General features: G+C 43.4%; 6 protein-coding genes across 18 annotated transcripts in view; 5 read left to right on the forward strand and 1 right to left on the reverse strand.

Moving 5' to 3' along the window:
* Nucleotides 1-8,321, forward strand: part of stox1 (storkhead box 1) — a 39,258-nt gene extending 30,937 nt beyond the window's left edge. The window contains exons 2-4 of the mRNA XM_079511561.1: nucleotides 1,608-1,760; nucleotides 3,109-5,776; nucleotides 7,671-8,321. Coding sequence (XP_079367687.1) covers nucleotides 1,608-1,760; nucleotides 3,109-5,776; nucleotides 7,671-7,824 — 2,975 coding nt within the window. The 3' untranslated portion in view covers nucleotides 7,825-8,321. The remainder of the gene's footprint in view (nucleotides 1-1,607; nucleotides 1,761-3,108; nucleotides 5,777-7,670) is intronic.
* Nucleotides 8,322-17,965: 9,644 nt separating this feature from the next.
* On the forward strand, nucleotides 17,966-25,115 carry LOC306931200 (uncharacterized protein). Of its 5 annotated transcripts, none has more exons than XM_079512447.1 (3): nucleotides 17,966-18,226; nucleotides 19,254-19,464; nucleotides 21,555-25,115. In XM_079512447.1, the coding sequence occupies exon 3, from the start codon at nucleotides 21,684-21,686 to the stop codon at nucleotides 23,313-23,315; it is 1,632 nt and encodes a 543-aa protein (XP_079368573.1). In that variant the 5' UTR covers nucleotides 17,966-18,226; nucleotides 19,254-19,464; nucleotides 21,555-21,683; the 3' UTR covers nucleotides 23,316-25,115. The 5 variants fall into 5 exon arrangements, with proteins under 5 accessions (XP_079368573.1, XP_079368574.1, XP_079368572.1 ...); XM_079512446.1 differs by lacking the exon at nucleotides 17,966-18,226 and adding an exon at nucleotides 18,903-19,170; XM_079512448.1 differs by lacking the exon at nucleotides 19,254-19,464.
* Nucleotides 25,116-26,114: 999 nt separating this feature from the next.
* Nucleotides 26,115-35,887, forward strand: ftr14l (finTRIM family, member 14-like). Of its 6 annotated transcripts, XM_079512197.1 has the most exons (10): nucleotides 26,115-26,403; nucleotides 27,008-27,050; nucleotides 27,491-27,572; nucleotides 28,095-28,462; nucleotides 28,663-28,758; nucleotides 29,136-29,369; nucleotides 29,518-29,677; nucleotides 30,022-30,252; nucleotides 33,329-33,465; nucleotides 34,855-35,887. In XM_079512197.1, the coding sequence occupies exons 2-10, from the start codon at nucleotides 27,021-27,023 to the stop codon at nucleotides 35,248-35,250; spliced, it is 1,734 nt and encodes a 577-aa protein (XP_079368323.1). In that variant the 5' UTR covers nucleotides 26,115-26,403; nucleotides 27,008-27,020; the 3' UTR covers nucleotides 35,251-35,887. The 6 variants fall into 6 exon arrangements, with proteins under 6 accessions (XP_079368323.1, XP_079368324.1, XP_079368326.1 ...); XM_079512198.1 differs by lacking the exon at nucleotides 27,008-27,050 and having other exon boundaries at nucleotides 34,855-35,886; XM_079512200.1 differs by lacking the exon at nucleotides 27,008-27,050 and having other exon boundaries at nucleotides 26,115-26,366; nucleotides 34,855-35,886.
* Nucleotides 35,888-37,894: 2,007 nt separating this feature from the next.
* Nucleotides 37,895-90,632, forward strand: LOC306931359 (transmembrane protein 150A). The gene is made up of 8 exons (XM_079512725.1): nucleotides 37,895-38,102; nucleotides 39,444-39,724; nucleotides 57,660-57,707; nucleotides 61,014-61,100; nucleotides 62,847-62,914; nucleotides 71,393-71,520; nucleotides 82,302-82,479; nucleotides 84,441-90,632. The coding sequence occupies exons 2-8, from the start codon at nucleotides 39,660-39,662 to the stop codon at nucleotides 84,695-84,697; spliced, it is 831 nt and encodes a 276-aa protein (XP_079368851.1). The 5' UTR covers nucleotides 37,895-38,102; nucleotides 39,444-39,659; the 3' UTR covers nucleotides 84,698-90,632.
* A 2,846-nt stretch (nucleotides 90,633-93,478) lies between these two features.
* Nucleotides 93,479-107,790, reverse strand: mat1a (methionine adenosyltransferase 1A; the record flags this gene model as incomplete). Of its 2 annotated transcripts, XM_079512008.1 has the most annotated exons (10): nucleotides 107,525-107,790; nucleotides 103,456-103,533; nucleotides 102,723-102,845; nucleotides 102,006-102,118; nucleotides 99,617-99,760; nucleotides 97,479-97,604; nucleotides 96,892-96,984; nucleotides 96,136-96,318; nucleotides 94,401-94,534; nucleotides 93,479-93,769 (listed from the first exon to the last, which is right to left on the reverse strand). In XM_079512008.1, the coding sequence occupies exons 1-10, from the start codon at nucleotides 107,589-107,591 to the stop codon at nucleotides 93,667-93,669; spliced, it is 1,164 nt and encodes a 387-aa protein (XP_079368134.1). In that variant the 5' UTR covers nucleotides 107,592-107,790. The 2 variants fall into 2 exon arrangements, with proteins under 2 accessions (XP_079368134.1, XP_079368135.1); XM_079512009.1 differs by lacking the exon at nucleotides 93,479-93,769 and having other exon boundaries at nucleotides 94,397-94,534.
* A 17,162-nt stretch (nucleotides 107,791-124,952) lies between these two features.
* Nucleotides 124,953-138,878, forward strand: selenou1a (selenoprotein U 1a). Of its 3 annotated transcripts, none has more exons than XM_079512455.1 (6): nucleotides 124,953-125,079; nucleotides 133,729-133,908; nucleotides 134,143-134,234; nucleotides 135,184-135,324; nucleotides 136,295-136,459; nucleotides 137,659-138,878. In XM_079512455.1, exons 2-6 carry the CDS (start codon nucleotides 133,764-133,766, stop codon nucleotides 137,752-137,754), a joined length of 639 nt encoding a protein of 212 aa, XP_079368581.1. In that variant the 5' UTR covers nucleotides 124,953-125,079; nucleotides 133,729-133,763; the 3' UTR covers nucleotides 137,755-138,878. The 3 variants fall into 3 exon arrangements, with proteins under 3 accessions (XP_079368581.1, XP_079368580.1, XP_079368579.1); XM_079512454.1 differs by lacking the exon at nucleotides 124,953-125,079 and adding an exon at nucleotides 129,682-129,699; XM_079512453.1 differs by lacking the exon at nucleotides 124,953-125,079 and adding an exon at nucleotides 131,937-132,196.
* The last annotated feature ends 5,301 nt before the right edge of the window (nucleotides 138,879-144,179 follow it).

Genomic DNA, 144,179 nt, shown 5'->3' on the forward strand with positions numbered 1-144,179 from the left:
GGACTGGACTAGTTTGACCATAATAAGGTAAGAAAACAACCCAAACCTCTAAAAAAGTGGTCTTACCCTTTAAGTTCAAAAAATCTGAACTATCCCTTTAAGTGAAATCACTGAATAGTGATTTCACTTAATTCAAATATCACTTCTTTTTTTGTTTTGTTGTGATAATCTTCCCTAACATAGAGTGTGCTGACCATATAAGGAGTTCCTCCCTGTCCCCAGTTAACCCCTGGGGGTAAAAAAAAACCGTAGGTTTCATTTTTGGCTAGGTGGCCAAGCCTTCATCCAATCAGGATAGAGAGGGGCCTTCCGCCAATCATGATCGAGCGGGGGCGGGCCTTGGTGTGCGTGCTGTTGGCCTGTCGCGTGTGCCCCCCACTGTAGAGCGTGCATGCCATGTGCACATCTTGTTACCGGGGCGGACCGGGGTTTTTTCCAAATCTCCCAATTCACTGAATGCTCCTTTAAGGCCATTGATGGGAAATGACCACCACACATTACATTGCTGTTACGTTTGAACTACGGCACTTATCAGACCTGCTCAAACCACTGGCTAAAGGCTCCACATGTTCATCCTGAACTGGGAAGATCTACCGCCGGTTTTGATGCTCTAGTTCCATGGAATAATCCGCTAAAGATTAATGTGGTGACATATAACAATGTAATAACCTGCTCTCAACTCTCCCTACCTCACTATGTAACTGTTTTTAACCTACTAGTTTTCTGTTTGGGTTTTATTCAGTTGTTTCTGTGTATGTGTCTTAATTGTTGGTGTGTGTGGCGTGCGTGTGTGCGTGCGTAATCTCGTGACTCATCAGCATCTCAAACGAGGGCAAACCTCAGTGCTCTTTTCGAGAATAAATAAAGGTTAAAGATGGAGTGCCGTAATTCTCCCCAAAAACATGATCATCATTGATGATGACCTAGTAGTATATGATTATACTAGGAGGAAGATTTTTTCTGTTTTCACCCACCTGAACTTAAGCCTTGCCCACAGCTGTAGTGTGTTGTATGATAATGGGGGAGGGGTTAGGGGAGGGGATGATGTTATGATGTCACAAAAAGTGGTGGTGTTTCGATTGGGCCTTTTGACTCAAAGGCTTTCAGCTTTCAGGAAGAAACCAAAAATACACAGGAAGACCATATTGGAATATTATAACCATAGTCATAGACACATAAACGTAGACGCCCTTTCCGGCTCTGGAGCGTATGTGCTCAAGGGAGACGGGAGGGCAAAACGTATTCCTTGCGAAGCCCAGCGGAAGCATGAGCGTGCGTCACAGAGCGCATGTTCGGGTCTGTAAGTCCCGGAAAAGATGCGCTGACTGTGATTGGCCAGTAATCACTTGAGTGGCAGCGTGACGTAACGTGCCTTCCACACTTCCGGGCGTACTTCCTCTCCCAGTGTAAATTCTTCCGCCCCTCCTTCAACACACATCGCTCCAACGAACTGAGCGGCCAATGAGGCATCTATTTTTTTTAAATATCTATGATTATAACCACACCTGGGGGTCTATTAGAGTAATGTTAACTCCATAGACACATACAAAACAGACACATCACAGCACTCCATCTCTAATCAATCAATCGTGTCTTATCTGTTTCAGGTGACCTGTCCCCAGTGCAGATGTGCCCGGTCCCCCAATCCCAGTTCATCCCCCTGGCCGAGGTGCTGTGCTCCGTCATCTCCGACATGAACTCCTCCCACGTCACCGTCACCCAGGAAGCACTCATCAACCACATGAGCAAAGCCCATCCAGGTAACACTGACATGATATATACATCAACCACATGAGCAAAGCCCAACCAGGTAACCTATTATTGTTGCTGTCGGGAGGAAACCTCATAACTCCATTTTTGAGGTTTTTGATTTTTTTGTCTGTTTCGAAAATATTGAACCAATGGAAAGTAGTAAAAAGTGCTTTGGACAAAACCTCTTAACTCCATTGGACCCTCAAAATGTCTGCTAAAGCAACTAACTCCACCACCTCTCCCCCTCTCAGGGAAGTAATTGACAATATATAAAGTTACAACACCAACTTTGATGAGGCTGTATTGCTTTGTTTTAAAAATATAAGGTTTTCTTAATTTCCTGTAAAAATGTATATTTTTAATTTCCTGAAAAATGAACATTTTGGAGTTATGAGGTTTCCTCCCGACAGCAGAGATGTATACATCCATGTAGAACTGTATCGTCCCTCGTCACTGTCAGGTGGAAACCTCCTATCTCCGCATATTAGGGGGAAAACGAGTCATACAATGTCATATAGGTAGCCGCTTACTAAGTGCTTAGAGGCTTTGATTAACGCATTTAAGACCTGAGGCCATTTCTACAAATGCCTTCTAAACTTAACCAGTATTTCTTTTGACATTTTTTCAAAAATAGCAGATGTGCAAGCTCGCAGCGCCGCAAGACGTGACACGCACACGCTGTGAGCTGGTATATCTGCTATTTTTGAATAGCCAACGCTAAAATCTAAAGTGACACAGATGCCTTACAATACAATACAGTTAATGCTATTTAGTTACAACAAGCCCTTGTAGATTAGATTAGATTGTTAATACTTTTCATTGGTTCAATATTTATAAAACCCCACAGACAGACTGAACCACTTTGTATTGTTCTTATTGAACTTTTAAAGTTTATTAAATTAGCTCTTCTATTAAGCAAAGGATTACAATTGGCTTCTTCTTCCTTTTCATGCACAATGACTCTTTTGATATGTATTGTTTCCAATGTGCTAATAAACTAATACATTAAATTGTTAGTTTAGTTAAGTTGAAAATGGAGGACCCTGATGTAAACAACTCTTAGTACTTTTTCTGGTTTTATCCTCGTAGCACTTGTAACTTTCATTGAACAGTACCCATTCTACAAACTGTGAATACAATGAATCAATCAATCAATCAATTCACTTTAATTGCCAAAATAGCCGATCTACAAGCTCACAGCGTGGCAGGGTGTGCTAGATCGGCTGTACTAGATCGGCCATTTTTTGCTACTTTTGTGTGACACGCAGTATGACGAAGTAAGGCATATTACATGAAGAGGTTGAAATATGCTGTCCTCGTAACCGTTTTCTTCTCGTCTCTTGTACTCCGTCTCAGGGATGACCATTCCCACCCAGGACATCCTCTACAACGCTCTGGGCGCTCTGATCAAGGAGAGGAAGATCTACCACACGGGGGAGGGCTACTTCATCGTCACGCCGCAGACCTACTTCATCACCAACAGCGTGGTCCGGGACAAGAGCTGGTGGACGTCGCCGTCGGGGGACGAGCCCCCCTCGCCTCCCCCCATCACCTACCTGCTGAGCAACGAGGCCTGCGTGGAGAGCCACGCCCAGACGCCCCCGGTGGCCCACTGCAAGTCCTGCAGCTGCTTCTCGCCACCGCAGCAGACGTCCTCCGCTAACGTCGCCGTGGCGGCCGTCCCGCCGTCCTCCGTCCCGGACCAGCACTCCGTCTCGGCGTCCCTGAGCGAGTGCACGGGCAAGAGCCTGAAGTGGCCCAGCCGGCCCTCGGACCACAAGCCCGCCGTGCAGCATCAGTCCACGTCCACGGCGGCCGACGGCCAGGCTAGCGAGGTGAGCAAGACCACGGCCACGACCACCGCCGCCAGCCGCGGCAAGGACAAGGACCACGGCAAGGACAAGCCGGGGAGGAAGTTTGGCCTGAGCCTGTTCTGGAGGAATGGAGCGAAGAAGGAAAAGCCAAAGAAAGAGTACGCCTCGTTTTCAGGCCAGTTCCCCCCGGAGGAGTGGCCGGTGAGGGACGAGGACGACCTGAATAACCTTCCCCGTGACCTGGAGCACGCCATCATCAAGCGCATCAACCCTGAACTCACCGTGGACAACCTGACGCGCCACACGGTCCTCATGAAGAAGCTGGAGGAGAGAGGGGACCGGGTGGACCGGGTGCTGGAGAGGGGTCTGGATCGAGGCGACAGGGGAGTAGACAAGGGTATGTCCACTGAGATCCTCTCCAAACCCAGGCACCATCAGTCCTCCAGGGCAGGCGGTGCGGGAAGGAAGTCCGCCCACAAGACGTCTCGCAGCAAGAGGAAGGCCCACTCCTCCAGGGAGAAGCAGCGAGAAAGGGACAAGGAGAGGGAGCGGGTCAAGAGTAAGGGCCCCGTGTGTGGGAACGACCACCCAGAGGAAGAGGACTTGGTCCCTTCTCGCCTCAGACCAGAAGTGCCTGTCGATGAACCGGAGCATCTCGACGACACCGGAGCCACGGACGCCAAGTGTCTCTACAAGAAACGCATCGACAACCCTTTCCACACCCTGCCAGTCAAAGAGCCAGCGCAGGGCCCTGTTGCCACTGCTGCCAACAGAGAACAGAGGAGACGGGAAGGGAAGGACGCCAAGGCGTCAGCGGCAGCAGGGAAGAAGGACCGAGCGGGGCACCGCTCCAAGTCGTGGGACCCGCATCGGGCTAAAGCCACGGTTGCCGAAGCAGAGCGTGCGGTGAAATCTCGCACGTCGGAGGACCGATACGACTGCCCTCGCGAGAGGGTGGACTTGACTCGGCTCCACCGCACCGACCTCAGCAGGGAGCGGCTGTCGGACTACGGCTCTGCGTACCCCCAGAGCAGCACCCTGAGGATAGACGACAAGGTCCGTCACCAGAGGGAGGCCAAGAGCTGGGAGACAGAATGCAAACACAGGCCCTTGCCGGAGCCCGACTACAGGACCGCAACGGACCAAAGGCTTCACGTAGGTCAGACCTCGGAAGATGACCTCCCCAACATGGGGCCGCACGATGAAAGCGTCCACAGCCGTAGCGACGACCCCGTGACAAGCTACCCGTACGACCCGGCCTCACCCTGGCCTAAGCTGTCTCTGCAGCGGAAGCACACTCTCAGACACGCAGAAACTCAGGGGGGCGACGTCCACAGGCCTGATCTGCTCTCCTCACACCAGCAGGTCTGTAGCACGTCGGCAGCCAGCCAGGAACAGCAAGGAACGGGAATCGGTATCGGCGTCAGAGACCTGGAAGAGGAGGAGGAGGAGCCTGAGGCCGACGTCGTCGCAACGATGACCGACGCCGACGGCTTCTTGGAGGACGACCACAGGCTCTACCAGAAAGTAGACGAGGACGACGAAGAGGACGACGACGCCTGCAGCTCCTTGTTCCTGAACGAGGAGGACATCGTAGACTCCGCGGCGGCCTACCGGGCCCGCGTGGAACGCTATCACGAGCAGCAGTTAATGGCGTACCGTGACCGAGGTTCTGATATGCAGTATCAAGAACCCCATCACGGCATCTATCGTGATTGTCCTCCTCCTCACTCGCTCCTGGCTCACACAGACAGTGTCATCGCCCAGAAGGAGTCCTCGCTCAGCCCCGCCACCCATCACCATCTGAGGAACAACAACAGATCCCCGGGGACCCCCCAGCGTGAGCCTAGCCCCCGGCGAGGAGCACCCATCCAGGGGGAGAGACAAGACGCCAGCCCCGGCTCGGTGACCCAGAGCCTGGACGCCGAGGCTGCGGACAACAGCATTTTCGACTACACGCCGACGAGCGAAGTGGAATCGGATGCCGAGACCCTGCAGAAGTCTTTCGACGAGGGAGACGGAGAGTCTGCTCACTGGAGGACGCGTGCGCCGGTGCAGGAGGTGAAGGACGGAGGATTTGAGAGCCACAGGGACAGAAGGGTCCCTCGGAGCCATAGAGCCGGCCTGGGCCTCCTCACCGGAGCCAGAGGGGAGGGCGAGATGGGAGAGAGCCAGAGCATCACAGGAGACAGTGGGATAGACTCCCCTCGGTGAGTCTCTCTCTGTACTGTTGTTTGTTCATATTTGCTGAAGTAGTTGAGTCTGTGCTTCGCTGTAGCACCACTTTAGAGCAGCAGTGACATTCCTTTGTCATTGCTTTTACTATGAACGTTTTGGTACAGGTGGGCTGTATAGCTGCCTTCCTGGACATGATATGTCAGCAGAATCATCTTTATCTGTTGCTTCTCTGATCCGTGCTAAAGAAACCAGGAGTAGTGGTTCCATTCCATTCCAGTCGTTATAATGGTCGAAACAGATCTCAAACATCACACATTTAGGACATAAATAAATGTAAACAAAGCAGATTCTGCCAATATAAAGAAAATCTTACCATGTTTTTTTTATATGTTTTATAATGTCAACGAATTGACACAAATATATTTGGGCTTGTGTAGTTGCTTATTCGGGCTTGCTTCCTAATGTTGTTATTACTAGTGCTTCTCAAAAAAGATTGTCAAGGACCCCCAAACTAATATGTATTTGTCCGTTAACCCCCATCTGAAAAGCTCCCCCATACACGATTTGTGTAGTTAAAATGTTTCAAAAATATTTATATACTGTACACATTTTTCAAGAATTCTTGAAAATACCCCATGTACAATCTACTTGAAGATTGGCTATTTTCAAAAACGTCTACTGTATGTTTTTCGGGGCCCCATGAAAAACCTTTGATGCTATCTATATGAAGAAATTCCTTCATTAGTATCATCGGTAACACCTGTGAAGGAAGTAGGAAAGTGGCCCAAGTTCTTTCCAAAATGGCGTGTGTGCATATAGCCCATTGGGGCTTGTCTCTCTCAAAGAATCTGGCAACACGGGGAGGGACTCGTCAGCTAGAGTGGGTCACTCTCTCACACACACACACACAGCGGGCCTCTGGAGAGGGATTGGACCGAGGGTTAACCTCTCGGTTAGATGACGCTGATTGAACCCACTCCAGAAGAACAGAGTTTTTCCCTTTTAATGTAAATGGCAATAAAGCTGAACAAACACCTCGAGGCCAATTACAACATGCAGTGTTTTGACAGAAGGGAATGATTACGATAATTAGCGTAATTACTCTGCAGCCACTTTTATTCTCATATTATAATGGAAGAGAAGAGAACGGTTTTGGCGTTGCCGTGTATAATTTATATTCTCTCATTTTGTTGGTTTTGTTATTAAATGCATCTTTAATAAAGCAGAAACAACATGCCCCCCCCCCCCCCCCACACACACACACACACACACACACACACACACACACACACTGAGAGAAAATAACAAAAATTAAGAAAAGAGCTAAACAGAAAGAAATAACCATAAATGCAGAAAAGAGTTCAAACTGATCCCAAAGCCAAACGTACCATCTAACAAGGGCTGCAAGTGCAACAGAGGTCCATGTAACTAAAGTAACTTATTACTCAAAGTAATAGTATGACCTTTTCCAGTAACTAGTAATATAACTAATTACTTAGTATTACTAATACGTTACTAGTACCATTTTCACGAGCCTTGGTGGTACTGTGGGCTTGAGTGTTTATTAATGGTAGACTGGGTTGGGTCGAGTTGCTTTGCAGGCTGATCCGGGCCTAGACTCCAGAGCGGATACGGAAACAATGTGTACTTGTCTGTACTTGTGAATTATCGGATACGGAAGGGCGGCCCTTAAACTGTCCAGAACAAACTGGGCAGTGTGAGACTTTTGGGGCAAAAAGATGCAATTACTGGCGGCGAGGGGGGAAAAAAGTAAAGTAATAATTAACTTCTTACTTTTGGCAGGGAGTAATATTTATATACATTTATACTCCTTATTTAAAGTAACGACTAAGGTAATATATTACTGTTTTTGAGTAACCTTTTCCAGCGCTGATCAAGTTCAACCTTTTTTTCTCGTGTCCGTAGAACCCGCGTCAGCCTGGCCTCCAACAACACTGTGATCCTGGAGGGGCTGAAGAGACGGGGCTTCCTACAGAACCTGGAGAAACTGCATTCCAAGGGCACCGCCATCCGACCACAGAGCTCTCTGCTACAGCTCACCCCTGTCATGAACGTATAGCGGGGGGTGGAGGGCGGCTGGAGTCCCCTGCCGAAACTCTGTGGCTTCTAATGCAGCTCAATGAGCGGAGCCAAAAAAACAACAACCAAGTGGCAGAACCTCTCTATTCGACCTCTGTTTATACCGTCGGACTCATGGAACATGTCCAGAGCCTGTGTGTGTGTGTGAGTGGAGAGGAGGGAGTTGAACTTGGGTGCTATCTTCAGACCTATTGTAATGGTAGTCTGTCTGTGTATAGATGTATAATTTTGTCGCTGTAAATAACACTTTTTTTTAAAAACTGGAATATCCTCAGATGTATCCTTTGATGATGAGCCCATGGTGTCAAATGCATAGTTGTTCCCTAACTGTTCATCAACTGTGACGGTGCCGTTTTTTTCCTCCCCCCCTCCTCTCTAAATTCCTTTACGGCTTCAACGGCCACGGTAACAAGACTCTGGCCGACATTTGTCCATATTTTCTGGTAGTGATATACTCCAAATAAATCTGTGTACATCAACAAATGTGTCTTTGCTGTCGTATGTTACATGGAAAGAAATGGGTTCCTTGAGGGTGGGGGGGGGGGGGTTCTAAATTAACCCTTACAGCCAGCCAGGTCTGTAACTCTTGAAGGGTATACACACAGTTATGGGGGTCCTTGAAATTAAAAGGTTTGACAATCGGTCTCAACCTCGGCCCGTAGCTCTTGACCGATTTGGCCGATACCGGGGAGGAGGCGTGAGTGAATCCACGCTATCAGTCTGGCCAAAGCCAGTCTACTTCTCATGTGTTTGTTACTTCGGAAATACGGTAACTAATAGGCGAGTGCGCTCTGGTGCGGTATTTCAAATACCACACCAGAGCGCACTCGCCTATTAGTTTTCATTGCACAGTGCGCTCAGTGCGCTATTTCCGAACGCGCCCTTAGGCCTCACTCAGACCTTTACTGCATTGCTGTATGCTTGTTGGATGAATGTTGTGTAGTGTCATGGCCGCCCCAATGCATTTCCAATGGAAGTCACATGGTTTGTAGTCCACATTTTGGACTACAAGCTGTTTTATGGCTTTCGGCTGTGTTTCGACTGCGCCCCTCCCCCTCATACAACACAAATGTTGTGTCAAACCATGTGACTCCCATTGGAAATGCATTGGGGCGGCCATGACACTACACAACATTCATCCAACAAGCATACAGCAATGCAGTAAAGGTCTGAGTGAGGCCTTAGGCTTGACCACAATGTCGCTAGTCTTGACGAAGGTCTGGCGGAACTGAAACGTCTTGTCAATTTAAATAAAAGCAGAGGCTGCTCGGCAAGAGCAGGATTTTTTTGAGGTGAAAATATTTTTTCTTCATGTTTGTTTCAGTTTTCGGTAACGCACCTGCATCCGAATGAAGTGGATGTGCGAATGTCCAAATGCAAATTAGAGGGCATGTTATTTAGACAGATGCTGGGTTCATTGTTTAGTGATCCTATAGTTTACTGAGTTTACTGTGGTTCGATGTATATGTGATTACCTTGCTTATTGTAAGTGGCTCTGGATTAGAGTGTCTGCTAAATGCCTCGATTGTAAATTGTAACCAAAATTGGTGAGGCAGCCCAGACGTGTCTCCGCACCTGGGAGGTTGATAAGTCCTGTTTGTTTTTGGTGGTGGTGTGTGTGTGTGTGTGTGTGTGTGTGTGTGTGGGGGGGTTATGGTGACAGGGTGAAGACCGCAGGAAAATCAAGCCGGGATCACCCACCTCTGCCGGGAAGCGAGGTCACAGCACTGGTTCAGCAGGAATGTGTGGCAAGCAGTTTTTTTCCCCCCAAGTCGTAATATCCCAAGTACCAGTACAATCACAGTATAAAAGTACCAGTACAAAAGTCCTGTATTAAATTTTGACTTGAGTGGCCTGGGCCATGGATCAGTGGTCCAGGCACCTTGGCCTTTACTGCATGTCTTTCCCCCCCATCTCTCCCCATTTCATGTCAGCCTACTGTCTGTCCCTCCATAAAAAATATAAAATAAAGGCGAAAGCCACAAAACAATATTGACATAAAAATATACTTTACTATATAATATATACTTTTTTTCGAAATGTTTTGAAAATGGCAGACCTACAAGCTCACAACACGTGGCATCGTGATTCGTGACGTGCTGTGAGCTTGTAGATCGGCTATTTTTGAATACCTTAGTATATGTTTTGTAAAATACTGTAGTAATAGGCTAATATGTATATCTCTGCTGTCGGGAGGAAACCTCAACTCCAAAATGTTCATTTTTCAGGAAATGAAAAATATATTTTTTTCAGTAAAGAAAACCTTATATTTTTAAAACAAAGCAATACTGCCTCATCAAAGTTGGTGTTGTAACTTTATATATTGTCAATTACTTCCATGAGAGGGGGAGAGGTGGTGGAGTTAGTTGCTTTAGCAGACATTTTGAGGGTCCAAAGCACCTTTTACTACTTTCCATTGGTTCAATATTTTCAAAACAACACACAGATTTAAAGGGTGTTCAATAGCACTGATGTATGCCAAAACATTTTTAGTTATGAGGTTTCCTCCCAACAGCACCGAATTATGCAAAGTAACTTACTAGTAAATAAAGTGTGCAAATGTAGTTGAGTAAAAAGTACAAAAATGTAGTGAGAAGTAAAAGTATATTGAAAATATATTACTCAAAACACTCAAAACTACAGTACTCAACATGTACTAAGTTACTTTCCACCACTGGGTGCAGTATATTGTAAGGCACACATAATGTTGTTTTACACACATCTGGTCCTTCCCAACATCTGCACATGAACACCATTGAGTTTCCCTGTGAGGAACCTAACCAGCGGAGTGGTGCGTGAGAGAATGAACGTTTGTGGTTGCCATGGTACCTGAATCTGCAAAGTTGCTCTTTCAACTGTGTGTTTAACCCCCTACCATCCCCATTCAGCAAATATGGTCCAGCTACATTGCTACAAGGTCGTGAGCTTGTAGGTTGGCTATTTTCAAGCCTGGACTGGCCACTTAACGTACCTGTCCGGTACGTGGACCAGCCCGGGTGACTTGTGGTGGGCCGTCTAGGCAAAATGTTAAAATTAGATATCTGTTTCAGTGTAGTTGTCTGTCTGTTGTGTATAATTTATGTTCTGTAAAAGTGGTAGTATTACGGGCTTATGTTGTCCTAGTATTTGTATGTGCGTGCTGGTTGTTGTGGGCTAGTCTGGGCCAAATTCTGTGAAAATGTCAGGGCATAATTTTTGTCTCATTCCAGCCCAGATTTTCTTTTTTTTTAATGTTTTTTTGTGGCTTTCACCTTCATTTTATATTTTTTATGGAGGGACAGACAGTAGGCTGACAGGAAATGGGGGGAGAGATGGGGGGAAGACATGCAGTAAAGGCCGTCGGGATCGGGAGTCGAACCCGCGGCACACTGCCAGACTGGATTACCAGCCAAGGTGCCTGGACCATTGAGCCATGGCCCAGGCCTCAGCCCTGATTTTCAGAGAAGATATTTAGTGTAGAGGGGACAAAAGGCATGGCTCTATGGCAAGCCGTTTTAACATTTAATAGCTAGACTGGATGTGTATTCCAGATATCTGTAATTCAGTTCTTCCTAGTCAAAACTAACATTTCAGATATCCACAATGACATTCCTCCTATCCAAAACTGTAATTTAAGATATCTACAATGACATTCTTCCTATCCAGAATTGCCATTTCAGATATCCATAACGCCATTCTTCCTAGGAGAAATTACATCACTTTATGGCAAGCCGTTTTAACTTTTAATCGAACCACGCTCCTATCTGTAATATATGTTTTAGATATCCAAAACCACATTTCTCCTAGTCAAAACTGCATTCTCACTAGTAATAATTGTAATTAAATATATCCATAGTAACATTCTTACTAGTAGAAATTGTATTTCAAGATATCTAGAATTCAGTTCTTCCTAGTAACAATTAACATTTTGGATATCTACAATGACATTCCTCCTATCAACAACTGTCATTTCAGATATCCATAACCTCATTCTTCCTAGGAGGAATGACGTCACGTTTCCCATTCATGTGTATGGGGCTTTTAGTTTCAGATATCTGTAACTGCATTCTGGATATCTACAATCAACATTATGGATATATCCAATTGAATTCTTACTAGGAGAAACTACTATTTCAGATATCTACAATGCAATTCTTACTAGGACAATCTGCCATTTCAGATACCCAAAATTACATTTGTACTAGTCATAATATGAATTGTGGATATCCATGATTAGATTTCTACTAGTCACAATGCATTTTTGGATATACAAAATGTAATTATGGATGTCTGGAATGTTTTCTTTTAATTTTGGATATCTGAAATGGTAGTTTCTCCTAGTAAGAATTGCATTGTAGATATATTAAATGGTAGTGTCTCCTAGTAAGAATTGTATTGTAGATATCTGAAATGGTAGTTTCTCCTAGTAAGAATTAAATTGTAGATATCCATAATGTGGATGTTAGATATCCAGAATGCAATTATGGATATCTGAAACTAAAAGCCCAATACATATGAATGGAAAAAGTGATGTAATTTCTCCTAGGAAGAATGAGGTTATGGATATCTGAAATGGCAATTCTGGATAGGAAGAATGTCATTGTGGATATCTGAAATTACAGTTTTGGATAGGAGGAATGTCATTGTGGATATCTGAAATGTTAGTTTTGACTAGGAAGAACTGAATTACAGATATCTGGAATACATATCCAGTCTAGCCAATACATGTTAAAACGGCTTGCATGTGTTATTAGTTTCATATATCTATAATTGCATTCTGGATATCTAAAATCCACATTATGGATATCTACAATGAATTCTTACTAGGATAAACTACCATTTCAGATATCTACAATACAATTCTTACTAGGAGAAACTACCATTTAATATATCTACAATGCAATTCTTACTAGGAGAAACTGCCATTTCAGATATCCAAAATTAAAAAAAAATTCCAGACATCCATAACTACATTTTGTATATCCAAAAATACATTGTGACTAGTAGAAATCTAATTATGGATATCCACAATTCATATTATGACTAGTACAAATGTAATTTTGGATATCTGAAATGGCAGATTGTCCTAGTAAGAATTGCATTGTAGATATCTGAAATAGTAGTTTCTCCTAGTAAGAATTCAATTGGCGATATCCAGAATGCAGTTACAGATATCTGAAACTAAAATCCCCATACACATGAATGGGAAACGTGACGTCATTCCTCCTAGGAAGAATGAGGTTATGGATATCTGAAATGACAGTTGTTGATGGGAGAAATGTCATTGTAGATATCCAAAACGTTAATTGTTACTAGGAAGAACTGAATTCTAGATATCTTGAAATACAATGTCTACTAGTAAGAATGTTACTATGGATATATTTAATTACAATTATTACTAGTGAGAATGCAGTTTTGACTAGGAGAAAGGTGGTTTTGTATATCTAAAACATATATTACAGATAGGAGTGTGGTTCGATTAAAAGTTAAAACGGCTTGCCATATGGCTCTAACATAAAGCCCTGGGCCTGGGGGGGCCCGGTCAACTATAGTATAGAGTTTAAAGTGGTTTAAACTCACTGCATCTCTGACAGTTGTTCTCTCCTGTGCATGCAGGCTGTAAACAAATAATGTGGGCCTACTTTTACGTTAAGCATGAACACACAACCTGAGCATCTTCAGCCCTGTACTGTACACCTCTGTTTGTCATCCTGTGTAACACATGTTGACTTTGACCTGAAGACAGGCTATAGGATTTGAACACATAACCTCCTTTGCTAGTTTTAAATGACCAGCCTATACCTGCCTAGTCCTAATTGGGATGTGAGTGCATGTGAACATGATCTCACTGTAGCCTGTTTGTTTACTAAAGTAAACAGTGATAAAAGTCCTTATAGGATATTCAGATCATCTGAGGAAAGAGCAGTGGTTTGTCAGGATTCATCCATGCTCATCACTGAAATGTTGATTGTTAACAATACACCAAAACACCATCCTAGCATTCCAACAAACATGACATGTTTCTAAGATGATCCACACACACACACACACGCGCACCAATACAATCCTTCTGTCTCTCTCCAGATGTCTCACAGACGGTGCCTGAGAACTATTTTAGGATCCAGTGAGTCAGTGCTCTGCATGTTTCTATGCAGGTGCACCATTCATTGCATAAGCCTATCATTGTCCATGCTCTGTCTAACCAGGTCTTCGGCCACCTCAATGCAGAGAACGACCGCGCTCTCACATGAACACTGGTAGTACTGCATGCGTGTGATCCAATGCTTATTTTGCTGTTGATGCCAGCGTTGTTTGTCTTGGCATATTTCTTTCTTTCTTTTAAAACTTGGCTGGATCAAATTTGTGGAAATGTAGTAGGCTATTTGACTGACTTCAGCTCTCTCCTTGCCTCTCCCCTCCTGTGCTGTCCCCTGTCCAGTTGTCTCCTTGCCTCTCCCCTCCTGTGCTGTCCCCTGTCCAGTTGTCTCCTTGCCTCTCCCCTCCTGTGCTGTCCCCTGTCCAGTTGTCTCTCCCCTCCTGTGCTGTCCCCTGTCCAGTTGTCTCCTCTCCCCTCCTGTGCTGTCCCCTGTCCAGTTGTCTCCTCCAGTATCATGCTGCCTGTCAGGTTTCTCTCTCTTTTCCTCGTCTCTCCTGTTACTACTGTCTCCTTTTCTCCCGTCCTCTCTATTCACTGCCTGTCCCTTTCTCCGCGACGCCTCACTTTTCTCTCCTGCCCAAAAAAGGATTAAAAATAATTTAGTCAAACTATATGTAACTTCTTCATCATCGTGTTTGAGTTGGCATCATTTTGGATTTGAATGAAATGCGTCTCAAGCAGTATATAAACATAAGCAAAATGTGTGCTATAAAAGAATTTGTATGACACATAAATATGATTATATTTATACACAATACTATGTTAAATTATTATTATAGGCCAGTGGTTCTTAAACCTTTTTGACTCAGGGCACCCCTTTAAATAACTTTTTTTTATCCAAGGCACCCCTAAATTGCACTGTTTTTAGAATCGTATGTCTTATACAGCAGGCTACGTACATAAATATGCAAATCTTCCCCCCTAAGATACAGTATGTTACGGAGCTAAATTTGAGTTGTATACGTTTAACCACTTGAACCCCAGCATCCCTATTCTGGGGCCAGTGGGGGGGAACATTCACCAAAATAGTTCTGACACGTTGTGAGCTTGTAGATCTTCTATTTTTGTTGAAGGAAGTTTGTGTAGATTGAAAAAGAACAGTGCTAACTCTGGTCTGTTTTGCAAAGTCTAGAGAGTCTAAGAAAGTGACTAAACTGAAGTAATGTTGATCAATTCCAAATATTAACAAAGTATTCTAAGGTATCTCTGGACTTGTGTACGGCACACACTTTGACAAACCAGCCTATAGGGCCCATTGTAACAACCAAGGAACATACATCTGCACAATATCTTTTAATTTTCAAACTCTATTGATTATATTGTGTACAGTACACTACTATTTATCACCAAAAGTACGTTGAACAACGTGCAGAAAAGCACATTGTTTCCGCATGTCGGTCCGTTGGTGTGTCTAATCTGCGCGTGCGTCCCGTGTGCAGTGCAGTGTGCCCAGTTATTTTGTATTCTAGACAGAAAGCATCACTAGCGGCCTCAAACATAGACAGTTAAAGCTTTTTGTTGACATATTAATCACGTGTTAAGCAAAGATTTTTGCATTAAAGGCAAGATAACACACTTCACCATCCACCCACACAAGATGGATGCACAAGATGGATCATGGCGTAACTTGTACAATATCTTTGCCGTTATCATACATCTTTAAGTTATTTATTAGCTCTGGTCCATAGCCTTAAGGACTTCTGGTCCATAGTTAAAGCTTATATATTTATAAAATACCACGGTCCAGAAAGCTGTGTCCTTGTCGACCGGTGCAGTTGGCCATCAGCAGATTTTGACACCATGATAGTATGGCCTATTTTTGTTTACTCTTAGGGTGGGACGATATGGGTACCTCACGATACGATATCTGGCGACATTAGGCCCTTGATAACGATAATATCACTATATTCGATATATTGCAAGAGATTTCATCAACGATATATCACGATATCTGTAACTAAAAAAAAACATAAAAGGCAAAACTTTGGAATTAGGGAGGACAATACAATATATATTGCAGGAGGAAGTATCGCGATATTGATATACTGGCACAAGCCTATGGAGTATGCCTAGCTCAAAGGCATTAGAGCTATGGACCAGAGCTAGAGTATGCCAGTATGGACTGGACTGTGCTTAGTGCTAGAATACATAACCTCATTCTGGTGACCTAATAATAGGCGTGCTATTTTTTTTTTTTTAAACAACATAGGCCTAATCTTGACAGCATTGATTATTTCTAATGACATATTGGTATTGCTTCATGTTTTATTCTTTGGCAACTTGAATGGCTTATTTCTGATTATGCTTTCACAAATGTTATGGCCAACGGTGACACCATGTGGACGTTTTGAGGAATAAATCATGAGTGGGTTGCTTGTTGTTGCTACTGTATTCGAAAACAAACAAAAACACTTTTTATTTGTAGGATTTCCTTAATTTAAGATGTACTGAAGGATGCACTTGATGTAATATATTACCTCCAAAAATAAAATAAATACGGCAAAATATAAGGCCATGTAAGAAGACATAATCTATATAGTAATGATTCATCAACCAGTTCATGAGCTGGAATGGATTATTAAACATCTATCGCCTAACTACATATATACAGTGGTGGAAAAAGTACGCACATGTTTTACTTGGTCTAAGTAAAAGTATCAATATTGCAATGTAACTCCTGTATTCAAAATGTACTCAAGTAAAAGTACAAAAGTATCTGCATCAAAAGTTCTAATATTGCAGAATGTCAAATTTCACACATTCAAAATGTGTACAAAACGTTTGAAAATAGCCAATCTACAAGCTCACAATGCGTCACATCGCATTGTGTGCTTGTAGATCTGATATTTTCAAATGACCAATGTATATAGGGTTGAAGTGGTTAATATGTGTTTTGAACTGTTTTCTAATCAAAATTAAAATATTCGAAGTAACTAGGCTATAGTAACTAAAGTTTTCAAATAATTGTAGTGTACATGGGATGAGTTTCATAGCATCCAGCCCTCCGCTACCACCTCAGGCCTATAGCTAGCTATCCTGACCAGCTTGTTCGGATTACACTGAGACAGTAAAGAAGAGTCAACCAAAGAACAAGATTTGTGTACCGCTCTCAAAGAGCACAATTCCAAACTGGACCCAGTAAAGTCTTTCTTACTGTTTATATGATTTTTTTTGTCATGTCATTAAATGTTTCCGTTTAAATGAGAATGAAGGATCCCAATGGAAGCAAGCCACATAGGCTTTCTTGGGTTTTAAATTTTAGCAGACCATGTACTGATCGAACTGTGCTCTCCTGTGGAAACTGTTAATAAAGAATTCAATCAATCAATCAATCAAAAAGAGGACACGGGCTGTTTTCAGACTGGTAGAACATCTGCATCAACCTGTGTTACACATAGACATACAGTATATCTATGGTGTTACACAACAATTTACAATTTAGGCATTTAGCAGACGCTCTTAATCCAGAGCGATTTACATTAAGCAAGAACAAAAAGCATGGGAATACACACGTTGAAGTACTGTTGTATTCTCCCAAGAATAACAACTTCCCTACCTTCCTGTAGAGCCTTTTTCCTCAGGTGGAAAGCCTGATGGTGACGTGAGGTTAGTAGAGCCTCTGTGTTGTTGGCACTCTCCCTCATCCTTTTACTCAGCACTTCATCTTTCTATGAAAATGTGGTTCTCAAAGTGGGGGACCCCTGGGACTATAGGGGCCCAGATTGGTTGTTAGGAGGGTGTTAATAAATCAATCAATCAATGTTCAAATGGAACCAAAATGGCCCTAATTTACTATGGCTAATGAACACTCCAAACTGGAGGCAGGGTCGGGTAAAAATGACAAACTTACAAAGTGTGAGAAGTAACCCCTAGTACTATCAATATTATGGGTACTATTAGATAGGGTGACCCCCCCTGCTGTAGGCGGCGGTAGCGAGTATTGTGCGAATGACAATGATTCACTTAAGTACCGCGCTGGCTCCATCGTTGGCGCCAGATGAGCGAGCGAGAGAGATCCAGAGAGGAAGAGAGAGAAAGAGAGACACCGTCCGGCCGCCACTGAGACATCGACATCCAACTCCACAAGCAGCAGCTTCCAGCCAGAGTTCAGACTGACTGAGCCCCTCACTCACTCAGCTCCTCCTCGGAGTCACAAAGCAAGCCCCCAACTAAAGCGATCTTTTACCACCACCACCCAACAACAATCAAAGACAGTGCTCACTTCGTGCGTGGGGGGAAATACAAGGTGGGTGTGTAGTAGACGCATAAATACACTACTCTGTTGATTTGATAACACTAGGTGATCTTTAAAAAAAACACTCTTAAGGAACGGATTATTAGTTTGAAGGTATCACTGTAACATGAACGTTTACGTAGCGACTTTGAGGCATAGCGACTAAAGCCAACTTCGTATGTTAAAACGTTTTATTATTTTGTACTTTTTGTTGTTGATGCTGCAGAAATAACCCTCGTTCACCTGGATGTCAGTCAACGTATGTTCATATTAAACGGTGCTGGGGGTTTTGTCAATCGTTTTCTCAACATTCTCACAATAAGAACTTTTATTTAATATAAGAAATTAAAGGCAGGCATCTGGAGAACTCATCCCGACCAGCCGAGGCCCTGGAGGATACTAGGGACTAGGAAGGATTTGCTGTGAAACTAAACTAGAATAACACAACATGTATAGTTTCTGGGGCTGTAGTTTAGATACTTTGTTATTGACCAGAAACCATACAACCGATCATCGCATCTAATCTTGGGTCAGGCAGTGACAGACTTGAAGGGAAAGGTCTCGTTTCCCCAAGTGTTTTCAGAACGTTTCCTCTCCGTTTTGTTGTTGTTTTTGACACAATTGTGTGATCATCCATCCGTTTATAACGTCATAGTGGTGGAAAACGTGACGTCGACATTTTTTTCCCGGTTGGTTGTTTGACAATAGCGTCATTTTTCGGTGTTCGCAAAAATCGCAACGCAATCGTCCTCCTCAATAACGGGGTGTTAGCTTCATTAGCCCGGCGGGTGTAGCAGCTGCGTTGCCCTGCTAGTTAGCTTTGTGCTGGTGGCTAGTTAGCTTTAGCATTAGCAGTGTTGTTGTGTTGCTGCTGGGACGTTGCTGTGTCGCATTGAAGCTCGTCTTGTCGCCCCTCTCTTCCCGTCAAACAACCCTCGACTGGCTTAAAAATACCCGTAAGAAATACTACTAAGTTGTACGCTTTAACTTGCTGTTGATGTGTCGTGTTTTACTGTTTTTTTCCGTGCTGTTTTTGTAGCCGTTTCTCGTTGTGCAAGAAGAGGGCTCGTTCTGTTCCCGGGCTTTTGGCTGAACCGAACGTCGTCTTCAACGTTAGCCATCTTTGTTTCCTGCTAGTAGCAGCAGCAGCAACAAGAGGCTTACAGGAGCTTAATGTTGTTGGCAGTCTGCTGTGTGGAAGCAAGTCTGTAGCTGGATATACCGATCTAACGGAATCAATTCCAGACGAGGTTAGTGTCTTTAGTTTGTGTGTACATGGCGGCCAGGAATACATTTCGTAGCCGTGTTGGATGTTAATTTTGTATTTGTTATCGAGCTAAACCAGTGGTCTCGAGACTAAGGAGAAGAACGTCTGCGCTCGCGCTCAGCTGTGCGGGGCTTAGCTTAGCGGCTATTTCCACCACCGATACAAAAAAACACTAACGTTATATTCTACATAGAATGCGGTGTTTTTTTTTGTTCTTTACGGTTTGTCTCGAGCGGGCGGTTGTATTTACTGTTTTAAAACACTGGCCTCGAGCCGGGAGGGTCTCGCTTAACTCCCGATTAAGGGCGGAAGGAAGCTAACGGTGTTAACGTTAGCATGCTGAGCTCGCGCTGGCAGCCATCTTAGGTTGACATCATGTCATGTTGGCTTGCTAGCTGCTGGAGGAAGGACAAGATGGCCTGTTAACGCTGCTGCGCACGCCCTTCTCCCTTCCGTGTTGCCCGGCGTGTATTAAACGGGACAAAACTGCGTAAGAGAGGCCCGACTTTATGGATCATTATCTTCTATTGGATCATTGTTAACGCTGCTTGTTGATCGCATTTAAGCTGCTAGTTGCATGCTAAACGAAGCTAGTTAGCGGGCTAAATGAGCCAACGCATTAGCGGCTAACACAATGCTGTTGTGTCGTTAACCAGTTCCCCCCCAACAACCACAGTCTGCTAACTAGCGGCTATGGAGGCTATTTGTAGCTGTTACGGTGCTACTAGCTGTCAAACTGATTAGTGCCGGTGTTTACTCTTTTACTCGTGTTGTGATGTAGTTGGCATTGATTCTTAAAACGACAAACGACCGTTTGTTCTTTTACATGCCTCCTTTGCATTCTGTTCGCCGCCCTGTTTGCCCTGCCACGTGTTTGTGCATTAAGAAGGCAGGTTCAGCAGGTAGCCCACAGCAGTCCTTAGCTGGTCCACTGATGCTCCTCTTGTGCGCTAAGTTGGCTAGCGAAGTGATCACGTAGCTTGCTAGGTGGTATGATGTTAAGCTATCAGTCTGGCATTGGACCACACAGAGTGCAATATAATTATGCTATATATTATGTCATCCATATTAATTATTATGCGATTGTGAGGTATCCATCTGCGTAGGCATGAGCCATTTGTTATATCATTTGGCATTATGTCTCAGTATTGTTTGTTTTTTTCAATATATTGCGCGTCTTTCAGAAACAACACCATATGGGCAGGTTTTCTCAGTGCGTGCATGGCTATTGGCTGCAGTAAATGCAAATAGGCAGGCACTTATAGTAACATCACCTGTCTTCCCTTTTGACTATTATAATGTAAAATGTATACATATATTATCCTGTTGTGTATTCCCTGTCTTTGTAGTGATTGTGAACCAAATGTGAATTGTTAATGTTAATTTTAACTGGTGCAGGCTGTAATTGGGGTGTGACATGTCTTTCTGGTGGAGTTTGAGAACTAACATTTGCATTGCAATTGTTCACCCCATTCCTTAGCAGTGTGGAACTTTATATTTGGTTTATTGTTTCAGTATTGTCTAGACACATTTTATATGTAGAAGTATTAGAGAAAAAAGGGATCCTGCACACTTGCATAATTAGATTTAGGGAGCAACGTTTCGGTTGTTAAGACCTTCATCAGGCATGCCTGATTTAGAAGTATTGACAAAACATTACTTGCATGGACCACTATTATCTTTGTCACTGATTTAACCTGTATTTTTGCACAAATTCAGAAACTACCATACCTACCTAGTTCATATATGAACACTTAACACATGCATAGACAATTAGCAACTTACAATAAGCAAGGTACCATAATCATACAAACAGAATGCAGAGAGACAGGTTCTTGATTTACCTGGAATCCAAGCACTATACTACCAGTCTAAACGATAAAACTATCAAAATTACGATATGTGCATTTAAACTATAGGATACCAGGTAAACAATGAACCTTAAATAATATCTAAATCATATTCTTAACATAGCATGCATATGTGAAGGTTATTTTAGTGTTGGCACCATATTGGTCCTCTTTTGCATACTGTCATGACACCCATTTTGTCTTTTTTCCCCCGCTCTTGCAGGACGACTGCTGACAAAGGCACAAGTGCTCCAGAGAGTGCAGCTGAGCAGAGAGCTCTAGAACCCGATTCCTTTTAAAACAGTTAGCATCCGGCACGAAAACGGAGGTCGTAGGGCTGGAGTGTGTGCTCATGGCCGAGTCGGAGACTGAATGTGACACTCCGGGCCTTGACACACTTGGGTCGGAGTGTGTCATTGCCCACAGTGTCGACCTACACTATGGAGCAGAAACTGAGATTATGACAGAAGAAAAGGGCCGATTGGAGTTGGAGATACACAGCTCCGATCTGGCTAAGATCCAGGGGCTGGGGCCAGATGGGCTGGGACATGTACAGTGCGTTGAGGCCATTATTGCAGAGTCTGACCATGATTACACCAAGGTGGACCATACGGAGATGCATTGCTACACAACTGCTGAGATAAAGACATCGCACGAGGCTCTGCTGGGTGAGGTGCTGCTGAAGGCAGAGGCTGAGCACATGGTCAAGGTGGAGTCTGACCACGGAGGGGAGCTGACCGTGGAGTCTGAGAATGGCGTGATCATACACGAGGCCCACGGCCTCCAGTGCAACGAGTGCGGGGAGATCTTTGGCAGCATCGCTGATCTCCACCAGCACTTTGAGATCCACAAAGACCTCAATCCTTACATCTGTGTCCACTGTGGTGAGAGCTTTGCGGTGGAGGCGAGCCTCAAGCAGCATATGAAGATCCACATGAAAGAAAAGCCCTACGTCCCTACTGGAGTTGAGATGGTTGGCAAGTGCTCCTCCGTTATGGATGCCTTCGGTCTCAAGTCTCACCAGATGATCCACTTGCCGGAGAAGCCCCACAGGTGCTCGGAGTGCGGTAAGAGCTTTGCGGCTGCCATCACCCTAAGGGAGCATATGAAGTTGCATTCGGAGGACAAACCTTACAAGTGTACCCAGTGTAGGAAGAGCTTTGTTCGTAGGAGGCATCTGAAAAAGCACCAGGAGCTCCATGCACGTGAGAAGCCCTACACCTGCGGCCAGTGTGGAAAGGGATTCGCCACGGCTTCCAACCTGAAACAGCACCAGAAGACTCACGCCGGAGCAACAAGTGACAAGCCCCACCAGTGCCCACAGTGTGGGAAGTGCTTTGCAGCTGCCGCCACTTTGAGGGAGCACCAGAGGATCCACTCCGGGGAGAAGCCTTATAAATGTAACCAGTGCAGGAAGAGTTTTGTCCGCAAGCGCCACCTGAAAAAGCACCAGCTGGTCCACTCTGGAGGGAAGCCCTACAGGTGCTCTCAGTGTGATAAAGGCTTCAACCACTCATCCTCTCTCTCTCGACACCACAAGACCCACCTGCAGAACATGTACCCGGCTCAGAACCAGCTGGTCCCAGTCAAGGGCTTCTACAAACGGGGGGTGCATCAGGGAGAGAAACCCTACATGTGCAACCACTGCGAAAAGGGCTTCAATCATTCCTCTTCCCTGTCTCGCCACCAAAGAGTCCACTCCGACGCCAAGGCTTACACATGCGGCCGCTGCGGGAAGAGATTCACGCACTCCTCATCCCTCGCCAGACACCAGAGGGTTCACATGGAGGATAATAAGCAGCAGCTGCAGCTGCAGCAGTTCAGCCCCATGTCCCCACAGAAGGTGTTCCTTCCCGTACCTGTCAAGCGCGAGCGCCAGTCAATTATGGCCTCGGATAAGCCCTACAGGTGCTCCCAGTGTGGCAAAGGCTTTAACCATTCATCTTCCCTTTCCAGGCATCATAGGATTCACATAGATCAGTAAGACAGTTATATTCCTAACCCCATCCCACACTTGCGCGTGCACACCATTTCTGTTTCACAAAAGTTCCAGCTTTGATTATAGTCACGGCAAACATCAGGACACCCCATAGGTAGTAGTGGTTATAGGCCAACACATTGCAACATTCTAAATAGATGACTTACAACACATGGACAATGTCTCTTTCTTTAAGGGGAGGCCTGACACGTAGAACTGTTTGAGCTGTTCATGGCTGGATACGTTTGTTTGACACATACCCAGGACATTCTGCTCAGTTTGAAGAGGTTGTGACAATAGATGTGTATGAACATGTACACGTGTTTGTGGATTGTACCTAACTTGCTCTAGGACCTCTTTTGGACGCTTTTAAAATGTTATTTGATAATCTAGATGATAAAATGTTGCCCAAATACAAGAGAGGAGAAAAAAAAGAAACTTTACCCTCCAGGGTATTCTTAATGAATTTGAATCCAGTTAATGTGAGGCTGGTTATGCAGGTGGTGAACAAGGTTATATTGTGTTGATTTAAATCAGCTATTTCTTCTAGGCCCAAAATCCATGTAAAAAAAAAAAGAGAGAATCTTATGTAAATGTAAATGTACTGAATTTTTCTTTTCATTTTATGTGTATAGTTGACTATTGTGCTGTTCTGTTCCAGAAGATTACATTTTTGATGGTAAGATCTGTCTCCACCCTTATACATTTTGTTTTCCCATTAAGAATTTTTTAAGTTTTATTTAGTCTTTTTGTTTCAAGACCTTTTCAGGACATGCAGTGGCTCACATACAGACTGATCTAGGATTTGGGCTCCACCAGCTTCTATATTTATCGGGTTGTTTTTTGCTGTGTCTATGATGGGTGTTGGCACTGCTGAATAGGCTGTATATAGAGAGAAAATACTGGCCCAGACCATGATTATGTCACGGGAGGATGCGATTTATATCGTAAATAAAGATCCTGGGTAGCATATTCCAACAAAGACCTGTGTCCTAATTATTTACTGACCATTTCCCTCTGTGTAACAGCACCAGATGTACATTACATGCAATGATGCCCACTTTTATTGCTTTGGAGACTAATTCAATTACCTATGTATAAAATATAGTTGACTTTTATTCGTGTCCTACAAAATATCATTACTTGGACAAACGGATCAGTTGTGCATACTAATAACAATTTAAAAAAGAAATACAGGAGAAAAGCTTGCTTTTACAGGACTTTCAGAATTTTTTTCTGGGTTCCATGGGATTGTGCTACATTTACTGTTGTGTGTAAGATACCTTTTACAAACGGATGTATTTTTTTAGATATGGTTTGGGTCACATGAAAGGGAATGAGAGATAACCGCTATGGGAGTGAATATGGTGAGCAATATGTTCATTTTCTTTGGATAACAAATTGTACTTCAAACCGTAGCATATAGGTTTCTTCCTTGTGTTAGATAGGTGCCTTATTGCATGCTATGTAGAGATGTATGCTGAGCTATTTGGGGGGGCAAACAAGAAAAGGGTTCCAATCCTTTGTTCTTGAACGTCTTACCCATACTAACTTACCCCATATTTTAATTTGAAATCACTGATAACTATTTTATTGCTTTTATGTATACTACCATGTGTTTTCACTGTTACAAACCATTGTCTTTGATTTAATTTCTTCCCCCAATATTTCTCAATGGCCTCACTGTAGAGAATAATGTATAATTCATCCATATAGGCTTCTCTCTTAAGGGTAAACCTTGTAACATCTCTTCCCAACTGCTGAGTGGCACATATATGGATAAATAAAAAAACATAATTGACTCTACCTTGGTGTTGTACTGATTTTATTTTTATGGATGTATGAATTATTCCAAATTGAACTAAAGTCAAAATGGACAAAGCTTTTGCATAAAATTTACTTTTTAGTTGGCCATATTCATTGACGTCCACCGGCCATTGAGTGTGAGAATGACCATAGACCAATCATGGCAATTTTTTTCCTTTTCAACATGTCCACATGGTGTCGCCGTTGGCCGTAATTATGAAAGCAGATGTATGTAATGTCTAGCAGAGAATCAGAATAGCCTACTGTCGCCAAAATACGCCATCAGTGTCGTCAGGAAATATGCCGGTATGTTGGTACAAATAAGCCACGATGTCCTCAAAATATGTTGTATAAACTATAAATGACACTTAAATAAAACTGTTTCGTCAGGGTCAGAATGAGTCGGGCAGAGAGTTAGTGCAAAATTGATTAACGAAAATGCAGGAAAATATAGGCCTAAAGGCCTATGTTTGTTTGGTTAAGCCATTGAGTAGAATAGGCCTATCATTGTCCTATAATTATGTATTAAAAAAAAAAAAAAAAGCTTAATCTAGCTATTTATTGAGTTATGTGAAGTTCTACTCAGTCTCTAGTTTTTCCCAGTGGTTCCACGAATCAACCTAGGCAGGCACCGCATTGGCTACAATTTACAAATGACGGTCCTCACACCTGCTACGACGTCACACTGATAAGAAACAGCATGCGCGCGCATAAAGGCAGCAGAAGAACACCACCTCTCATAAGATGCAATGGAAAAGTTCTAACTGCACTCACGTGTAAAACATGCCCCATCAAACTTTCAGATGCTGTTTTTCTCCCAGTGTGGAGGAAGAATGATTAGGATTTTTATTGTGATCTCTCGCCCTTGAAATATATAATCCTTGGTTTCTGTTGTGTTTGAACAATAATAGCAATTAAAAACAGTTGTCCTCAAAACCACACCTCCAGTCGCTGTCATAAGAACGGGAGGTGCGCTCATGATAACGGCAGCAGAGCCTATTTGTGCACGGCTGCACGCGCACCTGCAGTCCAAGTATAATTTATGCTTCGTCCCGCGATGGTGTCGCGCACGCAGACTGTCTACGCTCACAACAGTCGCATCTGCGATGCGATGTGAGCTTGTATATCAGCTGTTCTCTGTGCGCAATACTTTTGGGCTTTGAAGTATAAATGTCTCCTAGGGTGCACCTCACTAGCCAACTCACAAGAGGAGGTTGAATGGACTGAAACCAGCGCTCCCCAAAACAACAGGTTTGGAGATCTGTTGGGAATTGATTACATGAAACAGGTGCGCCCAGTCCCAATGTTTGTAAACAAATAATTGGTCTATAGGGTGAGCTGGCTGGGAGAGATTAGAGATATATTTTGTTGACCTAATTGTGGTATATTGCTCACTGTAAACTTTCATATTGCCTTGCATTTATTTATTACTTAGATTTTTTGGAATGGAATTGTAGGCATATTGTAATATTTGGTGACACTGAAGTAAAGCATTTCAAACTCACAACAAGCTTTGTTTGGATTTGGACGTGAGTCCTTTTAGTTTAGTCAATAAATAGGCTATGCTCTTTTAAATATGATCCATTAAGGGTTAGAGGACGGGCTGGGAAAATCTGAGTCGGGAAGTGATAGTCATCACTCACCCGCCTTAAGCTCCAGTGGAGCTGCTTAGTGGCCAAGAGTATTCTGTGGTTGTACTGGTCAGCTAAAGAGTTAAGTCTTAAAAAGACAAAAGAGTGGCTGCACACACTGATAGCCAAAGAGACGATTATTTATTAGGATGCAGAGTAAAAACCAACGTTTCGGCAGTACAACTGCCTTCTTCAGGGTATTGAACCTGGTCAGCTCCCAGGTTTTAATGTGTGTGTCTGTCTGTGTGTCTCTATGTGCAGGGCGTTGCTGAAAATGAGCACTTGTGCTCAGCTACTACCCTGGGTAAATAAAGGATTAAAATAATAATAATAATAATAAGTCAAATCTTAATCTGAGTTCTAAATAAAGTGGTCAAATAAAAATGTAGAGAAGTATAAAGTATAATTCCCTCTGAAATGTTAGTATGGAAATGGAAAAGTACATTACAACATACCTACTACTGCCTATAGTTACTGAAATTCCACCATCGGTTGTAACATTCCTTTCATCTTCATCACTCCTGAGGCGTTGCAGGTGCTGTCAGGTGTGATGTGCCTCACCCAGATATACTGGTTTGACCAACACACAGTAGGCTTCATAGCTAACATTCTCTCACACACATGCTTCAGTCGCCCAGTTTCACTGAAACTGTCAACATCTAGAGACAACCCTTTTTTTCTGTCACCGGCTCGCTTTGGCCACATCATTTTTGGTATTTGGATCTGTTGACCCTTCCACTGCAGGAGGACAAGATGTCTCATCATGTCAGTACTCTGGACCTGGACCGATACAGCAGCCTGGGGCCAGCCAGGCGCTCCACAGGGGGTAAGCACTAAGCATGTCTTAATTGTTACATAATAATAATCAGCCTGAACACATTTATTTTGTTGCATACTCGTCACAATCGTTTCCAATCTGTGTAAATTAATATGTTGAAGAAATTGGTGATGCACAAGCTTGTGAGCTTATAGGTCGACTTTTTTAAACATATAAACATTTTGAAAGTATAAAATGTTTATATTTTTGGCCATAGTACATTTTTTGATTGGTACCGGTCATTTACGTGTACACCCAAGTTATTAGTCATATCTTCCCTGTAGGAAGAAGGTTGGAAGTCCGCACACCGTTCTTTAAGCTCCCAGTAGTTTATTATAGGATATCAGGAATCAATGTTTCGACCCCTCTTCATCAGGAATATCTTCCCTGTGCAATTTGTTTGTATGTTCCAATGTTCAATGTCAAAAAGACAACGCAATCGCCAATCATTTGTGTGACTAGAAAGACTAAACTAGAATCTCATGATGGTGACAACAACCCTGTCTATATCCACCCACGTCCACACAAAAGGCAGGCCATCGTCTCGCAGCCAGTCCAGGGCCCAGCAGCAAACGGTGGCCGCAGCCGGGAAGAGCGAAGACGTGGTCCTGTGCGACTTCTGCACCGGCCGGAGGCAGAAGGCGGCCATGTCGTGCCTGCTGTGCCTGGCCTCCTACTGCGAGAGCCACCTGCAGTCGCACTACGAGTACCCTGCCCTGATGAAGCACAAGCTGGTCAAGGCCACGGGCCAGATGAGGGAGAAGATCTGCGCGCAGCACGACAAGCTGCTAGAGGCCTTCTGCCGCAGCGACCAGACGTCCGTGTGCGTCCTGTGCATGATGGACGAGCACCGGGGCCACGACACCGTCCCCGCCGGCACGGAGAGGACCGAGAAACAGGTGAGTTGACGACGCTGTGACCCCCCCCCCCCCCCCTTGTGGGTGTTAGAAATGGATCCGTGAAGGTGTGTGGTGCTGTATAAGGTTCTTAATAGTATATATAAGTATCTCTCAAGGGCTAATTTCAAGATTATCATTGCAGTGTGTGTGTGTGTGTGTGTGTGTCATTGACAATAACATTTCTATTGTTTATCAAACAGAAACAGCTGGGCACAACTCTGCACAAATCTCAACAGAGGATTGATGAGAGAGTGAAGAAATGGCAGGACCTGCGCCAGGCTGTGGAAGCAGTGAAGGTGACTGACTGGGTAGCGCGTTGTGTTGTGCGAGGGTGGCACTGGCTTTTTACCCACATGAACCCGAGGACGTCCCTATTATTAGGCGGACACGTCCGGTTAAAATAGGAAGTGGTGGGGAAAAGTACTCAAATTTAAGTAAAAGTATCAATACTGCCATGCTGAAATACTTGAGTAAAAGTACAAAAGTATTGGCATCAAAATATACTTACCAAAAGTAAAAGTACTCATTATACAGAATGTCCAATTTCAAGTTTTCAAATGTATAAAAATCTTTTGAAAATAGCAGATCAATCACTTAACGAGATTGTGTTCCATAAAGATGAGGAGCTATTTCCAGCCCCTGACCTTATCCCGTAAACGTCTTTTTCCGACAGCACTCGGCCCAGACGGTGCTGGACGAGAACGAGCGCATCTTCACGGAGCTGCTGCGCTCCATGGAGAGGAAGTACAACGAGGTGAAGGAGATGGTGACGTCCCACGAGAAGAGCACGGTGACGCGCGCCCAGACGCTGCTGGACCGCCTGGAGGAGGAGATCACGCTGCTGAGGAAGAAGCACAATGACCTGGAGAAGCTGTCACACACCGACGACCACATCCACTTCCTACAGGTGACGCGAAGGCCGGGGCTGCAATGAGCCATTATTTTCTTTTATTATCCCGTTTCGGATTAATAGAATATTTGAAAATATATTTTAAATATATTATATATGTGCATATTAAAATGTGTTATGTGACTGTATTTATGTTGTACCGTAGAGCTGGCAGTCTCTATCGGGTCCCTCTGGGTATGAAGACCTGAACAACGTCAGCGTGGCTCCATACTACTCCTTTGATGCCACCAAGAGGGCCATCGCTGCTCTCAAACTGACCGTGGAGGAAGTCGGCAAAACGGAAATGAGCAAAATCTCTGCTGCAGGTTGGACTCTGACTGATTAGTGTGTTTTTTGTTTGTTTTTTCACCTTGGCGTGGGGTTTGCCAAACTGCACGCCAAGGTGACCTCTCTTGAAGGAGAATGTAATTTATGTCAATGATGGGTCCACCAAACAGACCTATATGGGTCGCATGGTCTCGCAAGGTGACGCATTGTGAGCTTGAAGATCAGCAATGTTTGACTAATGTTCCCCCAGAATATTCGATTCTTATTATTAATCAATTGACCAAAAACAAAATCCCATTTTTACGCACTGACCAAGTGTAATGTTTTTCTCCTTTTTTTGTAAAACCTATACTGTACATGCTGTGTCTCTTTCTCTCCATAGTGAAGGAAGTGTACATTACAGAACAGCTGGAAGCAAAGACCACCAGAAAAGATTCAGTTAGCTTTACAAGTGAAGAGCCGAGGACAACAAGAGAAGAGCCCAGGACGATAAGAGAAGAGCCCAGGACGATAAGAGAAGAGCCCAGGACGATAAGAGAAGAGCCCAGAACGATAAGAGAAGAGCCGAGGGCAATACGAGGAGAGCCCAAGACAAGAGAAGATTTTATGCAATGTGAGTTATTCACCTTGTTTTAACCACCTAACCAATAATTAACCACAACATTTTTTAAACGATTTCGGATTATTATCCCCCCCCCCCCCCTCCCCCGGAATGCAACGTTGTGAGCTTTTTGAGTTTACGTTTTATTTATTTTTTGCTCATAATGACATGCCCAAAATGTGAATGCTGGGACTAGAGTTCGTGTGGTTAACTGTAATTGAAACTTGAGCCGGATTAGACCTTTTTTGGCAGCCTTCTGATCAACTGTTCAGTTGTTATATATATATATATATATTTTAATATCCCAGTTTAGTCATTCCCCATGTGTCCATGTCACTGCCAAACCCTACCGTTTGGTCATAGGGAGGGTGTAGACCGGTGGTTCTCTGCGGAAGAACGCGCTATTCCTCCCAGCTCTGCTGCTGAACAGCTGGCCCAAACACTGAAAACAATTCCATTCAAGGTTTAGGGAACCTTTTCTTCCTCTTCAATAATATCTAAAGCTTGTGGCAAACCACCTGAAAGAGAGAGAGAGAGATAAAGAGAGGCATGCAGTGAAGAACAGGTTTGGTGAATAGAATGAATGAATGACAATGAATGACATTTTGACTGATTGTGCTAATTATAGCTTTTACATTTATAGTAAATAGACTAATGATAAAGGATTTGGCCAAAGCCACTTATACAAATGTCTTAAATACGTTTTAAACTAAACTCAGAATTAGATTTCTAGATTACTCCACACATTTCAACATAGAGTTGATGATACAATTGTCCACTTCGTGTAACTTGGTCACTTCTCTTATCTTTTTGTAATCAGTTTCCTCCCATAAGGTGAGAAAAAGCAAGTAGTGTATTTTTTTCATTCAGAATAATTTTACTGTATTTATTTGATTAACAGATGAACTTTCACTGCTAGGGTGATCCAGTCCTAACCTGACTCCCAGTGTACTCTCTGCTGCCACATCTGGCGGAGTCATGATGAATTCCTGTTCTGTCTATAGAAGTGTCTATTTGTACGTCTCTAAATGTTTTGATGATTTGAACATGGTGGACCCTATTGGAAACAAGTGTAATGCTTAATTGGGTCGTCCACTCACAGTTAACAGCCTTTGTATTGAGTTTGTGCTTGAAATGTACTGTAATTCTGCAAACTGTTAATAAATTCTTCAATCAATCAATCAATCAATCAGTCAGGTTAATCCAGTCCACCCATGACATGGAGTTGGTGATAAAATTGACCACTTCCGTAACTCAGTCATACTTCTCTTTTTTAATCTTATCTTTTGTCTTCAGTTATCTCCAATGACGTGAAAAAAGCTGTTTCACAAGCCTGTTCAGTATGTGTGGTTTTCGAAACAGACCTAAAATTGACATTTTAGGCATTTTGCAGACACTAAGGGCCGATTCATACTCCTATTTTACCGCTGTTTCGGCGCTGTAGTGCCGAAATGATTTCGGCTCGTCAGAAATTTTCAGTAGCACCGAAGAGCCGACTTTAGGACGGTACCCGCCCCCCCGAACCTAAAATGACGTCACATTGTAGGCTCTACAGAGCCGAACCGACTTTTATTCGGCTCTAAAATAGGAGTATGAATCGCGCCTTAGGTCACATTCTCACCTAATACTTCGGTAGACTCGATGCGAATGGGAGGAGAATTGGGACTTCTTGCATATTGAATTTACTGCGGTTTGCCTTCACACTGTCATCCGCAGCAATTGGAAACGCAGCAGGGGGGACCTTTATCAATGTGTTCCATTCATAAACTAGCCTACACAGTGAATCTATGGTGATACAATTATACTCATAACGTGCATGTGTCGTGCCGTCTGGGACTGGACCCCCTCTCTCTCTCTCTCTCTCTCCGCACGCAGCCACGCACTGACGCACTGTTAACAGACAGCAGCGCAAAATGTTTACAAGTTTATCGAGATGTAAGTCCCTACTCCCCACACAGTGACAGCACTCCATGTTTACCGCACGCACAGACAGACAGACAGAATATTCTCTAGGCTATAATACACTGCAGTGTTTTTATGTGTTTCCTTAAGCAATTGATTAATGTACTCGTCCTCATTTCGATCAGGGCTTCAGTCTGCTCATTCGACCACGTCTATCCACGGTAACGGGACATCTTTGCGCTGCGTAAAATATGCCCTCTCCGTCTCCAACTGTGTTCAGCTCCTCACCCATTGTTTGCTTCATTTCCTTTATTTACTGCGGATTGCATTCACACCTGCACAGAATCGTAATCTAGTGCGATTGGAAGCGAAGCGAAACCCCCGTTTTTGCTCGGAGTAGAATGCGGTTCTTTGATACGCATTAGATTTCGAATGAGCTTTCACACCTGCCAAACGAAGTGCACTTTCTGACAATGCCAGCAGGATTCGTTTTAATCGCAGCAAAGCTCTCTGGTGTGAATGTCACCTTAATCCATAGGGATTTACAATAAGCAAGGTAAACACATACAGTACATCAAATGCATAGAGATCATGTATAAGTGCGAGTAATATAGGACCAGATGTAAACCAAGAACCTAGCATCAGTCAAGACGTTCTGGGCACCTCTTCTAGGATGTGTTGAGATCACCCAGTTAAATGGTAATTGGTGCCAATTTGCATGCTTTTATGTGATTCTTTATCTTTTGAGTCAATTTCCAAGTAGGTGGTCATTTTGAATTTTGTTAACTCACTTCCTGTTTTAGATTGTTTTTTGTCTTCTAGGATGTCTAGGAGGTCACCCAAGGGACATGTCTGTCAAATTGTATGCTTTTATGAGATTTGTTTGGTGTCTTTTGAGTCAACTGCCAACTAAACAAAAGTACAAAACGCCCGCAGTCTCCGAGGCTAATTGCCAACAGTTCAGGTGGCCATTTCGTTCAATAGCTCACTTTCTGTTTAAGATTTATTTTTGGGCACCCCTTTGAGGATGACTTAGGATCACCCAAGGGACGGGAATCACGGGATGTCATGCTCGTATCCACCGTGTAGCGATTTTTCACTGTAACTGTACCTTCTATGGGACCTTAGAGGATGACATTCAAAAGTATTTTGTCGAGCAATGTTTATTTATTTTTATTTTTTGCAGACTCATGTCAGCTGAGTGTGGACACCAACAGCATCCACCCCAACCTCCACCTGTCGGATGGAAACAGAAAGATCACCATGAAGAATGACCCCAAGAACTACCCAGAGCACCCTGACCGCTTCAACCACTGGCAACAGGTACCAACTACTTACAATAATTTATACTTTGTCGTGTGATGAGTATAAGCCTTGCCGAGCCATGTGGCCCATAGGGCAGGGGGCCTATCTCCTGTTTCTGTAGCGTAAGGCAGCTTGATGTACAAGTACATCTCCTGGACATGACGCTAGTATGTCACAGGCACTTACGCTCAATACAAACCCTTGATGCTGAGTGCCAGGCAGGCAGACACTGCTGACAATTTATACTCTGATGATGCAATATTTTGGAATGCAATGCAAGCAGAGAGCAGTTTTAAACATTTCGATGTAGATATACTACTCCTAAGAGTAGTATATCGTCTCTCTCGGGTCAGGTGGAAACATCATGTCTCATGTCCAAAACTGATAAGAATTCATTAACATTAGCAAAAGTAGCAGATCGACGAGCTCAAAACGTGTTGCTTCGTGGCACGTTCGAACTTGTGGATCTGCTACTTTTGATGCTCTTGTGTGATGATGTAGTAATATAGTATGATCAAGTAGGGCGATAATTTAAGAAAAAAACACATTAGCCATAAATAGCAGATCTACAAAGTCATGTGCCACACGGGGTTCCATTTAGACCTGAGACGATTCTACAAATGTCTTCTAAATCCTGAGTTTTCTGAAAAATGTTTCTATGTCTATGGTTCTCAAACATTTTCATGTCAAGGACCCCTAAGGGCCTTTCTCGGCCCCACCCCTCTCCCGTTGTTTATATTGTGTTTAGGATCCAAGATGGCCGCAGCACCAGGAGGGGGTGGGGCGGAGGTGAGCGGGTGGGGTCGACCCTATGACCTTACTGGGCTGCATTCAAGACACTTGCCTTGTGTCTGACACCTGACTTGTGTCTGAACACAGCTTTGATGGATGTGTTCTGCCCCCCCTCCCCCCATCAAACAAAATGTTTGGTCAAACCATATGGGCTTCCATTGGAAATGCATTAGAGCGACCATTAAACACAGACACAAGACAGGTGTCTTGAATGACTGAATGCCGCCCAGTAAGGCCACCCCCTCCTGGTGCTGCGGCCATCTTGGATCCTAAACACATGGGAGAAGGGTGGGGCCGAGAAAGGCCCTTAGGCCGCCGACCCCATCTGAATAATATGTTGTTCCAGGGACCCCCAGAAGCAAAGATTTTAGTTAAAAACGTTCGCTCTGAAAGAAAATATATTCAAAGATTTGCACTACATTTTCACGATTTTTCAAAAATAGCAGACCTACAAGCTCGTAGCGCGGCACTTGGTGCCGCACTATGAGCTTGTAGATCTGCTATTTTTCAATAGCTAAAGTATAAAATAATGCTTAGAACACCAAAAGGGGTTCCCGCCCAAAATGAGTTAAGTGGTGCAATGAATTGACAAGTGCATTGATGGATTGATTGCAGGCGCTGTGCAGGGAGGCTCTGACGGGGAGAGTGTGCTACTGGGAGGTGGACTGGCGAGGCACGGAGACGGACGTGGCCGTGGCCTACAGGACGATCAACCGCAAAGGCAACGGAAACGAGTGCAGCCTGGGCTGGAACGACAAGTCCTGGAGCCTCTACTGCTCCGAGTCCAAGTACTCGTTCGTGCACAACAACAAGAGCACGGACATAGCTGCGCCCAGGTCCTCGCGGATAGGAGTGTACCTGGACCACAGCGCGGGAAGCCTGGCCTTCTACAGCGTGTCCGACGGCATGCAGCTGCTGCACAGAGTCCAGACCAGGTTCACAGAGCCTCTGTACCCGGCCTTCAGCGTCTGGGGGTTTGGCTCCAGTATCAAACTGTCGGGACGGCCATAAACCTGCATGTACTGTACGTGGGCCATGAGGATGAGTAGCTGATGTCCCAACCCCCTGGGTCACACAACATTAGTTTTTGTATTGGATTTCCAATTATGGGAACCCTAGATTGCGTTATGTAAGACAGTGGTTTTCAACCCTTTTCATATCAAGTTCCACTATTTATTCAGCATTTGAGCCACGGACGGTGGACCACCGTTCTTAGACCCAAAACTTAGAATATGTTATTGCCCTTGGATACGATTTTGACAACAATTCCATGCTGTGTTGATGTGGTACCATAGGAGAGACAACAGGCAAACGTTTATCAAATTAACAATTGCTCATTCGTGTAGACTTAACTCTTGAGAGTTAAAGATCTAATAAGGGTCCATTTAGTTACCAGCTCTCCATCTGTCCATTTAGTTGGGGACCACCTGAAACTCCCTCAAGGACCACAGGTGGTCCACTGGTTGAGAACCGCTGGTATTAGAGAGCTGTGTTACAAACATAAACAAACCACCACGGTGGTTTTGTCAGGTATGTGACACAGTGTCATTTATTATATTGAGTTACATTTGATGACGTCCGTGTTTGAAGGTAGATTTGTACTTCCTTATGAGTAAAATTAGTTAGTTAGTTTTTTAACTAATTTTTAAAAATAAAAATATATTACTGATGTAGAAGTGTCATGGTATTTTTGTTCTTTAAAACCTTAATGTAAAATGGGGTGCCTGGCACCTGCTGGCCTAGTGGTCCAGGCATATGCCACATATAGGCTGCGTGTTCGAGTCCCTTCTCTCTCCCTCTTTCCTGTCTATCTTCACTAATAACTATCAATAAAGGCAAAAAGCCAAAAACAAATCTTTAAAAAAAAATACCTTAATGTAAAATTAAATTGATCGAAGCTGGAAGAACACAATTGATTGAGCATTTAAATGAGTGATGCGCAAAAGATGCGCTGCCCACTCGCCATCTATCTATTGTAGGCCTTCTATTAGCCAGTTATGCATATTTTATGTGTGTGTTTAAGACCTCAGTTTGTATTTATTACGTTTTATTGACTTTTAAAACTCTAGACCGGTGCCCAGCTGTAGAGCACAGAGTCGGTAACCCTTAAAGGGCGAGGCCGCGCTGAAACAATAGAGCTTCTTAATGAGGTCAGATGTAGAGTTTCTGGCCGGCTCCATATATGAAGATCTAGTATTTCAAACCGTGTGGCTATCCAGGGCCATGATCTTCATATATGGAGATCCAGGTGATGATAGTCAGCCACATATCCATGTGTTGTACCAACTTGGTTCATTTGCAAGTGTGACTCACATCGCGGCACAATGAAAAACAGGTATGGCCAGGGTTCATGGCCATATATAGTGTCTTGAGTGTAGAGGGTTTGATGATGGTAAAAAATAGAGCCATAATACATTTTTCCACCTACTCAAATGTGTTTTGAACCTTCCTACGGAAGCTGAAATGGTTTCATTTATCAACTTCTACCCAATTCTGTTTACATGAGTTGAAGATAATTGCTGACTGAGACATACTGATGTTAAACCACCAGAGGGCAGCACAGTTTTGACGAATTGGTCATCCTACTATCCTAGTAACATTTCACACATGTTTCTATAAATAGAAACAGAGCTCTGAGTCTGAGCTAGCCTATATCCATGAGTGCAACTTATCTATCTCTTCTAGTTTTGTGGTCAACTGACAGTAACCTGCGTCACGTCACCAAGCTTAACTGGCAGAGGTTGGTGAAACTGAGTGACCAGCTCGCGTCACCTTGGTGAAAACCCCACAAAGGATGCGCTTGGTTAAAATGTCAAGCGTCCCGGAACCAAGGATAGTCTAAGAAGGATAAGACGCGAAGACCGTACGGGCGACGCCATGTTGCTTTGGAAGGAAAGAAACATGCGCAGTTGAGACCAAGGAAGCTGAACACGGAAGTGTTGGCTGCATATAGCCCATTGCGCATGTTTCTTTCCTTCCAAAGCAACATGGCGTCGCCCGTACGGTCTTCGCGTCTTATCCTTCTTAGACTATCCTTGCCCGGAACCCGGATCTCTTTCTAAATGAACACCACTGATCTTAGGCCTCAACGCCCTATGCTCAACGCCCCCCACACCACTATCTTTCTTTATATCTTTAGGTGGCCATAAAATAAAAGCTATTTTCACAAACTCTGTTCAAGTTATGTTTGAACTAAACGTGTTGTGAATAAAATACCATAATTGTAGCCTCGGCCTACATTTTGTTTAAAATGTACAATCTCTTAATTGGTACCTCCTCAAGACCTCAAACATTTTCATAATTTCATGTCAAGGACCCCCCCCCCCCCCCCGAAAAGAAAATTGATAGGTAGCCTATTTTGAAGTCTGAAAAACGTTCAAATGTACAAAAGTATGAAATAACTGAAGGTCAACAAAATAAGTCCAATTTGTACATTTAAAAGGTTCCTCGTTTTGCCGGGGAGGACCCCCTGGGGACGAGACCCCTGCACGTTTTGCCACGTGGCCCCGCCCCTCCGGTGTGAAGGAGCCGGTCTATCGAGCGAACCTAATTGGGAGGTGGAGTTCAATCAAACAGCTGGGGAGGCTCGCTTCTGTACAACTGCAGAACCAACACACACACACGGTGGACTTCTAAAGCCCGGTTTACACTTTATAATTACACGTCAATTAAGTAACTGTTGAGTTTTTTAAAAGAGTGATATTTTGTCGCTTAACTTAACGGACCGTCGTTTGGTTTGGCTGCGTTCTTTAACTCCGTCTCCGTGTCCTCCTCCTCGGCTCGGGTGGTTGTTTGACTGTTAGAGGAAGGTCTGGGTCGCTCTACTCTTCCAGAGGTGCTCGGCTCGGCTCCATGGACAAAAGGTTGGTTGGTGTGCAATGAAAAGTCAGCGAAAACTGCAAACTTTAGAAGAAGAAACCTATTGCACGCGTCGTCTATTAGTTGTGGCTTTAGTAGTTACTTACTAGTTAGTAACGGTAGCCTAGAAGAGCTTGTGGCTGTTCCTTCTGGAAAAATGCATTAAAAACCGGAATAAATGCTACAGTGTAACAGAGCCGAGCAGCAGACACACGCTTTGCTGTATCGTAGATAATTATAGGCTGTCTGAACTCGACACACTGACTGTACGCAAGTTCAGCTCAGAAATGGGAAAACTAATTGACAATTCATAGATATTGCAGATTCGTTTTTTGCAAAGGAGACTCGGCAGCAGACCTTAAACGTGTCTAGACCGGTGGTTCTCAAAGTGAGGTCCGGGGAGGGGACCCCAGGCAGGGGTCCCTGAGGGTGTTCCAGGGGGTCCCCAGATAAGCGATGGATAGGTGAATTGAATATAAAGGACCCCAATGGAAATGGGCCATAGGCTTTCTTGGGTTTCAAATCCTCTCTTAGCAGACCTTGTATTGAACTGTACTTTCCTGTGCTTTTTTCTGCAAACTGTTAATCGAGTAATCAATCAATCAATCAGTCAAACGGAACCAAATTGACTCTTATGTGGCTGTAACTTTGAGAGTGTACTGTACAGATGGAACCAAATGAACCCTTACGGCTGCTGATGCTGCCAACTGACATGCAGAGTTGCAGACATTATATTGAACAATCATTCTCATGTTTTGTTCCTTCCTTGTTGTTTTGTCTTACTAGTCTAGACCACGAAGTTTAAGAATGCTATTCAGATTTTTTTAGACAGATGCTAGGTTAATTGTTTACCTGGTATTACTATTCCATAGTTTCAACTTTCAATTCATGTACATATTGTTATTTGCAATTTGCATAATATTGCCCAGATATAGGCCTAGATGTTCATTGTTTACCCGTCGGTATCCTATAGTTTCAATGTACAGGATGCTATTTAGATCTAGCATATATGTTAAGACGGATGCTAGGGTCATGGTTCACCTCTACATTTCTTGAGGCACTAATAGGCAGCAGCGGATCCAGAAAATTGTGACTGGGGGTGCTATGGGGGGGCTGGCTATTTAGAGGGGGGCTAATGGATCTTGGCTTGCATAGAAGTCAGTCAATTGGGATTGTTTTGAGGGGGGGGCTTAGGGGGGGCTAAGCCTCCACCAGAGGCCCCCCCCCTGGAGCAGTCCCTGCCAATAGGCTCTATCTGCATTCTATTTGCCATAATAATACTATGCTTATTGAAAGTTGCTGAACATCTGCTAAATGCCTAACATGTAAACTGTCCCTTTGGCCAGGCTGCCTCACGACTCGGCCCTCCTGCGTGTTCCGCTGTCCATTCGTGATGCAAACGAGACGATACCACTGATCCGGAGTTAAATGCCAGTGGTACCCGATGAGCAGGGAGTGCTTCTTGTTGGCTGGCCGAGGAGCAAAAGGAAGAAGAAAAGAAGAAGAGGAAGAGGGAAGGAGGACAGGTGTGCTGCTGCTGTCTGGGAACGCGCTGACCGCAGATGTCTCTGTGGATGATCCTCCCGGTCAGCCTGCCAGCTCTGACCATCACTGGAATATGGGTTGTGTAAGTGTCGCCTCCTAGACCGCTGCTTCTCACCAGTGTGGTCAGGGGACCCCCCACCCCCAGTGGTCCTTGAGGGGGCTCCAGGGGGTCCCCAGCAAATTAAATTAGTTAAGACCTGAGGCCGATTCTACAAATGTTTTCTAAATCCCAACAGTTTTCTGAAAAACCTGCTATATTGCTATGTCAGTGGTCCTCAAACCATTTCATGTCAAGGACCCTCAAAATGATATGTATTTGGTGGCCGAGCCCCATCTAAAAATATTTTGTTCGCTTTAAAAAAAAACATATATTCAAAGATTTGCTAAAAGGTTCACGATTTTTCTAAAATTGCAGATCTACAAGCTATGAGCTTGTATATCTGCTATTTTTTGAATAGCCAGCCAATGTGCTATACACTGCGAGCTTGTACATCTGCTATTTTTGAACATTTTTGTAACAACTTGAAAGTGTGAGAACTACTGATTTTAGAAGGCATGTGTAGAATCGGCCTCAGGCCTTAATGGGATAAGGAAACATTATTTGATGCCCACCACAGATACCCATTGGAGAGCACCACTGCATGTTGCCCCAATGGCCTGAATTCCAGGGAGCCCAGCAGGGCATTGGCTGTGTGCGGATTAGTTCTGTCCTGGACAGCTGTGGGATTATCACCTCTCATGTGGCCTTTGATCACATTCTAGGCTAATTATCACAGATACTACAGAGCGGTTGTGAATGTGTGAGTGTATGCTTGCATGTGACTTCATGTCTAGTCTCCTGCGTCAAAAAACAAGTTTTCTATGCTTTCTATCCTTTTCCCCCTCTACACCAAATCTCTACGCTTAAAATAGCATATCTACAAGCTTGGGATGAGTTGCATCGCAAGCTTAATTATTGTCTATTGTTACGGTAAATTAACCCATTAAAACCGGGAAAGCATCTATGTCATTTTAGCTTGTGTATGTGTCACAACAATTATTTAAAGAAGAATTGCCCATATACAAGGCAAGGCAATCTTGGCCACTCACACTCGCTAACTCCAGCATGGTGGTGTTACAGTGAAATTGGTGACCTGCTGAAATCGTGTAGATAATCACATAATGTCAGTGTCTGAATGTAAATCATTGCAGTTTGTTCATTAGAGTTCAACCTAATGGTATTCAGGCCACATATTTAAAGACCTCCATGTAAGTCCACAAGATGGTAATGCTGGAGTGAGCGAGTGGCCGAGATTTGGGGTATTGGAATTTGGCTTCTGGGTGATGTTGGAGTTCCTGCTGACCCTTTTGGGGGACACGTGGCAGATGGGCCCCGAGTTCAAAGCACATGAACAAAGTTGACGGTCTATACAGTACATGGGGCTGCAACGCCACTCATCACCACGTGCGTGCAGTGCACTGATTAACTAACATTTGTAACGTTGTGTGATCTGAAGCAGAAGTGTTGCTTAAAGGTTACACCTCGTGTGTGGATGTGTGCGGTGCAATTCACAGTTTTTGGCTTGGCCGTTGACGTGGAACCGAGTTAGATTTTCTCAGCGATCATAGTGATGCACATCTTTTTTGTGTGTTGTGCAATTGTGCAAAGTATCACAATGCATCGCATTTTCATTATTTTAGACGGTTCGGGTTATTTTGTGTTTTCTTCAAACACTATCTCCAGGGTCATGTCATCAAGATACACCTGTCAGACTTTTCTGATTCCATTCCAATTTGGCTATAAACGTTGTGGTCCCTGGGTAGTTAGGCATGCTATTAAATTAATGCCCTGCATCCCTAGTAAATGTAAGTGAATTATGTTTGTGTTTTCACGGTTGGTTTGGCATTGTTTGTTTCTTCAAAAGCCCAAACCTGACTGCCGCTAAGTTAACTTTAGAAGATGGTGTCCGATCTCCGGCGGCTCCTAACAGTATTTCCTTCCTGCTACCTTCACAACGGAGCCTTGTTTCCAAGGGGCTGAGTCAAGAGTCCCTCTTCCTGGGCAGTGGAATGCCAGTGGTCATGATTTGTTGCGTAACCCCATCCCTCCCTGTTAGTGTTGCCATGTGCGCTTATTTTAAGCAATTGGGGATTGTTTTTTCCTGTAAAGTGGCTTGTAAACATATTGGTGGTTGCAGGTTTTTGCCTTGTTTCTGTTGTTGCTTCTTTGGGCTTGCTTCCTAAATGTTTGTTTAAAGCAGTGGTTCTTAAACATTTTCATGGCAAGGACCTCCAGAGTAATATGTATTTTTCCGCAGAACATCATCTTAAAACGTTTTGTGCCACCCAGATCATTTTCAAAAATTGTTCCAAAATTACTTTTTTTCCTCCATGATAAAAAAACAAACAAAAGAATTTGCAGCTCTACCAGCTCTTAAAGGACCACTTCACCACTTTTCAACTTCTCTTCCTATAATTAGTCCTAACTAATGTTCATGATAAAATACCACCATTTTTTTCCTACTCAGTCTGTGTCTCATAGGAAGGCTGTGGGCAGTTCAGAAACCCGTCCACCAGTGACATCATCGATGGTGAATCCAAGCTAATAGAAACGGCAGGCTTTATTATATGAAGAGATGTTGAAAAGTGGTGAAGTGGTCCTTTAATGCATCGAATCGTGATTAGCAGTGAGTTGTGAGCTTGTAGATAGTCTACTTTCAAATAGCCGTAGCCTAGTCACTTCTTTTGCGCTTGTTTTCCTAGACCCTGGTTGCTTATTTCTGGCAACACCGATCCCTCCCTGTGCGAGTGAGTGGAGTTGGGTAAATAGCGGGCCGGGCACGGGGTGCTTCGCAGTGCTTATTCAAAGGCTTTCACACGGTATCTGACTGACACTAGAGCCCGGCCTCCCCGTATCTGCATCCAACACATAGATTAAAGTTCTCAGTCACTTCGGTTCGTTAGCCTCATAGCATAATTGCCTAGAAGAAATGAAAAATCACTATCTGCCAAAGTCACCTAGTTGACTTAAAGGACCTGTTCACCTCTTTTCAACCTATCTTCATATTCCTCACTAATGTTCATGATAAAATACCACAAATCTTTTCCACTCAGTGTGTGTCTCATAGGAGGGCTGTGGGCAGTTCAGAAACATGTCCACCAGTGACATCATCGTTAGGCACAATATTCTTTTTTCAGGAATATAAAAACCTGCAGTTTCTATTAGCTTGGATTCCCCATCGATGATGTCACTGGTGGACGTGTTCTGAACTGCCCACAGCCCTCCTATGAGACACAGACTCAGTAGAAAAATAATTGTGGCATAATATTATCATGAACATTAGTGAGGAAAAAAGATTATAATTATTTGAAGATGGGTTAAAAAGTGGTGAAGTGGTCCTTTAAACAATCATGAGAACAACTTTAGCCTAAGTCATGTTTATTTGCACCTGCCTAACTAACTGCTGATTCACCATGCCTTAATATTGCCAATGTCAGCCTGCTTGAATGCTTACATTCCAGGCAGATATTGATTTAGGAATGTAACAAGAATTCTGATAGGCGGAGGACATAAAGGCAACAAGGCAGGCACAATAAAGCAGCAGTGTGTGTTAGGATTGTAGAGTTAAGGCAGAAATGTCAATTTGGCCAAAACAATGACGTAGGCAATTATTCTACGAGGCTAATGCATTGTCTTCTATGGAATCATGTATATAGCGCACCGAAAATAGGCTATCTGCAAGCTGTGGCAAGGTTGTGAGCTCATAGCTAATTATTTTAAGATTTAAAGAGCATTCTAAGTAGTCAAGCTTGCAATAGAATAAAGAGTGAAACGTGTTTGAATTGGTCAAACAATTATAAATATAAATAGAATACACCTTCAGAAGCATCTACCACAAGCCCTAATGACATTGAGGCAGCACATGCTATGCTGCTCCTGCCAACTGTTGCATGTTGCACAGAGTCTGTGCGTCTGTTTTGCTCTGATTTCTGAAATATTTTATTTATTTTATTTTATTTATTAACATTTTCAAATCACATGGGTGAAATAGGAAAAAAAATATCCACAACCCTGGTATCTTGTACCATTAGCAAAAATACTTATTTTACTTCATGTGAATACAGTAGCCTACAGTATACTGTAAGCCCCGCAACGTGATGTGGGCATTTTATATCATTGCTGTGGTTTGTGTTTCACCACCACGACTCCTAGGCCCCTTCCACTGGCATTTCTCAGTTCAATAATGATTGTCTTTTCAAAGGTCAGCTCGGGTGCCTGACTGTCTGCTATTTTAAAACAATGGCGTCTTTTATTTAATGTTTGTACTGACTACTGCACACATGTTCTCCTTCCAGACATATCAAAGAATGTAGCATGGACGCATGGAGCCATGGACTCCAGTAGTCTGAACATTATACCACTGTTTATATTGTCTTGTTGTTGTTGTTTTTAACCCATTAAGACCTGAGGGCGATATAATGTCTTCTAAAACAGTTTTCTGACAAGGTTGAAAAACCTATGTTGCTATTATCAATGGTGCTCAAACCTTTTCATGTCAAAGACCCCCAAAATTATGTATTTGGCTGCCGACCCCCATCGCAAAATATTTTGTTCCAGGGACCTCCAGAAGCGAAGATTTAAAAATAAGCAGCAAAGGTCGTCAGGATCGGGAGTTGAACTCGCAACACGCTGTCAGGCTGGATTAGCAGTCTAGGTGCCAGGACCGCTAGGCGCTTGCGTTTTACTGGCTTCTCACTGGCTTTCCCAGTTTTAATGGGTTAAATACATTTGGTGAAAATAGCCAATCTACATTTTCAGCTATTTTCGTCTAAGAGATTTGGGGCAACAAAGTATATATAGTTTGTAAAAACGTGTACGTCACCAAGAGGGGGGCGCCGTCTGAAAAGCTAGCGGCGCCCTGTTTCTGGGATTTAAACTCTAGCCTACATGACTCAGAATAGAGTGACGGTGGTCTGTTGTCTGATGTCTCTGCGCCGTACAGCCGAGATCCAAGCCAGCCTACGTCTCTTTGTAAACTCGTCAATCTGGGTTCCTTGATGCCGTCTCCATGCTGGAAAGCTGAAAAATCTAATTCCGTTTTCTGGCTCATTGCCCGCGACGTGACCTGCTGTGGCACTTATGTACTGAGCAAGTCTGCTCAGTACATACTGCCTGTCTGTCTTTAAAAAAAGAACGTACTGTATACGGATAGTCGCTCAATGTACAACATACCAGACAATCCCAGAAGTATGATGGCCGCTACCACGCGACACATATGTTGACCCCCTCAAGGATATTTTGGTATACTCCCTATAGGGTTGAAAGGCATAATCAATGGGGAGCAGCCTGGTGATTGAGAAATAGACCCCAACAGGGTGATTAGACCCCGTCGTAAATCAGAGGGGTCTTTATCACCCTGAAGAAGGTTTGATTGATTTTTAAAAGGATGTAATTGCTTTTACGGTAATTAAAGTATAGTCCATTCATTTATGCCAGGTGGGTCCAGTGCAACACGGGCAGCTTGGAAAACAACCCGGTGTTGATTATAGAATCGATATTCGGTTAATTACTGCATTATGTCTAAAAATAGACGCTTCAAATAGTGCTGTTTAGCTGTAAAATTGTGTGTTTGTTTACATGGCTGCCATCATGTTGGATTCAGCAAACAATCAAGCAGGTTCATATGTGCTTTGGCTCTGGTCTGTTATTGAGTTCAGCTGTCGTTATCGAACAGAGATTAATTCAGTGATTGACCAACCAGAATCAAGCATTCAACCAGTGTAATAAGAGTAACCTATACATTGCTCTAGTATTTAATCCTTTGCATGCCGTTGCCCAGGAGTGTAGAGGCAGTTGAGTAGTTTAAGGTTAAAACAGACTGGTTACGTGTTGAGGCGGGGCTGCTAGACTACACTGTCAACAACTGAAAACCTTGTATCTCCATATTCCAAATGTTTTATTTTATTTTTGAGCGGTGCCTAACAGCTCCATTACGTAGCAATGTGTGTATGTCCCTGTGTCTGTCCCATGGTCTGTATGTCCGAGCACAGAAAGCTGTAACACGGTAACTCTGTCAATTCTCGACCGTTTCGGACGCGGGAAGGCTCGCCGGAAGTTCCGGAACCGGGACGCTCCCCTGGGTGATTAGACCCAGGGGAGCGTCCTGGGGGTCTGGATGTTCCGGGTACCCCCCGGGGACCCCCACATGGTAACTATCATTTCTCGACGGTTTCGGATGCGGGGCAGCTCACCAGAACCGGGACGCCCCCCTGGGCGCGTTCCTGGGGGTCTGGATGTTGCGGGGACCTCCCGGGGACCCCCCACACAGTACAGTTGAACCGCTCACTTCACACAGGTGTGATTTAAAAATAAATTAATGCACCACTTAATATGTGGCAATGCTCGTATACTTATTTATTTTATTGTTTTACTACTTCGTGAAAGTGAAGTCTATTAGAGTTAGACGAAATGTCTAAGGGTTTTTATACATTTCGAACGCAGGGAAAGTATTAACTAGAAAGGTCGCAATTTAAAAAAATTGCAAAGTGTGGTTGCCGCAGTCGCTTACATAGGCCCTTCCCACTAACGTTGCTAGCCAATTACAATTTCAAGTCACACCTGTGATCATTTGTAAGTAATTCAGAGGGGATTTATGCCCCCCAAAAGAAATTCTGCAACAAACGGTTAATTTATTTGCATTTGCGGCGCCCCCTATGGATGAAAATGGAATTGCTTTTGGCTTTTGGTTGATTAAACCACCCGCGATATCTGATTCAAATTTGGGGTGGGTTGGACATTTGGTCCCTCTCCCACTAACTTCAGAAGCTGATTACGGCCGAACGCCTGTGGTGTTTTCAACGGAAAGGTCCAGAGATCATGTGTGCCGATTTTTGTGAGATTTGGACAAAGTTTGTAGGAGGAGGAGCAAAAAGTGTGTTTTGGAGAAAATTCAAAATGGCGGAAAATCTATCATGACGCAAATGGGCGTGGCCTATATGGGGAGATGCGTCATAACCCAAGGAATCCAGGGACAAAATAATTTTGAGGCCGACCGATGTAATTATATGATAATTCATTTTCGTAATTATTATGAACCTCCCTGCCAAGTCTTGTAACTATAGCTATTATGGTGTCAGAGAAAAAAATACTTGAGTTGGACTTTTAGATCTTCCCATGTTAAGTGAATGGGGAAAATGAATTCACTAATTAATTAATATCAGTTAAACTATACAACATTTATCTATAGCAAGCACACCATTCCCGATGAAGTCGGTCGATTTGACATATGGCTCAAGTGCGTACTGTGGGAGGAGTAGCGTTTCAAAAAAAGTCTTACTCTAGTAAAAAATAAAGTGTTACAATTACAATAGTCTGGCAACCACACTAATAATAAATAAAGTGTTACAATTACAATAGTCTGGTTGCCCACACTAATGAATGAAAAGAAAAGGTAAGGGGAACAATAGTATGGTTGCCCATAGGCAACCACACTAATAAAGTGTTACAATTACAATAGTCTGGTTGCCCAAAAATAATAATAATAATACTAATAAAGTGTTAGTATAAAGTATAACATCATTCTTAAAACACCAAAAGGGGTTCCCGCCCGTCACTACACCATTGGTTCTCAAAGTTGGGGTCTCAGCTGGTCCTTAGCAGTGTTGGGCATCGTTACTTTAGAAAGTAACGTCGTTAGGTTACTGGATTACTGCCCATAAAAAGAATCCCTTACCGTTACAAATTACCTTCTGAGAAAAGTAAAAGGTTAGATTATTTTCCGTTATTTTCCGTTACCCGACAATTAAAACCCATTTTTTTAATGCTTGCGCAAATTGGTTACATTGTATTGCTACTGCCTACCATCATTGCGCCGCATTATCACGGCCCGGTTAAAAACGAGAATGATACACACCATGAACTGACCATAGACAATATCCCCTTTACAGCTCTCTCTTTATTAATGAATATAATTTGCCACAATCGCCAGCCTATACACGTAGGACTGGACAGAAAGAGAGTGCATAGAGTACACTACAATATGCCATACTAGGCTGTTGCGCTGCGCTCTGATCCCCTCTCCACGCCGCGCGCCGTGACGCATTAACAACAACAACAACTCCACGTGGACCCACGACGACCCACGTATGAATTAGATAGTTTATAAGCAATGGCACGGCGGCCATCCTTGCAGGCAGTGACAGTAACAGAATGAGAATCCTGTAGGCAGTAACCTGTTCATTTTGGGGGGGCAACAACAACAGCCTGTTGTTGATGATGAATGATACTATGAAACTTAACAATTCATTAACTAGTACTCACCTAATGACGCCGCCACGGAGGATATACCATGTTAAACGTAATTCCAAAGTGTTTAGCCTACATTGTTTAAGTCATAGACGCATGCGGTTTTCATGAACTTTGGCTAAAAGCATGTTGTTATTATTATTCCACTACCACCCGGCACAGTCGACTAGACTGTCATGGCAGCTGGCTACAACCGAAACAACTTCCTCTTCCTCTTCAAAATAAAAGCTACTTGTAACAATACTTTTATTTCTTAAGTGAACTACAGGATGTAGTAGACGCAGGATGTATAGTACATGGTATAGTGGGCTTGGAAGGATAACTCACACAGAAGGCAGGAGAAATAGACTCCGTGGGCAGTTGGGGCTTTATTATTTTTTAAATCTTGCCAACAAAATGAACAGGGACACATTATAGTAACGGGATTACTTTTTTGGAAATGTAACTAGGTAACTAACTACTAAATTGCAAAACTAAGTAGTTACTTTATTCCGTTACCAATAAAAGTTGTCCGTTACATAACGCCGTTATTAATAGCGCCGTTACACCCAACACTGGTCCTTAGAAGGGTAGAAACTAAAATCAGCCAGAGACTGTATCATTCATATACTGTACAGTACTATGCTGCGTGAATAAACATACAATTTGATAGCATACAGTAGATCACCCAGGTTTTATGGTTTTTCAATCCCCACACGTGTATGGATAAGTGTTGCAACACTTAAAATGTAGAATATGAAATGTTAACGGCAATATCGTGTATCGATATCGCAATATTTGGCATAAATACAGAGATATGAAATTTTGTCCATATCGTGCAGCCCTACTTGTAATCCAGAGCCCATAGAGTATAGACCGAGTTACGACAACTCCGTTCACTTCATGGGGCCAGTCCTCTTCTACATAGACTTCTATTGGCGAATAGGGACACCAGAAGTTTACAGAATCTATTGTAGTCGATAGGGCTCGCGCGAGTACATGAACCACGTGACCGGGCTGTTTTCTGCCCCCTCAATGTCGCAACTCCGTCTACTCTCTATGGCTCTGTTGTAATCCAAACGTACACGCGTGTGGGTATAGGGATAAGGTGGCCTGGCTGGGTGTATGACTTGACTACCGCGGCCTGAATGATTCAGCCCTGCAGCCCTGGTGTGAGATATGATCTGGACAACAGATGTCAATATGAAGTTGAGGATAACATTGACCACTTCTGTGTCTTAGTCATACTTCTCTCTCCTTTCTTTCGTAATCTTTTTTGTCATCAGACGGACAGCTTGGTCATATACTTCTCTCTTTGTTGACGTTTTGTTAACTCATCCTCCTGCCGTTAACCCAGTGGTGGAAAGTAACTACAAGTACATTTACTCAAATAATGTACTTAAGTACAATTTTGAAGTATTTGTACTTTACTTGACTGTATTCCAATTTCCAATATATTTACATCTACTCCACTACATCTCAGAGCCAACATTTGTACTTTTACTCCACTACAATTATTTGAAAACTTTAGTTACTAGTTACTTTGGAGATTTACATTTTGATTAGAAAAACATACATTACTGTAACCACTTCAACCCTATATACATTTCGACCATTTGAAAATAGCTGATCTACAAGCTCACAATGCGTCGCGATGCGATGCATTGTGTGCGACCTCTCTTTTCTATTCAAATGAACTGGAAAGGTTGCAAAGTGTGGTTGCCGCAGTCGCTTACATAGGCCCCTCCCACTAATGTTGCTAGCCAATTACAATGTCGCGTCAACCTTGTGATCATGCGTAAGTAATTCGAGGGGATTTATCCCCCCAAAATCATGTTTTTGCAACAATCGGTTACATTTTTTGCATTTGCGGCGCCCCCTATGGATGAAAATGGAATTGCTTTTGGAACTTGGTTGATTGAACCACTCGGGACATGTGATTCAAATTTGGTTTGGACATTCCGTTCGTGATTTGTGGCATTTTTTGTAAAATAGGCCCCTCCTACTAACTTCGGACGACGATTACGGCCGAAGTATACACACTACCAAAATGCAGTTGGTCTTTTAATCAGATAGGTCCGGAGATCACGTGTGCCGATTTTTGTGAGATTTGGACAAAATCTGCAGGAGGAGGAGCCAAAAGTGTGTTTTGGAGAAAATTCAAATTTGCAGGATTTTTTCCCCTGACGAAAATGGGCGTGGCCTATATGTGGAAATGCATCATGACCCAAGGAATCCATGGAAAAATAAATTTAGATTTGACGACTTACGGTTCAAGAGTTATAGGGAAAAACGCAAAGTGGGCTGTAATAGCGCCACCATGAGGCCGACTGATTTTTCATAATTATTATGAACCTCCCCCCCAAGTCTTGTAAATATGGCGCTTACGGTCTCCAAGGGAAAAAAATACTTAAATGTAGTCTTCGATTTCCCCATTAATAAGTCTATGGAGAACGAATTAATTAATATCAATTAAACTATACAACGGATCTCTTAGCAAAATACAAGCACACGATTCCCGATGAAGCCGGTCAATTTGACCTATAGCTCGCGTGTGTGCGGCAAAAACTGTGGGAGGTGTAGTGCGGCAAAGTATCCAAATGTACAATAACAATAGTCTGGTTGCCCTTTGGGCAACCACACTAATTATCAAGAGCTTGTGACTAAATAATCACATTGAATCCACTGGAACACAGGTTATTTTTATCCCCTCCATTTTCCCAAAAGTTTTGGACACACAAGGTTTCCACCCGGCAGTGACCGTCCATAACAGATAGTTAGTTGAAGTGTCACATCTTTGTACCTGCTCTTTATTGCCATGTTGTTCTTTTGGGCCCTTAACTAAGGAAATGTATAGAACACCACGTTTCCATGGCAATCCTTGTTCTCAAATGCTTCTCGCCATAGATAGAATCTTGAAAGGGGGACGGACGGGGACGTGGTTTGTTCCTGGCTGCCATATACTGCTCCCAGGCATGCAATCACTGCTCACCACACAGCATGGCTTTGGCTGGAGCCCAATTATGTAAACAAACCTATTATTATTTAGCCCTGTGCGGCCACAGGCCATGCTGCTGTCAGGTCCACATGCAGCCTGCTAGGGGGGGACTAGTGGGGGCCCTATTTTTGACCAGTGCCTTACACCTTATCCATGAACGTCTTTGCCTTTTTGTTTGTTTTTTACTATTTTGAAAACATTTTAAAATTGTTCAATAGCCGATCAACATCAACACATTATGGACTTGTAAATCGGCTATTGGAACTATTCAAAAATGTTTTCCAAATGGTAGAAAAGAAAAAGTCAAAGAAGTTTGGGGATAAGGGGTAAGGCACTGGCAAAAATAGGGCCCTAGGTCTGCTTTATTTAGAATTGCCCTCAAGCGGTTTACTGAAGAAATCTTTGAAAGTGTGAGAACTACTGATTTAGAAGGCATTTGTAGACTCTGCCTCGGGTCTTAATGGGTTAACTACTAAACCCTCTAGACTCTAGACTTCGTAAACTGGATCTGAGTTGGCTCTGTGCTATTTTTCACCTCTACACCAAATCTGTTTGGCAAAAATATACCATTGTCTATTTTTGGCTAATGTTCCACCCCAGAATAATTTTAGAACATCCTTTTTTCCCCTTCACTATTTGCTTTTAGACAGAACTCTGTTTGGTTTTCCACTTATTAGCGTAGTAGTGTAAAAGCAAGTCAAAGAAAAATACTTGCTCTGCTCTTTTCTTCAGAGCAGATGCTTGTTTTCCTGCAGACTGTACGCCTCGGCTCAGCTCTACCTGACGGCGGTGTTCACTCTGTCAGACCATGCCCACTCATACCGCTGGCTTCCCAGACTCCATTATGCAACCGTGTGTGTGTGTGTGTGCATGGCTTCCATCTGCTTTGCATTGCTTTCATGAGGTGCTCCTCCAAGTCCAAAACGCTGCACCGGCGCGGCTTAGAAATGAAACCGTATCGACACAAATCTTTGCCTGGTATTAACCCTGTCATCGTCCCTAGTTTTGAGTCTCGGTTATTTTCCCAAGTTTGGGTCTCTCGAGCTTGTTCTCTAACATCTAGCCAATGGTTACAAGTGTTTCCAAATTTGGTTGTAGAATGCTTCAGTAGGATCCTTTCTTATCTCACCATCTCGCCCCCATCTCTGCGTCTCTCCTGATGATGATTATTCATGGCTGCTGCTGCGGAGCTGGAGGCAGATGGTGTGGCGTTTGCATGACCACAGGAAGTAGAAGCACTACTTGATGGTAGCTGTATATCAGGGGGTGCGTGTGGCGTGCCTGCCTGCCTGCCTGCCCAGGGAGTCCATTATTTGAGCCCATTTGAAAAGCTCATACGTGTTGGTGAACTGTGCACAGATGGGTGGGCCGTGTGCATTTTCAGAGCATGTTTATATTAAACTAACATGATATACCTTTAAGTTCCTACGTATGAAAACTCATGTTTCAAGGTTTTAAAGAAAACAAAAAATAGGCCTACCATGGCATTTGTTTTTTATATACATTCTTGAATATGAATGATTTAATGTTATAGTATCATTAAAATAGTCTTTGTGTTTTGTCAATTATTTGCGGTCCCATGCACTACAATATCCTTATGCGGGCCACAAGTGGGCCCCGACCCACAGCTTGATATATAGCTGACCCTAAATGGGTATATGGGTATGGGGTGACGCGGCACGCCATAAACTGTGAGTCGCTGCATTCCAGAGACCACCACATGTTTCATTTGATGTTAGCAGACAGGCAGTTGTGTGGAGTTTACATGCAATGTATGTAATGTGGTTCTGGTTGTATCACCAGCAGCATGCATCTGGGGGGGTTGGGGGGAGCTCGGGATGGCCCTGAGGCTTTACAAAAGCCATATTGAAGAGGTTTTGTTTTGTGAGCGGTTTAGAAGGATTGGAGGCTTCTTCTCTTGAGAGTATTGGGGAGTGCATTCCACAGGGTGGGTAGGATTGGGACCCGGAACTGGTTCTTCTTCAGATGCGGTTCCGACATTGAAGAACCTGGAATCAGTTCCCTCGTATTTCGAACCATTTTCTAATCACGCTGTCAGAGCTGGTATGTGGACCCTGACGTCTGCTATACAGGATGTCCATTTCTTCATTGAGACCCTTTGGTGACATAGTATTCAGAGTATAAATCCAGAACAATTCACGTTTTAGAAGAGCATTAATGTCACCACCACGTCGTGGGAGTTGAACATGTTCTATACCCACATAGTTTAAAGAGGAAACATGCTTCAGACCACTGAAATGTAGCACAATAGGACTCTTTGTGTCATGATTTCTAATGTTACTTCTATGTTCTGTGATCCTTGTTTTGAGAGCTCTAGACGTTTTGCCAATATAGGCTAGCCCACAGGGGCATTTGAGCATGTAGATCACATTAGTAGTTTTACATGAAATAATGCCTCTGGCAAGAGAGAATGCCCCATCACCCCACACGGGTACGGTACTTGGGTCTTGGTGACCAACCCCAGTAGGTTCGCCTTACCACACCTGAGGGAGTGGGAGGGAACAAGCCTTTGGTCCTCATGTGGAGGACAGCTGTAGTGTGTGTGTCTTCAGGGCTTACTGTGTGTTTGTGGCCTGAGGTTTAGGATGCTACTCGTTGCCATGGAGACGATCTTAATTGCTGTTTAGCCTGTTAGTGACCCCCAGGCTGCTGCGTTGCCAGATTTTGCGAGGGGAAATTAGCAAACGGGTCTATGAAAACAAGCCCAAAATATGCAGCCTGTTTGACCACTGTGAGCCCTATTATTCAGACCGCAACAGAACAGTTTTAAGGCCGGTCCACAGCAGTGCATTGGTGTGGACAGACCTTTACATCAGCTATTTGAAAATTTACATCAGCTATTTGAAAATCTACAAGCTCACAACGTGTTTGAGCTTGTAGATTTGTAGATTTCCCCCCAAAATATTGGAAGTAAATAAATTAAATACATTTTTTTTATTACATTTTGGGGGGTGTAGTAAGCAAATAATTTGGGGGGGATCCTTGGCATGAAAATGTTTGAGAAGCAAGCTCAGAATGATTTTACAGAAACAACTAAGTAAGCGGACTTGGCAACACAGGCTTGTGTGTGTGTGTGTGTGTGTGTGTGTGTGTGTGTGTGTGTGTGTGTGTGTGTGTGTGTGTGTGTGTGTGTGTGTGTGTGTGTGTGTGTGTGTGTGTGTGTGTGTGTGTGTGTGTGTGTGTGTGTGTGTGTGTGTGTGTGTGTGTGTGTGTGTGTGTGTGTGTGTGTGTGTGTGTGTGTGTGTGTGTGTGTGTGTGTGTGTTGTTGATACATCCTGGTGACATCAGGCTCCTTCCTTACTTCCTTTCCTTGTTATTCAGATGTCCTGTAGGTCTGGGGGAGTCCCCCCCCCAGGGCTCCATACAAAGGTCCTTTTACACTAAATACCTTCACTATCTCTAGTCGAGCTTATATATCTGCTATTTTCTAATGTTTGCCCCAGAATAGCCAATAGCCATGATAGTTAATTTACCCACCAAAAAATGATTACATTATTATATATATTAAAAAAAGGTTGCATTTCTTTTATGTTCACCTATAGGACGGGAACCCCTTTTTTGAGGTTTTAACCTTTCAAGACGGAAACGCATTTTTGGGTTATTGTTGCTATGTACAGTAGGGCTATAGAAAGATTTTTTTTGTAATTATTTTCTTATGGTCAGGATGTAGTCCTAAATGTAGACCTAAATGGGTTGACGACACATCCAAAATATTATGGCAGGTCGGAAGAGGTTAGTCTCACTCTCACCGCCGTCGTGTGTGGAGATAGAACTGGTAGAATGCAGAGGGGAAGCCAGTGACGTATTACACCAGGGCTCCACCGGGCGCGTCAGCGTCGCGTCTCCGTCACCGTCAGGGAATGTTCCCTTTTTAATCAATGAAGGGTGGCTCCACTGCCCGCGTGCATTAAAATTGAACCGGTGCGTTTTTTGACGCACGCGACGGAGACACAACGCGTCCGGTGGAGCCCTGGCGTTAGGATGCAGAAAGCACAGTCGGGAACGGCGATGCAACTTGAGAACCTAATAATACCCGTTGTCAACTTGTCATAGCACCTGTTTTAACAGTCTGTCTGTGTCCGCCTGTGTCTGAAGAGGGCTGACTGAGGTGGTCTTTAGACCAGAACGGTGTTCATAGAAAACGGCAAAATAAAGTATCGTTTGCTGGTGTCCCTTTAGACGAGAACGGCGTTTTCAGGAGGTGAAAACGCAACAAAGTGAAACCACCTCCCAGAGTGGAAATCTTTGAGAACGCCGTTTTATCCCTTCTCCGTGTAAACGGGCAAAACGGTGAATCCGCAAAACCTATGACATCATGGCTCACGTTGGCTCACAGCACATATGTTTATTACATTGATGCAGAGCCATATATTATATAATGGAGTTCCTGAACAAGCCGTTTATGTAGCCTAATGTATTCTAAACTAGAAAAAGTGCCCTTCTGGGCACAGGTCTCCACCAGGAGGATAGGAGTGTGTGTGATGTTTGGCAAAATGTTTAGGAGTAATATAAACATGTTTTCTTTTTTTTTTAAACAATTTTCTTCATTTTGTTGAGGAAATGCAGATCCAGATCACTCATAGCATCTCTGAGGATATAATTCTGGATGAGCAGGACATGGGCCACTCCTGAAAACTTTGGAAGGCAATCTTAGCCAATCAGTGTAGAATCTGAGAAATCCAACAGACTCGTCTTGATCACATGACTACAGAGATCATGTGTACCGATTTGCGTGAGATTTGGATGAAATCTGTGCGACTAACAAACAATGTGTTTTCCAGAAATCGGCCTCATGATGGTGGCTCTATAACTGGCAGATGTGGAGGGATGCAGGGAAAATGTTTTTCCATGGCCTCTAGGGAGTGCGCATACATAAGTTGTATACAGATCGATGCAGTTATAGGTAAAAACAGGAATTACCTTGTTATAACGCCACCGTGAGGCTGATTTGGAAAAAAAATTAGTGGCATGTCATCCTCGGCCTAGTGGAAATGTGCGTGCATAATGTGCGTGCATAATTTCACGGAAATTGCACACTGCGTTTGTGATTTGTGGCATTTTGTTCGAAACGGATGGAAGGTGGGAAATGGTGCAGATCCGTGTTGATCACATGACTATGGAGATAGTGTATACCGAATTGTGTGATGTATGGATAAAATGTGTACGAGTAATCTACAGAAATGGGTTTTGCCTAAATCGGCCTGATGGTGGTGCTATAACAGGTCGTTGAGGAATATTTGGGGCAGAGGTTCATTGTTGGCATCCAGGGAGTTTGGCATGGATTGGGCCAACGGTGCCGGAGATTAGCTGGTAACGGACGGACGGACGGACGGACGGACGGACGGACGGACGGAGTGCAATACATACTCTCTCCCCAGGCCTTCGGCCTGGTGGAGACAAATACATAACCATCCCGTGGTTATATACCACGGGATGGTATATAACCAGGCTGACAGGCTCTGGGCTGCCTGTCAGCCTGTCTGTCACCTCGATGCGTTGGTAGAAAGCAGGCAGCGAGCGACGGCCACAACCACGTTGTGTTCTGGAAGCAAAACCCTGATAGGGTTGCGTGAAGGGGGCTTAGAGTATATAAAGGAAGGGGGGCTACACTTCTTCTTGTACGTGGGTGACTGGTCTATTTGGCAGCCCGTTACCGCCACCTAGCGACATTATAGCCTTTTCATAAAGTGTGCGTTCTCTGTAAAGGGTCAATAAAAAATTAGAACGCAACGGCACTTTGCCGTTTTATCTGGATATGGTCGCCGTCTAAAAGAGGCCTGACTGAAAAGTGGACTGGTTAAGTATGCTAATCAATTGTCAGGTGTGGGGTTGCCATGGCAATCAATTGGCTGAGGCAGAGGCTGGAAATTGCAAAGGTATGGGGACTGGCAGAGAGGCCGGGCACTGCACTCCCTGCAGGGGTGTGAAATGCGTGTGTCGAATATGAAGTCGGTGGGGCAAACGGTTCTCAAGTTAGGTGCATTACAACCGTACACACATGCACAGACGTGGCGCATTTATAGTAGGATAGACATGTCATTGATGATACCCCAAAAAACAAGGAACAAAGTGTGTCATCTATCAGTTCAATAAGGGACACATCTTTTAGTTTCCAAATAAGGGACATTTCCTTATTTCAAGGGACGGTTGGCAACCTTATCTGTATGCTCCTATCGGTCATTCACTCTACTGTGGATCCAACTAGTCACCGACCTCAAGTCAACCCACCTTTATTTGTGTAGCACATTTGAAAACAACAGAAGTTGACCCAAAGTGCCTAGTGACCTGACTGAATAAACACTGCTGTTAGCTTCTTGTGTGTGTCTGACCCGTGTCACTGGGTTCCTCTGGGTTTGGGTTCAGGTGACCTTCCACAGGACACTCCCAACAAGTCCACGTGTCACTGGCACGGTCTTAGTACTAGCCTGGAATCCAGTCTGCTTCGCTATTTTCGTCTTTTTCTCACTTCAAAAAGCTTAAAGAATTTGTCAAAATAACCAAATCTACAAGCTCACAACGCAAGCTGAGCTCACAATGCCACGCGTTTTGAGCTTATTTAAAGTACCTTAGAAAGGATGTAGGCCTACTGTAACGTGTTTACGTGTACATTAGGTCATGGTTGTCAACCAGTAAAAACACCTGACTTGTGGTCTAACTGAACATTTACACTTTTTAACTGCCTTCACTTTGACATTCTTAAAATAACCATAACATATTTCTTCTTTTCTATTCCAGGTATGCCATGGCCCTCTACAACCAGCATATCTGCCCCGTGGATAACTGGTATGTTAATAAATCTGTCTAATACAAACGAATTGGCCGACGCCCAGGACGAAGTATTGTCCAAAAGACGAAGATTATTGATATGAGAACGGATCGCATGGCTCTATAGCCCAGGCGTGCCTCCTGGGCAGTCCTTGATGACGCGCGTCATCAAAAAACTCCCTCCCCTGTTTAGCTGATGAAAACAAAAATCTTAAAACGTTCATAACTCGCGATCTAAATCATCCCGTCTTTTTATGAAAAAAGATCCTGTGTTAGACGGCGCACTGCGGTCCAGTCGCTAGTCTTGATAGATTAATCTTGTCTCCCGTTGTTGTCGATCGACTCTAGAGTGGTGTGGCTATTGTTAGCTGCTACACACATATCAACAACTTCCGCCGGTCCGTCCGGAAAAGGGGTCCGTGTTTATAAATCGAATTGGCGCTATAATGTAATGGATTAAATAACTCCGGGCAATTAAAGTGTTAATGTAAAACTATAAATATATCTGGTTTAGTGTTAGTTTTTCCCATTCCATTCTAGCCTACATGACTACTGTATTGATATTCTCAGGTTAAAAAGCCCTCTTTTTATTAGTCAACAGAGGAGCCATTCATCCAATAAACTCTATGATAGATTAGATTAGATGATAATGAGCTGCATAGTGCATTTGATTGCGACTGTAGGTCTTATTTACTATGACAACCTGCATCTCCTGTCCGTTAGTCACGCCTCCATATATGGTCACGCCGCGTGTCATCAGGCCTCCATATATGGTCACGCCTCGTGACATCACACCTCCATATATGGTCACGCCGCATGTCATCACGCCTCCATATATGGTCACGCCTCCTGACATCACACCTCCATATATGGTCACGCCTCGTGACATCACGCCTCGTGACACGTCCCGCCACCATATATGGCCATCTCCATATATGAAGATCATGACACTGCTGACCTTATCTAACCCTGGATAACCATACATGGAGAAGACGATATTGTTTTAACAGGTTAAGCTGTTAACCGGTGTGATGTTCTTGACATAGGACATAGGTCGACATGGTTTCAGACGGACAAAGAAAGATTGAACCTTTCAACACCTATTTTAGCTGCTTTTGACCATTTCGTTGACATTTCTGTTAAAGACGAGTATACTCTCGTCATCAAATCAAACTGTGGGGTTCCTTAGACGAGTATACTTGTCTTAAGGCGTTTAATGTTGATAAAGTTAGAGATTGCGCTATACTACTTACTGTCTATCAGCGTCTGTGTTGCGCAACGACAAATCGCAAGTCATTGGTCCGTCAGTATAATGGTTCCCCCCCTCATTGACTCCAACGTTAGCAAAATATTATATCTCTGATTCTAATCCCAGATTTCGATTCTAATCAAAACGAGCTTTATTGACGGCCGACTTCCACAAAAATAATCACACATTTTCATGTGTTGAAAACAAATTCAAACATTTTTCAAGAAGAATTTCTTAAATATAATAATAAAACGTAATCAAAGAAATTCCCCTAAATTAGAAACAAAAATAGTTTTAAGAAGTAGTGAAAATAGCCGATCTACAAGCTCAAACACGGCACGAAGCGACATGTTGTAACTTGTGAGCTTGTAGAACTGCTATTTTCACTTGTTTGGGTCCTGGGGAGACATACAATGTCTCTTTTGGGTCACGGCCTAAAAGGTTTGGGAACCACTGCTTTGGGGAACCACTAACTGAAGTGGACCAAATCGTTGTGGGGGAAACATGGTTACTCCACAAAATGTATTTACAACTTTCTGGAATATGTTTAACGTCATGGATTGGTGATAAATATTGATGTAGGAGTCCATTAACTATGGGAGGTTTGCCAAAGGTTGCAAAGATTATTTCTTAATTAGAAAGCGTTTATTCCGAAGGATTCCAAATGCCAGTGTGTCCAGAAGTATGATTTATGTTTTTACCAAAGTCCATAAATCATGCGCTGAGTGGACGGACCGCTCACTGTGGTGAAACTTTCCCACTGATCCCCTGTGTGATAGGTGTCGTTCGGCCCCTGCCACGTATATACATATGTTTTGGTCATGCCCTTCTTTACGTAGATATTGGACTGAGATCTTTGACACTATGTCAAGGAGTGTTGGGATACCGTTAGAACCAAATGTAATGACGGCTATTTTTGGAATTTCTCCCCCTACTCTATTACTGCCAAAATACAAAGCTCATTTGGTGGCCTTTACCACTCTCTTAGCTAGGCGTCTACTTCTGATGAAATGGAAGTCCTCTGCTCCCCCAACCCATCTTCACTGGATTTGAGATGTACTCTACTTTATTAAATTAGAAAAAATTAGATGTACCCTGAGAGGCTCGGTATCCAAATTTGAAGACACATGGGGCCCCTTCCTCGCACTTGTAAATGACTTGCAGTTCCAAGCTATTCCAGATTGAATGAGTTTAATCCTGAATCTGAGCATGCTAGATATATGATTCCTGACGCAGCTGGGTTGTCCAGTATATTTATTATTAGGAACCATGTGTGGGTGCACTGCCACGTCCATTATGTTTTGGAGGGGTGACCAATGACCATGCCTTGTCTTGTCTTGTCTTGTCTTGTCTTGCCTTGTCTTGTCGTACATTTGTGTTTTTGTTTCAAAACTTGTTTCAGGTTATGTCATGTGGTTTGTAACTATCAGTGTCACTTCCCTGTTAGCATAGGACTATACCATTTATTTTTATTTTATGCTACCACAATATTTTGCATATAGTGGTCACGCCATTTATATACTGTACATGTTATCTCTTTGGTATGTTCCGTATGGGTGTGTCACATATACTGCCATATTATTTGATTTACTGTATACCCTGAAATCTTGAATAAACAAGAAAAAAAAATCAAAACTTTCCCACTGACGGTGGTCTTTCCTCCCTTTCACAACAAACAAAGCACAACAAGACCACTCTGGGGCCATGTATTAAAACATGGTCCCAAGTCGGGTGGAAACCTTGGATGTCCAAAACAGTGATTTTTTTTTTAATTAAATAATCTTGTATGATGAGGTCGGGCATTAATGTACCAAAAAAGAAAGTTTCTGCCCGACAGCAATGATATTCAAGTTAGAAAGGATTACCTTTTCCTTTTTTTTTTAAGTCATTTTAAATTTTAGAGTTGGCTATTCAAAAATAGATAGGGTAGCCTAGATACAAGCTTGTACATTGTTTTTTGTTTTTTTTTGCGTGCAAGACCTACTGATTTTAGAAGACCTTTGTAGAATCAGTCTCGAGTGTTAATGCTGGATCTGTGTGTGTGTGTGTGTGCGTGCGCGTGTGCCTTTCCCCAGGCTATACAACCAGTCGTGTGAAGAAGATCTTTACTTGCAGAGCGGATCAACATTGTGTTGTACCCTGGACAACGTACCGCTCATCAGGTCGGAGTGATCTCCAAGCCCTCTTCCATCCATCCCTGCCCCCCCTCTCTGTCTGTCTCTCTCTCTCTCCGTCTAGCTGTCTTGTTTTCTCTCAAACAGGAACGCCCTGTCATTGTCTTCTATGACCCTTCTGCCATCCTGGTGACAGAAAGCGAGTGAGCTTGAAGTAGACAGTTCCTGTGTGTGTGTGTGTGTGTGTGTGTGCTCTCAAAATAACTTGGCTTGAGATTTCCTGCCTGCCACCGTGGCAGTGTAGCTGGGAGGCAGAGAAAGCACGGGTCTGTACTTGCCCTGTAGACACGCACGCACGCGAGAGCGCACGCGCACACACACACAGGAATTCCTCATAAAAGAGGGGTCGTCTTACATTCGAGAAGAAATCGAGCGCCTCCTTCCTCCTTTGTTTAGTTCTCAGACGCACACGCTGAGCTTTGTACATCAAAGGCCGTTGTGAACCGTGTGAATTCCCAGCTTTACACGAGACATGTCGGGAAGCTACCTGTAGGCTGTTGGAACAACTTATGTAGGATCATAATAAACTGAGTCCTGCTTATTAAGCACTGGATACTCTCTTGGCTGTTCGCACTTAACACATGATGCCCTGTGTGTCCGCACGCACGCACACATGCACGCTCACACAAACACACACACATGCGTGCGCACGCTGAAGTGTGTCTGTTTGTGTGCGTGCACTCGTGCGTCCAGTCAGCTGAGACAGCTTTGTGGCTGTAGAATGAAGAAAGCAGTCGGGACTGCTCTGACACATTACCCATTGGCTTCACTGGAGGCAGCGTAGAGCAGGTCACAGGCTGGATGGAGGACAGGACCATAGATCTAGAAGCCTATAGACATCATTGGCCGCTGCAGTTCATTGGAGTGATCGGTATCGCGGGGAAGGCGGAAGTGCGGAATGCCTCCGAGTTCATATTTGAATCGTGTTCTGTGTATAGCAGGGGTCCTCAAACCTTCCTACCTACCTCCCAGGTACCCCTTGGAGGGGAGAAATAGTGCCGCCTCATCCTCGCGACAGCGATAAGCATATAAGTACAACATTACATTTAGATGCCATTTCTATTAGAAACGTTTCAAAGTAATTTCATAGTCAAACAGAAAACACTACTACAGCGCTATTCAACTAAATTGTTCAGGGGGCCACATTGTCATTGTCAGAACCCCCCCCCCCACCTACTATTAATCTCATATGTACACTTGACACAACACACTGGCTATTTGACAGTTCAGAAACATAATTGCCTTCCTTGATGCGTTAATGAGCGTCAAATGTTCACAGATGCACATCTCCCCTCTGCAGTGCTCTAACTGAAAGTGACTGCAGTCTTGTCTCATTTCTATCCAAAGGCCCTTGAATATGATGGAATATGATTAATTATTTTCCGTCGCTCGAGAACCGTGGGCGTATAGGACCAATATACATTTTATCTTTGACGATTCTTCTAATTCTTTCTTCTCCTCCTCCTCCGCCTCCTCTATAGACTTGTATATATCTGTGTGTTTTTATTTTCTTTCTTTTTATGTGTGTGTGTGTGTGTGTGTGTGTGTGTGTGTGTGTGTGTGTGTGTGTGTGTGTGTGTGTGTGTGTGTGTGTGTGTGTGTGTGTGTGTGTGTGTGTGTGTGTGTGTGTGTGTGTGTGTGTGTGTGTGTGTGTGTGTGTGTGTGTGTGTGTGTGTGTGTGTGTGTGTGTGTGTGTGTGTGTGTGTGTGTGTGTGTGTGTGTCTCTCTCTACAGTAAGTGTGGGACTCTGCCTCCTGAAAGCTGTTTTTTCAGTCTCATCTGCAGCACCGGATCCTTCATGGGTAAGTTGAGGCTCTGCAGGAGCCTAACCATCTATAAGTGTCTGTCTGTCTGTGCCGGCACCGAATGTCTGTAGGCCACAAGTAGACCTTCACGGGCCTCCCGATTACAAAAATACAAGACAGGGACCCGAGACCCGTACGGGTCAGATCTGTGTTTTATCATAATGACTATGGGCGCTGGGTCGGAATCCGCTGTATTACCGCGAAACTCGGGTCTGTCTGTCATTATGTGTAATATCTGAGAAGACCCTGTGTGTGTGTGTGTGTGTGGCACGTGTTCTGTCCTTTTTGTGTGTGTGTGTGTGTGTGTGTGTGTGTGTGTGTGTGTGTGTGTGTGTGTGTGTGTGTGGGGGGGGGTTAAGTATTTGACTAGTCTAGTGTCTACCCACCTATATTATATTTATCTTACGGTTGGAGTAAACGTGCATTTTCATTTTCGTGTTTGCATCATTTCATTATCGTAACACGTCTGCTCTCCACAGCCGCTGCAAAAATACACTGTGTGACCTAAACCAGCCAATATGGGTTAACTTGGGAGGACGCACGCACGCACGCACGCATGCGCACGCACGCACGCACACACACACACACACACACACACACACACACACACACACACACACACACACACACACACGTGTGTGTGTGTCTGCATGATGGCAGGAGCATTTTGCACTGCCCAGTTTTAAGTTAATGTTTCCCAGCTGTAGCCCAGTGCAGCTTTGGGGTGGGTGTGCGTGTGTGCGTGCACATGTGTTTTTATTCCTAGCAGCTGGGTGGGCCCGGTGGGTAGCAGGACACAGGCCAAGGATAACCCTACAGATGTGTGTGTGTGTGTGTGTGTGTGTGTGAGAGAGAATCCTGGAGCAGTGGTTCTCAAATATTTAGACCCAGCCCCCCATTTTAAGATTCTTTTGCCAGGGACTCCCATAAGAGAATAAGATTTAGTAGGTAGAGGTTCTCAACGTTCTTGGCTGGGGACCCCCGGAAACGTTTTGGCCATGTCTCGCGACCCCCGCCCCGCCCCGCCTCCACCAATACAAATTGACCGCTACAATAACCCTAATAATAGCGAAAATAAATACTGGGAACCCCCAAAAATAATGTGGCGACGTTGCGACCCCTCAGGTTGAGAACCTCTGCTCCAGAGCAGTGGATCCCCAATTTTTTAGCCTGTGACTCAAAATAGAAATGAGCAGATCTACAAGCTCAGGGACCCATAAAAATGTGTCCACGACCCACAAATGGGTCCCAACCCGGTGTTTGGGAAGCAGCGCTCTAGTAGTTCCTTTAGAAATGGCTATTTAAGGACCTCTTTGTGTGTGTGTGTGTGTGTTTGTGTGTGTGTGGGGGGGCTGACAGCGACATGAGACCTCTCTGGGGAGGACGGGGACAGATAAACCATTAGACATGTGTCCTCGTCTTTTAGATAACCATATTAAGTGCTGTCTTCCTGCCAGTCCAGTCCACATGTCTACTGTAAGCTACACAGTATAGGACATGAATGATCACACACTTTCTCACTTGCTAAATCATGTGAGATTAATGTGAGATACTGCAGTAGACAAGGCTCAGTGCGTGGGGTGGGTGGTGGCGGGTTGGCGGAGTAATTCATTATGTTCTTTAAAAGAGCACATAGAATTTAACGAATGAATATGCGAGTAGTTGGCCGGGTGCCTGCGCGAGCGTGTGTGTATGTGTGCGCGTGGCCGCGCATGTATGTGTGTTTTCCTGTGTAGACGGTATATATGTACAGGGCGCGTGGGAAAGCTGGGCCAGGCGACAGTGAAAGTCCCAGTGTTTGACCAGCACTGTTAGCCAGCTCTGACCCCACAGCGTGTGCGTTTGTAATACTAGTGTTGTTGTTGTTTCTCTGTGAATGTGGTGCAGTGCAGTGTTGATTTCGCCGACTAAAACTAAGACGAAAAATGTTTGTCGACTACCTTTTTTCACTGATAAACTAAATGTAAACTAAATAAAAACTAAGCTATGATGACTAAAACTAAGACTAAATATACTGACAATGTCGTCAACAAATAGAAACTAGACTAAAATGTTATGAAGGGACTAGTGGACAAGAGATCCAGTGTATGTCATTTTACAATTGGCTGCATGTTGAAAATAGCCGATCTACAAGCTCACAACGCGTCGCGACGCGTTGTGAGCTTGTAGATCGGCTATTTTCAGTAAGTGGAAAAAAAAATAGTCGCTACGACGGCATCAAGGCCCGCCAAAATACATTTTGTTCGGCTAAATCAGCTGTAGATTTAGTCGACTAAAATCTTATGATATTTAGTCGACTAAAACTAGACGAACACTAAAACATTCCAGGTGACTAGTAAAATGTGACTAAATTAACTATGCAAGAGACTATAAGTAAAACTAAAATCAAAATGTGCTGCCAAAAACAACACTGGTCCGCTGCTCCGTGTGTATTGTCGGGCCATCGCATCACGGAAAGGGACACCAGGGCACTGGGTTGGAAACGCGTCGGGGATAGTCGGCGCCGCCGTATGCTCAGCATGCGTCACGGTCTATGACTTGCCCAAATGACCGAGCGGTGGCCGAAGTGTACACGAACAACTTGTTACCGAACTCAAATGTATACAGTGTGTATATATAGATACTTGTGAGGACCAAATGTATAGTAGAATTTGATAAATAGACATTTGTGGGGTCCATTTTATAGCAGTAGTTCACCCAAAACATTACTTGTTTTCCATAAATGTTACGTCAAATGATTGGCTTATTGGGATGCGACAAAAACAAACACAAAAAATCAACATGAATTCAAGGCTTTTTTTGATTGGTTGAATACTTTATTAACAGATTTAAAGGACAGGCACAGGGAAGTACAGTACAATAGAAGTACAGTACAAAAGGTATGCTAAAAGGATGAATCCAAAAAAAGCCTTACGGCTCGTTTCCATTGGTCTCCTCACGTACGTACTCAATTAATCGCTTCATGGGTTGTGTATTATTATAATTGATAGAAAATAAGTAATTTATGGGGGCGAACTTCCTAAACTGAACTTCGTCGTGTTCATCCCACTCACTGATCTCTAAATTATTCGTATTCTTATCTCGGTCTGATCTCATTCCACACCTCATTCTTTATTCACATGTAGTAAAGACAATGGAAGTGTTGTCTCCCGACGTGCCAGAGAATGTGTTTTCATAGGAATGGATCCCAGTGACAGAAAGGTAGAGCTTATTTATTTAATCCATTGAGCCTGAGACCAGATTCTACAAATGTCTTCTAAATCATGAGAGTTTTCTGAAAAACCTATGTTTCTATGTCAGTGGTTCTTAAACTATTTAATATCAAGGACCCCCAAAATGATATGTAATTGACCGCTGACCTCCATCTGAAAATAATGTTGTTCCAGGGACCCCCGCAGAAACAAAGATATGAGTGAAAAGCGTTCGCTGTGAAAGAATATTCAAAGATTTGCGCTACATACATTTTCACTAACTAAATGCAGTGTGTGTGTGTGTGTGTGTGTGTGTGTGTGTGTGTGTGTGTGTGTGTGTGTGTGTGTGTGTGTGTGTGTGTGTGTGTGTGTGTGTGTGTGTGTGTGTGTGTGTGTGTGTGTGTGTGTGTGTGTGTGTGTGTGTGTGTGTGTGTGTGTGTGTGTGTGTGTGTGTGTGTGTGTGTGTGTGTGTGTGTGTGTGTGTGTGTGTGTCTGTAATCCACGTAACTCGAGAACCGTTCGCACCAACCTACTTCAAATTCGACACACACGTTCCACACCCCCACAGGGACGGTGTCGAGTCGGTCGGACCCACGGTTGTCCAGAACCGCCACAAAAGGCCTCTGCCCGGGCCACAGCTGACATCACAAGGGCTCTGCCCGGGCCAGACTCCATATTTAGGCATGCCTAAATACGGGTTCGTCCCACTGACTTCTGACATCATTCTGACATCTGCATAGACTCCATATTTGGGCATGCCTGACAAAGACCCCAGGTAGAATGCTTTTACAAGTGCTAATGGGGATCCATAATAAAGTAAAGAACTCCATATATGGGCATAAAAGGGGATACCGCTGACATCACTTCTGACATCTGTTCAGAACCGCCAAAAAAGTCATCCGCCCGGGCACTGGGCAGGGGCCCTGCCCAGGCTCCCATGGGCACTGGCCCCCTGGGGCACTGCTCTAGTTTTTGAAGAAAGGGAGAGTAGCACCCGGGAGATAGGCCTACTGTTTGTTTTCCATGTTAGAAACTTAAATTGCTTTTCCAAAATGATTTCAGTGCACTGGAAACGGAGCCTTACTCGCTGAGATTCAACACACACTAGCTGTTGCGAAGGCTTTCACTTAGAGTTCCATATATGGGATAACCCATAGTCCCATATATGGAGACAACAGCGATATCCAGCGCTGACATCAGATTAATGTAGAAACTCCAAAGATGGATATACACAGTGGTGACATCATCGTAACACTAGACTTGCACAGCATAAAAGGCGGCTCCCATGGCTTCTAAACCTGAGATTCCAGGCAACGCACGCGGTATCTCCAACAGGTCAACATATACGAATCAAGGTATCTGGCTTTACAACCCATATACCTTGAATGGGTTGTATTACCTTGGGTACGAGTCTTCTAGATGAGACAGAATAACTGGCTAATGGCTAAGCAACTCGTAGAGCATTGAAGTAGAGGTTTCCACATCCCGGTTAAGTTCGTATCGAACACCACTGTAGCGGGTCCTAACGAAATAATCAGCACTGGTTCGAGCTATTTTACACTAGCCCATGATCTGGGCTACGTGTTGTCGTAATGTTTGGTGACTCGAGCCAATATTTCTTCAGTTTTGTGCTGAATCTCAGAGTGGCAGAGTGGCAGGGTCTAGGCAACCTCATAGCATGGAAAACTGTGGATTGCAATCAACTTGAAAAACATTTAATTTCATTGCTATGGAGAACAGTAAAACGGCAAACAATTGGCAACTTAATTTTTTATTTTATTGCAGTGAATAATATTTCAAGAAAACTGTCATGATTTAAGCTGCCAGCCAGTCAGAAGCAAGACTATATTTGCCCTGGGTGAGAGGTTGATAATTGTGCAGACTGCACTGTGAAAAAAGATTTTCATATCTTTTACTACAAAGTGGCAGGCAGCCTGTTCACAGCCTGTGTGTGTGTGTTGCCCTCAACCCGGCACGACCGATCCGACATTCAGAGCAGCAGCAAACGGTGACCTTGGACGTTCACAGAATGACTGCCTATGGTAGGGGTGGGCAACTGGCGGCCCGGGGGTCACATGCGGCCCCCACCTTCACTTAATGTGGCCCTCAGGTTAATGTCAGAATACTGATATATTATTGGTTTCAGTTGTTTACAATTCCGTTGTGGTCTAAAACAGTCTAAATTAGTAGCTCATTGCTCAACACAAGTATAATTAAAGGCATTTTAAATTACAGAAACATGTTACTTTTCAGGATTCCAATTCAAAAATAGCAAAAAATTATTCAAGATTTCAATTCGAATATAGCAAAAATAGCTGATCTACAAGCTCAAAACTTGTCGCGCTGCGACACTTTGAGCTTGTAGATCAGCTATTTTTGCTACGACAGTAATATATGGCCCTAGGGAGTGAGTGTGGAAATATAGTGGCCCTCTCCATCGTCAAAGTTGCCCACCCCTTATGGTATACCAACGAGGGTGAGAGCGGGAAGAAACTCGACTGCCGTGTTCTCAACCCGCTCCCTCCCTCCATACTGTTGAGGAATCCCAGCAGTGCGGAAAAGTGTCTCTTCACCGGCGTGTTTCACTGTTTTGCTCCACTAAGTAAAATATAAGTAACATTCCGGTGCTCACGGTGGTAGTTCAGTCTTATTTCACTTTTTCTTCCCCCCACCCCCTGAAGACCTCTGGCTATCAGCCAGACGTGCCATGACACAGCAAAAAAAACAAAAAAAACAGCCGGAGACAACGGGCTTCATTGTAGGAAGTTCTGCACCGAGCTTCGGTTTGCTCCCTTGTGGACCTCGAGTTTCCATTCTCATGCTGTTTTTTTTTAGGGCACGCACGCACGCACGCACGCACGCACACACGCGCACACACACACACACAGGCCCTAACTGACACAGAGGTGCTGCTGACAGTCTTAAAACAACAGTGGAACCCTCCGGAGACAATGAATGGGCTTGGGGTCAAGACACCAGGGGCTCCCTTGTCCCCCCCCCCCCCCCCCCACCCGGTCCCCTCCTCTCCTCTCCCCCCTCCGCTGCACTCTGTGCTGCTGAGTTGCCAAGTCCACTTCGTATAAGCCACTTAGGGCTGTTTTTTTTCTCTGTAAAGTCGCTTGTAAATATTGGTAGTTGGGGGTGTCTTCTAAAGTGTCTAGTTGCTTATTTGGGCTCGTTTCTGTCCTAACGTTTATATTTTCATGTCAAGGACCCACAAATTAAAACAAAATTGTAGTCTTTTCGTGTACTGTAGATGGGCTATTCTTACCGAACAGCCAAACGTAACTTTAAATTGGTACAACTGATTGTTATGCAATATTAACTCATTTGTGTGTAGATCATGTGACCCAATGTTGTCGCTTCTTTTGGGCTTGTTTCTGTAGTTTCTCTCACAGAACGTGGCAACCCTGCCGCCGTGCTCCTGAGACATTTTTAACATCCAGACATGAGCAGCGGAACAAAGAGCCGCTGACCAGGGATTCCTCCTTAAACACAATGCTCCCAGTCACTGCCCATTAACCCATTAATGTCATCATCTGGCCTCTGTACTGTGCCCCAGCACACACACACACACAGTACTGCCCCCCCCCCCCACTACACACGCGCACACACACACTGTACTGTTCCCCCCCCTCACCACACACACACACTCTGTACTGTGCACAACACACACACACGCACGCACGTCTTCATTTACCCCACTCTACAGTTTACTCTCTCTCTCTCTCTCTCTCTCTCGCTCTCACACACACAAACACACACACACAAATTAACTACTCCATCGTCGTCTCAATTTCCCGCCCTTCATGTTTCCCGCTCTTTCACTGGGGAAACTTCCAGGAATGCTCAGAGTGCTTCCAGGAGAAACTGTTTTTGTTCTGGCAGTCAAGACGGTGTTGTGTTTGTGTGTGTGTGTGTACTACTCCGTAAGTTTACTACTCCGTAAGTAGTAAACCTGGACTTCTTAGTGATCCGAATAGTCTTAAACCAACTTCTGTCCACTGGTGGACAATAACTTTAACCGAGATTTCTCTGTATTTGTAGAGAAGACCGTCAGTAGAGGGTAGTCCTGTTTGTGGACCTTGTAGTCCTATTTATGTACCTCTCCTTAGGTGCTAGGGAGAGGGAGCTGTGTGAACTAGTCAGGAAGCTTGAGCCCAGTGTTGGCTAGGTACTTCCTTCTTATATGGTTCCAAATACTTACTTATAGTATGAAATACTTACTTATAGTGTGAAATACTTGTAGTGTTGTTGCTGAATGCTTCTATGTGCCATACTGTACTTTATAGCAGGCATGTCCAAACTATTTTCAAAGGGGGCCATATTAGAAAATATTAAAACACCCAAGGGCCAACTACATCTCCTGATATAATGTACATTCGGACTATAACAAAGTCACATACTGTATGCATCGCATTTAGATTTAACTATCGTCAACATCAATATTTACCGTAATAGCACTGGTCTTTTGTCAGGTGTGTGTGCTGTTAACTAATAGTAATTTAAAAAGTGTACCTCAGCCTTTGTTCACATTACCAAATGTAACCAGACGAGCAAGGTAAAAAAAAAGAAACACAGCAACAAGGAGCACTGTCAGGAACACTCACTGTCAGGAACACTCACTGTCAGGAACACTCACACATTATACTCTGGGAAATGCCCAGGTTAAAAAGTTGAATGTAAAAATGTCCCATGCTGTTGGTTCATAATACAATAGAGGGTATGCGCGTGATATCCCAATCCCATACATCCAAGAACACAGAAAAGTCCTATCTGATTGTATTAAACTACGTTAAACAATGTTAAACTCACTTTGCCACTCGATTTGCAAAACTCATGACATTTAGCAGCGTATTTCTCGGAATTGAGACTCAGATTGAGGTGATATGAGGTGAGGGACGATGTTAGGAGCTCAATAAAAAAGTCAGCGTGACCTCGCAGTTAGCATATTAGAAAATGGGCGATTACTACTTCCAGTTCACAGGGCCGGTTCACAGGGACTTCTTCGGGACCTTTTTCGTGCATTCTGTTGGCACTGTTGACCACATGAAAAATGCCATGAAAAGAGTTGATGAACAGAGCAGTTGAGACGAATAACAGTCTAAGTCCACACTAATTATCCATAATGTATAACTTATAGACAAGGGTTCAGGGCAGAATATATTTTGGACTTAGACTGTTATTCGTCTCAACTGCTCTTGACTCGAGTCATTGAAATGCACGATAGTTCCCATCACTACATAACTCACTCTCTCTCTCTCTCTCTCTCTCTCTGTTGTAGTGATGGCGATCGTCCTGCTGCGTTACGCCCACGTCATAGAGAAGCACCAGAACTGTGTTCTCAACACGGCGAGTCTCTCCACGGGCTGGATCTGTGCCGCAGGACTCATCATGGTGGGCAACTTCCAGGTATGTCCACCGAACCGCCCCAGGCACCTCTCCACTAGCCTCATACATCAGTCAGCACCTTGACCGCCTTCTCGCCTGGATGTCTTGTCTACTTTAAAATGTTCAACAAAAATAATTTTACCAACAATTTTAGTGCTTTTTAATTTTTGTTGTTGTGATCTGTTACTTACCTAGAACCATGCATATGTTGGCGTAGAGCGCAATCAATCATTACTGAAAACATCACGTCATGATAAATGTGCGTCATCGACGCTTAACCGCTGGATTAGATTTGATGTAAATCTACGTCAACGGCGGGGTTATGTGTTAATGTTCAAACTCACACAAACGCACACACACACACACACACACACACACACACACACACTGTTAGAAAGGACCCCCACAGGTTCCTGTTTGTCTGAAATCCACAGATCTATGCTAAGGTTTATAAGACGGTGGCGTACGTCTCACAGACAGAGCTCAGCTCTGTTCCTGCGTGGGTTCAGTTTACGTTTCACAGCCTAGTGAAGGATTCACACCTCAAGACCTTTCCTGTGCCTGCGCATCGCCGGGAAATGGTTGTGTAAGTTTAAATATTTGGATTTTTGGCCGCGTGTGCACGTGTGTGTGTGTGTGTGTGTGTGTGTGTGTGTGTGTGTGTGTGTGTGTGTGTCTCTCTCACAGAGGGGGTGAAAGCCCATTTATGGATGGCTTTAATGAAACTTCCTTGAGGTTTCTGTCCAAAGTGGAGACTAAAAGTAGCTACAAAAAAAAGACCTTCAACAATGGGTTTCTCAGTGGCTAAACCCCGAATCCGAGCAAATTCCAGAAAAGATGAAAAATGAAGGACAAAACACTTACATTTCAGTGTTTTATTTGGCTCACGATGTAATAGAAAAGCACTCATTTCATCACTTGAAGAAGACTGCAGTGCTCAGGGGGGCTCTGTGCCGAAACGCGTATCCATTTTTTCTATCGTGTCAACAAAAAAAAAAGAAAATAACTGCATATTTTGGAAATTTTAGATGTGTTCACTTTTTCATTGTAGTTGGAATATCCTGATAAAATAGACATTTTTTTCTGCGTGGCCTACGCTACAGTATGCTGTTACACAGCACACAGATTGTGCTTGTTCCCTTTAGGTCTGTCAAACTTGTGTTTTAACACTTCAGTATGGATTCTAGCTCTAGGACAGTGCATTTGAAACAGATTGTAGATTGATTGTAAAATGTATTTATAAACGAGTATTCTAAATAAAACTATTTACTAGAATAATAGCATTTATTTTTCATGTTTAACTCTTTGAGAGTTTCAAGGATTTCTATATAGTTTGTGGACTTCTCTATGGCAGAATGGCGTTTTTGAATGATTTATTGAAAATTCTCTGTTGTGAATGTGTGACAACGAAAGACCTTCAGAGAAAGCTTGGCTTGTCTGCTTCCAGGAAAAAAATGAACTGAGTTGATAAAATGTTTGGTTTTTGTGTTGGAAGCCATTTAAAAGAGCCTGCATTTACACTGGGTAGTGTTTCTAGGACAACAAAAAAAGTTATGCCCGGTTGAAGTTTTATTTTCTAAATAACTTTTTTTCTGCTGGGCGTACATAGCCATGCAATATCTCATTTTAAAGGGTGAGTTGTCTAGTTCAATTAAAATAAAATAAAAAGTTTCTCACATGTACCACTGTAGATATTTTGCCATCTATAAATAGCATGGTCAGTCATGATCAATCTGACCTATCCAGCTAAAAGTCCCCCTATCTCTGAATTGGAACATCATATAAACTCAATTCTTTTTGGGGGTAAAATTAGACATTCTAACGCACATTTTGATATATACCATGTTTACATAGTCTTACCAGTACCTTGTCTATTCATGCATGTATCTCAAAAACCTGTTGTGAAGAAACAGTTTTGATAAAAAACACATCCAAGGACATTGTTTTGATATGACTTTGTGCCCATGATATGTATCAAAATATAGACTTGAATGTATACTGTATTATAACAAAAAATTGGGTTCTTACCATCTACCGTTACAGAGTAAATCACAGTTGAAACTCGCTTAGTCAAACCATAAACCTCAGAATAGTGAACAAAATAGCCATGACAGGTCTAACTCATTGTAAAAGCGTCTTTTATTTTGTATGACTACTAACATAATACAATTATAATAAATATTACAGAAAATAAATAGGCCTACATACAAAACAGTTGTCCCCAAACTCCCCAGTGTCCCCAAACCACTGCATTCCAGTTGTTCTTGACGGTGTGTGTGTGTGTAGGCTAAATTTAAAAAAAAAAAAACTGAAATGAATGAATGCATCCGGTTCAGTGTCGGAGAACTCCATCGCAGTCTTGACTCTTCGTCTTCTTCATCATCATCATCATCATCATCATCATCATCATCATCCTCCTCCTCCTCATCTGATGCCAGTTCTAAATATATAAAAATAAACATTTAGCTGTAGTCAGCCCGGCCAATAGCCAGTTGGGGGGGGGGGGAACGTAGGCTATCTGACATCATCGTCATCATCATCATCACACGGAGACACACTAAACAATGTACAATCATGATTGTACAATATACAATGAATGCGATTATCATGCAAGCTCAGACGTCAATGAAACGTCATACAGATCTTATATAATACGCTACTGTTAGCTTCACTCCCCGTCCCCCCTCCGATCCTTGTAGCAAGGTCATCATAACCACGCGTTGCTTCAGTAAACGATGCATGTTTGTTCTCCGTCTTTGTAGACAGTAAATAAAAGGAGCGAACATTACTCTAAAGATCAGATCGCCTATAAGGCACGCTACAATATAAAATAATTGTACTGCCATGCGTGCATGCCTGCTACGATACATTTGTACTGCACCGACCAACCGATCGACACCAACCCCCCCTCCAGCCATTAGCCAGCACCAATGCACCGACCAACCGATCGACACCAACCCCCCCATTAGCCAGCACCAAAGGTGCTGGCTAATGGCTGGGGGCCATCGTGGTGAGTCATTCTGGCGTCATGATCTGACTAGTAGTAGTAATTATCCAAGCATCTATTTGTAGCGATCATCTTATGATTTCTGATCACTATAGAAGGGCATTTTCTACAATAAGATTACCTCAAAACATTCCGGGTTGATCGTCTTCTTCAATGGTTTCCCGGTATAGCTCATCGGACGACGATGGGGAGACAATGAAAAAAGGAGGGAGGGAGCAGCGAGTCTCGCTGTAAGCACTGGACCAGGGCTACTCCGCCTGGAGAAGGCGACTGGGACGCGTATGGATCAATACTACTACCACAAAACTCGCTCAAATAAATAGTACTGCTTTCAACTTTTTCTGCTAGAAAATCGCTCGGGCGAGACGGCAAAACAGGCAAAACAATGAAAACTATGAAGACTCCCTCTGCCCCCACTGTTTACAGGGGGTGGGACCAGCTTCCAATGGAAACACGTACACGTGTGTCACGTGACACAGGTTTTCTGGGTAATGTAGTTGGAATATAAGCTCAGGAATTTAAACAGCGCTTCGGAGCATATTAATATGTTTAGATTAATCAAAAATGAGAAAGACGCCAATTGGCGTCATTGATCATTTACAGAATGTAAGCAATGACGCCAATTGGCGTCTTTCACCTTCTAAGGGTTAAACATGCCAGTGAAACATATATCATTGATTATTGAGACCCAACAACATTCTTGCCAGTACCTTTTTTGTTTGTTTTTTACGACACGGACATTGAATATGAGCGTCTGTTATTGATTCCCAGGCAGGCATCGTGGCATCTCTGTCCCTCTCCCGTGGTTTCATTGAACCTGTGATCTTGTTGGATACAGGAAGTGGTAGCAGACTGTTTACACAATGTCTCGGCCCTGTCTGGTCACCCAGGGACAACCTGCGGGGCACAACTATATTACGCCATTGTGTGGCTTATCTTGTCTGACATTCAGTCTCGATGGCGAAACCCAACTGGTCTGGTGGAATCCCTGGCCTGCACACACACAGGGAATATATACAGTACTGGGCGTTGGGGCTGCATGGCCGGGGCGGTATGGAGTTTTTGTTATCGCGGTAATAAATCACTGTTTACCGACGGTATGGCGGTATTGCAGTATTGAGCGATACCTCAAAAAAAGGTTTTTTTGAATTTAATTAAAAAAAAAAAAAAAAAAATCCGAAGCCATGGTTCTCAGCAGGAAACCGGTGGATTGTGCAGTCCGGGTAGGGAATGAGGCATTACCCCAGGTGAAGGAGTTTAACTATCTCTGGGTCTTGTTCACGAGTGAGGGGAGGACAGAGAAGGAGATCAGCCGGAAAATCGGAGCGGCAGTGGTATTGCAATCGCTGTACCGCACTGTTGTGACGAAAAGAGAGTTGGGCCAGAAGGCAAAGCTCTCTGTATTCCGAGCAATCTTCGTTCCTACTCTCACCTATGGCCATGAAGTGTGGGAAAGAAATGAGTGTGAAAGAAATGACATTTTAGTCTAGTTTTTATTTGTTGACGAAATTGTCAGTATATTTAGTCTCAGTTTTAGTCATAACTTTTTTGTTTTGTCAGTGGAAAAAAAGTAGTCGACGAACGCTCTAGTCCAGCCCCCTGTGTTTCTCCTCGGGGTCCTGTGCCAGGGTGGAAAACAGGAGAGCAGCACAACTCTGGAAAACTGGGAGCATTTTATGGGAAAAAGGCAGGGAGGCATGTGGGATGTGAGTCATCATGTCTGACCACGCGGGCCTCACAGTCCCCACGTGCAGGCCCTCTCATCTGTAGTGGTGGAAAGTAACTAGTACATTTACTGATGTTTGTTCTCAACCTTTTCAGGCCGTGACCCCTGGCTAAAAGCATATCATAATGCTAACACCAAAAGGGGTTCCTGCCCAAAATGGGTTAAAAAGGTCTTGAACTCCTTGTTGTACATTAAAAAGGTCTTGCCTTAAATTGTCACTTCACTGTCATCTGGGGGACATGAATACTTTTAGTACTTTTAAGTACATTTTGAAGCCAATACTTTTGTACTTTTACTCAAGTAAATGTTGCATTCTGGACTTTGCAACAGTGTATTTCTATAATGCATTATTGATACTTTTAAAGTACAAAATATGAGTACTTTTTCCACCACTGCCCGTAATAAAATTAAGACTCATTCCCCTTCGACAGACAGATCCCGTCCATGACATCTGTTTTGACATGTCATTTAGAAAACAAAAACGGTGTGTACACTGTAGGTGCTAATCAACTAATCAATTTATATTTAAAAATAGATTTTAATAAAATAAATGGAAAAAGCTGGCTAGTTGCAGCTCTTGTATAGCTGTGTGGGTGAGGGAAACGGATGGGTGGTTTCTGTTGTGGTTTGAAGTTCCATGAGATTCGTTGTGATTTTGCAAGCCAGGTGTGGCTGAAAGTCAAGTGTGGTGTGATAAATAGGTCGGGCGTTTGTTTCACAATGTCTCATTTTGGACTTCTTACTGACTGTGTGAAACGGATAGATTGACACACAGTATTTTTGACGGTGTGAAACGACAACAGATTGACACACAGAAACCACATGTTCACACATGTCCCTTATAGACCGGGCCATACAGTATGTGTCCTACTTCTGTGTTCAAAGTACAGACACGTATACTGTACTTCGGTGGAGGGATCCTGTCACAGCCTGTGATGGAGGACACCGAAACTACACATCAAAATGTAGGAATTAAAACATTTCCAAAAATGTAGCACATCCAAAAAATGTAATAAATGGCAGACAAAGTACTCTCATTTTAATTTCTTTATTTCTCAATTGGAAACTTCACTTCACAGATATTTGATACCATATATAACCAAGTTCCAACACATCTTAATATGCCACCAATGTGTCACGGAGGAGGCCCATGGATTGACGACTTCCTCTTAACGTTTTCCACACAGACACGTCTTTACCTTTCTAAAGCAGTATGAAGGTGTTACTTTAATTTTTGATTCACAATAAGTCGGGTCTTCTTTTGTGATGTTGCAATTAACAGAAGACGGACTACGTGGGTTGTTATTATTCTGCCCATGTTCTTTGTGGAGCCCCTAGGCCCATGGGTGGCATACATTATGCTGGGGCAGGGAGGTGGCATGTTCTTTCTGCTGGAGCCCAGCAGACATGCTGGGTCAGGGTGACCTCCCTCTATCGATTTAAGCGCTGCACGTGGAGACACATTACTATTCATTTATTCAGCAGGTGGACTGGTCAGTGTCACCCTGTGGATTTACAGGTCCTCGCCTGAATCCATCAACCTACAATTCATCTGCCTAATACGTCTTGTTATATTTATATACGTATATGCACCAAATGCTTTCATTTGTCAACGTGCAATTCATCTAGGTATGTCTTTTTATATACATATGCATCAAAAGCTTTAATGCATTGACCTACGATTCATCTACCAACTTTTTATATATACTGTACATGACAATTGCTGTGGAGGCTTGTGGTTTTGAAGTCTCGGGAGTCGGGTGACAGATTCTGCACCACCCAAAAACCGTAATATAGGCCTATCCTAAACTCCGGCTAATCTTCTAGTGTAACCACATTAACCCTGGAGTCTGCCGCTGATTGGCCAAGCCGTTTGGTGGCCGGAGCATCAAGTCTGCCTGAGAGTTCCCCGATGGGAGCAGGAGGGGGGAACCCAGTGTACTCTCTGCTGCCCCATCTGGCGGAGTCAGGTTACCTGTTTTGGGCATGTCATCATAACACAAAAAAACGAACTGATCTACAAGCATTGTAGATCACCTATTTTAACTGCTCATCGTACGACGAGGTATATAGAGCTTAGATGGTTAAATTCTACATTTCGAGATATTTTTTCCTTGTCTTAATGCCTCTTGCATGACACCTTCTTCCAGCGGCATGTCTCTCACCATGCATTAGCTTTCCTTTACGTGTGTGTGTGTGTGTGTGTGTGTGTGTGTGTGTGTGTGTGTGTGTGTGTGTGTGTGTGTGTGTGTGTGTGTGTGTGTGTGTGTGTGTGTGTGTGTGTGTGTGTGTGTGTGTGTGTGTGTGTGCGTGTGCGTGCGTGCGCGTGCGTGCGTGCACACACATGCACAAAAGTTCACATATATCAGCCTGGGTTTCTCTGGTGGCTTTATTTACTGCCAATTAGTCATCACCTCGGACACAAGGGAACACACACACATAAACACACACACACACACACCATTAGCTAATGTGAGGCGAGCAGAGCATATGGCGGTGCTGTACAGTACAGTGTGTAGCTCTGGGCAGAGCCCAGAGTTGCCACGTCTGCTTATTCTACGTGAAGTTGGGCTTGTTTTTCTGTAAAAGTCTCTTGTAAATATTGGTAGCGGGTGTCATTCCAAACTCTACACGGCTTGTGCAAGGATGTTCTGTGATTGGCCAGTGAATTTGTGCAAGGACGCGCTGTGATTGGCCAGCAGGGGGAAATGCTCTCGTCAGAACATTATTTACTATTCTGTGCCTGTCGGGTCGCAACTCGAACGGCGCTGAGTGTTGGCCACAGAAGAACAGTTGTTGTAGGCGAGAGGCACTTCCATGTTGGCCACAGAAGCAGGGCGTGGTTATAAGCACAAGCCGTGTAGCATTTAGAATGTCGCTGGTAGTTGTGGGTTTTTGGGTTTGTTTCTAAAGTGTGGTTGCTTATTTGGCCCTGTTTACTTAAATGTTGTTTAAACTAGGGGTTCTTAAACATTTTCAAATCAAGGACCCCCAAATGGATATGTAGTTTGTCCACGGGTCTCATCGCGACGCATTGCGAGCTTCTAGATCTGCTATTTTCAAATATCTGATTCGTTTAAAGGTTTAAAGTGCTCATGTTGGCCTAGTAGTCGCTTCTTTTGGGCTTGTGTGTTCCTAGACCTGGTCGCTTACTTCTCCCGCGAAATGTGGCAACGCCGGGCAGAGCCGGTGAGGTGTGAAGGAGCGGAGCAGGTGATGTGTTCCCTAATCTAATGGACACTTTACTGTGGAAGGTAAATGACCACAGTGTCCTCCTTTAGACCGGTCGGTCACTTTGACCTTTAACCCATTTAGACTGTACGACGTGTGGGAACGTCATAACTAATCCAACCGATGCGTTGCTGGGACGTGTACACGCGTCCTAGCGCATTTTCATTGATAGTTGGCCTCTCCTTCTGCACCATACTCCTTGCTCTTTCGCGCAGGCGCGTTGTCGTTCACTTTCCTGTTTACCGTTCACAAAGAAAGGCTCGGCGCGCGTAATCTAAGGAGCTCTCCGTGGTTTTGACCAGATGGATATACTAAGCTCTTAATTTCTGACTTCAACATGCCTCTCGTTCAAAATATGAAGCGAGCGATCATCAGCAACTTGTATCGTAATCTTAGCGAGGTAAGCAAGCAAAAATATGTCTCCCGTTTTTTGTCCGGAACGGAAGGGGGGGACTTGCAGAGTAAAAGCAGCCATATCTTCCCGGCACCCCGAGCTTCTATTTTGAATGAAATCCCGGCGCTGATTGTGTTAAGTGTCTCTGCTGTCTTTACTCACCGTGTTTCAGTCAGTGGTGGAAAAAGTACTCAAATGTTTGTTTTTACCTAAGTAAAAGTATAAATACTGCAATATAGACATGCTCTGTTACAAGTAAAAGTCTGGGAATCAAAATGTACTTGGGTACAAAAGTATTGGCATCAAGATGTACTTGAAGTACCAAAAGTAAAAGTTCTCCTTGTACAGAATGCTTGTACAGCCATTTTCTTTTTCTTTAGAATCAGCCTCAGTCCTAAATGGGTTAATAAAGGTGGTTGCATACTGGACACGTTTTTCGGAAAAGTTTGCAGGGACCTTAGTGTGTGCAGGGACCTTAACTGTGGTGAAAACCGGTGGTGAATGTTGAGAATCGGGACATTTTGTCAGGACTGGACAAACCTGGGACAAACTGGGAACGTCTAGTCCCCGTCCTCCCTCTACACACACACACACACACACACACACACACACACACACCAATGTGAAACTCTTACTTAACAAAATCTTATTTGGTAATTTCAAGGATTAGCCCACTGCACAAAGAATGTTCTCAATGTACCAGTCAGGCCAGGGTCAGTAGACTACTAAATGGCTTAAAAGTCACTCGCAAAGTAAAAAAGAAAAAACCCAGACTAGCACAACGCTTAATGGTTATTTATTTTAGAATCATGGCGGAGCAAAGAGGACAGACTGTTGTTATTGTAAAGACTATGCCGGTCCATAACGTGTTATTGTTACAGCCTGGGCTACAGACCCCCTGTATGGGTTAATGCTGCCTGTGTCTTATCAGGGTCTGATCGCTATGTCTGCTGGACACACAGCCAACATACGCACGCTCGCTCGCACATAAGAGTGTGTGCGTGCATATGCATAATATCCTGTGGTCACATGGGTCCTGAGCTGCTTGCTCTTTTGTGTATTGTCTTACAGTGCTGGTGACCAGCAGGGTTAAGGAGGCTTTCTATTGTTCTCATGCAGCATCTCTCTCTCTCTCTCTCTCGCTGTCTGTCTCTCTGTCTTTCAATTTTATTTTTCCATTCAAAGGAGCTTATTGGCATGAGAATACATACATTTACATTGCCAAAGCAAGAGTGGAACAAAACAATCAAGATAAAACTATGCATGTACAAATACATATTGAATATAAATGGGAATAAAATAAAGGTGTAAACATAAAAATGTTACATTAACATTTTGATAACAAACCTTTGCACAAGTAGCAGCAAATTATTCAAAAGTAACAGTATATCTATGTACCGAGGTCATTTGGTGTAAACAGTGCAGGGGTACACACAATGATTTGTACTCCTTAAGGTCTCTCTCTCTCTCTCTCTCTCTCTCCAAATCACACTTTATGACCTCCTCTTGTACAGATAGCATCTAAAAGGGCCATACATAACATCTGTGACTGAATCAACACTTTATCAGTTATTAACATACTGGTTATAAATGCTGCCCACTGCCGCCCCCTGTTGACCACGTCTAGCTGGTCTCCTCCAGTTACATTTTTGTGGTGGAACAAGTTGTTCCACCACAGACGGTGGTGGAGACGGTTCACTGTAAAAATAAATTTATTTATATCGTATTTTCGGTCCTCATTTAGTGCCCTAAACAAACTTTGAAGTCTATAGACTTGGCCGGCAAATGATTTTTTTTCGTCTAAAAAAGTGCTCTAAAGGAACATTACAAATCCAATTTATAATAATTGTTCATCATTCATTTTATTTGTCACTGACAGCTGTTGGCCATTGCTAGGTTATATGTGTCACTATGTAAATAAGGCAGAGCCATACTATTTCTGTGTCTGACTGCCAACGCCTTTCAGCCTACAGAAATGCGAGGTCAGGAGCTAAATGTGGCATAAATACTTGGCCTCTCTGAACCCATTTAGGACTGAGACCAGATTCTACAAAATGTCTTTTAAATCATGACGGTTTTCTGAAAAACCTATGTTTCTATGTCGGTGGTGCTCAAAACTATTTCATGTCAAGAACCCCTAGAATTGTATGTACTGTATCTGGCCTGCCAACCCCCATCTGAAAATATGATGTTCCAGGGACCCCCGAACCCCTAGAAGCAAAGATACGAGTTAAAAACGTTCGCTCTGAAAGAATATATATTCAAAGATTTGCGCACACATTTTCACGAAAAAAAAAGAAAAAAAGAAGCAGATCTATGATCTACGAGCTTGTAGATCTGTTACCCGCCCTGAACGGGTTAACCTCTTCGATATATTTGATTTGTTTTTTTTCTCTCTTTCTCTCTCTCTCTCTCTCTCTGTCGTTGGTGACGGTGACCATAAGGTGGACAATGCCAAGGTGCTGCACTACGTGGGTGCGGGCGTGGCCTTCCCCACCAGCATGCTGTTTGTGTGCCTGCAGTCGGCGCTGACCTACCGTCTGGCCAAGACCCAGGGAGAGTACGGCGTGGCCCACCTGCGCCTGGCCATGACCCTGCTGGCCTTCACCTCCCTGGTGCTCAGTATCCTTCTTGACGTGCTACGGTGCGACAGCTTGGCTGACAACACTGCAGAGCTCAAGAACCTGATGTTGGATAGGAAATTGTGGAGGGCAGCGATCCAGGACTCCCGAGTTGGTGTTGGCTAGACTTCACTCTCGCAGCATCTAACTTGTTCCATCTGATTGCAGTGTTGATTTCGTCGACTAATACTATCACCAAAAATGTCGACCTTTTTTTCACTGAGGAAAATTAACCCATTTTGGGGCGGGAACCCCTTTTGGTGTTTTAAACTATTGCTTTAGCTTAGTGCTTTAGCTATTGAAATATAGCAGATCTACACTATATGAAAAATAGTCTACAAGCTACGAGCTTGTAGGTCTGCTATTTTTGAAATATTGTGAAAATGTGCCTCAAATCTTTGAATATTATATTCTTTCAGAGCGAATGTTTTTTAATTCAAATCTTTGGGGTCCCTGGAACAACATATTTTCAGATGGAGGTCGGTAGCCAATTACATATAATTTTTGGGATCCTTGACATGAAATATTGAGCACCTCTGACATAGAAACATAACTGTCAGAATTTAGAAGACATTTTTTAAATTTCGACGTCAGGCCTAAATGGGTTAAACAAATACAAACTAGACTTAAATGTTAAGAAGGGACTAGTGGTCAAGAGATCCAGTATAAGTAACGCAAGTCATTTTACACTTGGTTGAATGCTGGCATGCTGAAAATAGCCGATCTACAAGCTCTGTGTTGCAGCGTGACGCGTTGAGCTTGTAGATCGGCTATTGGCCCCGCCAAAATAAAATTTAGTCGACTAAATCTACGGTTAGTCAACTAAAATTTGACTAACGCTAACCAGACCAGGTGACAAAAATGTGACTAAAACTAAATGAAAACTATTCAAAAGACTATGACTCAAATCAAAATTTGCTGCCAAAAACAACACTGTCTGATTGAATTGAAAATGGAGTGCCCTGGTGTAAACAAGGGTCACTCACACATTTTGTATCATGGGTCCCTTTCTTTTTTTGGTTTCCTACATTTTGTTTTGTTATTTCAAAACGTATCCAAATAAAAACATTCCCGAACTAAATAAAACATTCACGAACACAATACAATTGTCAATATATGTGACTAAATTTGACTGAGGGACTGCCATTGGATTTTTTTTTAATTTTCGTTTTTTCATGTCATATGAAAGCAGCTTCAAATTGACATATTGGTTGTTCAGTTTGACCCACCAGTTTTGGAGATATGGCTTATAGAGTAATGTCTTGCAGAAAACGAGTTGAGAAAACAGGCTTGAAAGGTTCACTTCTGTGGTCTCTAACATTACACCTGGCTACATGTTTAAGCATTTATTTCATATTTACATGTCGATTTCAGCTCTGACACTTATTTCAGACATGCTCTAGTATGTGAAGAGTCTGCCTGTGCTATAAACTCATTTCGAAAAAAAAAAAAAAGTTTTTCTCCTCTGGTGAAAAGCTGGAATTTGCGCGATGGCAGTCTCTCAGTCAAATCTGGTCACATATTTCCTCTAATAAAGTTTTTATTTAGTTTTCGGCATAGTTTTCGGCATAGTTTTATTAGACGAAATTTACACTGTACTTGCAAGATGTTTCAAAAAACTTTCAAAAAAATAGCAGATGTTCAAGCTTGCAGCATGGCACGAAGTTATGCGCTGTGAGCTTGTACATCTGCTCTTTTTGAATAGCCAACGCAAAAATCTAAAATCGCACAGAAGCCTTCCCGGTATTTGGAAAATACAAAATTTTGTGCCAGGGATGCAAGATTTGTGTTGTTTAAAATGTTCTAAACGTATTCAAGCTTTTCAACCTTAAAAAAAAAAGAAAAGCTAATCTACAAGCTCAAATCTGATATTTTAGATATTAAAGAAGTTATGTAGAATGTACAAATGTAAATTATGCTTTCATATTGGCAGTGTCGTTTCCCCTTAACCCCGGCCTTCAGGTGGTGTGTTCTTCGTCCAGGAGAGCTTCGTTCTGCAACACGCGTCCGCCATCTTCGAGTGGGTGTTCTGCATCATCATCATGCTGTTCTACGGCACGTTCTCCTTCGAGTTCGCCAGCGTGACCGGAGACACCGTGATGGTGCTTGCCAGAGGGGGCGCTCTCGGCCCCGCTGGCAGAGAACACAAGATGGAGGCGTTAGGGGGGTCCGGTCCACACACCCACCCACACCCACCTGAAAACATGTCCATGCTGTAGCTCCATCCCCCCAACGGGGCAGACCATTGAGCCGCAGCGCCGGCTTGTACCCCTGTCAAACGTGGCGGGTGGGAATGCGTTTTATTTAGACATTTCTGGCCCACACAGGAATTGACATAAACTATCCCTATACGGAGGCCTGACTGGGTTGAGTGGACGGTACCATCTCAGCCCATCCCAGGCCGGGCTGAGTGGACTGTACCATCTCAGCCCATCTCAGGCCGGGCTGAGTGGACTGTACCATCTCAGCCCATCTCAGGCCGGGCTGAGTGGACTGTACCATCTCAGCCCATCCCAGGCGTGTGTTGACAGGTCTACAATGGGGGACACCTTGGTTTGCATTGTGCAAAGAGACCCCAGGAAGTGGTCCTGTGACAGTCTCCAGTTGAGCGGCGGTCCGGTGCACTGTGGAGAAAGCTCACGTCTGGTAACATGGCACACGCTGCTGGACAGAATGATATAAATAAGGTAAAAGACATAAGAGAGAGAGAGAGCTTATACTAGTCTCACGGTGGTGTCACCTGCTGAAAAGCACTATTATCGTTATTGTCAAGTGGCACCGCCGTGCGATGAAGATGAAGTTAGGCTCCACAGAGACTGGTCAAGTCAGTCCGTCTGGGATGTCAACAAATGTCTGACTGGATGCTCCGGCTCACATGGGACAGAGGTCAGTGTTCTTCGGCAATCATTTTCAGTTTGAACATGCGTCACTGCGGTTGATCATCAACGTATGGTTCTCCCTCCACGTGTAAGAAAAAAACTAGAAAGACTACTATTACAAAACTATTACAAAAAGCATTTTTTTCTCCCACTTTGGATGCTCTGGGAGAGACGCGGCTACACTTTGTTTGAATGCTGGAGTAATTGTGCCTTACCAATCCAACCTCTTAACGACCGAAAATCCTGTTTGTTTGGAAACAACGTTGATTTCCTCCTAGTAACGGATAGAACTCACACACACACACACACACACACACACACACACACACACACACACACACACACACACAGAAGGTCCAACCGTGCATATTCCTCTTTGTGCGAAGAGAATGGAAGACATTTGGCGTACAGACAGAATCCAAACGCGTAGCAGCTAATTCAAGACAGAGCTCTGGGCTCTAATTGACTTAAATTACAGGAAATCGTAAGTGTTTTATAAAGGTTGCTAGACAAAAGCCTGTGTCTATTTTAATCCCAGCGGGGGAGGAGTAGCGAGGGTGGATTTGCTCTCAGCGTTGTCGCTACTCTTCTGTGTTTTCTCTTCCCCGTCGTCACCAGAGTTTCCCTCCGGTGTAGAGGGACAACGGGACTAATGCATGAATCAATCCATCAGGATTCACTCTCCTGTCTTGTCTGCAAGTTACAGTACGGAATGTACCAAATATCAGTTTGTCTGTGGTGCTAAAATACCTTTTACCTTTTGCTGTTTTTCTGTGAGTAGGGATTTAATGATAATTGAAAGCAATAGCAGTGCGCCGTGCAGTCAGATCGTTTAAAAGCGCGACTGCAGCAGATTGACAGATAATAATATTAATAGGGGCCATTTTGTGCCATCATATGGGTGACATATTGAGTAGAGAACCAGCCTGTGCTTTCCTACAGGTATATTGTATGACAGAATGAAGCAGTTAATCACATCATGCTTTGTGTCATGAAAGAGTCATCATTTGGCTAGTTTCTCAGCAGGAACAGTGACTAAATGGTGACATCTACATTCCAACCTGTGTGGAAGACGTGAGTAAATGGGGTTGCAGTGACCCTTGATGCTTGTGCATTAATGCGTCCATGTACTGTAAGGGAAGAACAGAAGAGCAACTCTTCCTCAGGTGACGGAGAACGTCAATGCTCGGCTAAAACCATAGACACCATATTCTCAACTGTAATATGTGGCTTACACCAAGAGAACGAGACCGGACTGGATTGGTGGTGGTGGCGGGTGGCTCTGTTATGCTGTGTCGGGGGGGACATTTTCCTAGCATGATTTGGGTACATTTTCCCCTCTTGGAGGGAAAGTTATTCTGAGTGATCGCCTTTATCCACAGATCTCAACCCAGTTGAACACAGTTTTTGATGACCATTGTCAAAACAACCACATGAGCGGATATGGTCTTCCATGCCTCCAGTAGAGTCCCAGAGACTTAGAATCTATGCCAGAGATAGATAACAGATATAATTTACATTTATATTTTAAATGTAACTCTCCAAATGATGTTGCTATTATGCATACAGTGCCGTGAAGCTTCACCGGGCTATCCAAATCATCGGTGGGCTCATCATCATTTTAGTCGCCGTGGGATTGTAGTAGTAGGATTGTAGACCAAACTGGTCCGCTTGAGACTTCACAGAAAGTATTCAGAGCATCACAGCACATGCTGAGAACCATGTCGGAGTTTACAAGCGCAGCAGTTCACTGCCATTACACAAAAACAGCCTCAGAGTAGGCACCACCTTTGAATCTGCTTTCTCCCCAGATGGTTGTTTATGCAAACATGTGACAGACAATACTTAGCTGCCAGGGCTCTGTTCATACTGAGGACGTTACAGTGCCACAGGGCAGGCATGTGTGGGCCATACAACCTTGAGCTTATGAACATGCTCAAAATATAATGGATGGGGGTCTGAATTGGGAAAATGGTCACTTACTCCCACCTACTGGTCACATTGCTCATTGCATGTAGACCACAAACGCACCAGGCTGTATTGTTACAATTGTAGTTCTAGTTTTGTACTTTTTAAATGATTGTATCCACTATCCACAGCCAAAATGTATCTTGTTGCCAAATCTCTCCCCCCCCCCCCTCCCCCACACTGTTTTATCTCATCTATTTTGCCTTTTTATGTCTTAACATAATTCCACTGCTGCTCTTCTATCCCAACTATATCTGTACTTGTAATGTTTTACTGTATGGTACATCCATGCTAAACTCATGTACTGTATAATTCAGGGGTTCTCAACGTTCTTGGCTGGGGACCCCCGGAAATGCTTTGGCCGTGTGTGTGTGTGTGTGTGTGTGTGTGTGTGTGTGTGTGTGTGTGTGTGTGTGTGTGTGTGTGTGTGTATGTATATATGTATATATGGCGACCCCCAGGTTGAGAAGTGCAGAGGTGGACAGTAACTGACTGATCTGTACTTGAGTATTAGATTTGTTTTGATAATTCTTACTCTAACTCGAGTACATTTCCAAGAGTACATATTTTACTTTTGCTCAAGTCTATTTCAAAGAAGGCTGTAAAGTACTGAATTACTTTCAAGTTGGCTGTTTTTTTTCTCCCCACTTCTGCACTCACACTAGCAGTGGCGTGCACAGATAGACACTAGGTGGTGCTAGAGCACCTGTCTTTTGCCCTCTGGACAGCAATGTGCCCTTTGGAAAAGAAAAAATAATAATTGTACAGTATACACTGTACAGTATGTGGACCATGGTGACATTGATCAATTCTTGATAAAAAGCTTCTAATATATTATTTATGCCCCAAAATCTATAAATCTCACTATTAAGGCAACTGGCCGGATCCACGCGCTGTAAAAGGTGCCAAGGTGCATTTTTCACTTGAGCACCTGCCCCTCTAAATGTCTGTGCACGCCACTGGTCTGTGGCTTCCCCCTCCAGCAGAAGGGTTACATTTTGCTCAGAATTGTATTGAGATGCAGCATCTCATTTTAGAGGGGGTCCCATACACTGGGAAAACATTACATACAGTACAGTGCAGTTACACAAATAGACAGTACAGACATGTACACAAGCCCCCAGTGAGGCTCTCCAGCGTTGAAGCACTTGGCCCTAGTGGTTGGAGCGTGAACTGCAGTCGGACCTGTGGATTCATGACGAGGAAACCCCGTGCAGCTGAGCTTTAACATTGAGCGCTCGGTTGCACTTCCACATTTGCCAACCAAAATTTGGTTGGTAAATGCGGAAGTAGACGTAGACGGTTCTTCCGGGTGCTTCAAAACGCCACTGAGCAACTTCCACTGAAATGAATAGCGGGGGGCGGGGCTAACGCTGCGGTTCAGTCTCTATCCTTTTATTACTCTATGCATGTCTTTTTACTTTTTTTGAGTACGGAGCTATGTGGCTGGGTGGCTGGGTGCGTCTGAGCACGAAAACAGCATGGTTGTTAATCACCACCTGTGCGCAACCTAACACACACACACAAACACACACGCGCACATTAACTATGGTGATTTCGGGTGTGCCAGTACAGTACAGTACAGTAGGGTACAGTAGAGGGACCCCCACACGGTAACTGTCATTTCTCGGCTCGCTGGAATCGGGCCGGCTGGAACCCCCCACACACACACACACACACAGAGTTGCACCACTACACGGGTGTGTTTTTTTTAGTAGTGGAGTAAATTTGACCAGGTGGTATTTGTACTCCTATCTTACTCAAGTACTGTACTGGGGTCAGGTACTCTGTCCACCTCTGACCTCGTGGTACCAAGCGGGTGTCATATGATTAATCAGATTGACATTTCCACTTCCTGGAAATGTCCTGATCCGCCACATTCCACTTCACCTTTTCAGTTCGAACAGAGAGATCTCTTTCGTCCCTGTGTTTACCAGTGGTGGGGGAAAAGTACTCAATTGTTTTACTTAAGTAAAAGTATCAATACTGCAAATGTAGAACTACTCCGTTAGTCAGGAATTCAAAAAGTACTAAAAGTACAAAGGTATTGGCATCAAAATGTACCAAAAGTACAAAGTACTCATTATGCGGATTGTCCCATTTCAAGTTTTCAAATGTATAAAAAATCTTTGGAAAATAGCTGATCTACAAGCACACAATGCGTCGCATAGCGATGAATTGTGTGCTTGTAGATCAGCTATTTTCAAATGGCAGAAATGTGTACAGGGTTGAAGTGGTTAATGTACATTTTGCAATAATAATCGAATTGTACAAAGTAACTAGTAACTAAAGTTGTCAAATAATTGTAGTGGAGTAAAAGTTAAAAAATGTGGCATACTCAAGTAAAGTACAGATGCCTCAAAATTGTACTTAAGTTACTTTCCACCACTGGTATTTACTGATTGAACTTTGACCTTTGCACTCAGGAAAACATGTCGCGTCACCAGCTGCAATAATCAGTGAATCAAAGCTAAATCAAAGCGTATGTTTTGTTGAAGTTTATGGAAGTGTGTGTGTGTGTGTGTGTGTGTGTGTGTGTGTGTGTGTGTGTGTGTGTGTGTGTGTGTGTGTGTGTGTGTGTGTGTGTGTGTGTGTGTGTGTGTGTGTGTGTGTGTGTGTGTGTGTGTGTGTGTGTGTGTGTGTGTGTGTGTGTGTGTGTGTGTGGATTTGTACATTGAAAAAAAGTGCCATTTGCTTTGTTTGTAAATGTGCGATTGCCATTCGGCCATGGTCCCCATAGATAGGTGGCGCTGTGGTTCTCAATGTGTGGGGTCCTGCCGGGGACCCCCAGCTGTCTTTGGGGATTCCATTCCATGGGGTTCCCAGAAAGTAGAAACCAAATGGAGCTATAAGGTTCTGTAACTGAGTGTACTGTATAAGGGCCCATTTGGTTCCATATGTACAGTACACTCTCAGTTATGGAGGTCCTTGAAGTTTAAAAAATAATAAGAAAGCAGGCCTGGCTGTATAAAGCTTGACAATTCTACCTTAGCTGTTGGTAGATTATGCTGCTCATGCACACCAATGTGTTGTTTAGAACTTTAGATATCTGCAAGGAAAGCCAGTCTACTTGTGCTATCCATTCATAATTGGTGAGACCACCTCAAAAACAAACCTGGCTGTTTCACAGTTAACTGTCGTTCTCTCCGCTGAAAAGCGAACGTTTCCCTATGTGCCTTATCGTTATTGTTTTGATTCTAAGAGAAACCAAAGAGGTTTAGGCTGTATGTTGTTTTTTTTGATAAAAGCTAAATGATTGTTTATTTGCCTTAATGTTTGAAAAATAAAACTATGTAAAGAATGCAAACCTTTGAAATCATGTTTCAGTGTTATCAATATGTAATATACAGTGTATACTTTATTTTACAGTAGCCTACATACTTTATATGACAGATCATCGTGTATAGGATCAATCATGTACTAAAAATGACCCAAATCCTTCACAATATCTTTAAAATATTTTATTGTCAATTATTTACATACTAGTTTCATTACCAACTTCAGAATGGATAAAGTTGACAAGAAAATAACAGATCAGCACAAGATCTGAAATGAGTTAAAGGAATAAACTCTCGTAGAATAACATAATGCCGGACAGATGAAAGCAAGATTGGATGCGATATTATTTGCCACTGTGTCGGGAATAAACCTATTAATAATCCACTAGCAGAGATTTTAAGGATTGATTTGTTTATGTACTTAACAACACATCATTTTGTGTTTAGTGGAGAAGTAGTTCTCTAATGTAGACATTCTAGGACACGCGTCTGCTCTACAGTGTAAACAAACTAACACATTTTCAGAGAGAGAATTTGACACTATGCTGCATTAAAGAAATCCCAGCACTATGGAAAGAGGAAGTCTACATGCTAGGGTAAATGGCAGCAGCACACGTCTGTGGGAAAGTGTATCATCATCACATTCAGGCAACTTAAAAGTTATTCTCACAGCAGACTACCTAAGAAGGCACATCAGAATGTACGAATGGAGCAATGTTTAAAATGCCAGTGGTCCACAACATATGCCTACTGCAGGTGTGATTGCTTAAATTGCAGTCTGCCACAGAGCAATTGATAATGTAGATGATTAAGTCGCAATCGAAGCAATTAAGCACTATAGTACAAACATCAAGTCTTCAGTTAAAGTGAGAGCATTCGTTTAAAACCCAGCTGTTGTAATTTTAGCAACAAGAAAAAAAAACATTGCAAATATATACCTATTGTTATAACTTTCTCATCTTAAGTGAAGTTATTTCCACCAGCTTGGCTACACAGTGATATGAGGCACTTTGATACACTGACGAAGAGGCCTGAGCGGAAGATTTAAACAAAGAATATGTTGGCTAATAGATTGCTATTTTACCGTTTTGGTTGTAACATATTAAGTGATAGGTTTGTCTCACCCAGATATATGACCTGTGTTCTTGCACCTTGATTGGTGTTATACCATAAACTGTAAATATGTTCCTATGGCATACATTACAAAATAAAGACTAAAAATATCTTCTCATGAAGCTATATGATAAAAAAAAATCTCTGAAATGTCTGTTGCGGAGGTGCAGGGGTGGGGGGGCGGGGGGGTGTAGGCTATGCTTTTCAGCAAAGAAAAAAAAAGATTAAGACTTTTGTTGAACAATAGTTAAAACTTCAGATATATATGTTTTTCAGTCTCACGTCAGAGATTGTAGGTCAAGTATAATATCTTCAGGTTTCATATAAGCACCATTAACAGCTGAGGCTAGTGTTGCTAGGTCACGAAACAATACAATATAATTCTCAGTTTTTTATTCCTTTTTTTCTTTTTCCTTTTTTTTTACCCTCCCAATGTAGTCATGCCAATTCCCCCATGTGTATATGTACTTACTGTAAGTACTTAAGTACATTTCTTGTTCTGGATTCTTGTGACTTTTACACCACTACATTTCAGAGACAAACTTTGCCCTTTTGACCCCACTACATTTCTAGGAAGAGAGGGGGGGGGGGGAGGGGGGGGGGGGGGTTGAGTAGGCCTACATTATGAAAGCTCACAATTTGTGTCGACAGGCGGTTGATTTAAGCAACCTTCACTTGTAGAGTAATGTTTGACCGGGAGCATCTGATACTTTGACTGAGGTTGAGGATTACTTTTGTCCATCACCAGTGAACAGTTACACCAGGAGGTCATCATCATCGTCATCGTGACACATGCGAGGAAGAACATATGCTATCCCACCAGTCTCGACATGGTGTGTGGGCAGGTGGACTTAATGGGACACTTCACCCTTTTTGCAAAAAACATATATGTTAATTACTTTTAGAAGATTTAGAACACTTTCCTGGGGGTCTTTATGTGTGTAATATGTGGTTTTAGATATTTTAGATTTTAGCAGTGCCTCTGATGTCATCGACACTGGGCTCACTTACTTCCTGGACTACATGTTGTCTCAGTAAGACAGCCCTCCCCCTATCCACAAGGAGGAACAGTGCACCAAAGCATGGGAATTGTAGTCCAGGAAGGAAGTCAGCCCAGTGTCCATGACATCAGAGCTAAGACACTGGGCTCACTGCTAAAATATCTCAAACCACATATTACACACATAAAGACCCCCAGGAAAGTGTTCTAAATCTTCTAAACGTCATTAACATATATTGTTTAGCAAAAATGTCGTTTTCATTGCTTTGTTGTGTGCTTAGTGTGCAATACCAACTCTTTGATTCACAGTTGTGCATAAAAAACAAAAAAAAGGAGAAAAAAACTAACAAAAAAACAAACAAAAGAAAACTTGCCGCAGCATAGTGGCACATTGTATAGAGGCTATGAATTAACACAAATGTAAGTTAGCGATATTGTCTTAAGACATTATGTGTGGGTGTGTGTACCATATCTGGAAATGTGCTCTATCGCGATGTTCTAATCTAGATACATCACAGTCTTCATCTCACCTTGACTAAGACGTCGTAGTGTCGTGTGTGTGTGTGTGTGTGTGTGTGTGTGTGTGTGTGTGTGTGTGTGTGTGTGTGTGTGTGTGTGTGTGTGTGTGTGTGTGTGTGTGTGTGTGTGTGTTAGAGAGAGCGTGGGTGTCAAAGAAAGGGATGGCAGTGAGGTAACCCTAACCCATATGGGGTACAACCACAGGCACAATGTATAAGACCAGGCACTACCTCAATCCTGGAATTGGTTCAATAACGTTGTGCTAACTTTGGCTTTATTTCTTCTTATAAAAAAAAACATACCAACGACATAAATGTACTGATTCAAAAAAAGAAAGAAATAGTCTTTCTTTTTTGTGGTTGTATCCCATAAAGAGTCATTCTGTTCCGTCTCCACATGATGAGCAGGTCTCAGCCAGCAGAAGGCGCTGTTTAGTAGACGAGCTTCTTGGGTTGCTCCCAGGTGAACTCTGGTCGTCCAAAATGGCCGTAGGATGCAGTCTGCTGGTAGATGGGCCTCTTCAGGTTCAGCTCTCTGCACGGTGGTGGGACAGCACACATCACAATCACAATAATCACATCACAGTCACATCACACCACAAAAAGTACAGGTAAAGGGTTTTCTTCTGTGTGCGTCTTAGATATTTACAAGCTTTTGCCACAAACGGTACAACCAAAAAGGTCTCTTAGCTTATAAGCTTTCCTACCTAGCTGTGTGTGTGTGTGTGTGTGTGTGTGTGTGTGTGTGTGTGTGCGTTTGTGTGTGCGTGCGTGCGTGCGTGCGTGCGTGCGTGCGTGCGCGCGCGCGCGCGTGCGTGCGTGCGTGCGTGCAGGAGAGCTAGTCCGTCCCATTACTGATGACACTAACCCTAACCTCAGTCCTAACCGGCCACGTAGGTCCCTAACCTCAGTCTTAACCGGCCACGTAGGTTCCTAACCTCAGTCTTAACCGGCCACGTAGGTCCCTAACCTCAGTCTTAACCGGCCACATAGGTCCCTAAACTCAGTCTTAACCGGCCACGTAGGTCCCTAAACCTAACCTCAGTCTTAACCGGCCATGTAGGTCCCTAACCTAAGTCTTAACCGGCCATGTAGGTCGGACTAACGGGATATCGGACTTATGGGCAGTCCCCGAAGGCTGGCGGGTGCATTTCACTCTTGTTTACCTGACGATGACTCCAGGCCTTAGGTCAAAGTTGTTGTTGACAATAGTGAGAAGCTCGGACTCTGACTTCTTGGAGGAGCCGTAGGTGAACAGGGAGATGGAGAGAGGGTGGGCCACCCCGATGGCATAGGACACCTGTAGGGCACACACAGAGTGGTATAGAGGTCAACGCTTTTACTGTGCAACCATGCATCTATGCCGGGTACATACAGTTGGGTGCCACCGATATTGTCCCTTATCATTTGACCCATTTAGGCCTGACCTCAAAACTTTTATAAATCCTGAAAAAATCCTTCTAAATTTTCACGATTTTTCAAAAATAGCAGACCTACAAGCTCGTAGCGCGCCACTCGGTGGCGCGCTATGAGCTTGTAGATCTGCTATTTTTCAATAGCTAAATTATAACATAATGTTTAAAACACCAAAAGGAGTTCCCGCCCAAAATGGGTTAACAGTCCTTTTGCGCAGATCACGCAAACCTCAGCAAAAAGAAAAGGACAATATCGATGGCCTCCAACTGTAGGTGACCTGACGCCCCAGATGGCCGTAATTGTCCCGGGTTTCACAAGCTGGCGTGTCTCCAGTCCTGACAAAATAATAGCTGAAGTACTGAAAATAGCCGATATGCATTGGGACACATTGTGAGCTTGTAGGTCGGCTATTTTCTGTATTTCTTACTGCAAGTCAGTTTGGGATTTTGAAAATATTGTCATAAATAGTGTGGAGGTATTATGTTTATTCACAGCCCAACCATGCATCATCTATACCTGTGAGACCAGCATGCTTGATTTCGAAAACACAGGACATGATGTTAAGTCCAAAGTGCCTAGGGACTCTGTAATGTGTGATCATCTTCATCTTTTTTTTTGTAGGCACTAAACATCTCACCTGATGACACGCTAATGTGATGTCATCATCAGAGTCACTGAAGACTGGTGTAGATGGGCATTATAATGTAACCATTGGATGGTACACCCATGGTACACCAGTCTTCTGATGCTATACCTAGAGTACACCGCCATCTTTTTGTCAGTGTGCCATGCCAGCATCTTTTGGGCAGTGTGCCATGCTATTCACCTTTTTCCCCGCCATGGTACTGGTGTGTGTACTTTGCTTCCTTCAGGCTGTTGCCATATCTGCTTATTATAAGCAACCTTTGACTTGTTTTTTCTGTAAAGTCACTTGCAAATAAATTATTGGTAGTTGCTGGTTGATGTTTTTTGGGGCAAAACTGGCAACACATGGAACTTATGCACACACAAACGCAAAGACTTATGGGTTACAGGAAAAAGGTGGATACAGTGCATTGCCATCTTCTGACTAGAATAAGTCAGAAGATGGCACAGCCCTCCACAAAAAAAACTACATTTATTTTTCACGACTTTGAAACCCTTTTTTAAATACTTAAGCATTTAATAATTCTAATTAGACTGGGTCTGTGGTCTGACAAAATCTGAATACACAATACTGCTTGTACACCTACTTCCTGTTTACAGCCAAGGACTATTAAATGAGGACAGGTAGTGAAGACCGTACAGTGGACTCCATGTTGCTCCCTAGAAGGAAAGAAACATGCGCAATTGAGACTAAGGAAGCTGAACGCGGGAGTGTTGGCTGCATATAGCCCATTGCGCATGTTTCTTTCCTTACAGGGCGCAACATGGAGTCCACCGTACGGTCTTCGCTTCCGAACCTCATTTAATTAACCTTGTTTACAGCCACTTTCAGTGACTCACCTGCACCAGCACTCTCCTGCAGAGGTTGGCTTTGACCAGAGACTTGGCCACCCAGCGGGCAGCGTACGCAGCCGAGCGGTCCACCTTGGAGAAGTCCTTGCCAGAGAAGGCTCCGCCGCCGTGAGCGCCCCAGCCTCCGTACGTGTCCACGATGATCTTCCTGCCCGTCACGCCCGCGTCACCCTGTCATGTAGGAGAGAAGAACCACACAACATGGTGAGGAGGAGATCTGTGTGGAACGTTTTAAAATGACGAAAACAAAACATATTCCATTAAGGCAGGGGTATTCAATGTACTGTATTTCAGGGCAGGCCAAGGACCTCTTAGCTGAGAGGGAGAGTAAGATGAATCGGCGACTCATACTGCTATTAAATTGTACTGCATAAATGTTTTCTCCATACAACTTTGAGACGTATATATATATTTGGCTCACTGTCTCATCGATGTCTATTGACAGAACTTTGAAAGATTTGAGACCAGCTTGGAGGTATTGCACAGGTTTTTCTTTTTAAGTAGGCCTACCTATGGTGGGTTGCCTCCAAGTGATGCTAGGATACAACAGCAGTGACAACACAGAAATGTGTGTGAGGAGAAATCAGTTGCGGCATAAGGTCAAGGACCAAATCGGGGAGAAAAGGGGGTAAAAAAAATAATACAAATAATCACTCCTGAGGAGGACGGACTCCCTATGGGTCCCAACCCCCCTGTTGAAGACCTGTGCATGAAGGAATATTTTACATGTCGCACAAACCGTACCTGTGGTCCTCCGATGACGAAGCGCCCACTGGGCTGGAGGTGGTAGATGGTCTTGTCGTCCAGATACTTGGCAGGAACCACAGCTTTGATCACCTGATGGAGGCGACGTACAGTAACGATTAGACATCACTTCTCTGTCGGAATCAAATATATATACGCCATTCATATTGGTTTTCAACCTTTTTAATACAAAGGCCCATTATTTAGTCGGCATTTGAACCACATACCTCTCACACCCAAAACTAAAGAATATTTTGTTGTCGTTGAATACGATTTTGTCCACATTTCCATGCTGCATTGATGTGGTACCAATGCCATATAGGAGAGATAACAGGCAAGCGATGATCAAAATAACAATTACCGGTATTTTTCGTTATCTAATTGTGTAGACTTTTAAATTAACTTAGTAATGCAGATGTTTAACAAATATGTAACTCTTGAGAGCGTAAAATGAAACCCTTTTACACTCTCAAGAGTTAAAGATCTATAAGGGTCCATTTGGTTAACCAACTCCCCATCATTTAGCTGCTCCTCAAGGACCACTGGTTGAAACATACTGGCTCCCAGAAAGAGCATATATACTGTACCTTCTCCTTGAGGATTTCTTTCTGCACCTCTAGCGAGACACAGTCATCGTGCTGCACTGAGATGACCACGGTGTGGACTCTCTTGGGGATCACGGCGCCGTCTTTCTGGTCGTAGTGAACGGTCACCTGCGGGAGGGGGGGGGGGGGGGGGGGGTGTGTGTTAGAGGTCAGAGGTCACGGGACATTACGTACCAGAGTGTCTCCTACAGGCCTCGGCGCTTCAGTCAGTGTCCAGTGACTATAGCTGTCATGTGGCATAAACCCTAAAGTATACCGTAGTACACTAGTAACCCCTCGTGCCAGACCTAATTTTAGCCATTTTCCTCCTCCAGTCCGTCCAGGCTGTTCCTGTGTAACCCAATAAGCCACTATCGCTTTCAATGAAGACCCCCCTATACCAGGAAGTCAGGGTATTCTAGGCATGTCACTCAGGAGAGAACCTGCATGGTTTGGTTGTTGGAGATCAACAACCAATTGTTCCAGTTGTTCTTTGTAGACTGAACTATATCTCGTCCCGTATCGGTCGCTTATAGTCGATTTATATATATTTTCTGGAGTGTGGATTTGTCGAGTTTAGTTTTGGGGCTGGAGGTCACAGTAAAACTAGACCTGGACCTGGGACCACCGTAGAGAGGGGCCAGCAGAGTTACAAACTGCCCTCAACAGGATTCAACCACCAACGGCCACCACCATCTGCTCTGTGTGTGTGTGTGTGTGTGTGTGTGTGTGTGTGTGTGTGTGTGTGTGTGTGTGTGTGTGTGTGTGTGTGTGTGTGTGTGTGTGTGTGTGTGTGTGTGTGTGTGTGTGTGTGTGTGTGTGTGTGTGTGTGTGTGTGTGTGTGTGTGTGTGTGTGTGTTTTTCAAAAATAGCAGATATACAAGCTCATAGTGCCGTGCTATGAGCTTGGTGGTGCACAAAGGAAGAATGCTTGGGCAGGACGATATGGACCAGTAACATATTGTATCATATTACAGCATACATGTTGGATGGATGCTAACTTTATTGTGGAGTGCTCCTCAGTCAAGTGTGAAATACAATAACCACAAAGCTGGGGTGTGGTGAGATTAGAAAGACTAATTGACATGTCTTTCTTTTTGCACTTAGAAGATCCAGTACCACAAGGACAGTTCAACTCCCTGGTTCGAGTCCCGGACGACCGTTGGCTGTGTAAGTCATTCCCCTACTCACTGTCACTGTCTGTCTGTCTGTCTGTCTGAGACACTCCCTGTCTCTGTCACCGTCACTGTCCATAAAGACACTCCCTGTCTCTGTCACCGTCACTGTCCATAAAGACAACGACAACACCAAAGTCATGTGTATCGCAAAGAGGATACCTTCACGGATACAATACAATTAAGATAGTTATTGCTGCAAGTTGTTTGAGGTTAACTTGAAGATCTATGGTTCCCAACCTTAATTGTTTGTCTCCCTAGTTACCATCAATTGTCTTTTGAAATGAATTGTAATATTATTTTCACATCCTGTTGGGAATAAATTGTAAAATCAAATCAAATTCCCCAATCTTTCCATGTACCCCCTGCAAGGTGCCTAAGTACCCGTAGAGGTACTTGGGACCGAGTCAAACAAAATGTAATGCCTGCCCTCAACCACGCTTTCCAATTCCAAGTGCTTGTCGGGGTGGGGGGTCTGCATGCATCAAACGTCTCCTGGCTGGCTGCATCCCAGCAGAAAGCCTCAGTAAAAGACGATGTCGCCTCGTGTTCCTACATCACATGCTGCTACTGTACTACTGGTTCGTTAATTCAGTAATACTATACTGGCACCGTAACAATACACATGCCATACAGCACAATCTGGCATAAGTCTGAAAGCTTTTTGCTCAATTGACTCATTTGAGATATGTATGAACCACTTTCTCAAAGCCATTGTTCACCCATTTATTTGATCTTTCAGTGTAAGAGCATTAAATCAACATTTCTTCATAAACTGCTTCTATAGCAGTCAAAAGTCTATTGTTTTCCAGAGAACATAAACTTGATGCCTTTTTGTCAAGGCTGCCGTTGATCCAATTTTGTCCGCTGGCACCAAAGCCAATCCCCGTAAGTCACCCAACATGGAAAACAAAGAGCCAATTCATGAGCACTCGGCTAAAGCCTGCGTGGAACCGCCAGTCTCACCTGTGTCTTGGAGTCGGGGCGCAACCAAGGAACGCTGCCATTACGTCTGAGTTCCGCCATCTTTGAGTTGAGTTTGTGGGCCAAGACGATGGTGAGTGGCATGCACTCCTCTGTCTCGTCTGTGGCATAGCCAAACATCAAGCCCTATAGGCAGGTGGAGAGGGCGAAGAAACAGTCAATCTGATTTATAATGATAATGATAATTGCACGATAAAAATCGATCAGCCAATACAAGTTTCCAGTAGGGTTTACCTTGCACCTGTTACACAGTGCATGTGATTCTGGGTGCAGATGCAGACTTAAAAAAAAAAAAACATTACCTGATTTATTAGGCCCAATGGTTATGGTTCAAACTATACTTAAATGTAGGATATACATCTGTAACAATACTTAACATTTTTCCAACTAGTTTGCTTATTTATTCTACAGGTAGACCATCTTGTCCACAGAAAACACTGTTTGAATTTCAATGACAACAAGCTTTTTCAGCTTACAAACATAAACATCGGCTATACTTTCGGGGAAAAAAAGTATAAAAGAGGGCTTAACTGCTTAATGCATGTTTCGTAATAATAATCTAGATCTACAACGTAACTCAGATAACCGCGGTGCAGTAAAAAGGTTCGCCTCTGAGAGCAGAAGCATCAAGTATTGAAAAATGGAAATACTCAAGTATAGTAAAAGTACCTCAAAATTAGCTTAACAGCAAAAGCTCTCTCTCCCACCATAATGGGGTGTTTATAAGTAGACTACTACTAGAGTACTTTCCACCACTGCAGGCTTGTGTGATGTGCCGGGAGCAACTCTGTAACGCCCAAACCGCACCAATGATTCACCAACGCAACTCCTTGCAACATGCAACTACGTGCAACTACCATTACCCCCAACTGGAGTGATGCCCGTGTTGTGTCAGTACAGGCCAGCTCCATATATGGAGATATAGGGGTGATCAGGTCCAGGGCCCGGGCAGAGGCTTTTGTGCTGGTTCTGGATAACCGGAAATGCATTCCCAGTTATTTATGCCCATATATGGAGTTCTTTGTCAAGTATGCCAAATGAGGCTTTTGTGCTGGTTTTGGATAACCGGAAATGAGTACACGTTTAGGGCATTCACTTCTAGTCATTTTTACTAGTTGACTAGTTGCCTAGTTTACTAGTCGACTAGTCGACTAGTTGTTAAACCACCTTTTATGTTTAAAAAAAAACAAAAAAAAACGTTTTTTTTTGGAAATAAATATTTGTACATTAAAAAAACTGTGTACATTGGTGACTATAACTATAATCTACCTGATATTGAGGCCTACAAAATCGGTAAAAAAAAAAAAAATGAACTTTTTTTTTTTTTTTTCTCTTATCAACTAGTCGACTAGTACCAGCAAGGTCGACTAGTGGATTTACTAGTCGACTAGTAAACTAGTCGACTAGTTGCTTAATGCCTCCACCCTGTGTCCCTTTTATGCCCATATATGGAGATTTCCTTATGTTTCTCTCTGTGTCCCTTTATTCCTATATTTGGAGTTCTGTGTCAGACAATTATGGAGTGTTTTGATGTCACAACAGTCCAGCTCCATATATGGACCCTGGGCAGGGGCCCTGTCCAGAGCCCGGGCAGAGGCCTTTTGTGGCGGAACTGGACAACCGCAGGTCTGACCGACTCGACACCGGGCACTGTGGTGGTGTGGAACGCTGTGTTCTCGAGTTACGTGGATTACAGACGTACAGACGTACAGAGACTTGGTGCATTTATAGATAGATAGATGGATAGATAGATAGATAGATAGATAGATAGATAGATAGATAGATAGATAGATAGATAGATAGATAGATAGATAGATTGCAGTTGCAGCAAGGAGTTGGTTTGGTTGACCTTAAAGGACCACTTCACCACTTTTCAACATCTCTTCATATAATTGGCCCTCACTAATGTTCATGATAAAATACCACCATTTTTTCCTACTCAGTCTGTGTCTCATAGGAGGGCTTTGGGCAGTTCGGACACCCGTCCACCAGTGACATCATCAGTAGGCAGATTTTTTTTTCAACAAGATTTGTTTTAAAATATATTTAGATTTGTATTATCGTGAGAACGATGGCTTCAACTTTTGCATTGCAACTTTTCAGGAAAAGAAAGCCTGCCGTTTCTATTAGCTTGGATTCCCCATTGATGATGTCACTGGTGGACGGGTTTCTGAACTGCCCACAGCCCTCCTATGAGACACAGACTGAGTAGGAAAAAATTGTGGTATTTTATCATGAACATTAGTTAGGACCAATTATAGGAAGAGAAGTTGAAAAGTGGTGAAGTGGTCCTTTAAAACTGTTTTGTTGCAAGGAGTTGAGACAAGTTGTGAGTGCGACTAGTTGCAACGTCCAGCAGTGTTTCCTATACCTGGTCTCCAGCTCCAATGTCCTCCTCTTCTCTGTCTTGGTGGACACCCTGGGCAATGTCTGGACTCTGCTGCTCCAGGGCCACCAGGACGTTACACGTCTTATAGTCGAAACCTGCAGCACACACACACATGCACGCACACACGCACGCACGCACGCACGCACGCACGCACGCACGCACGCACGCACGCACGCACGCACGCACGCACGCACACACACACACACACACACACACACAGGGACGGACCAGGGCTCAGCAACTGGGCTCAAGTGTCAAAAAGCTCTTTATTGTGACAGTACTCATTGCTGTAGCGTTTTTGTTTAATTTTCAGTAACGGGTTTTTGTTCAGTTATCCCGAAAATGCAATTTTCCAGTCAAGATAGAGAACGCACTAACGCAGCCAGGATACAGAATAAACAAGTGGAATTGTAAGTTATGATACAATTATGGGGCGTTATGGAAAAGAATTTCACCCGCTTCTTTTTGCTTCCTCCAGATGGGTGTCCGCTGGCATGGAGCAAGAAGTCGACCGGAGCAAATGGAGGGAAATCGTCGCCCACTTTTCCAGTAGGAACGGGAGGAAAGTCTAAGTAAGTCTTTTTTTGCTTTCGTTAATTAGTGATGTGAAAATTGGACCTTGTCCTTGAAACAGAGAGCAGACTCCCGGGATTTGGCTGTGCTGCACAGAGCAGATGTTTCCATCTTAGTTCCTCTCACCTTTGTCAGAGTTGTCGTAGCCGATGTGTTTGATGGCGTCTCGGACAACCTTCTGGTAGTCCACGTTGGCACGAGAGGTGATCTCGCCACACAGCAGCACCATGCCCGTCTTGCACACGGTCTCTGTCAGTGGAGTCATGAGCCCGGTTAGGCCTACTGTACAATCTACTGTGCTTGTGGCATTGTGCACAATCCAATGTATTTACGAATATCTTGTGATTAGGGGTGCAACAGTTAATCAATAATAATAATAATGAAAGAAAAACAAAACGATAATTTAATAAAAAATATATTATATATCCTTATTTTGGGCCTGTCATTATCAGCAAAAAGCTTAAAAACATCTTGTGAAGGCCTGTCTTTGACTTAAGTGAACTGTCTAATACAATCAATCGTCATAATCTATGAATGTCAACTGTGCGGTCTACATGTGTCACAATGATAATTCATTGTGACAATGTGCTATTTAAAAAAATAATACAAATAATAAACACAAATATTGTGTAAATGTTGAATCATCTTGAACACTTTGCACTTAACGACACACATGGCTTCTGGTATGGGGGTCCCAGACACAACATCTTTTCAAAATGGGGATCTGTGGCTAAATAAATGCATATCAATTTGGGGGGTCCTTGACATGACAAAGATTGAGAACCGCTGGTCTTTAGGTATACATGTGTTTAGGTGACATCTTGTGCATCTTCGTCTGACGTGACAGAGTGCCACTCACCACAGGCCACCTTGGCATCGGGGTCTTGCCTCAGATGGGCGTCCAGCACCGCATCGCTGATCTGGTCACAGATCTTGTCTGTAGAAAAATAAGGACAACAAACAAGAGGAGCCAAGGTTAAAGACGCGTATATCGGCAGGTCCAGTCTTGGTTATATAAGTGTAGTAGAACAGAAATGTTGCAAAACTGTTGCAGTGTGTGTGTGTGTGTGTGTGTGTGTGTGTGTGTGTGTGTGTGTGTGTGTGTGTGTGTGTGTGTGTGTGTGTGTGTGTGTGTGTGTGTGTGTGTGTGTGTGTGTGTGTGTGTGTGTGTGTGTGTGTGTGTGTGTGTGTGTGTGTGTGTGTGTGTGTGTGTGTGTGTGCGTGTGCGTGTGCGTGTGTGTGTGTGTGCGTGTGCGTGTGCGTGTGCGTGCACACGCATGCGCGAGACGCACAATCGCACCATGATTTGTAGACCAGTAAATCTTTGAGCTGCTCTTTGCAGCCAGTAATCCTGGCTTAACGGTGCTGGCCAAAGCAGACATTTTAAGACTGTATTAATTCTCCACATATTCATGAACATTAGCTAATTAACCACATTTGAAACTTGGCATTCCTGTTTTGGACATGTCATTATAGGCAGAAAATAAAACTAAAACTAAATAGCACGTCCACAAGCTTGTAGATCAGCTGTTTTCACAGCAAGGTTCATGTTCATCCTTTTATTTAGACATATTTTCTTGACCTCGTATAGCATGTAGACAGATGCTACGTTTGATGTTTACCTGGTGTCCTAGTCTCTCTCTGTAGAACTACATTGATGTTTACCTGGTGTCCTAGTCTCTCTCTGTAGAACTACATTGATGTTTACCTGGTGTCCTAGTCTCTCTCTGTAGAACTACATTGATGTTTACCTGGTGTCCTAGTCTCTCTCTGTAGAACTACATTGATGTTTACCTGGTGTCCTAGTCTCTCTCTGTAGAACTACATTGATGTTTACCTGGTGTCCTAGTCTCTCTCTGTAGAACTACATTGATGTTTACCTGGTGTCCTAGTCTCTCTCTGTAGAACTACATTGTTTGATGTTTACCTGGTGTCCTAGTCTCTCTCTGTAGAACTACATTGTTTGATGTTTACCTGGTGTCCACTCCTAGTCTCTCTCTGTAGAACTACATTGATGTTTACCTGGTGTCCTAGTCTCTCTCTGTAGAACTACATTGTTTGATGTTTACCTGGTGTCCTAGTCTCTCTCTGTAGAACTACATTGATGTTTACCTGGTGTCCTAGTCTCTCTCTGTAGAACTACATTGATGTTTACCTGGTGTCCTAGTCTCTCTCTGTAGAACTACATTGATGTTTACCTGGTGTCCTAGTCTCTCTCTGTAGAACTACATTGTTTCTCTTTGCACATATTTACTTGACCATTTACCCTGCTGTTTGTTGAGCAGGGTTCATGGCATTTAATCTGATCTTGCACTTTGTAACATCACTCTGGGAAAACAGCTTCTGCTGAAATGCCTAAAGTAGTGAGACTGGCATCTGGTAATGCCAGATCTCATTATTTGACCGGTGTTTTATACTTATAAAAGTCTGAAAATGATGTTCAACAGGAAGAGTGTTTTGTTTTGTTGTCCCTCTCCTGGGTTGGATTCCAGTGTGGGACAGCACAGTAGAAACCAGACAATACAATACCCCCCCCCCCCCCCCCCCCCCCCGCCCATTCATCTCTCTCTTTCTCTCTGTCATGCTGCTGAAGCAATGCAATGCAAAGGTTACATCAGAAACATAAAAACTATTTGCTCATCATCAACATAAGTTGCTTTGCATGCCATGATGGGAGGAGTAAAAGTTCTTCATCATAGTTGCAATATGCACACAGGGATCAATTATAATACAAATAAAACAAACGCTTACTGATAATCTCTATACTCTCCCGAGTAAACTTTACTCTGCACGCTCGTTGTCCGATGCAATATTGCAACAGATGTCACATGCTGCCGGGCCACGTACGTACCTCTCCTACATGGTCTGTTTTCCGTGTAACGTCCATACTTGTACACAAATACTGAGTATTTGTGCGTATACTTCCATACGGTCCCACTCCCAAGAGACTGTCCCAAGTGTCTGTGGGAAACGTCCAGACCTCAAGGTCTGTTATCTGGTGGAAACGTGTTGACTGTGGCCTTCAGAGCCAAGGCCACGCAGCCGTGTGCCAAGCTGCAGCTGAGCAAGCAGCTTCCAGTCCCATCACAGACGTTAGGGAACAGGGACACATGTTGGGGACAGACATTTGGGACAGACTAGCTAGGGGCCCATGGAATCTTATCGTGTTCACGTGGCATCTCATTACAGGAAATATGTATTGAAATAAAATATTTGAATAGGTTTGTCTGCAAGGGATACTGCGACAACATACATGCACTGCAGTCTGCAGTATAGATGGGCAGTGTTGCCTTTTCTGGGAAATGGCAAAGTTATGAATGTTATTATGAAAGTGTTATAGCCTATATGGAATAACTAAAAGTCTTCTTCTGAACTGTTGATTGTATTGTATGAACTTGTGAAGATACAAGTAGACGGAACCTGATCTGATTCTAAAGTTTTACTTCACGGTTAAAAGGTTATGAATCTTCATGACACGTCATAAATGTTTCACTACTACTTATAGTGACATTCCAAATCTTAACTGTCGTGATAAAATCCTAACAAATTGTCAATTTAAGGTTACACATTTCCAGGGGTGTTACAACATCGTTTAGTCCAAAAACTGCAGAGCGGGCAGAGTGCATTTCTGATTGGATGGTTAAAACAAACTAAAAAGCTCAACGTGGTTCCAGGAGATGGGAGGCCACGGAAAAAAAGGAAAGAGAACTATGTTCGCACGCATGCACGGCACACGCACGTGTGCACACACACACACACACACACACACACACGCACACGCACACGTGCACGCACACACGTGAGTGCGTGCACAATTCGTCATTCTTCAAAAAGGACATTTTTATAGTCCATAATCGTGGCTCTAAGTCCCACAGCATAATTACAAGCTTTGTATTGCTGGCTGTGACAGCTGATTTATTATGTCAAGCTTTGTATTGCTGCTGTAATAGATGGATGTATTATGTCCACACACATGTTTGGATTTGTAAATAACTCGGATTAATCTCCGAAACCTATAGCTGTATGTACACAGTGCAGGGAGGTGAGTCATGTAACTGCAAAATGTGAGCATGCCAGTACTGGCTCACTATACTTTTCACACATGTCATCTTGACGTCGGTTTATTTTTATTTATTTTTATGTTTTAGCATGCAACCCTATACCCCCCCCCCCCCCCCCCCTCCTCCTTACTGCCCATGAAGAAGGAGAGCGTAGTAAACATATGTTGAGTAAGAGTCGTATATCAATGGAATACCGTTTCATTCAAGCCCGGATAGTGAATGGAGTTTAGGAGATCTATGTCATGTTGAGCTTGTTTTTTTTTTTTGACAAAGAGAGAGAGGTGGTAAAAAGGGCACACTAAGGGCTCCATTATTGTCACCGTGCGAAACCCCTTATCCCTAAACTTTTTTTTTTTTTTTTTTACTATTTTGAAAAACATTTTTGAATTGTTCAACTAGCCAATCTACATTGACACGTTGTGGGCTTGTAGACTGGCCATTTTAACTATTCAAAAATGTTTTGCAAAAATAGTAAAAAAAAAAAAAAGGCAAAGAGGTTTAGGGATAAGGGGTTTAGCGGTGAGGAAAATGGAGCCCTAAGAGTCAGGCCAAGTTGAGTTTTGTCACAAAAGTGGAGACGCATCACCTGAACTCTTTGACAGTGTGACTGTCACTCGTCAATCATCAACAGAGAAACAAATAACACTGGAGCTTTCTCTACACAGAAGTGGTTCGCAAAGTGGGCTCCATCAGGAACTCTCTGGGTTCCTTAAATGTGTGGGGGGTTCCAATTTTCAAATGGACCCTTTTACAGGGTACCGCCTGTGATTTTAGTTTAGGGGTGTCCTTGGGATAAAAAAACTAAACAATTTTAAGAACCACTTCTGTACAGGAAGCCCCATGCATGCAGTTGTGGTTCAGCCTCACCTGGGTGTCCCTCTCCCACAGACTCTGACGTGAACATGAAAGACCCATCCTCCAGTGAATCACCCATTCTCTACACCGCCAGGCAGACGAGGGGCAGCTCGCAAAAAAATTAAAAAGGAAGAGAGGGAAAAAAATAACCACACACACACACACACACTCCGGGGGAGAAGTAGATAGAGGTCCTCAGTCAGTTGACAGGGAGTTGTGGAGGTCTGCTTCTGGTTCAGTAATCCTACTGGGGTTTGGAAGGCTTGTGAGAGAAACACACAGAGGCAGAAACAGAGAGAGAGAGAGAGAGAGAGAGAGAGAGGTAGACGAAATAGAGAGAGAGAGAGAGAGAGAGAGAGTTGAAGCCCTGCAGCCAATACAAAATCTATCCTACAAAACAGCACGTCTATGTGCACATGGTCCTATATATGGCTAAGACAACACACACACACACACACACACACACACACACACACACACACACACACACACACACACACACACACACACACACACACACACACACACACACACACACACACACACACACACACACACACGTCATGTGAACTGGTGTGTGGGATAGACCATTCCAGGGGGGGGGGTGTTGTTGATGGGAGGTCTTTTCCCTTTTGAATACTCCCAGTTTAACCCCTTGCGTGCATGCTGCTATTAGGGTGATTTATTACTTAATTAAAAGTATCAATACTGCAATATAATGTAGAAATTACTGTTTTGTAACATAATAATGAAAATCTACAAAGTAACTACAGTATAGTAACAAAAGTTTTCAAATAATTGTAGTGGAGATGTAGTGGAGTGGAAGTGAAAGTACAGACAATTTGAAATGCTCCAGTAAAGTAAAACATGCCTCAGTTGTACAACTAAGTACAGTACTTGAGTAAATGTATAGTTACTTCACACTGGTGAGTTCCGTTGTGTTGTGTTCTGCTAGTAGTATAGTAGTATAGTATATAGTAGGCCTATAGTATACTTGGATTTTGTTTCTTTAAAAACAACAACAACTAGAAAAAGTGCCCTTCTGGGCACAGGTCTCCACCAGGAGGATAGGAGTGTGTGTGATGTTTGGCAAAATGTTTAGGAGTAATATAAACGTGTGTGTGTGTGTGTGTGTGTGTGTGTGTGTGTGTGTGTGTGTGTGTGTGTGTGTGTGTGTGTGTGTGTGTGTGTGTGTGTGTGTGTGTGTGTGTGTGTGTGCGTGTGTGTGTGTGTGTGTGTGACGCGAGACGCGGCTTGGCCTGTTGTAGTGCCACCATGAGGCTGATTAGAAAACTGTCAAGTGGCATTTCTTCCTCAGCCTAGTGGGAATATGCATGCACAGTTTCACCGCAATCGGACGCTGTGTTGAGTAGTTCTGGCGATTTGTACAAAACGGGTACAAAGCGGGCTACTCCTGAAAAGTTTAGAAGCCAATCGTAGCCAATGAGGGTGGATTATGAGATCAAACAAACCCGTCTTGATCACATGACTATGGAGAGCATGTGTACCGATTTGTGTGAAATTTGGATAAAATATGAAGGAGCAATATTATAAAATGTGTTTTACATATGTCGGCTTCCTGGTGGCGCTATAAAGAGCAGATGTGAAAAATTCCAGGCAAAGGTTTTTCCTTGGCCTCTAGGGAGTGTGCATACAAAGTTTTACACAGATCCGTGCAGTTTGAGGTAAAAACACTAATCGGCCAGTTATAGCGCCACCATGAGGCTGAGTTGAAAATGTTCACGTGGCATTTCTTCCTCGGCCTAGTGGGAATGTGCGTGCACAATTTCACGGAAATCACATGATGTGTTCATGATTTGCAGCATTTTGTTTGAAACTGAGCACTCCTGCGAACTTTGGAAGCCAATCTTAGCCAATCAGGATGGAGTCTGAGAAATCTGAAAGACCTGTTTCGTTGAATGGCTCTAGAGAGACTGTGTACCAATTTGCGTAATGTTTGGACAAAATCTGTAGGTGTACTGTCCAAAAACGTGTTTTGCACAAAGCGCCCTCCTGGTGGCGTTATAACAGGCCGTTCTGGACATTTTGGGGCAGAGGTTCATCGTTGGCATCCAGGGAGTGTGTGTGCAAAATTTGGCATCGACCGAGTTAACGGTGCCGGAGATTAGCTGTTCACAGACGGACGGACGGACGGACACACGGAGTGCAAAACATACTCTCTCCCCATGCCTTCGGCCTGGTGGAGACAAAAATGATCAGGGGCACGGTGGCACAGTTGGTAGTGCTGTCGCCTCACAGCTAGAAGGTCCTGGGTTCGATTCCCGCTCAGGACGCTGTGGGTGCTGGAACATGCTGGCGTCGTGTTCCCTCCTCCGCGTCATCAGTGCCCATACCCGAGGAGGGGTTGGCGAAAGGGCCTTTCTGTGTGGAGTTTGCATGTTCTCCCTGTGTCCCCTAGGGTAGGTACCCTCACAAAAAACATGCAGTAATCCTGGTCTCTAAACTGCCTCCCCCTGGCCAGCCGGGGCGCCTGATGGAGGGGAAAGGAACTGGTTGGAATAACGTTGGAATAACGTGTTCCTTCCACGCGCTACGTCCAACCAGGGAAACTCCCACCTGTCAGGTGTAAAGCAGCAACTTGGACACTCGGGCATGAAGGAAGCATGAGTTCAAGTCCGTTGCTCTCCCCATGTCCCCCATATATGGGGACTAGGTTGGCAGAGGGTGTGTAGAGCCCAGGATCACATTAGATAAGGGGTGAATAAGGGGTGAAAAATGGGTTACAAAATCGTGGGATAAAAATTAAAGAAAAAGAAAATAATAATAGTCAATTGGATTGATTAGTTTGACTGTTGCACTGTTGACTGTTAAACAAATGTTATTGTCACCAGATACTGACCAACACATTATTGGTTTGTTGTGTACAGTACAGTACAATAGTCACCCATTTAGCAATAAATGATACATACTACAAAGTAAGGGGTGGCCTCAGTGTTTTGCGTGCATCCACATTTCTCATTTAAATTTTTCTTACGTTCAAATTATGTTGATTTTGTGTTATTTTTCTGACTTTGTGTGCTGCCGTTTAGGCCAGGGACTCCCTTGCGAAAGACATTTTTTATCTCAATGGGACTATTCCTGGTACATTTTAAACTAGAAAAAGTGCCCTTCTGGGCACAGGTCTCCACCAGGAGGATAGGAGTGTGTGTGTGATGTTTGGCAAAATGTTTAGGAGCAATATAAACGTGTGTGTGTGTGTGTGTGTGTGTGTGTGTGTGACGCGGCTTGGCCTGTTGTAGCGCCACCATGAGGCTGATTTGAAAACTGTCAAGTGGCATTTCTTCCAAAGCCTAGTGGGAATATGCATGCACAGTTTCACCACAATCGGACGCTGCGTTGAGTAGTTGTGGCGATTTGTACAAAGCGGGCTACTCCTGAAAAGTTTAGAAGCCAATCGTAGCTAATGAGGGTGGATTATGAGAAATCAAACAAACCTGTCTTGATCACATGACTATGAAGAGCATGTGTACCGATTTGCGTGAAATTTGGATAAAATCTGAAGGAGTAATATTAGAAAATGTGTTTTACATATCTCGGCCTCCTGGTGGCGCTATAAAGAGCAGATGTGAAAAATTCCAGGCAAAGGTTTTTCCTTGGCCTCTAGGGAGTTGACATACAAAGTTATCCACAGATCCGTGCAGTTAGAGGTAAAAACACTTTTCGGCCAGTTATAGCGCCACCATGAGGCTGAGTTGAAAATGTTCATGTGGCATTTCCTCCTCGGCCTAGTGGGAATGTGCGTGCACCATTTCACGGAAATCACACGATGTGTTCATGATTTGCAGCATTTTGTTTGAAACTGCGTCTGAGAAATCTGAAAGACCTGTTTCGTTGAATGGCTCTAGAGAGACTGTGTACCAATTTGGACAAAATCTGTAGGTGTACTGTCCAAAAACTTGTTTTGCACAAAGCGGCCTCCTGGTGGCGCTATAACAGGCTGTTCTGGAAATTTTGGGGCAGAGGTTCATCGTTGGCATCCAGGGAGTGTGTGTGCAAAATTTGGCATCGACCGGGTTAACGGTGCCGGAGATTAGCTGTTCACAGACGGACACACGGACGGACGGACACACGGACACACGGACACACGGACGGACGGACGGAGTGCAAAACATACTCTCTCCCCATGCCTTCGGCCTGGTGGAGACAATTAACAATAAATAAAGCACATGCACGCATACATAAACACGTGCACAGAACGTGGAGAAACGGCCAGCTAAGGACACGCACAAATGTGCAATCCATTTTGGCAAAACATTGACGGTCTCTGCAGCTACTCTGTGAACTATTATCTTTTTAGATTAACACCACTGTATTTCCACAATGGTGCAATAGAACAAATCTTGTATTTGCTGTAACACAAACTGTGCAGTGTGCACTGGCTGGCACATGTATATTCTCTCTCCCATCTGCTTATTTCGGTTTGAGATGGCTTCCAGCTTTTAGCATTGAGTAAAGTAAAATGCTTCTCTCCCTGACAGCTTGGGACCAGCAGCTTTGACGGCGACTGGGATAAAGCACGATGCCATCGGAAATACATCAGCTGCGAAGAAAATCGGTTTCATCACTGTTTTACGGGTGAGTTAGGCTATTCCTCAGACAGTGTACTACAGTAGTATCGGTAGATTTGGTACTGCTGTACGGGGCCGAGACATGGACACTCACAGTAGAGCAGGGAAAGGCCCTGTTCGCGGAACCACATCAGTTCATGTGTACCTCTACGGGGGCCTCCCACGAGTCACGGGCGAGGTCAGGTAGAGAGAAGGATTATGCTGGCAGGGTACTGCGTTCGGCATCTGAGTTGGTATCGGGCATCGGATTGGCTACTCTGCATTCTCGCATGGCATGGCACAGTAGAACACTGAGGAAGGCCTTTAGGGTTAGCCTGGGATCCAGCTTGCTTGCTATGTTCTGCGTTTTGTCTTTCTTTTTTTTCCTCTTTTTTCTCACTTCGCTGCACAGTCTGGAATGTTAAGCCACCTATCTCCTTGCCCAAACGAGAGAAAACGACTTGTGGCTTCTGCATGTGCCATGTAGTCCAATGTAAAACTGGAGTCACTTCCTGACTTGCCTGGCTGTATACAGTATATGGAAATAGGAGTCAAATTGGACCGCGTGGCCAGACTGAAAGTGAGACAAAGGCCAATGTAGCCAATCAGGATGGGTTCCAGGCTACATTAGGAGAGTGCAGTGCATGCGCTGACTAAACTTACTTTAACCACAGGAACCCTAGTGTCCCTATTCTATTCTATTTTCAGCGAAGATATAACATCAGGGCCCCTATTATACAGCCCTGGGGGACTCCGGTCCACTAATTATAGACTTTAAGTGTGGCATGTGCTTAAAGTTCCGTTTATAGTGCCACAAATTGTACAACGAGGTGCTGGGAAGGGTGGGGCGGAGGGACAGAGGATGCTACTACCAAGGTGTTCAAAGGTGTTCTGCTAGTATTGTATTTTAAGCAGGGCTGTCCCGATCTTTTTGCTCTCGATCCGATTCCGATCATTTGATTTTGAGTATCTGCCGATACCGATTTGTCCCGATCCGCTGTTCATATTTTTATAGAATACTGCCATATCACAACAGTCCAAAATCACAGACGATATCCAGTCCAATATCATGATACTGTATGGATATAATATTGATGCCCTGCCTGTTATGTTATGAGTTGTCCATGTACATCTAAGTCTGTGTACTTGAACTTGAGATACAGTGTACTTGATATGTATTGTGTACTGCCTGTACTGTAGCATACTTTATGGATAGGCTACGAGAGACTTCTCAGCACCAGCAAGTACGCCGTACCAAAGGAATACTTCAACTGGATTATCACACACCACCCAGCCTGCACACACTACCAGTCTGTCAGAACCAGACGAGGGTCCAGTTTAGAGATTACAACACTGCCCATGCACCGGAAGGCCTTTTAAAACAGTGTTTGTACCATTGCTGTCATGTCTGTGTGTTATAGAGCTGCATGATTATGGAAAAACTTATTATGAGTCCATAATGACTTGAGATCAGTTATTAAAATTATTACCTTTTTTAACAAACAAAATCTTATCTTAATGCGAGATTATTCTTATTTTGACTAAAAGCTAAAATAAAAGAAGGTTTTCCCATTCAGGCACATGGCAGCCGATCTTTCCCCCCATGATTCCGATCTTTTGAAAATCACCCGATCGGTCCCGATTTCCAATCACGTGATCGGATCGGGACAACCCAAATTTTAAGGTTATAGGCATTCTTATTTTTTATACAGGATTGTTAACAGGTTTGGAATGCTCCATTTTCATTTTCAGTGCAGACAGACATTATCAACTTAACAATATACAGTTGTTCTAGCTGTAAGAATATGTTTTAGATGTTAATTGTAGTTTAAAACTAGAAATGTATTGTCATATTGTGTATTATCCGGTGTTATCTTGATATACCGGTACCCCTCCTACAAAAATAAAATATATAATAGGCCTACAGTACATCTATAATTCTATAATATGATTTTAATAGACATTTTCAAGCATTTTTAAAATGATTATTGTAATGTACACATGGCAGCGGTGGTTCAGGGGTAGAGTGCCTGTATGGTAACCGCAAGGTTGCCAGTTCAAACCCGGGCTCCCCCAGAGTTAATGTCGAAGTGTCCTTGAGCAAGACACTGAACCCATAATTGCTCCCGATGTGCTAGTTGGTGCCTTGCATGGTTTCCGTTGCCATCGGTGTATGAATGTGTGTGTGAATGGGTGAATGTAATGCACAATCTCTGTAAAGCGCCTTGGATAAAGGCGCTATATAAATGCACCATTTACCATTTTACACATTAACCTAGCATCCGCTGTCTGGACATACGTATATAATAGGAGACCATTCGTGAAACTAGCAGTTCCACAATCAATCAGTGACTGGCCTCTGGAAGAAGGTCATTTTGGTTCATTATGAACTTGATCTTATACGCAAAAACACATCATAAAAAAACATACTCTACTATCACAGGGCAAGGGGATGAGAGGCCTGAGAGGTCAGTGTGTGTTTTCCTGCTAATCATCACCCAGATACAGTCTTAAGATAAGTGCTATCGTACGATGACCGCTTTGACGACGTGTCATAACCTGAAAGGTGGGAGATGCATGGGCCTGGGGCCACAATAATTACACCCAACTGCATTATCCAATGGGTCTACCTGGAGGGGACACAACCTGATTGTCAAATTCACTGTACGTTCTGTGCGCGCACAAACACACGCACGCACCCACGCACGCTTACAGGTTACATTCAGCTGTATATGAATGTGTTTTTTTGTGCATATGATTCGGTTTGTAAAGAAGTCAGTCAGTCAGTCAGTCAATCAATCAATCAATCAATCAATCAATCTACATTTGATTTGGCGATCAGGTTAAGGCTAATTGATGATGCACACACACGCATAGTTTTTCATAAATAGAAAAGTATAGGGTGGGGTTTTTTATGATTTTGCATTACAATATTTATTTTGTGTCCATTTATTCTATACTGTATTTGGGCCAAACCAAAAGGTTTTATTGACCTGTCCTACAGTATCAATATAATTATTTTGGTCTTGTCTTGTTTTTTTCCCTTTTTCATTTTTTTCATGAATTTTGGAGTGCATTGTGTGCAAGTGTCCCATCCTCCAGAGTCCTACATACATTCGAGCAGCAGAGTGTCCTACTTAATATATCACTACATAGACATAGACCACCATGGAACTCAGTAAATGGGTAATGTAGTAAACTGGGCCTGAGTTGGCTCTACACTTGGTACAACCTGCGACAGCCTGGTCCACTCCGTCTGACCGTCCGTCCCTATAAAAAAAAACAGATTCTTTTTTTTGCTCTATACATCCGTAATTTATCTCAGGCACTGCAATCATTCTTATTATCAGTTCAGAGAGTTCACTGTGAGTCGGTGGGTTTATGAAACCCACCGCTTAGTGCGACCATGAATGAAGTTCAAAGTTCAAACCCACCTGAATGTCCATCTAGAGCCTCACTGGACCCCACTGAGGAAGGACAAAGAATGCATGTGACCTTTGAGATAGAGCAAGCTGAACTGACACTATGCTAGCCAATGTCCATCCACTCTGGTTATGACAACTCAACAACACAATTTGAAGGAATACCTCATGGTGACTATAGGCCAGTCGCAAGTATTATATAATCGCCCGATCAACAATGATTTGAGATGAGCTTATTTTTGCTTCATATTCGTTTCCATGTTGACAAATGGGGAAATGTCGAAAAAGGGAGGAAACAATAAAGCTCACAGCTGTTGATCTACAACAGGGGTGGGCAACTTTGAAAATGGCGAGGGCCACTATATTTCCACACTCACTCCAGAGGGCCACAGTGCATATTACTGTTGTAGCAAAAATAGCCGATCTACAAGCTCAAAACGCGTCGCAATGCGATGCGTTTTGAGCTTGTAGATCAGTGCTATATTTGAATTGAAAACCTGAATCATTTTTTTGCTATTTTTGAATTGGAATCCTGAAAAGTAACCTTTTTATTGAATTTCAAATGCATTTAGTTATAGTTATGTTAACTTTATGAACTGTTAACATAACTACATTGGACACAAAAAGACAATAACATTTTAATACTAGTCATTAAGTACTAGTCATTTAATACTAGTCATGAAGTAATTAAATCGGGTTTGGAATTGTAACAGCTGAAATCAATACTATGTCAGTATTCTGATATTAACATGCGGGCCGCATTAAGTGAAGGTGGGGCCCCCGGGCCGCCAGTTGCCCACCCCTGATCTACAAGCATGCAGATCAACTTGTTCTGCTATTTTAAAGACATTTGAAAGTGTGCAATTATTTATGATCTATTTTAGGATTATTATTTGGATTATTGGCATTGGTCATTGTCAGTCATTTCTTTGTATGTTCAAGTTATTTGTGTGCAGGCAAACAGAAACGGTTCAATGCAAAACAAAATAAAGAAATAAAACACAATTAAATTGCTAATTGCAATTATTTGTATGCATAAAGTTCTCAGTCGCCACGACTGATTTCAGTCATTTGGAGTCCATAGAAGTCATTATGTCTTCTGTAGAAGTGTGTCCTGCACCAAAGATAGGCTATCTACAAGCTTACAACACGTCGCAGCGTTGTAGAGAGCCTATTTTGGGTTATTATTAGTTATTTCAGTCTTCCAGAAAACCCTAATGATCTCAGATATTTCATCATAACCGCAATCCTTAACGCCACAATCTGCAATTTCGTCAACTGGTTAGCTGTATGGCTATTGGCTATACCAAAACATATTCATTTTATATATTGTGTGCATATAAGTGTATAAGACAGTGACGCGGCGCTATAGACTAGTGTGAGGTGGCTCCTTTCACACCATTTCACAAATTAGTACTTGGCCTAGCAGCATGAGATTTTATTTTTGCTTTAACCCATTCTGCGCGGGAACCCCTTTTGGTGTTTTAAGCATGATGTTATACTTTAGCTATTGAAAAATAGCAGATCTACAAGCCCATAGCGCGGCACCGAGTGCCGCGCTACGAGCTTGTCGGTCTGCTATTTTTGAAAAATCGTGAAAATGTGGTGCAAATCTTTGAATATATATTCTTTCGGAGCGAACGATTTGATCTGGGAGGTCCCTGGAACAACATATCTTCAGATGGGGGTCTGCAGCCAAATACAGATCATTCTGGGGGTCCTTGACATGAAAAAGGTTGAGCACCACTGGCATAGAAACATATAGGTTTTTCAGAAAACACACATTTCTTTTGAATCTCAGGTCGAAATGGCTTAATCCATGTGTATGGCAGTCAATCGTCAAGTCAACTTCCATGATTGTGACAGCCCTAGCAGTGACACGGACCAGAGGGCAAGGTTGCTTGACATCTCTAATCTAACTGGGACAAAGTATCAACGTAATAACAAAGAGTCCAAACAAGTTTCAGCAGGGATTAATAACCTGAACCCTAGCGTCCTGGTTCTGGAGCAAACATTTGGCGCTTATGGCAGACTTACAGGCTCACAACGTGTGTTTGTGAGCGCTTGTAGATTGGCTATTTTCTGCAACGATTTTTGGTGTACAGTACAGAGGTAAAAAAGGACGGGGGCCTAGTATTGCCCCCTGGGGGACTTCGGTCAACAAAGAAGTGGTTAAGCTTGCTTTGCACGTGTGCATGCATGTGTGCGCATTTGTGTGTTTGTGTGTAAATAAAGACAAACACTCTTTACGTGTGTTTGAGAGAGTTCATTAATGCAGTGATCCTCAAAGTTGGACCTGGGGGTCTTGAGCCCCTTTACCCCCGCCGGCGATTTGAAAATCTTGGAAATATCTTTTAAGCTTGTTTGGGGGTCCTCCCAGGCACAAAACTCTTAGCAGATGGGGACCATGAATTGCAGTACCGGACTTCCAATCCAAATCATAGATTGACTTGATCAGGAAGGACACTCGACAGCAGCAGGGTGACCATGTCAACTCCTCCTTCTACCTGATTGGGTAGAAGCTCAGCCGCTCCCCGAAATGGAGCGGCTGAGCTCTTTGAGGATTGGTCAGTCCGGTTCAGTCCCGAGGTCATGCTCTGGACCCCTGGGTCAGTCACACACAAACCTGAATGAACAGGATAGTTGACGTCGGGAACAGACTATAGCAACACCTGTTTATTTTTCCTCAGGTTCAAGGACCTGTCCTGTGCCCGCACCCCCCCCCCCTCGGTGCAGTGTGTGTGTGTGTGTGGTTACTAACTAGTCCTATCCGGATGGCAGTAGGCAGATGAAGCTGGACCGTGCCAGTCCCTCTTATGGCCCTTTTATCGCAATGTTGGAGAGAGGCTTGTGTGTGTGTGTGTGTGTGTGTGTGTGCGTGCATGCATGCGTGTGCCTGTGCGTGTGGGGGTGTTTGCAGAGAGAGAGAGAGAGAGAGAGAGAGAGATTAGTTTGGCATGTGTTGCTACTTGCTGTTCATGCAAGCAACTGCATAACAATACACATTGCCAGGGCGGCAGTGGCTCAGAAGGTATAGAGCGTTGCAGTCCCGCCCCCCTTCATGACGACGCCAGGCCCAGGAAATAATTCCCAATGCATTTTTCCCATAGACATTTCAAAAAGTATTTATTTAAAGACATTTTAAGCGTCGTACAAAGCCAACTTGAGTCGTGACAAATCATGACAATAAACACAATATTTTGGACCAAACAAATAATTACAAAGAAGTGTGTGTGTGTGTGTGTGTGTGTGTGTGTGTGTGTGTGTGTGTGTGTGTGTGTGTGTGTGTGTGTGTGTGTGTGTGTGTGTGTGTGTGTGTGTGTGTGTGTGTGTGTGTGTGTGTGTGTGTGTGTGTGTGTGTGTGTGTGTGTGCGTGCGTGCGTGCGTGCGTGCGTGCGTGCGTGCGTCGCGCGCGCGCGCGCGCGCGTGCGCGCGCACATGTCTTTTATGAGCATGAGCTGTAAAATCTGGTTCCCTGCTTCACTGGTGATTGCAGAACTGCTCACTAGAGTGCACTTACCCCAAGCTACATATCTGTATTTGCTTCGTGTATTTAAATAAGCGATATCCAGACTCCACTTTGCCGAGAACATTTAATCAACAGATTCCATGAAGCACTCGCTGTGGCTTTGGCTCAATTCCCTTTTCCTACTTCCCACCAAGCCCTCCGATTCGCCCGATTCACCAAAAGTGGGAGTGTGGCATCCCAACCAATGGCTGCTCTTTGTGAGCGCCAAACAGTAGGTGGGGTACAAGACCATCATTCTGATTGGCTGTCGGTCTGACACTCCCCATCCACACACAGAAAAACAGCACAACACACAATACAGTTGGTAGTAGGTTTACTGTCGCGTGCACATGCGTGTGTGTGTGTGTGTGCACGTGTGTGTGCGTGCGTGCATGTGTGTGTGTGTGTGTGTTTGAGACCAGCAACAGCACACACTTGCCATAAAGAGACCTAACTTGAACCCCTCAGCAGAAAACAGGAGTGCATTGTGGAAGAAGTGATGTTTATATCTGACAGCCATGATAACACAGATGTTCCTTTTCTTCATTAGAACTCTGCACACATATTGTTTACCATGATGAATGAAGATGACGTGGAAATGCAGTACAGGCTCAACATGCAGCAGTTGCATAGCCTAAAGGTCGGACTAAAACGCACATAATGCACGCAGCACGCTCATATGCACGCACGCACGTATAGTAGCACATGGCAGACGTGCATGGTCAGAAGGACTACAGCAGCTGGCTTGGGGCCAGTTATTACGGCCCATTTTGGACTCTCAGCACATTCCTGATGAGTGCAACATTACAATTACAAGTCGTTAAATATATAAGGCCTAAATGAATGCCTATAAAGTTCAAGCTAAAGTTTAGGCTGATATCGTGTGGGGAGCATGCAGCCTAGTGTACATGGCCTCTCTTCAAGCTGCTGTTGGTCAGTATAGGTATAATAATGGGTGATCTGGGAAAAAAGCAAAGATGGAGAAATCTGAAGCAGCTATAGTGTACATGGCCTACCTTCAGCAGCTATAGTGTACATGGCCTACCTTCAGCAGCTATAATGTACATGGCCTGTTTACATAACATTGCTGTTACATAACAGTGACAACACATATCTCCTCTGCTTATGGTTGTAAGTTCATAGAGAGGATACGATCTATATACTATATTACCACAACGAGCCTTTATAACAGCCTTTTATGGACCTTTTGCGCGCGTGCGCACACACACACACACACACACACACACACACACACACACACACACACACACACACACACACACACACACACCACACACACAGGGGGGGGCAGGTGTGCTTCTGAGAATGTGTCAGAGAAATCGGTGAACAATGTGGGTGAATGTGTTCCACAGTGGGACGGGGTCAAACTTCGCCTCCAACTGAAACAAGGACCACATCGGTACAGACCAGCCTTTCCCAACCATACTGGATCAGGGCACACTTGAATATCTCAAAAGTCCTTTTGCGGCCCATCATGTTAAGCCTCGCCTGCAGCTGATATTTTATGATAAAGGGGGGAGGGGTTAGGGGAGGATGATATTGTGATGTCACTACTGTATATCTGGTGTATTTTGATTGGGCCTTGGGACATATTTCAATATTTTAACCACACCTGGGGGTCTATTAGAGTAATGTTAACTCCATAGACACATACAAAACAGAAAAAGTACAAAAAAGTACACTGCGTTCCATTTTGGTCCAATGGAACCAGTGTAGTAGCCTATACTTTAACTGCCTATTTATTGGTCCCATAACAGAAACACATTTTTGAAGGTTTTAAAGAAAGACAAAACATGACAATTCTTTTAAAATTATATATTTCAACTTGTAATGTTACCTGGGCCCTCTTTCCATATCCTCGGCTCCGGCCCGGTCCACATGTTGGGAATTGCTGGTCTAGCCTGACCTCCTCGCAGGGGTCGAAGTTCAAAAGTGTGTGTGTGTGCGCGCACGTGTGTGCGTGTGTGTGTGTGTGTCAGTGCTTCTCAAACATTTTTCACGTCAAGGACACCTACGTTTATAATATTATGTATTTGGACCCTGATATGAAATACGTGTCACATCACGAAGCATTGTGAGCTTATACATCGTCTGTTTTTGCATAAAATAGGATTAAAGTGGTTACAACTGACTTTGGTGCTACTGTATTATTAGTAGTAATACATTTTGTTGGGGACCCCTCAATCTGTCTGTCTGTCTGTCTGTCTGTCTGTCTGTCTGTCTTAATGAATCATTATGCTGTGTGTGTCTTACAGAAACAGCTCGCCATGCTCTCTCTCATACATATATAGGTGGAAAAAAGTAATTATATATAACTCAGTAAAGTAATTAAAGTATTATGTATGTACAGTAGCTGAACAGTATTAGTTGTAGGCCTCCTACTGTACATCCATCTTGCTGTAAATTCAGTGCCTGGAGAGTGGAGACATATTGTCGATACTGCCATGTCACCCATAGAGGGGAGCCTTGTTTCAAAAATATCTGAACCACCAAGAATTGAAGGGAGAATAAATATGGAAATGCAGAAATGAAATATGGATATGCAGAAAAAAACAACATACTACATTATACTTTGTCTAGTTGGTATATCTGTGGATATTTAGAACAAAACTAATATATTTCTACTAGTCAATAACAATATAATCATGTGCCCTGTTCTTCCAAATATATTTTATGTTACAGTACGATTGAAATAGGAGTGCTTGTTTTAGTAGTACATTGACGTGACGCTGCCAGTGTTATCTGCATTGATAGACATTTTTGGTTGTGGTGATGTCATGAGCGTGAGTCGTGGGCGGCGGTGGCTGGATGGGAACCGCAAGGTTGCCAATTGTAACCCGGGCTCCCCCAGAGTTAGTGTCGAAGTGTCCTTGAGCAAGACTCTGAACCCCTAATTGCTCCTGATGTGCTGGTTGGTGCCTTGCATGGTTTCCGCCACCATCGGTGTATGAAATTGAATGTGTGTGTGAATGGGTGAATGTAATGCACAATCTATGTAAAGTGCCTTGGATAAAAGCTGCTATATAAATGCACCATTTTATGATGGTTTGGTCTATTCACTTGGACTAAGATAACAAATCTGCATTCCTGGTTAGAGATGTACTGATATCATTTTTTTCCTACGGATTCCCATAACTTCAGTACCGATCCAAAGATCTCCACAGTCTTCACCTTCCGCCTACCACCTGCCTATATGCCGTGTGAATAACATCCTACAGGACCAGTTCCACCCAGCACACCATCTTATCCAACGTCTGCCCTCTGGTAGGAGATACCGATCTATCTGGTCCAGAACCAGCAGACTGACCAATAGGCTCTACACCTACAGGCCGTCAGGCTGCTGAATGAAGAACCTGACCATCCCCGACCCTCCTATAGTATTGTATTTGTGTACTGTACTGGACTTGGACTTTGCATTGCTGAACTCTATTATTATTACACTGCACTATTACATTGCACTAGCACTATTGCACTATGCACTTTGGTATTATTTATTAAGCAATGACAATACAGATCTACAGTATCTAAGGAAGTGTAGTATTCTCATCTTGAAAATCCCACTATCTATCTATCTATCTATCTATCTATCTATCTATCTATCTATCTATCTATCTATCTATCTATCTATCTATCTATCTATCTATCTATCTATCTATCTATCTACCTACCTACCTACCTACCTACCTACCTACCTACCTACCTACCTACCTACCTACCTACCTACCTACCTACCTACCTACCTACCTACCTACCTACCTATCTATCTATCTATCTATCTATCTATCTATCAATACCAGTGAGTAATTTAAAAATAATCTAGGAAAGTGGTTCTGTGGGTACCAGGAACCCTATGGGTTCCTTTAGGGGGTTCCAAGAGTGTACAAATGGAACCATGCATTTTTACACTCTCAGAGTGAGAACTATACTGATCTAGGAATAAATCAAGATTCCATAATGTTAATGTGCAGCTACCTACAAGTTTGTAAAATACTGTTAATAGTACAGTAAGAGTATAAAACAGTAGTGCAACATCAACAGAAGCAATCAAAATATGACTAAATCTCATCATGTGAAAAATTATGTGGTATTTTATCGGCATAGACTGGCATGCCATGTCATACTGACCATACTGACAATGCCGATACCAGCATTTTAGGCAGTAGGCCTATATCGAAAGCTTTTCCGATACTGGTATCGGTATCGGAACAACTCTATTCCTTTACGTTTAATGACTGTAGCAACTTGTACATGGAATAATAAGTAAGTAATAATAATAATGAAAATCCACAATAGAATTTCAATACAGCAGGTGCAACTGGTGAAAATCCACATTTCAGCAGGGCAGGCCAAAGGGAGAGGAAATGATCGGTCCACCCTTAGTCAAGTGACTACCCCCACCTCTTGATAACCCCCTTTTTTTCCCCAACCTGTACATGTCTTTTTAGTTTATAATGTTTTTTTTGAGTGGTGCAAACCACTCCAACAACTGGCTTTGTTAGTACCCGTGTGTGTTTGTGGCCGTACGGGTGAGCATGGTTGCTATGGTTAGTATGTGACGTCGCTGACATCACCGACATCACGTCAGAGAGATCTCAAAAAAGCTTATAGTTATATAGTTTAATATATCATACCATCTCATTTCAGATGAAACCGCTCCTTCAACGCCTGAGTGACCTACCTTCAAGTGACACTGTTGAGACTGAATTCATGCGGAGAGTACTTATGACACAGATGCTTTCCTGGTTCTAATGTACAGTAACTATAACAATAAATGTGTAGTTGCACCACTCAGTTCACACGGGTGTGTTTTTTTTATGATAATTAGTTATTTTTACCGCAAGGACCTTTTTCTGTGATATCCTTATACCAAGTGTTTGACTGTACTCTGATTAATAAAGTATTCAATCACTCAATTGAAACTGCTTGTAAGTTGTAACATTGTAGTTTTGAATAATTTAGTATATTAGCCCATGGAGTGTGTAAGTAATCAACTGGCAGGTGTGGGCATAGTCAGCCAGTACAGAATTCATTCCATATGGAGAGTACCCGTTCCACCCAGCTGTCTGTGTCACTTTTATGCCCATTATGGAGCTTTATTCCTATACCTGTATATGGAGTTCTGTGCCAGGCATACCCAAATATGAAATTAATGTCAGAACTGGCCTGTATGTGTACCTTTTAATGCCCATATATGGAGTTCTTTGTCAGGCAGTGTCCCTTTATTCCTATATGGAGTTCTGTGTCAGCCATGCCCAAATATGAAGCGTTGTGATGTCAGAACAGGCCAGTATCTGTCCCTTGTATGCCCATATATGGAGTTCTTTGTCACGCATTCAGGCATGCCCAAATATGGAGTCTATGCAGATGTCAGAACATATTTGTGATGTCAGAACAGGCCAGCCTGCCTGGGCTCTGGACAGGCCCTGTCCAGAGCCCGGGGCAGATCGGCCTTTTGTGGCGGTTCTGGACAACCGTGGGTCCGACCGACTCGACACCGGGCACTGCACTCCCTCTCCCTGTCTGTCATGTTGGGGTGTGGAACGAGTGTGTCCAATTTGAACAGTTCTCGAGTTACGTGCATTACAGACGTACACACGTACAGACTTACAGAGACGTGGTGCATTTACAGTATAGATAATACACACACACACACACACACACACACACTTTTTTTCCCTTCCTCCCTTCTTTCCTTTTATTTTAAATACAAAATGATCCAAAAAGTGCTACAATAATAAAAAGTAATCAATAGAATAATCAATTTAAAATACAGTCCTTGCTATTGTTATTGCCCCGTGTTTATGTAACATTTAGATATGATGATATAATTCGTTTTTTATCTCACATACACTATGTCCTCGTTTTACATCTGAGATGATCTGTGTCAAAGTTCAAGTACTTTAGTTTAGATCGAGCAATCTGTTGCGATTAGCTGGCCTGCGCTTGCTCCACTATTTATCTGTGCTGCACACTGCAGTGAGTGCCTGGTCACCTGACACTGCTGCTGTCTGTGTCTCTCTGGCTGCATTCCTGCTATCCACTGTGACTGTGAGTGTGTTTACATTCATTCATTTTACATTCAATCCAAATACAATTCACACTCTAACTGCTGCAGTCTGCCGTTAATATGCTTCAATCGCTATAGGCTTCTGTTCTCTTTTCATTCGTTTTTTAATGGTTGACGTTGATTCTGTGTTGTGTATGAAAGAACCTTTGACCGACATGAGCGTATAGCTAGAAAACTGTCGTGTAACGTTGTGTGTCACTCACTCACCACCATAACGGTTCTGTCTAATCTCTCTTGATTTAATTGTCCGAGGCGTTCAAATAAGTCACAATATGAGTCATAACCTAATGCTATAGGATGGGATGACAACAATAATATGATGAACTGATCAGGCTAGCTAGCTCTACTGGTCCTCAAAGCCAAGGCCATCTGCAACACAAGTGTTTTTAAACCCTTTTAATTTCAAGCTCCATTCGCCGACGGCGTTGAGCCACGGTCCACCATTTGATGACATATGTAGCCTCTCTGAACCAAAATGTAGAATCTTTTGTTATCGTTGGATACGATTATGTTCACAATTCCATGCTGTATTGATGTGGTACCATAGTAGAGATGACAGGCAAACGTTGATCAAAAATAACAATTATTCTACATTCTCGAACTGTGTAGACTTCATTAAATAATGCAGATGTTTAACAATAATGTAACACTTGAGAGCGTTCATTTTACACTCAAGAGTTAAAGATCTATAAGGGTCCATTTGGTTAGCAAATCGAGTCTCCATCATTTAGCTGGGGACAACCTGGAACCCCCTCCTCAACTCCTCAAGGACCACTGGTTGAAAAGCACTGACCGTCCTACAAGGCTGGTGATTTTACTGTAGCTTATTTTAAGATTCATAAACAGCGGTGTGGATAAATAAAATGATAAAGAAATATCTACAGTAGGCCTATATAACAGTCACATAGTGATTGTGAGGCAAAGTGAACTTTCCAAATTTCAGCATAAATTCGTTTTCAGTAGGCTATTAGCCTACTGAAAACGAATTAGCAGTAGTACGGTATGTGGAATCGTAAAATATAGTCCATAGCCAATAATGCTATATTCTGTCAATAACTACACTACTGCTAATTTGTGAGGAGACACAATGTCTACAGTCAGAATAGTTTGGGGTCTGAGAGCAAACACCTCAGAGGTTCTCATGAAGTACCCTGTGGCTAAAGCTTTGTTATACTGCTTGGAGCTTGGTCACAGGTGTGAATCAAAACACACAGTGGGACAGCCATTTGTTGTCTCGCTGCCATCTGTTGATCTGTATGTTAATTTAACTCCACCCCTGAATTCAATTCTGTACTATATCATGTCATGTTGTCAATGTGAAAATCACTAGTCTGGGCTGGCTACGGTCAGTCATATGGAGGCCCTGGGCTCCATGCTCAGGGTCTAAGGCGAAGCTATTCTCTCTGTATTTGTACTCCTGCAATAAATACTACTCCGATGGGATTCCAGTTCATCTCTCTGCCTGCGTTTCTCCGATCCGATCTGATGCTTTTTGACGAGGTTTTTCACTACTCTACAAGTTTGCTTTAGCCTAGTTCATCTCTCTAGAGTTTACTACGGTTTAGTGAGTTTTAGGGTGTGAAAATACACCACATAGATGTTGCCCTGAAACCCGGTGTCTTTGAGGCATTTTTTTTGCTTCAGGCAGCAGAGAGCCGGCGGGGGCTTTTTGGATATTTCAGTCTAATTTTGGCGGTTGGTGGTTGGTTTGATTTTTCGGCGAAACGGCGTTCGTCTACAGCGGGAAGGGGTGGTCTTCTCTTCGGATGGGGAACAACAGCGCGAACGGTGCGCTCCGGATCTCCGATGTGGACAGCAACCTGGACTCGGCGACGGACGGAGGGAGAGGCCCTCTGCAGCGCGTCGACGGGACACGGCTTCTCTTCACGTCTCGGCGGGGAGCAGCGGATCTCCAACCCAAGGAAGGGGACGTCTCTTCACGGCCTTCACCAAGCAGCGGACCGAGGGAGTTCATCAGCGGTCCATGCACCGGGAGAAGAGGGGAGCACGGATCAGCATGGTTCATTTCATCATCAGCGGAGGTGGTCACGGACGGACCACGGTTTCATTTCATTCTTCAGAAGCAGCGGATCTGCAAGCTCGTTTTGCGGCGTTTCTTTGTTTCGGCGAGGCCTGTAGCTACACGTGCGTTCATGTTTTTCTTTCCAGTCATTTATGTGATATTTCGTATTCATATAATGTCTGGAGGGGGGAGTATGGTGCTGTGTTGGATAGGACAATGGAAGCGGAGCGGCGGTGCGAGTTCAACGGCAACTTTCATGCAGCTTCTGTTTGACCAAGCATGGCTGTAGAACACATGAGGTGAGGACAATGAAAAATGCGACATTACAAGAAGTTTATTAATAACAGATGGAGAGATTCAATAGTCTTTATCTGTATTCAAAAAGTGTGTCTAAATGTGAGTCTATTCAGCGTATATATAGGCATATGCTGATGTTTGTGTTTTGTCGATTTAAATTAGTTAAGAAGTTGATTCAAGAAATAGAGTCTATGGGGTAATTTGGAGAATGTTTAAATAATTTTAGCTTTATTGAGATTAATTGATGCTCTGTGTCAGACGGCCGAGATCCCGGTGCCCCTCTCATACGCTTCAGTATAAAATCGTCTTAGAATTAGTAGAGCTGATTATTCTTTTCTCGTGTTAAATTTAGTTTACGATAATGTCAACTAGAGGCAGTTAGGGTGCCACGACGTGCAAGATTTCTTTTGTTATTATTGAGAGAACTTTTGCCTTTAAACGTGAGGGAGTTAGCGTTCATCAAGTAGTTACTTGAAAAGTTAGGGTCAGGATAAGTAACGTAACCCGATAGTACCCTGGTTAAGTTGAACTGTGACTTGTTAGTCTGAAGCAGGAGGTGGCCTCTGGCTAGGATCGTATTGGCATCGGATCTTATTTTGTGTCCCACTCCCTTCCCCGCATCGCGCTCACCAAGCCTTTGAAGGAGTAGTTTCAAAATATGAATGAATTTATCAAACATGTCCGAAAAACGTATTTGAAAATGAAGGTTATGGCTGTGTTTTACTCTTAATATCATATTAAACTGGGTGTTTAGTTATTAAGATTGAAGGCCAATAATTATTCAAACAAAGTGGGAGTTTCAAAGTGAAACAATGGGGTTAAGACGAAAGTGTTGTGGTGATTTTAGTGTCAGTATGTTTAAAGTTTCAGTTCTATCATTGATCATGTGGTTATGTGAAATTCGTTTTAAAAAAGTGATTTGAAGTTACAGACAGGGTATTGTGAGTGTTTTAATGTGTCGAAAAGTGATGCTAGGTGTACATTGATGAAATTGTAAGGATGTAGAAGAAGAATCATTTAGAAGAACGAGAACATGTAATTTGAACCAGTTGTAATCATTTGTGTACTTCTTTGTAATGTTGTCATTTGTTGTTGTTTTTCCTGATGTGTGTTATAGGCTGTGATGGAGTCAAAGGGGGGTGTACTACAGTTGAATATGGACTATATGTATTTTTCTGTATGCCAATCTTGTGATTGTCATAAGGGGGGAGTGTGGAATCGTAAAATATAGTCCATAGCCAATAATGCTATATTCTGTCAATAACTACACTACTGCTAATTTGTGAGGAGACACAATGTCTACAGTCAGAATAGTTTGGGGTCTGAGAGCAAACACCTCAGAGGTTCTCATGAAGTACCCTGTGGCTAAAGCTTTGTTATACTGCTTGGAGCTTGGTCACAGGTGTGAATCAAAACACACAGTGGGACAGCCATTTGTTGTCTCGCTGCCATCTGTTGATCTGTATGTTAATTTAACTCCACCCCTGAATTCAATTCTGTACTATATCATGTCATGTTGTCAATGTGAAAATCACTAGTCTGGGCTGGCTACGGTCAGTCATATGGAGGCCCTGGGCTCCATGCTCAGGGTCTAAGGCGAAGCTATTCTCTCTGTATTTGTACTCCTGCAATAAATACTACTCCGATGGGATTCCAGTTCATCTCTCTGCCTGCGTTTCTCCGATCCGATCTGATGCTTTTTGACGAGGTTTTTCACTACTCTACAAGTTTGCTTTAGCCTAGTTCATCTCTCTAGAGTTTACTACGGTTTAGTGAGTTTTAGGGTGTGAAAATACACTACACCACAGGTACATGTCTCAAATGACACATCCAAATGTGAATGAAAACTCCACCGTGCATAATATGTATTGCTGGTGACTGTTGTGTTGGACCTATAATACCACCATTATGTAGCCTATTTGGATGTTTGGCCGAACTTCTAATTAATACCATGTAATTGCAGTTATCACAATTCATTACACACCATTGAACCTGTTGTCATAGAAGTAAATGTCTGTGTCAGAAATGGCATGTGAGGAATCCAGACAGTACCAGTTTGCGGCCATGGACCGATGGCAGAATGCCACCATGGGTGCTCCTTATCAGCCTGAGCTCTTTGCCCTCCTGTCTGGTCTGCCTGCCACTATAAATGCTAACGCAACACAAGTCAGTCAAGTGCAGTGGGCTAGGAGACTGTTTGGATTTGGATGAACTAGATCTATTCGACTTCTGCTTAGGCCTACTGCACTTAACCCGCACCCCAGAGAGGAGAAAGTGGCAAGTTAGTATTTTCAGATTTGTCACGTGTGTTTACCATTTGAGGTAGATATCTATTATCTAGATACTAGATAGCATAGGATTACAAAGGCTGCATTTAAGTGTGACTAGTTTTTATAGACTCGATCTGTACTCAAACGTTTGTTCTCTTAAGTTGTCTTATTGTTAGCTTTTTTTTTGTTCTTTTTTCTTCAAAGCTTGCATATTATGTTGAGTGCTACAGTACAGTACGAGTCTGTGTCTAATGTCTGCTCTGTATGTAGAGTGTGTAAAGGCTTAATAAGGGTAGTATGCCGCTTGTGGACTGAGGAAGCTTGACATCTACAGTAGTATATGCCTTTATTGATCCATGTGGTAGGGCTGCCTGCAAATAACAATCATTTTTCAAAATCTATTAATCGTTGCAGCCTTAGCATGTGGGGAGATGCATGTCCTAGCAGCAACAGCAATAAGCAGGAAGCAGGATGGCTAGGTACTGTACAGTTTAAAGTAGCTAGAGAGATATGAATAATGCGTTATTTAGTAAAATAAATACTCTTAAAGTCTGAACTTAAAAGTCTGAACAGACTGTTTGATCAGTATTCATACTAGTATAGTAGATTACTTTTGATGCAGTAATGTATTTTTTAATCTTTTTAGGGGGTATTAAAAAGGTCTTAAAAGTCCTTAAAACCATTTAGAACCACTGCTGTATACAGTAAGTTACGCCCCTTATTGTGATTTCATGGTCTGTATAAGATAAGAGTTGGATATTGTATGCATTTTCACTTCTCCATTGTAGGGTATGCATTGTATGCTGAACTAAAACCTGGGAAACTAGTTTGACTTTCACACAATTGGGTTACTTAGCCCAGATTTCATATGAAGAATGCACCGTTGCACAATGCCAGCCAGCCAGTGTGTGGCAGACTACAGTAAGAGTAGCCTGATATTTTGACCTTTTTAAACTTGCAGAAAAAAAATCCATGCTTCATTATTAAATTGATAGTTGCACTCCTATTCTAATTTCTAATCCAAGTGAGCCTACTTTTGTTTGCTAGCATCTGCACTAGGGATGGTCATCATATCGGTCTTATTAAAATGCAATATCGTATCGAACCAATATCAAAATAATCAATCAAAAATACATCAGTTTTAGGTTATATTTATTTTCTAATTAAGTAATATTTGAATGTGAAGCTGAAAAATACTTTTGTGACGACAAAGGCTGCAGATTCTATCTGTGTTTTCTGGGGATGCTTTAAAAAAAAGTCAACAAGTTGGAACATTTCTAAATAAGAACACATTCAAGCTGTTTTATGTTAGGATATGGGCCAATGTTTCAATAACGCTGCACCTGTAGGTTTGGAATAAAGAGGCATTACTTTTTCAATGTTTATCGACAGGGGGGCACACAACAGGTGCTCCAGTGCGCATGCGTCGTCAAAATGTTTCCTGCGCGGTTTCCTGTTTCCTGCCAACTTGCATGTACAGGTGCTCCTTTGAGAACTAGCCCAAAATAATGATGTACAGCCCTGTTTATAGGCTATGCCTTTAAACATTTTTATACAGATATTCAACATCGATATATATCGGTTATGGACAGGGCTGCACATAATTATTTTGGGCTAGTTCTCAAAGGAGCACCAGGACATTCAAGTTGGTGCGCACAGCGGGGGGGGGGGGGGGGGGGGTGTAAAGATTAGTCAACACTAGTTTTATTTCTAAGTCTACTTACAGGACATAACATCATATTTGAGTTCCTTTTGAATACCTGTCAGATTCTCTACATATAACTGTCGCAGCTCTTGGTGCGCAAATGCGCCTTGCATCCTTTGATCTACGGCGCAGAAAACATTTTGACGACGCATGCGCACTGGAGCACCTGTTGTGTGCAGGCCTGGTTCTGGACCATAACGTAATCGGTATCAGCCAGAAATGTCACATCGGTGCATCCCTAATCTGCACCCTCATTGCTGCAGTTCCCTTCCCTGCCTTTGGGGAAAAGGGTTTGCCTTTATTCATGAAGGATGTTGCAATACTTGCTGCTGCATCTGCATATAAAGGCAATCAAGAGTGGTAGCAGGGGGATGAGAAGCAGATTGAGGCACCCTCTGCCCTGCCCCGCCCCAGCATGCATCCCTGCTTTTAGATTACTAGGAATGTCATTGGCAAAAAAAAAACATTAATGTTTTTGTCTATTACAGAACAGATGTGTCCTTCTCTTCATGTGTAGGCCTACTGTACTTGGTGTACTGTGTGGCTGAGAGTGTAGAGGGAGAGAGAGTCAAATTCCATGGCCCCTACTACCCCTGTACTGTCCAGATGTGCACAGAGTCTGAGGTGGAGACTGGCATTACTGCACTGCTCCTCCCTGCCTCTAGGCGGCTTCTCTCTGAACAGACAGCCCACTACGGCAGCGGTCAGGTGTTCCTCTCCCACCACCACAACCCAGGCTGCTCTCTTTCACCAGAGCAAAGCCAAATGGGCAGACAGCCCTGACCCAAGCAAGGCCCCTTCAGGCAAGACATACAGCATGTTTGCAAATGTGTTGCTGCTCGGGCAGTATTTAGAAAAAGCAGCGTTTCCTTCTCGAATCCCAACCTTTTCTGGAGCAGGGACCAACTGAAAATCTAGAAAGTATTTGCAGCCGGCTGACCCATTTAATCCATCCATGAATAATTGTATAGTGGCGGCTTTGCACATTGGAACATAGTATAGTTTTAAGTTCCTATTTATCAGTTTCACAATTAAAAAAAAAACTCTTTCAAGGTTTTAAAGAAAATGGCATATGATTCGTGGAGTTAGTTCAGTCAGATATACTCGAGGCCGGGGTAAATTCGCTGCATTTGGTGTTTGCAAGACCCACATGTCATATGCTGATGTGGCAATCAGCTGACCAATTGGGTGGGGTATTTAACCCATATGCTGCCTCCTGCTGGACGCAGAGCCAACCGCAGCCTGCCGAGCCGTTTTCAATGTAGCACACGCTGGACTGACATCCTGTTTGGGCGTCCATCTTTGATGCTAAATAAATGGCGTCAATGCTAGCGAGCTAAAATGAAGCCATCCTTGCTCTAGAAAGCGCCAATGTTTCCATCTAGACCACCGGATAATCAGCAAAGACCTCCGAATATCGCACGTTTTATCCAAACCATGGAGAGCTCCGTAGATTTCGAGTTATTCAGCTTTTTAGTCAGCCTGTATAAAGGGAGGTGAACCGCAGCACTGTTGTGCAATCCGGTCTAGGATTCCTAAAGAAGGAAAGGCCAAGCCAAAAAAAGAATTTAAAAAAAGAAATCCCGATCCGGCTTGATATCAATAATAAAGCTTATCAGACGGAACATTACGCCAGAAGCAGATGCTGGTTGGATTCCTTCTGACGGAACGTTCCGCCAGGAGCAGTTAATTTGTTAAGCTCACCTAAGACTGCATTCTTCCTGCCTTCCTTCTGCATATGGTTCCTGGTTGTTGTTATGCTCTGTTTACTCCAACCGCCACCCCAGCACCACCGGTGGGCTCTGCTATTTCTGTTCCCAGAGCGGAACGCCAAGATAAAATATTATATGCGCACTTGTATTCTCATTCTATAATAAAGATTTATTTGTGAGTTATCTGACTTACACTTTTTACATTATTTACATTTTCTGTAGTAAATTATTATGTATTTTGACTACTGTATGGCCATCCACACTTTTACTGTAGGACAGATCCTGTTCAAGCAAAAAAGGTTTGCATCTTAACTAACAACCACATGAACTCCAGCGTCCCTATCCTCGGGCCGAATATTTGGACCAAAATATTGTGTTATGATTTGTCACGACTCGAGTTGGCTTTGTACGACGCTTAAAAGGTCTTTAAATAAATACTTTTTGAAATGTCTATGGGGAAAATGTATTGGGAATTATTTCCTGGGCTTGGCGTCGTCATGAAAGGGGGCGGGACTGCAACGCTCTGTAAACTACTGAAAAATGTCTCATACGTTTTTTTAAACTCTTGCAATCATATTCTAATTTATTCTGTTCTTTTCTTCTCCCCCATTTTTTTTTTGTAGTGTTGTCCTCCGCACTGGAGGGGGAGCTGTTAGGAATGGGGGTGTGGTCTCTGGGTCTGGGCGCTATCGGGGCAGCACTAGCCGGGATCTTCCTGGCCAACACTAACCTGTGTCTGTCCAAAACTGCCCTGGCCTCGCTGGAGCACCTGGAGGATGCCGATCTGCGCTCCATGCAAGATGGTCAGAAAATGCTATTTGTTTGTATCCACAAATGTCAAATTGTGTAGATCTGCTATTTTCACTAGTTTGGGTGCTGGGAAAACTTTAAATGTATTTTTTGGGTCTTGACTCAGCTACAGTACAACGTTTGGGAACCAGTGACCACTGCATTATGCTATTCACACTGACAAATTGTGCAAACCGTGCCTGCAAACTTGTTGGTTTATTTTGTATTGATTCCGCTGTCCTTTTCAGAGGACAAGGTGGTGAAGGCCAAGACGCTGTGGGAGAAGAACGGGGCTGTGGTCATGGCAGTACGGCGGCCTGGATGATTTTTGTGCAGAGAGGTGACAGAATACCGTTTTGATAACTTAATCCCAGAGGTTGCCAGTCAGTGGCCAAGCAAGCAGATGAAGGATTCAGCCAATGGTTATTTTTTGTAAATCAAATGTTTATTTTTTTAAGTAGTACAGAATATAAGTTCGGTACAATACAGAACAGCCTAACAATATTACAAATTCCAGCCATTCCAAGAAACGGAACAACAGTTTAAAAAAAAAAAACAACACAATGTTCTTGCATTCATTTAAGGTTATAAATCCAAAATCTGTCTCGCGTCTCTTTCATTTGACTTTCTCCATTCACTCTGCCCAATGATTTTAACCATTTCCTCGTTTCACTCTTTAAGCCCAGGGGTTCTAGGAACCGTTCAATTACGCAGCAGGATAATGTCCCTTTATATTATTAGTTATATCCCTGCAAAATAGCCTCAGTCTTAACCCATAAAACCGGGAAAGCATCCGTGTCACTTGTACAGCTGCACAAGCGTGTACAGCTGCTATTTATTTGCAGTTTGAAAAGTAAAACGTTTCGAAACTACTGGTGTAGACGGCATTTGCAGAATGGGCCTTGGGTCTTAATGGGTCCACAGTGATCTGAACCTCCTCAAGCTCTCCTGGGGATCCGCAGACCCCATTTTGAAGACCACTGGTTTAAATATACAGAAGGATATCTTTCTCCCTGTCAGTTTGTCTCCCGTCTCACTCTTCTTGTCTTGATCTGGTGCCTCTCTTTCTCTCACAGCTGTCTGTCTCTCTTCCTGTCTCTCTGCAGGAGGTCTCTGAGCTGTCTGTCTCTCTCTGAGCTGTCTGTTTCTCTCAGAGCTGTCTGTCTCTCTCTCTGATCTGTCTCTCTCGCTCTCTGAGCTGTCTGTCTCTCTTCCTGTCTCCCTGCAGGAGGCCTCTGGGCTGTCTGTCTCTCTCTGAGCTGTCTGTCTCTCTTCCCGTCTGTCTGCAGGAGGCCTCTGAGCTGTCCTCTCTGCGGTCCCAGCTGGAAGAGCTCGGGGTCCCTCTGGTTGCCGTGGTGAAGGAGAACATCGGCACAGAGATCCAGGACTTCAAACCGCACTTCGCTGGAGACATCTACATAGATGAGCATGTATGTAACCATTTATTATATATATAGCAAGCCTGTTGAGAACTCTATTTTTCGCCGGCTGCCGGGCGAGGCTGCGCTACCCGTTATCACTGTATTAAATATACGAATATTATCAGGACGTTGGAATATGGCCATACTGGCATATTAGACATTGTGGTGTTTGGCTGTATTCCCCCGGACTGCACGTGGTGGTGCAGACATAGCCTGGTCAAGGACTCCCCCTGCTGAACGTGTCATTTCCAACTCTATTGTCGGCGCATGTAAACTAGGGGCTACTAATATACTATAACTCGTACTGTAACTCGGACGGCGTTGAGTCGGGTCTGGTGGCCTTCGCAACGCTCGGCACGGCGACTCGCTTGGCTAGCGCCTCGCTCGGTGGTGCCTCACGTGGCTCAAGGCCACCAGACACGGCGCGCCTCCGTCATTGACATCATTGACACAAAAAGCTAACGCTCTCATAGTTTCTCTTCTGGATTTCCCAGTATGTTGATTATCACATACTGGGGGTATTTCTAAGGTGCTGATTACGAACATTTTCTTGATTATCGGGTGATAACAGTTGAATGGGGTGCAGCTGGGCGGGCCCGTCTAGAGTTTGAATGGACAGGTATCAGTCAAAAGGGAGACATTGAAGAGGAACGACGGGTGGGGAAGGATCAACATGAGTCCGACACCCAACCCAAAACCCAAACCTAACCTAGCATGAAGCCATGGCTGAGCACGGGGTTAGTTGTAACCGGCTGCGCATGTCGGGAGCCACGGGTTAGTTTTAACCTGCCACGCATGCCGGGAGCCACGGGTTAGTTTTAACTTTCATCACGGGTTAGTTGTAAGTGGCACCGCATGTCGGGATCGATGGTGTTGTCGAACTAATGCCTGTCGGACTGTTAGTATGTCTAACCAACGTGTGTGTGTGTGTGTGTGTGTGTGTGTGTGTGTGTGTGTGTGCGCGCGTGTATCTCTGCAGAAACACTTTTACGGGCCCCTGCAGAGAAAGATGGGGGGGCTGGGCTTCATCCGGCTGGGGGTGTGGCAGAACTTCATGCGGGCCTGGCGAGCTGGTTACCAGGGCAACATGAACGGCGAGGGCTTCGTCTTGGGAGGCGTGTTCGTCATCGGCGCGGGAGACCAGGTAACCTAACTAAAGGGTCCGTCCAGCTAGGACCCCCAGGGGTCCTTGAGAGGGTTTCCAGGGAAGCACCAGCTACATAATCGATGGTTTGGAACCAAATTCAGAGAGCAAATCGTTCCTGCCGGGCGGAAACCTCTTATCTCCATATTCCAACTTTTTGGAGGCTCCACTTACAGAGTAACTCTGAGAGTGGACAAAACTGTCTATTTATCATACCAGATATAGGGCTCAGATGCTTAAAGGTATATTCAGTGATTTCACTTAATTCAAATATCACTGATTTGTTCTTATTTTTTGGATAATCCTCCCTACTATAAAGTGTGCTGACCATATAAGGAGTTCCTCCCTGTCCCCAGTGAGCCCCTGGGGTCAAAAAACCCTAGTTTCGGTTTGGGCTTTGGGTGGCAAAGCCTTCATCCAATCAGGATGAGAGGGGCCTTCTTTCAATCACGATCGAGTGGGGCGGGCATTGGTGCACGTGCTGTTGGTCTGTTGTACTTCCCCCACTGTAGAGCGTGTGCATGTGCACATCTTGTTACCGGGTGGACCGGGTTTTTTTCCAAATCACCCAAATCACTGAATGCTCCTTTAACATGTTTGGGGGTCTCAGCTTTATCACTAAAGATTTTCAAGTGTTCCCTGATCCAGAAATGTTTGAGAACCGCCGAGTTGTGTATTGTTCAGTTGCTTGGCTCACAACATTGCACTTGAGGTGTCCGGTAGTGTTTTGTTTGCTATTTTTTTCAGCGCCCTCTTGTGGACCATAGCTTGGAACCACAGGTGTAGACCACAAGAATGTGTGTGAATTAGTGATGGGAATTATCAATTAATACATTTGATAACCTTATCGATCGATTAACCGGTTAGTTGATGACTGGTGTTTTTTTTAAATAAATCTAAGAATCTTCCCTCAATGTCTAACACAAATCTACATTTTGCTGATATACAGAAAGAATACAAAAGGCATATTATATTCCTTAATCAAATATTTATTTGACAATTTTTTTTAACTGGCCAACATGTGCGTTCCTCGGCCAGACGGCATTACATTCACAGAAAATCGGCCAATGATAGAACCGCAGAATTTGATTAATTGTTAAATGTTGCGTCTAACAGAATTTCTTAACGGCGATTCATTGATGAACTATTAACATCCCTAGTGTGAATAGACCTTTTCAACATTGTTTCTTGTATTACAGGGCATCCTTCTGGAACACAGAGAGAAGGAGTTTGGGAATAAAGTGGAAAATGCTGATGTTTTAGAGGCCGTCAAGAAAATTGTGCCGGTGAAATAGCGTGTATATAATATCTTTTTTTTGGGTCACATTAGAGACCAGCGATATTATATTTAGATTAAAATTTATGAAAAAGAGACTTGGACACAGTCGTTTGCTGTTTACTTACACATGTTTACTAATCTCCTGAGATGTGTTTTTTTCTTTTTTTTTTGCATGATCGTTTGGGATTGCCTGTGCTGTAATGCCATTTTCACCAATAGACATGCCATTTTTTACATTGTTAAGTTATTGAGATGTAGTCTCTGTCCATTTTTGAAATTCTACCAGCAATAATGTGAATGCTTTAGATTTACTCAGGTGATCTCCGCTGTGTTGTTGTCGAATATGGCTTTACGCTTGGGCTACTTTAACTTTACGCAGATAAAAAGGCAGTGTAGCAAATAAATTAGATGCGTTAGAATGCACGACAGATTTAATAAAAAAAATTAATTCAACATTGCTTACTTGACTGTACTAGTGTGTACGCATCCAGCAGCTAAGAGTATGTTTTAAAAACACTAAAACAAAGGCAAAACTTGAAGTCAGAACCTGTGTTGGGCAGTTTAACTCTTCCACTGACCGAATGGTTGAATCTATATTTAATTACATTACTGTGTTGTACTACTGAGGTCACCGATATTAACATCTAGTATCTGTCTGTTTTATAGTGCCCTTCCTATGCGTATTTGTCTGATGCGGCGGTTCTCAGGGGGGGTTCTAATCTAAATAGACCCTCACAGGTATGTAACTCTGAGTATACAACATGGAACCAAATTGGTTCCATGTTGTAAACTCAGAGTTACGGGGGTCAGTCAAATGAAAGAAGTTTTGAGTCGAATCCCAGATGTGTGGTGCGGTTTACCTACTCGGGTAACCAAGCTTGCCTCCAGCGTGACCGATGTGCAGTGTGTGGTCTGTGCGTGTGCGTTAATGACGACCTGACTCTAAACTCTTCAGGGATGGGAGCAGGTTCGATGCTTTGATGCGAACGGACTCGCCTGCTACTGTTGTGTTGGTGGCTGTTCTTGGTTTCCTTGAAGTAGGTGACTGCATGAGTTTGAATAGTACGGTGTGAGGCGTGTGTCGAATGTGTATTCTATTAAATAAGTGAATGCAAAGCACAATAAATTCTAGGAACCTCATCACGCCGTCCTGTGTTCTTATTAAGGAAAAGCTTAATCACAAATGCAATTTCTCACTGATTATTCCATCAAATACAATTTCATGAATTAATCTAATGATTGAAAAGCAGTTTATCGACGTGAAGAATGTAATTGATTATTTTTTACATTAGGAAAAAACCCCATGCTGGAGCCGTGGATCTGGATCCAGATCTTCAAATGGAAAAATCAACAGGAAGTTAACATTTAGTTAACCTTACTTGATGCTCTAGTAGTGACTATACTGTCTGAATCAACGTATTTGTTTATATACTAAGAGTGACTATGAGAGCTGTTTAAATACACACACTCACACTCACACACACACACACACACACACTGAGCTGAATGCACACTGCAGCCGTGAGCGCACAGCACCATCTGCTGGTCAACAGCATGACAATCGGTTGATCTGATATAATAGCATAATGCACAGGTGCAGTTAATTGAACTAATCAATTTAACCCATTACTATCAATTTTAATACAAATGAATGATTATGGGAAATAATTCCACTAACATGTACTTATAATTGCATTTGTCACTTGGTCACTCATATCCCTGTTGTGGCGCAAGTGAGTGCTAGACATAACCTGACTCCGCTGCTGCCCCATCTGGCGGAGTCAGGTTAGGCTAGACAGACATCCTCCTGAAAAATGGCGTACTATAGCATGCCGGTTTTCATCATTTTTGAGGATTTGAAAAACAGACAAATCACTCCGACACCATGGATTATGAAAATCCTCGATTTTCAACATTTTTGACCATGCGGGCGGCATACTATAGCACGCCATTTTTCATTTTTGAGGATTTGAAAAAAAGATGAAAAGCACTCCAAGACCATGGTCTATAGCCCAATTAGCCCATGGTCTCGGACGACATACTATAGCATGCTGTTTTTCATCATTTTTGAGGATTTGAAAAAAAAGACAAATAACTCAAACTACAAAACATTTCAAAGTAAAAAGTTCCACCATGTGTGCCCACAGTAAGCTGAATTATAAAAATCACACCTGTGTGAAGTGACTGGTGCAACTCTGTGTGGGTCCCCGGAAGTTCCAGACCCACAGGACCACAGCCAGGGTGCCGGCCCGGTTCCGGCGAACCGCCCCACGTCCGAAACGGTGGAGAAATTTGAGAGTTACCATGTGGGGGTCTCTGGGGGTCACACATCCAGACCCCCAGGAACGCGCCCAGGGGGCCGGGCCGATTCCGGCGAGCAGCCCCACGTCCGAAACGGTTGAGAAATGACAGAGTTACCGTGTGGGGGTCCCTCTACTGTACTGTACTGTCACTGTATACACCGAAGTCATCATACAGTTAATGTGTGTTTGTGTGTGTTAGGTTGCGCACAGGTGGTGGAAAAACAACCATGCTATTTTCGTGCTCATGCCCAGGCAGGCACCCAGCCAGGCAGCCAGCCACACACAGCTCCGTAAGGGAGTGGTTGCACCACTCAAAGTGTGAATGGTGCCAAAGTCATTGACCCCCATTGATGTCCACCGTAAAATGAACCTAAATACGCGTCACAGTGCGACGTGTTTTGATCTTGTAGACCAGCTATTTTTGCTATATTTGAATTGAAATCCTGAATAATCTTTTGCTATTTTTGAATTGGAATCCTGAAAAATAAATGTTTTATTTAATTTCAAATGCAATTAGTTTAGTTATGTTAACTTTATGAACTAAATACAAATATACATTGGACATACAAGCTTGTAGATCTGCTATTTTCCAATAGCTAAAGTATAATGTAATGCTTAAAACTCCCGTTCTGAATGGGTTAGGAGCTTGGGGTGTGATATTGTGATGCATATTGTTGAGATTATAGACCTATCGTGATACAGACTCTGGATAGAGCAAGTGCACATTCTATAAGTCGCCGGTCTATACCTTTAATTTATATTTCTGTACTTATGGCGGTGTCGTTCCCCAAAAAGTGCAGATCTACAAGCTAACAACGTGTCGAGGCGCGTTATCTTGTAGATCTATAGAGCACCGAAGACCTGACGTCACTCGCTCACCCCCTGGTTCATGGAAGTAATTTCTCTATGGAGAATAACATGGGCTCATCTTATTGTCAGGGAGGTGTCTGTATTGTTTACGACAGTCAGTCACTCATATATGATAGTCTGTTTCTCTCTCTCTCTCTCTCTCTCTCTCTCTCTCTCTCTCTCTCTCTCTCTCTCTCTCTCTCTCTCTCTCTCTCTCTCTCTCTCTCTGATGTCAGACTTCGGTGCTCTATTCCTAGCTTCCTCCCTGGCAGGCAGCCGGATAGCATCAGACATACAAGCCTAGAGTAGGCCCAACCCTTTTATGCGGGTGTGCAATTTAGGCATTTAGCAGACGCTCTTAATCCAGACCACCTTACTATACAGCAGCTGGGGTGGGCAACTTTGACGATGGAGAGGGCCACTATATTTCCACTCTCACTTCAGAGGGCCACATTGCATATTACTGTCGTAGCAAAAATAGCCGATTTACAAGCTCAAAACGCGTCGCAGTGCGACATGTTTTGATCTTGTAGACCAGCTATTTTTGCTATATTTGAATTGAAATCCTGAATAATCTTTTGCTATTTTTGAATTGGAAACCTGAAAAATTACATTTTTATTTAATTTCAAATGCATTTAGTTTAGTTATGTTAACTTTAGGAACTAAATACAAATATACATTGGACATAAAAAAAGACAATAACATTGTAATACTAGTAATTAGCTGAAATCAATAATATATCAATGTTCGGATATTAACCTGAGGGCCACATTACGTGATGGTGAGGGCCGCATGTGGCCCCCGGGCCGCCAGTTGCCCATGTATACTACAGTAAGTAAGAACAAAATCATGGTAATTCATCAGATACTTAGAAACAATAGTCATCAAGAATCATATGCAAGCTATGAACCTAACAATGGAATATCTATGTAATGAGACTATGAGTATACACTATAGAGTGCCATGTCTAGACTACATAAAATGCATAAGTTGAGTACCTTTGCGTACGCCGGTAAGGTTGTCGGAGTCAGAGTACGGCGGAAGATTGGGAGAGAGTCTGCAGTTCTGACTGCAATGGGAAGTTCATTCCATATAGTTTAGATTGAGAGTGAGTCTGTAGTTCAGACTGTAATGGGAAGTTCATTCCATAGTTTAGATTGGGAGTGAGTCTGCAGTTCTGACTGTAATGGGAAGTTCATTCCATATAGTTTAGATTGGGAGTGAGTCTGCAGTTCAGACTACAATGGGAAGTTCATTCCATAGTTTCGGAGCCAGAAGGGAGAAGAGTTTGGGACGTGTGGAGCGGTTCCCCAGCGTTTTTTTTTTGGTGTATGTACTGTTCTTTCATGGACAATAGACTCGTTGCAGTCAAAAGGGAGTCAAATATGTTTACAGATGTCAGATTCAAGAATATGCGATTGCGCCCTAGGAAATAGTTATAATTGATCTAATTAATATATAGATAATTCGTCTGAAAAACCCAAAGTAGAGGCTGTTGGTCAGTAGTAAGGTCATATCCAAACAAAGGCAAGACAGCAGCATGGTTCCTCTTCCTAGTCTGGAAGGAGCTGTGTTAGCCTACCATGCATTTAATAATAATTAACCAGATACAAGAACCAGAAAACAGACAGTAACCTACCAAACATTCCAGTGCAAAATGCACAGTTAGTGCCCATGGACACTTTGAGCGGTCCAGTCACGACTCACAGGGGGGTAAAGAAGTACTCTCGTGGAGAGACGTACAGTTGCACACAGGGACTAAGCAAGAGGAAACAACCATAAGTTGTGACCATAGCATGATATTCAATGGAGCCACTCGCTAAACAAAGGGACACATACCTGCGCTGAAGCATAGTGGACACACAAAACTGAAACCCAAACGGGCCAGCTTTGTCCAAGGAACCTGGTCAGTAAGGACAGGACATGACTCACACACACCGTGGACAAGTGTGGCATAGCTGAAGCCCAATGGGCCAGCTCTGTTAGTGAGACCCAGGTCTCTGGAGACACTCACACCAAACTGAGGCGACAACTATAGCTAGGCGGGAAATTCTCTGCGTTTTTCTTCTTTATATATTACTTTACTGTTGAAATATAAAATTTACATTTCAACGAATGGACCTGTAAATGACAACAACTCAAAAACTAAGGCACTGGTGTGGTACTTCTGGTTTACCGGAACAGGGTTCAACTCCCTGTAGTGCTCTACTCAATTTGTTATATTTACATGGTTAATTTTTATTTTCTGCTCATTGTGTTGCCTTTTCATATGTAGCCCCCAGGTTCTTTACTGTGTTTGTATTTCCTACACTTAGGTTACGAAGTCTATTTATTTATTATTTCTGTTCACTAGAACTAGAACCAATAGAGAGTATGCACATGCTTAAAGTGAATGGCACATCGAGTGGCAAATCGAGTGGCAAAGCAACAGGCAAAGTGAGTTTAACATCGTTTAATGTTGTTTAATGCAATCAGATATGACTTTTCTGTGTGGATGTATGGGCTGTCAAGGCCAGAAAGTAGTTTTTTGCCACTCTTGCCATAACTTCCTGGTTTGATGATGATGTCACGCGCATACCCTCTATTGATGATATGCACACGGCTGATATGCACACCTTGCCAGCAAGGTGCTACCTAGTCAACGAGCACTTACTCCAGCACTTAGAAATAAATCATCTGCTAGGAATTTCTTGTCAGGAAGTAGCTCATAACATGTCTACAGTGGATTTTTATTAAAAAATACATTGCAGATAGAGGATAATTCAAGCTTTCCGAAAAAAAACGGCATGCTATAGTATGCCGTCCGAGACCATGGGCTGTAAATGATGAAAAACGAGGATTTGAAAAAAAGACGAAAATCCGAGACCATGGTCTCTATGGCTATAGTCCATGGTCTCGGGGTGATTTTCGTCTTTTTCTCAAATCCTCAAAAATGATGAAAAACGGCATGCTATAGTATGCCGTCCGAGACCATGGGCCATGAGTCCATGGTTTGGGACGTCATAATATATTATGTCATATTTTCATGATTTTGGGACACTATGTCAGAGCCAGGACTTGAACCTGCACCCTCCTGATTCCCAGGCAGGCTCTGCACCCAGTGAGCCACTGTGCATGCTGTTCTTAAAAGGCCGAATAGAAAATGACAGAAGAGCCAGAGACTTGTTTCCATTGTGGTTCATAAACATTCAAACGTCTAGAGATAAACAACAGCAAAAGAAACAATAGACAAATCTCCTGTTATTTTATTTTTTGTATTTTATTTTTGTATCAATGTTGTACTCAAAG

Source organism: Electrona antarctica, assembly GCF_951216825.1.
Source record: "Electrona antarctica genome assembly, chromosome: 10".
In the NCBI taxonomy this organism is placed as follows: domain Eukaryota; kingdom Metazoa; phylum Chordata; class Actinopteri; order Myctophiformes; family Myctophidae; genus Electrona; species Electrona antarctica.

Bases quoted from the DNA above. Each gene is read 5' to 3' on its own strand.
- LOC306931200 (XM_079512447.1), top strand. From the start codon at position 21,684: ATGGCCGAGTCGGAGACTGAATGTGACACTCCGGGCCTTGACACACTT.
- ftr14l (XM_079512196.1), top strand. From the start codon at position 27,000: ATGTGCAGGGCGTTGCTGAAAATGAGCACTTGTGCTCAGCTACTACCC. The intron at 28,463-28,662 runs GTGAGTTGACGA...TTTATCAAACAG, and splicing joins CGGAGAGGACCGAGAAACAG to AAACAGCTGGGCACAACTCT. The intron at 33,466-34,854 runs GTACCAACTACT...GATTGATTGCAG, and splicing joins GCTTCAACCACTGGCAACAG to GCGCTGTGCAGGGAGGCTCT.
- LOC306931359 (XM_079512725.1), top strand. From the start codon at position 39,660: ATGTCTCTGTGGATGATCCTCCCGGTCAGCCTGCCAGCTCTGACCATC. The intron at 57,708-61,013 runs GTATGTTAATAA...GCCTTTCCCCAG, and splicing joins ATCTGCCCCGTGGATAACTG to GCTATACAACCAGTCGTGTG. The intron at 61,101-62,846 runs GTCGGAGTGATC...CTCTCTCTACAG, and splicing joins GACAACGTACCGCTCATCAG to TAAGTGTGGGACTCTGCCTC.